At 45.8% G+C, this 121,832-nt stretch overlaps 4 protein-coding genes, 2 long non-coding RNA genes and 1 pseudogene across 21 annotated transcripts; 3 read left to right on the plus strand and 4 right to left on the minus strand.

Moving 5' to 3' along the window:
• Window positions 1-8,997: 8,997 nt before the first annotated feature.
• Window positions 8,998-11,976, plus strand: LOC103121325 (5'-AMP-activated protein kinase catalytic subunit alpha-2-like; annotated as a pseudogene).
• A 14,197-nt stretch (window positions 11,977-26,173) lies between these two features.
• Window positions 26,174-28,367, minus strand: LOC132541903 (uncharacterized). Its single transcript, XR_009553015.1, has 2 exons — window positions 28,277-28,367; window positions 26,174-28,054 (listed from the first exon to the last, which is right to left on the minus strand). It is a non-coding gene; the product is annotated as an uncharacterized LOC132541903 (long non-coding RNA).
• Window positions 28,368-28,457: 90 nt separating this feature from the next.
• ATXN7L3 (ataxin 7 like 3) lies at window positions 28,458-37,016 on the plus strand. 11 transcript variants are annotated; one of them, XM_060203383.1, is made up of 13 exons: window positions 28,458-29,071; window positions 30,375-30,485; window positions 30,784-30,916; window positions 31,110-31,281; window positions 31,490-31,587; window positions 31,794-31,816; window positions 32,137-32,203; window positions 32,348-32,433; window positions 32,724-32,792; window positions 33,663-33,724; window positions 33,962-34,033; window positions 34,116-34,273; window positions 34,403-37,016. In XM_060203383.1, exons 2-13 carry the CDS (start codon window positions 30,435-30,437, stop codon window positions 34,549-34,551), a joined length of 1,140 nt encoding a protein of 379 aa, XP_060059366.1. In that variant the 5' UTR covers window positions 28,458-29,071; window positions 30,375-30,434; the 3' UTR covers window positions 34,552-37,016. The 11 variants fall into 11 exon arrangements, with proteins under 11 accessions (XP_060059366.1, XP_060059371.1, XP_060059370.1 ...); XM_060203388.1 differs by having other exon boundaries at window positions 28,460-29,071; window positions 32,158-32,203; XM_060203387.1 differs by having other exon boundaries at window positions 28,462-29,071; window positions 33,681-33,724.
• Window positions 37,017-37,092: 76 nt separating this feature from the next.
• On the minus strand, window positions 37,093-42,800 carry TMUB2 (transmembrane and ubiquitin like domain containing 2). 3 transcript variants are annotated; one of them, XM_007531828.3, is made up of 4 exons: window positions 42,661-42,766; window positions 42,005-42,072; window positions 38,899-39,465; window positions 37,093-38,345 (listed from the first exon to the last, which is right to left on the minus strand). In XM_007531828.3, the coding sequence occupies exons 2-4, from the start codon at window positions 42,037-42,039 to the stop codon at window positions 37,979-37,981; spliced, it is 969 nt and encodes a 322-aa protein (XP_007531890.1). In that variant the 5' UTR covers window positions 42,040-42,072; window positions 42,661-42,766; the 3' UTR covers window positions 37,093-37,978. The 3 variants fall into 3 exon arrangements, with proteins under 3 accessions (XP_007531890.1, XP_016047484.1, XP_016047483.1); XM_016191998.2 differs by lacking the exon at window positions 42,005-42,072 and having other exon boundaries at window positions 42,715-42,800; XM_016191997.2 differs by lacking the exon at window positions 42,005-42,072 and having other exon boundaries at window positions 42,661-42,796.
• Window positions 42,801-58,981: 16,181 nt separating this feature from the next.
• ASB16 (ankyrin repeat and SOCS box containing 16) lies at window positions 58,982-75,414 on the minus strand. The gene is made up of 5 exons (XM_007531829.2): window positions 75,287-75,414; window positions 70,587-70,854; window positions 66,147-66,642; window positions 65,346-65,459; window positions 58,982-59,348 (listed from the first exon to the last, which is right to left on the minus strand). Exons 1-5 carry the CDS (start codon window positions 75,333-75,335, stop codon window positions 59,163-59,165), a joined length of 1,113 nt encoding a protein of 370 aa, XP_007531891.2. The 5' UTR covers window positions 75,336-75,414; the 3' UTR covers window positions 58,982-59,162.
• On the plus strand, window positions 75,288-89,330 carry LOC132541906 (uncharacterized). Its single transcript, XR_009553017.1, has 4 exons — window positions 75,288-75,423; window positions 75,667-75,918; window positions 86,254-86,393; window positions 88,934-89,330. It is a non-coding gene; the product is annotated as an uncharacterized LOC132541906 (long non-coding RNA).
• Window positions 83,043-105,625, minus strand: HROB (homologous recombination factor with OB-fold). Of its 4 annotated transcripts, none has more exons than XM_060203396.1 (10): window positions 105,273-105,622; window positions 104,050-104,100; window positions 95,174-96,343; window positions 94,011-94,094; window positions 93,436-93,576; window positions 91,783-91,891; window positions 91,525-91,610; window positions 89,907-90,032; window positions 86,182-86,302; window positions 83,043-83,661 (listed from the first exon to the last, which is right to left on the minus strand). In XM_060203396.1, the coding sequence occupies exons 1-10, from the start codon at window positions 105,273-105,275 to the stop codon at window positions 83,570-83,572; spliced, it is 1,983 nt and encodes a 660-aa protein (XP_060059379.1). In that variant the 5' UTR covers window positions 105,276-105,622; the 3' UTR covers window positions 83,043-83,569. The 4 variants fall into 4 exon arrangements, with proteins under 4 accessions (XP_060059379.1, XP_060059382.1, XP_060059380.1 ...); XM_060203399.1 differs by having other exon boundaries at window positions 95,975-96,343; window positions 105,273-105,619; XM_060203397.1 differs by lacking the exon at window positions 91,525-91,610 and having other exon boundaries at window positions 89,907-89,953; window positions 105,273-105,625.
• Between the last annotated feature and the right edge of the window lie 16,207 nt (window positions 105,626-121,832).

Raw genomic sequence — 121,832 nt, forward strand, 5'->3', positions numbered from 1 at the left:
TACACACATACACAACCATCTCCACTTGCAGGAGGAAAGCTTCACAAGAGGTGGAACATTGTTACAGGTGTCTCTTATTCTCTCCCTATCTCATTTCTATCAGAAAAAAATTCCCAGTTCCAATAAAAAAAAAAAAAAAAATCCCTGTTCATGTAAGGGTTTATCACTGGAACCTCCTCTGAAGCCTGAGCCTCATCCAGGATTTAGGAATGGCTTTCTGGGGGCCAAGCAGGGTACAACAGTTAAGCACATATTAACCAACTACAAGGACCCAGGTTTGAGCCCTCCCCACCTTAGGGGAGAAAATTGAGTGGTGAAGCAAGTCTGCAAGTATTTATCTTTCCCCCTTCTCTCTCTTATTTAAATGTTTTATTTCTTTATTAATGAGGAAGATAAGAGGAGAGAGAGAGAAAAAAAAAAACAGACATCACTCTGGTACATGTGTGCCGGGGATCGAACTCAGGACCTCCTGCTTTAGAGTCCAGTGCTTTATCCACTGTGCCACCTCCCGGACCACTCTTGCCCACTTCCCTATCTTCCCCTCCTCTTGGTTTCTCTCTGTCCTATCTAATAAAAATTAGAACAAAAAGAAAAATTTAAAAAAAGGAATGGCTTTCCAAAACCCCACCAAAGTCCTTGTACTGGGAAGGAGACTGGGATAGGTGACGTGCCCTCTGCCCTCTGCCCTCTGCAGTTAAGGAAAGCAAGTCTCCCCATAGGCCTTGACTGAGTTCCTGAAATTACCAAGGGCTTAAGCACCTGTCTAAGAACACTACCTCAGCCACATACTGGTCTTACCCAAACCTCTGAAAATTTCACTGCCTCCCCCCACCATACATCTCCCAATTCCTCACTTTCCACCCCCCTTAGATGACTTTAGTTCCTTCACCAACATCATTACATCCCCAGAACACTTGTTTCTTTTCTTTCTTCTTCTTCTTCTTCTTCTGCTTCTGCTTCTTCTTCTTCTCCTCCTCCTCCTCCTTCTTCTTCCTCTTCTTCTTCTTCTGCTGCTGCTGCTGCTCCTCCTCCTCCTCCTCCTCCTCCTCCTCCTCCTCCTCTTCCTTCTTCTTCTTCTTTACCAGAACACTGCTCAGCTCTGGCTTATAGTGGTGCAGGGGGATTGAAACTGTGACTTTGGAACCTCAAGCATGAGATTCTCTTTGCGTAACCATTATACTATCTAGCCCCACCCCAGGACACTTGTTTCTTACCATCATGGACTACTCTGCTAATAACAGATCCTTGTTTGCTTGCTTGCTTTTTATCAAACCCCTGCTCAGTTCTGGTATTGAACCTAGGAGCTTGAAACCTCAAGCTTTATGAAAGTCTTTTTACATAACCATTATGCTATCTCCTAGGCCCAGTATCCTCCTCTTTGTTTTCAATATTAATATTTTTTTTAGATTTTATTTATTCATGAGAAAGATAGGAGGAGATAAAGAAAGAACCACACACCACTCTGGTACATGTGCTGCTGGGAATTGAACTCAGGACCTCATGCTTGAGAGTCCAGTGCTTTACCCACTGCACCACCTCCCAGACCACATTTTTTTTTTTTACCAGAGCACTGCTCAGCTCTGGTTTATGGCAGTGTGAGGGATTGAACCTAAGACTTGAGAGCCTCAGGCATGAAAGTCTCTTTGCATAACCATTATGCTATACCCCCCTAATATTTTTATTTTTAGTATATTTATTATTGGATAGAGACAGAGAAGTTGAGGGGGGATAGAGAGGAAGAGAAACACCTGCAGACCTGATTCACTACTCATAAAGCTTTCCTCCTGCAAGTAGGAGCCAGGGGCTTGAACCTGGGTCCTTGCACACTGTAATGTGTGCATTGAACTAGGTGTGCCACCGCCTGGCCCCTATTTTATTTCTTTTACCAAACCATTCTTCAGCTCTGGCTTATGGTTCAGGGGAATGAACCTGGACGTCAGAGCCTCATGTATTAAAATATTTGCTGGGAGTCAAGCAGTAGTGCAGCGGGTTAAGTGCAGGTGGCACAAAGCACAAGGACCAGTAAGGATCCCAGTTAAAGCCCCAGCTCCCCACCTGCAGGGTAGTCACTTCACAGGCAGTGAAGCAGGTCTGCAGGTGTCTCTCTCTCCCTCTCTCTGTCTTCCCCTCCTCTCTCCATTTCTCTCTGTCCTATCCAACAATGACATCAGTGACAACAATAACTACGATAATAAAAAAAAGGGCAACAAAAGGGAATAAATATTTTAAAATATATATTTGTGGGGCCAGGTGATGGCACACCTGGTTGAGCGCTCATGTTGCAATGAGCAAGGACCCAGGTTCAAGCCCCCCGTCCGCACCTACAGGGGGAAAGCATTGCGAGCAGTAAAGCAGCATTGCAGGTGTCTTTCTGTCTCTTTCTCTCTGTCTCTCCCTTCAGCTTGATTTCTGACAGTCTCTATCTGATAAAAAAATAAATATAATAAAAAAATTTAATAAAAAATATATATTTGCATAACTATTATGCTGTCTCCCCTGTCTGTGTATTTACTTCTTTTTTTAATTTCTTTATTGGGGAATTAGTGTTTTACATTCTACAGTAAATACAATAGTTTGTACATGCGTAACATTCCCCAGTTTCCCATATAACAATACAACCCCCACTAGGTCCTCTGCCATTCTTCTTGTATCTGTATTCTCCCCACCCACCCCAGAGTCTTTTACTTTGGTGCAATACACCAATTCCAGTTCATGATCTACTTGTGTTTTCTTTTCCGATCTTGGGGTTTAAACTTGGGTGCACTCAACTAGATACACCACTCCCTACAACCAATCATCTTCTTGTATTTTCTTTTAAGTGCTCTCTTTATATATTTTTCCCCTTTTGTTGCCCTTTTTTTTTTTTCTTCTTTTATTTATTATTGAATAGAGACAGAGAGAAATTGAGGAGGGGGAGGTAGAGAGGGGAAGAGACAAGACACCTGCAGCCCTGCTTCCCCACTCTTTCCCTCTGCAGGTGGGGATCAGGGGCTTGAACTCGGGTCTTTCTGAACTGTAATGTGTGCACTTAACCAGGTGCACCACCACCTGCCCCCCATGTTGCCCTTGTTGTTTAACATTGTTATGGTTATTGATGTCATTGTTGTCTTCTTTTATTTTCCTTCTTTCTTTCTTTTTTAATAAAGATTACTTGGGGGCTGGGAGGTGGCACACTGTGTTAACTGCACATAGTACAAAGCACAAAGACCCCTGCAAGGATCCCTGCTCAAGCCCTGATGGGCTCCCCACCTGCAGGGGGGGTCACTTCACAAGAGGTGAAGCAGGTCTGCAGGTGTTTCTCTCTGTCTTGTCCATTAAAAAAAAAATCAAAAAAATGGGCACAGAAGCAGTGGATTTGTAGTGCAGGCACTGAGCCCCAGCAATAACCCTAGAGGCAAAATAAATTAATAATAAAAAGATCACTCTTTTAAAATATTTTTATTTATTATTAGATAGAAACAGAGAGAAGGGAGTTGGGCGGTAGCACAGTGGGTTGAGTGCAGGTGGCGCAAAGCGCAAGGACCAGCGTAAGGATCCTGGTTCGAGCCCCTGGCTCCCCACCTGCAGGGGAGTCACTTCACAGGCGGTGAAGCAGGTCTGCAGGTGTCTGTCTTTCTCTCCCCCTCTCTGTCTTCCCCTCCTCTCTCCATTTCTCTCTGTCCTATCCAACAACGACGACATCAATAATAACTACAACAATATAACAAGGGCAACAAAAGGGAATAAATAAATTAAATTAAAAAAAAAAGAAACAGAGAGAAATTGAGAGAGGAAGGGGAGCTAGAGAGGGAGAGAGAGGGGCCAGGTGGTGGCGCACCTGCTTAAGTGCATACACTGCTGTGTGCAAGGACCTGGGTTCGAGTCCCTGATCCTTATCTGCAGGGGGGGAAGCTTCACAAGTGATAGAGCAGAGCTGCAGGTGTCTCTATGTCTCTCATCCTCTCTATCACCCTCTCCCCTCTCAATTTCTGGCTGTCTTTATCCAATAAATAAATAAAGATAATAAAATAATTTTTAAAAGAGAGAGAGGGAGAGAGACAGAGAGAGACCTGCAGCTCTGCTTCACCATTTGTGAAGCTTCCTCCCTACAGGTGGAACCAGGGACTTGAACATGAGTCCTTGTGCACTGTAATGTGAGTGCTTAACTATGTGTATCACCGCCTGGCCCCCAATCCTCTTCTTTTTTTTTTTTTCTTTCTTTTTTAATTTAATTTAATTTTTTTAAATTTTCCCTTTTTGTTGCCCTTGTTGTTTTTTTATTGCTGTTGTAGTTATTATTGTTGTTGTTATTTATGTCGTCATTGTTGGATAGGACACAGAGAAATGGAGAGAGGAGGGGAGACAGAAAGGAGGAGAGAAAGACAGACACCTGCAGACCTGCTTCACTGCTTATGAAGCGAACCCCCTGCAGGTGGGGAGTCGGGGGCTCAAACTGGGATCCTTACGATTCGCACCACGTGCGCTTAACCCACTGCACTACAGCCCTACTCCTTTCTTTTTCTTTCTTTCTTTCTTTTTTTTTTTTTTTTTAAACCAGAGCACTACTGCTCAACTCTGACTTATGGTGGTGCAGGAGGATTGAACCTGGGATTTTGGAACCTCAGGCATGAGAGTCTTTTTGCATACAGTTATGCTATCTACCCCTGCCTCCAATCCTCTTCTTTTCTGTCCCAGAGTTTATTCATCTATGAACCTCCAATTATCACCCATATGTAATAATCCAAAAAGTGGTCTCTACAGAGACTACTCTCTAAACTGTAGCCCTGTGTAGACAATTGTTGTATCCTCTGGGATATCATGCAGGCACATTATAGCTTACAGCCCAAATGATCACCAATCATATAGCCATTCTTCTGCTTCTAGCGTTTGCCCTTCTTCCGTAGCCAGTCAACAGCTTGTTGCTGGCTTTGAAAGTGACTGGGATCCATGTGGATTCAGTCGGCTAGGAAGGATCGTCAGTTTCCCCAATGAATGGGTACTCACGGGATGCACCACGGGAAGGTCGATCCAATACATCCTATATAGCCATTAAGACTAGATAGCACCCTTGACACTTCCTTTTACTTCCAGATTTACTTGATTTTCCAGACTTACCACTCAGCTTCCTATATCAATGCAACCACATTGCTCAATTTCTGCAAAGACTTCCAAAAACTGGTTTTTCTGTTTCTACCTTGGTCCTTATTGTCCATTCTGCACTAGACAACCAAACTTTTATTTAGTTATGAGAGAATAAAAGGAGAAGAGAGAACCAGAATAGGGCTGGGGAGATAGCATAATGGTTATGCAAATGACTTTCATGCCTGACATACAAGGTTTAATCCCTAGCACCACCATAAACCAGAGCTGAGTGGTGCTCGGTAGGTCCCGTATAAGTGTAAGGATCGCGGAGCCCCCTGCTCCCCACCTGCAGGGGAATTGCTTCACATGTGGTGAAGCAGGTCTACAGGTGTCTATCTCTCCCTCTCTCTGTCTTCCCCTCCTCTCTCGATTTCTCTCTGTCCTATCCAAAAACAACATCAGTAACAACAACAATAAAACAACAAGGGCAACAAAAGGGAATAAATAAATAAATAAATTTTTTTTTTAAAAAAAGCCCAGGTTGAGAGCATACGTTACAGTACACAAAGACCCGGGTTTGAGTCCCCCGTTCCCACCTGCAGGGGGAAGGCTTCAAGAGTGTTGAAGCAGGGTTGCAGGTGTCTCTCTATTTCTACCTCCCCCTACCCTCTCAATTTCTGGCTGTCTCTGTTCAATAAATAAATAAAGATAATTTTTGAAATTTCTTTTATTATCTTTATTTATTGGATAGAAACAGTCAGAAATCAGAGGAAGGGGGAGACAGAAAGGGAAAGAGACAGAGAGACACCTGCAGCCCTGCTTCACCACTGGCAAAGCTTTCTCCCTGCAGACGCCTACCGGGGGCTCGAACCTGGGTCCTTGAGCATTGCAACATGTGCGCTTAACCAGCTGCGCTACCACCTGGCCCCGATAATAAAAATAAATTTTAAAAAAATTCTTAAAAAAATATATAAAAGATAGCATTTCTCTGACACATGACATGCCAGTGAAAGTCCAATGCTTTATCCCCGTGCCACCTTCTGGGCCGCCAAAGTTGTCTTTTTTTTTTTTTCCCTTTTGTTGCCCTTGTTGTTTTATTGTTGTAGTCATTATTGATGTTGTCGCTGTTGGATAGGACAGAGAGAAATGCAGAGGGGAGGGGAAGACAGAGAGGGGAGAGAAAGACACCTGCAGACCTGCTTCACCGCCTGTGAAGCTACTCCGCTGAAGGTGGGGAGCCAGGGGTTCGAACCGGGATCCTTAAAAGAGTCCTTGTGCTTCGCACCACCTGCGCTTAACCACCTGCGCTTAACCGACTGACTCCCCAAAGTTGTCTTTTAAAAACAAATCGAGGGGGGGAGGGGCGGGCAGTAGCGCAGCGGGTTAAGCGCATATGGAGCGAAGTGCAAGTGTAAGGAACCCGGTTTGAGACCCTGGCTCCCCACCTGCAGGGGAGTCGCTTCACAGGCAGTGAAGCAGGTCTGTAGGTGTTTATCTTTCTCTCCCCCTCTATCTGACATTGAATGTGCCAGAATGGTGCTCTCCATCTCTCCCTCTCATAAATGAATAAATAAATTTTGTGAAAATAAAATTGGGGGGTACCATAACGGTTATACAAAAAATACTTTCAGTGGTCTGGGAGGAGGCACAGTGGATAAAGCACTGGACTCTCGAGTAGGAGAGTCCTGAGTTCAATCCCTGGCAGCACAGGTACCAGAGGGATGTCTGGTTCTTTCTCTCTCTCCTTCTTTCTTATGAATTAAAAAAAAAAAATTAGAGGGAGTCAGAATGTAGCACAGCGGGTTAAGCGCAGGTGTCGCAAAGCACAAGGACTGGCTTAAAGATCCCGGTTGGAGCCCCTGGCTCCCTACCTGCAGTCCCCTTTTTTGCTTCCCCTTTTTGTCTTCCCCTTCCCTCTCTATTTCTCTCTGTCCTATCCAACAACAATGACATCAATAATAACTACAACAATAAAACGACAAGGGAATAAATAAATAATTTTTAATTGTCCCAAATTTAATCTCCAGTATCCCCATAACTGAGAGCTGAGTGGTGCTGTGGTGTCTCGTTCTCTGTATTGTATTGTATTTTTCTCCTTTCTCACTGTCTCATTAAAATAAAATATCTTTTGAAAGAAGAAAGAATGAGAGAAAGAGAAAGCCAGTGAAATATCTCACTTGGATAGTGCACTGCTTTGTCATGTGTGCAACCCAGACTCAAGCCTGGTCCCCATCACATTGATGGAAGCTTCGGTGCTGTAGTCTCTCTCAATCTCTCTCTCTGCCTTTCTGTTTCTAGTTAAAAATAAATTTATAAAATAAAACTTTTTTCCAACCATGACATCATCTCCCCAGACAATAACTTGGATCCACCTGCATATCAGATTTCAGGCTCAGGGAAAAAAAAAAAAAAACTAGTATAGCCACAGGCCCTTTGGAATATAACTAAAATATGCCTACTAGCTATCTACAAAACTGAGACCCCCCCCCAACTCTTTATCTGCACTATTCCAGTCTTTACGTTCATAATTAGTCAACAATTTGTTAACTCTCTTTCAGCCACCAGGTTCCAGATGCTAGCATGATGCCAACCAGACTTCCCTGGACAGATGACTCCACCAATGTGTCCTGGAGCTCCGATTCCCTAGAGCCCTGCCCCACTAGGGAAAGAGAGAGACAGGCTGGGAGTATGGATCCACCTGTTGATGCCCATGTTCAGCTGGGAAGCAATTACAGAAGCCAGACCTTCCACCTTCTGCACCTCATAATGACGCTGAGTCCATACTCCCAGAGGGATAAAGAATAGGAAAGCTATCAAGGGAAGGGATGGGAAGCAGAATTCTGGTGGTGGGAATTGTGTGAAGTTGTACCCCTCTTGTCCTATGGTTTTGTTAGTGTTTCTTTTTTATAAATAAAATAAATAAATAAATAAAACTTTTAAAGAGAAATCATAAGCATAGGTCAGGCAGTAGTGCACCTGGTTGAGCGTACACATTACAATGCTTAAGGATTCAGGCTAGGGCTCCTGTCCCCATCTGGCACTGTGGGTAGCAGTGGCCGCTCAGAGGAGTCCATGGTGACAGCAGAAGAGAAGAGGCTGCGTACGTCAAAGACGTCTGAGAAGCAGAAACACGATGGGCACGTCAAGATTGGACACTAAGTGCTGGGGGACACGCTGGGTGTCGACACCTTTGGCAAAGTGAAGATTGGAGAACATCAATTGACAGGCCATAAAGTGGCAGTTAAAATCTTAAATATAAAGTTCGCAGTTTAGATGTTGTTGGAAAACTAAAGTGAGAAATTCAAAATCTAAAACTCTTTCATCACCCTCACATTATCAAACTATACCAGGTGATCAGCACTCCAACTGATTTTTTAAAATATTTATTTATTCCCTTTTGTTGCCCTTGTTGTTCTATTGTTGTAGTTATTATTATTGTTGTCGTTGTTGGATAGGAGAGAGAGAAATGGAGAGAGGAGGGGAAGACAGAGAGGGAGAGAGAAAGATAGACACCTGCAGACCTGCTTCACTGCTTGTGAAGCGACTCCCCTGAAGGTGGGGAGCCGGGGTCTCGAACCGGGATCTTTACGCTGGTCCTTTCGCTTTGTGCCACCTGAGCTTAATCCACTGCACTACCGCCGAACTCCCTCCAACTGATTTTTTAAAACTATTTATTTATTCCCTTTTGTTGCCCTTGTTGTTTTATTGTTGTAGTTATTATTGTTGTTGTTATTGATGTCGTTGTTGGATAGGACAGAGAGAAATGGAGAGAGGAGGGGAAGACAGAGAAGGGGGAGAGAAAGACAGACACCTACAGACCTGCTTCACCACTTGTGAAGTGACCCCCTTGCAGGTGAGGAGCTGGGGTCTCGAACCAGGATCCCCATGCTGGTCCTTGTACTTAACCTGCTGTGCTACTGCCCGACTCCCCTGATATTTTTTATGGTAATGGAATATATATCCGGTGGTGAATTATTTGACTACATCTATAAACATAGATGGGTTGAAGAGATGGAAGCCAAGAGGCTCTTTTTTTTTTTTTAAGATTTTAGTTTTTTGTTTTTAAGAATTTATTTATTTTGAGAAAGATAGGAGAGAAAGAAAGAACAAGACATCAGTCTGCCTTGAAAAATTCATGTTAAGTGAAATAAGTCAGAAACAGAAGGATGAATATGGAATGATCTCACTCTCAGGCAGAAGTTGAAAAACAAGATCAGAAAAAAAAAAAAAAAAAACACAAGTAGAACCTGAAATGGAATTGGCGTATTGCACCAAAGTATAAGACTCTGCGGTGGGTGGGTGGGGAGAATACAGGTCCAGGAAGGATTCAGAGGACCTAGTGGGGGTTGGATTGTTATATGGGAAACCAACCGGGGAATGTTATGCAGGTACAAACTATTGTATTCACTGTTGAATGTAAAACATTAATTCCCCAATAAAGAAAATTTTTAAAAAGCATCAGTCTGGTACATGGGCTGCTGGGGACTGAACTCTGGACCTCATGCTTGAGAGTCCAGTGCTCTGTCCACTGCGTCACCTCCTGGACCACACCAGGAGACTCTTTCAACAGATCCTTTCTGCTGTGGGCTATTGTCATAGGTATATGGTTGTTCATTGAGATCTGAAAACCAGAGAATGTGCTGTTAGATGCATACATGAATGCCAAGATAGCTGACTTTGGATTATCTAATATGATGTCAGAGAATTTCTGCCAACTAGTTGGTATCTCCAAATTATGCAGCACCTGAAGTCATCTCAGGCAGGTTGTATGCAGGCTTTGAAGTTGATATCTGGAGCTGTGGTGTTATTTTGTATGCTCTACTTTGTGGTACTCTCCCACTTGATGATGAGCATGTGCCTACATTGTTTAAGAAGATCAAAGGGAGTGTTCTTCATATCCCAGAGTATCTCAGTCATTCAGTTGCCACTCTCCTGATGCATATGCTGCAGGTTAACCCTCTGAAAAGAGCAATTATCAAAGACATAAGAGAGCACGAATGGTTTAAACAAGATTTGCCTAGTTATCTATTTCCTGAAGATTCCTCCTATGATGCTAATGTCATTGATGATGTGGCTGTGAAAGAAGTGTAGAAATTTTGAGTGTGGGAGTCGGGCGGTAGCGCAGCGGGTTAAGCGCACGTGGCGCAAAGCGCAAGGACCAGCAAAAGGATCCTAGTTCAAGCCCCCGGCTCTCCACCTGCAGGGGAGTTGATTCACAAGTGGTGAAGCAGGTCTGCAGGTGTCTGTCTTTCTCTCCCCCTCTCTATCTTCCCCTCCTCTTTCCATTTCTCTCTGTCCTATCCAACAACAACGACATCATCAACAACAACAATAATAACTGCAACAATAAAAACAATAAAAAAAGGAAAATAAATACAGAAAAAAATTTTAAAAAAAGAAATTTTGAGTGTAAAGAATCAGAAGTGGGGAGTCAGGTTAAGTGGGTTAAGTGCCTGTGGTGCGGGTTAAGTGCCTGTGGTGCGAAGCGCAAGGACCAGCCTAAGGATCCCGGTTCGAGCCCCCGGCTCTCCATCTGCAGGGGAGTTGCTTCACAGGCTGTGAAGCAGGTCTGCAGGTGTCTATCTTTCTCTCCCCCTCTCTGTCTTCCCCTCCTCTCTTCATTTCTCTCTGTCCTATCCAACAATGACGACATCAATAACAACAATAATAACTATAACAATAAAATAACAAGGGCAACAAAAGGGAATAAATAAATAAATATTTTTTAAAAAAACCAGAATCAGAAGTAGGTAGCCGTAGCACAGCGTGTTAAGTGCAGGTGGCGCAAAGCGCAAGAACCAGCCTAAGGATACTGGCAGCACATGTGCCAGAGTGATATCTGGTTCTTTCTCTCTCCTATCTTTCTCATAAATAAATAAAATTTAAAAACAAATATTTTTAAAAAATAATCAGAAGTCATGAATAATCTATATAGTGGTGACCCTCAGGACCAACTTGCAGTGGCTTATCATCTTATTATTGACAGAGAATAATGAATCAAATCAGTGAGTTCTACCTTGACTCTAGTCCCCCAACTGGCCCTTTTATGGAAGATAGTGCCATGCATATTCCCCCAGGTCTGAAACCTCACCCAGAAAGGATGCCACCTTTAATAGCAGACAGCCCAAAAGCAAAATGTCCACTGGATGCACTGAACACAACTAAGCCCAAATCTTTTTTTTTTTTATTTTTATTTATTTATTTATTTATTTTATTTAAGAAAGGATTAATTAACAAAACCATAGGGTAGGAGGGGTACAACTCCACACAATTCCCACCGCCCAATCTCCATATCCCACCCCCTCCCCTGATAGCTTTCCCATTCTCTATCCCTCTGGGAGCATGGACCCAGGGTCATTGAGGGTTGCAGAAGGTAGAAGGTCTGGCTTCTGTAATTGCTTCCTCGCTGAACATTAAGCCCAAATCTTTATGAAAAAAAAAAAAAAAAAAAAAAGCCAAGTGGCACAAGTGGCATCTTAGAATCCGAAGTCAAAGCAAACTGTATGACATTATGGCTGAAGTTTATCGAGCTACGAAACAGCTGGATTATGAATGGAATGTGGTTGAATGCATATCATCTTCGTGTACGAAGAAAAAAAATCCAGTAACTGGCAATTATGTGAAAACGAGTTTATGACTTTACCTGTTTGGTAACAGAAGTTACCTTTTGGATTTTTGAAAGCACTGATGATGAGGTGGAGCAGCGATCTGGTTCCGTAATACCTCAGCATTCCTGCTCTGCTGCTGGCTTACACAGACCAAGATCAAGTTTAGATTCTGCAACTGCTGAGAACCGTTCACTTTCTGGTTCCTTCACTGGATTATTTGACTGGAAACAGTTACACCTCATTTGGGAAGTCACAACATGGATTTTTTTAAATGTGTGCCAGTCTGATAACTACTTTAGCCCATTGATGCTTCTTCTCTAGTTTCTATCTTTTTGTTATCACACTACGAAAATCAGATATAGTCTTTAATTATCTTACTTTGGGGTATCACATAATTTGCGAGTGGTGAAGCAGGGCCACAGGTGTCCATCTCTCTCCCTCTCTATATCCCACTACCCTCTGAATTTCTGGCTGTCTCTATCCAATAAATAAATAAATAGAATAAAAATATTTTGAAAAAAATAGGCCTCCCGGAGATGGATAAGATTTTGGATTTGCAAACATTAGGTTTCAGATTTAATCCCTGACACCACACGTGTCGGTGCGCTCTTTCTTTCTTACTTACTCTGTCATTGATAATAAATCTACTTTTTGTACATTTAAAAAAAATTTTGTGTGGTCCTGGAGGTGTTGCAGTGGATAAAGCATTGGACTCTCAAGTATAAGGTCTCAAGTTCGATTCCCAGAAGCACATGTATGAGAGAGATTTCTGGTTCTTTCTCCTCCTGTCTTTCTTACAAATAAATAATTTAAAAAATAAATGAAATTAAAATATTTATTTATTTATTTTGCCTCCAGGGTTATCACTGGGACTTGGTGTCTGCACTATGAATCCACTACTCCTGGAGGCCATTTTTTTCTTTTTGTTGCCCTTGTTATTTATCCTTGTTGTTATTATTGTTTTTGTTGTTGTTGGATAAGACAGAGAGAAATCGAGAGAGGAGGGGAAGACAGAGAGGAGGAGAGAAAGATAGACACCTGCAGACCTGCTTCACCATCGGTGAAGAAACACCAACCCCCCAGCCCCTGAGGTGGGGAGCTGGGGGCTCAAACCCAGGATCCTTATGCCAGTCCTTGCACTTTGTGCCATGCGCGTTTAACCCATTGCACTACTGCCCAGCCCCCTAAACTACTTATTTATTTATGAGAAAGACAGGAGAAGAGAGAGAAAGAACCAGACATCACTCTGGTACATATGTGCTGCTGGAGATTGAACTCAGGACCTCACACTTGAGAGTCCAATGCTTTATCTATTGCACCACCTCCCGGTTCACTATTTATTGTTTATTTGATAAAGAGAAATTGATAGAGGGAGGCAGGCGGTGGCATACCCGGTAAGTGCACATCATCCTAGGCAGAAGTAACCAGGTTCAAGCCCCTGCTCCACACCTGCAGGTGAAAAGTTTCACATGTGGTAAAGCAGGGCTACAAGTGCCTTTCTATTTCCTTCTCTATCCCACCTCTCCTCTCTTAATTTCTCCCTGTCGGATCAAATAAAATATGGGGGGAAGAAAGATGGTCACCAGGAGCATTGGATTTGATGTGCTGGCACCGAGCCCCTGTAGGTCAAGAAAGAGACAGAGACAAAGAAATTGATAGAGAAGAGGGAGAGAGAGGTAACACCTGCAGCACTGCCTCACTCGTTGCACATGAAACTTCCCCTCTGTAGGTGAGGACTGGGGCTCTAAACCCCGGTCCTTGCACATGCAACATATTTTTTTTTTTACTTGTCCAGCAATTTTTATTAGTGAAAGAGAGAGAATCAGAGCATTATTCTGACACATGCAATGCCAGGGACTGAACTTGGGATCTCATGCTTGAGAGTACATTGCTTTATGTACTTTATTTATTCTATTTTTAAGAGAAATGCAGAGAGAGAAACACCAGAGCACTGCTCAGCTCTGGCTTATGGTGGTGCAGGGGATTGAACCTGGGGTTTAGGAGCCTCAGGCATCAGAGTTTGTTTGCATAACCATTATGCTGTCTCCCCTGCCCATAGTGGTTTCATCATCATCATCATCATCATCATCATCCATGCTCTGAAAATTTTCTGGCAGATAGTTTAACACTAAAGAAACATTTGCTGGGTGGGGGAGATAACATAATGGTTATCCAAAATATTTTTGTGCTTATGGTTCCAAAGTCCCCTGAATCACCTTAAGCCTGAGCTGAGCAGTGCTCTGGTAAAAAACAGAAAAGTCAACTATACCACTCTCTTTTCCCAGGCCTGTACAGACTCAGACTATACACACAGCCATCCCCTCTGCCTAAAAATTTCCTCTTACCTCTCTGCCTCATTAGTTCAAGGCTGCACTTAAAAGGCCACTTCTGGGAGGGATCAAGGAAAAATTCAGGGGCACCTGAAACTTGAAGCTCTACAGGGGTGGTGCACCAAATTGAGTGCACATGCTGCAAAGCACAAGAGCCCAGGTTTCATCTCCTGGTCCCCACCTACAGGGGGAAAACTTCACAAGTGGTGAAGCAGCTCTGTCTCTCTCCTCTTTTTTTTATTGCCCTTGTTGTTTTTATCACTGTTGTGATTATTATTATTATTGTTATTGATGTCATTGTTGCTGGATAGAACAAAGAGAAATCGAAAGAGGAGGGGAAGACAGAGGGGGAGAGAAAGATAGACACCTGCAGGCCTGCTTTATCGCTTGTGAAGCAACACCCTCTGCAGGGAGCCAGTGGCTCAAACTGGGATCCTTGCACTTTGTACCACCTGCGCTTAACCCGCTGCGCGACCACCCAATCCACATCTCTCCTTCTCTATCTCCCCTTCCCTTCCCGATTACTGACTGTCTCTATCCAATAAATAAAGATAATTAAATTTTTAAAAATCGTTTAAATATTTATTTATTTCCTTTTTGTTGCCCTTATTGTAGTTATTATTATTTTTGTTATTATTGCTGTTGTTGTTATTGGATAGGACAGAGAGAAATGGAGAGAGGAGGGGAAAACAGGGGGAGAGAAAGATAGACACCTTGGAAAAAATGGGTTGAAACATGCAGAAGAATGAAACTGAACCACTATATTTCACCAAATACAAAAGTAAATTCCAAGTGGATCAAGGACTTGGATGTTAGACCACAAACTATCAGATACTTAGAGGAAAATATTGGCAGAACTCTTTTCAGCATAAATTTTAAAGATATCTTTAATGAAACGAATCCAATACAAAGAAGACTAAGGCAAGCATAAACCTATGGGACTACATCAAATTAAAAAGCTTCTGCACAGCTAAAGAAACCAATACCCAAACCAAGAGACCTTTCACAGAATGGGAGAAGATCTTTACATGCCATACATCAGACAAGAGTTTAATAACCAACATATATAAAGAGCTTGCCAGACTCAACAACAAGACAACAAATAACCCCAACCAAAAATGGGGGGAGGACATGGACAGAATATTCACCACAGAAGAGATCCAAAAGGCCGAGAAACACATGAAAAAATGCTCCAAGTCTCTGATTGTCAGAGAAATGCAAATCAAGACAACAATGAGATATCACTTCACTCCTGTGAGAATGTCATACATCAGAAAAGGTAACAGCAACAAATTCTGGAGAGGGTGTGGGGTCAAAGGAACCCTCCTACACTGCTGGTGGGAATGTCAATTGGTCCAGCCTCTGTGGAGAACAGTCTGGAGAACTCTCAGAAGGCTAGAAATGGACCTACCCTATGATCCTGCAATTCCTCTCCTGGGGAATATATCCTAAGGAACCCAACAACCCATCCAAAAAGATCTGTGTACACATGTGTTCTTGGCAGTACAATTTGTAGTAGCCAAAACCTGGAAGCAACCCAGGTGTCCAACAACAATGGAATACTACTCAGCTATAAAAAATGGTGACATCACCATTTTCAGCCGATCTTGGATGGACCTTGAAAAATTCATGTTAAATGAAATAAGTCAGAAGCAGAAGCATGAATATGGGGTGATCTCACTCTCAGGCAGAAGTTGAAAAACAAGATCGGAAAACACAAGTAGAATCTGAACTGGAATTAGTGTATTGCAACAAAGTAAAAGACTCTGGGGTGGGTGGGGAGAATACAGATCCAAGGATGGCAGAGGACCTAGTGGGGGTTGTATTGTTATGTGGAAAACTGGGAAATGTTATGCATGTACAAACTATTGTATTTACTGTAAAATGTAAAACATTAATTCCCCAATAAAGAAATTAAAAAAAAAAAAGATAGACACCTGTAGACCTGCTTCACCACTTGTGAAGTGACTTCCCTGCAGTTGAGGAGCCAGGGCTCGAACAGGGACCCTTACACCGGTCCTTGTGCTTCACGCCAAGTGCACTTAACTCACTGTGCTACCCCCGACTCCCTAAAAAAACTTTTTTTAAAGGCAAGTGAGGAGATTCATTTGTCTCTGTGCTTTTATTTATTTATTTATTTATTTTAAATGATCTTTATTGGATAGAGACAGCCAGAAATCAAGAGGGAAGGGTGGGATAGAGAGGAAGAGAGACAGAGAGATACCTGCAGCACTGCTTCACCACTCATGAAGCTTTCCCCCTACAGGTGGAGACTGGGGACTCGAACCTGGGTCCTTGCACATTGTAACATGTGCGCTCAACCAGATGCACCACCACCCAGCCTGATAATTAAACACACACACACTTACCTCTGGGGTTATTACTGGGGCTTGGTGCCTGCACTACGAATCCACTGCTCCTGGAGGCTATTTTTCCCATTTTGTTGCCTTTGTTGTTGTCATTATTATTATTGTCCCTGACTCCCTATTATTGTTGTCATTGCTGTTGTTGTTGGATAAAACAGAGAGAAACAGAGAGCAGTGCACTGAGCTGTGTAGTGACATGGACTCTGAGGCAGACAGAGCTTCAGGTTCAAAGCCTGTCTTCACCAGAAGCCAGTTCACCGCTCTGGGGAAAAAAAAAAAAAAAAAAGACTTAGGGCAGGGGAGACAGCATAATGGTTATGCAAAACAGACTCTCATACCTGAGGCTCAAAGGTCCCAGGTTTAATCCCCCACACCACCACAAGCCAGAGCTGAGCCAGTGCTCTGGTTAAAAAATAATAATAATAAATAAATTGAGGGGGTCGGGCGGTGGCGCAGTGGGTTAAGCGCATGTGGCGCAAAGCTCAGGGACCGGCGTAAGGATCCCGGTTCCAGCCCCCAGCTCCCCCACCTGCAGGGGAGTCGCTTCACAGGCGGTGAAGCAGGTCTGCAGGGTCTATCTTTCTCTCCCCTTCTCTGTCTTCCCCTCCTCTCTCCATTTCTCTCTGTCCTATCCAACAACGAATTGCGTCAACAAGGGCAATAATAATAACCACAACGAAGCTACAACAAGGGCAACAAAAGGGGAAAAAAAAATTGAGAGAGGAGGGGAGACAAAGAGGGGGAGAGAAAGAAGTGTGAAGCAACCCCCTTGCAGGTGGGGAGCTGGGGGCTTAAACCAGGATCCTTATGCTGGTCCCTGCTCTTCGAACCATGTGTGCTTAACCTGCTGCGCTACCACTCAACCCCCCACATTTTTTTTTAAAAGGTCTCTGAGCCGGTGAAGTAGCTTACTAGAGAGAGTCCTGACTCATCATGAGTACCGCCAAACTCAAGCCTGGTCCCCAGTGCAGTAAAGAACTTTTCTTTTTCTTTTCCTTTCTTTTTATTTTTTATTTATTTTTTTTTTTTAATTTTTCCTCCTCCAGGGTTATTGCTGGGCTCAGTGCCTGCACCATGAATCCACCGCTCCTGGAGGCCATTTTTTCCCCCTTTTGTTGCCCTTGTTATTGTAGCCTTGTTGTGGTCATTGTTGTTGATGTTGTTCATTGTTGGATAGGACAGAGAGAAACTGAGAGAGATGAGGAAGACAGAAAGGGGGAGAGAAAGACAGACACCTGCAGTCCTGCTTCACCGCCTGTGAAGCGACTCCCCTGCAGGTGGGGAGCTGGGGGCTTGAACTGGGAACCTTATGCCAGTCCTTGTGCCTTGCTTCAGATGTGCTTAACCTGCTGCGCTACCACCTGACCCCCTAAAGAACATTTCAATGCTGTGGTCTCTTTCACTCTTTTTCTGCCTCTCTCCAAAAATAATTCACTTAAAAAATTTATTTTTCCCTCCTCCAGGGTTATTGCTGGGCTCGGTGCCTGCACCATGAATCCACCGCTCCTGGAGGCTATTCCCCCCCCCCCTTTTTTTTTGTTGCCCTTGTTGTAGCTTCGTTGTGGTTATTATCATTGCCCTTGTTGACGCAATTCGTTGTTGGATAGGACAGAGAGAAATGGAGAGAGGAGGGGAAGACAGAGAAGGGGAGAGAAAGATAGACACCTGCTGACCTGCTTCACCGCCTGTGAAGCGACTCCCCTGCAGGTGGGGAGCTGGGGGCTCGAACCGGGATCCTTACGCCGGTCCCTGCACTTTGCGCCACATGCGCTTAACCCACTGCGCCACCGCCCGACCCCCAAAAAATTTATTTTATAAGAAAAATCATTACTTTATTACTGATGAGACACAGATGAGAGATAACTAAATACACCACTCTGATATATTCACAGGGACCAAGTCAGAAATTTCAGGGATATCAATTTGATGCTCTACTAGTTGAACTATTTTTTCCAGCATCAATGCTATTTCTTTCTTTGCCATCCTGGAATCCTTGACTCAGTCTGTTTGTTCCACATCAGGACATGCTACAACAGAAGCTGCTTTGGGGCTAGGCTGTGTGTGTCTCTGCTTCATTGCTGTAACCCTAGGGCCTCACCGAGAGCTGGACCCAGAACAGTCCTCAGTGCTGACTGTGGACAGTGGCCATGTTCCCAAAGAGCTCACCACATACAGAGCAGCCCCGGCCAAATACTAAACAAACAGTATAATCCTGTTGTAAAGGAGTTTGGTGTGAGGCTGGCCCTGGGTGGGGAAGTGAGAATTACAAGGAAGGAGGAAAAAGGCAGGCTTCCTGAGCATGAGTAAATTCCTTAGGGCAGGATGTACTAGACATATTTTGAGTCTAAGAAACAGCTCAGTATCATATAGCAGCGGATAATTCCTGATTCATATTTTGTAACTTCCTGAAGGCCTGCCCTCACTTTGTGATGGATCCAAGTTCAACCATCTTCTAAGAGTGTCCATCAATTGTGCTTCACACTAACCCCAATATATCCCCAACTGAATTAGTCATTCTCTGTCTCCATAATTCCTCCTCAGATGCTCTCACTTGGCTAAAGGTGTTCTCAGACCTCTCTGTCCTTTCCTTTATCCACCCCAATCAATTACAAAAACCTACACTTTCTAAGATTATTGGGAATTGTGAGGATGTGGTAGAGCCTGGCAGGGCTTGAACTGAGGACTGCGTCTATCCTGTCAGTCTCTTTCTCTACCGAGAGGTTGAACAAAGTGAGACAGGAGTAACCCCAAAGGTTTGCCCTGTCTTATCAGACTCCCTGCCTCACAACCCACCCTGCATTCCTGACACTATGGCTATTAGATAAAAAGAAAAGGGGAGATGTTGGGAAATTGTGAGGATGTGGTTGAGCTTGGCAGTGCTTTACTTGAGGGGACATCCATCCAATCGTCTTATCAGATTTATTATCTACGTAATCATGGTTTTGCATAAAAGATCCCCACCCATTCCATTCCTTTGATCTATCTTCTTTCTACCCTCAAGACCCTCCCTGCTTGCAGGGTATTAGCAGTGCTACCACTTAAAACCCTTGCAACAGTTGCTAAAAAGTTCCTACTTTTCCCAGTCCCTTTTGCCTTTCTCTGCCCCTTTCCAAACCATGTCAAGCCATTTCTGTTTCCGACTTGCCACTTCCGGGTCTGCCCTTTAAAAGCCTTGGCTATCTGATCAATAAAGAATTCAATTCTCTCGCGACCATGAGTCTGTTCCTGAGTCATCTCTCTCATGTCGCTGAGTGAGTAGCAGCCCAGGCTGGCACCGGTCATGTTCTCTCCAACCCAGAGAGTATACACACGGGGAAGAGGCACCTCCATGGGAGCCCGGCATAAGATGTTATCAAGACTCCACGTTTCAGGTGATGTACTTAAAAACATGGCTGCTCACACAATTACCCAAGACTGTTCATGAACTATATGGTAAAAGTCCTATACTCCTCAACACATGGATAGGTCTGTGTGGTGTGACCTACTCACCTCAGCCCCTTCCCTATCCATTTCTATGTTCCAGCCAATGGAATTGGTGCGATACGCCAATTCCATTTCAGGTTCGACTTGTGTTTTCTTTTCTAATCTTGTTTTTCAACTTCGGCCTGAGAGTGAGATCATCCCATATTCATCCTTCAGTTTCTGACTTATTTCACTCAACATGATTTTTTCAAGGTCCATCCAAGATCGGCTGAAAACGGTGAAGTCACCATTTTTGACAGCTGAGTAGTATTCCATTGTGTATATATACCACAACGTGCTCAGCCACTCATCTGTTGTTGGACACCTGGGTTGCTTCCAGGTTTTGGCTATTACAAATTGTGCTGCCAAGAACATATGTGTACACAGATCTTTTTGGATGGGTGTGTTGGGTTCCTTAGGATATATCCTCAGGAGGAGAATTGCAGGGTCATAGGGTAGGTCCATTTCTAGCCTTCTGAGAGTTCTCCAGACTGTTCTCCACAGAGGTAGGACCAATTGACATTCCCACCAGCAGTGCAGGAGGGTTCCTTTGACCCCACAGCCTCTCCAGCATTTGCTGCTGTTACCTTTTCTGATATATGTATGACATTCTCACAGGAGTGAAGTGGTATCTCACTGTTGTCTTGATTTGCATTTCTCTGACAATCAGAGACTTGGAGCATTTTTTCATGTGTTTCTCAGCCTTTTGGATCTCTTCTGTGGTAAATATTCTGTCCAAGTCCTCCCCCCATTTTTGGATGGGGTTATTTGTTGTCTTGTTGAGTCTGGCAAGCTCTTTATATATGTTGGTTATTAAACTCTTATCTGATGTATGGCATGTAAAGATCTTCTCCCATTCAGTGAGGGGTCTTTGGTGTGGGTAGTGGTTTCTTTTGCTGTGAAGAAGCTTTTTAATTTGATGTAGTCCCATAGGTTTATACTTGCCTTAGTCTTCCTTGTAATTGGATTCGTTTCATTGAAAATGTCTTTAAAATTTATGCGAAAAAAAGTTCTGCCAATATTTTCCTCTAAGCATCTGATAGTTTGTGGTCTAACATCCAAGTCCTTGATCCACCTGGAATTTACTTTTGTATTCGGTGAAATTCTGCATGTTTCAACCCATTGTTTCCAACACCATTTGTTGAAGAGACTCTGCTTTCCCCATGTAATAGTCTGGGCCCCTTTGTCAAAGATTAGATGTCCATAGGTGTGGGGCCCTGGGATTGAACTTGATGGAGCCTCAGGCTTGAGAGTCTGTTTGCATAACCATTATGCTATCTACCCCCGCCCTATTTGTAGATCTTATTCTTCTCCTTGGTGCTGTCCATGGTGTTCCCACATGGCTCAAACCCTGGTCCCCACCTATGGTAAGGTATGTGTTTTACTGGATGATATATCACCTGATCCCATTTTAAAAAATATTTTATTTATTTATTCCCTTTTGTTGCCCTTGTTGTTTTATTGTTGTAGTTATTATTGTTGTTATTGATATCATTGTTGTTGGATAGGACAGAGAGAAATGGAGAGAGGAGGGAAAGACAAAAAAGGGGGAGAGAAAGATAGACACCTGCAGACCTGCTTCACAGCCTGTGAAGCGACTCCCCTGCAGGTGGGGAGCTGGGGGCTTGAACTGGGATCCTTATGCTGGTCCTAGCACTTTGCACCATGTGTGCTTAACCCGCTGTGCTACCGCCCGTCTCCCCCATTTTTTTTTTTTAAGATTTATTCAGTATGGTCCAGGAGGTGGCACAGTGGATAAAGCATTGGACTCTCTAGCATGAGGTCCTGAGTTCAATCCCCAGCAGCACATGTACCAGGGTGATGCCTGTTTCTTTCTCTTTCCTCCTATGTTTCTCATTAATAAATAAAATCTTAAAAAAAAAAGATTTATTCATTTGGTGACATAGGAGGTGATACAGTAGATAAAGCACTGGACTCTAAAGCATAAGGTTCTGAGTTCAATCCCCTACATCACATATACCAGAGTAACACTCTGGCTCTGTTTCTTCTTCTTTTCTCTTTCACTCATTAACAAATTCATTTATGGCCCAAAGAGTTGCACAGGAGATGAAACAGTGAAACTTGAGCGTGAGGTCTTGAGGTCAGTCCTGGATAGCCAGAGCGATGCTTGGTTCTCTCTTTCTTCCTCTCACTCTTTCATTAAGAAATATTTTATTGCAGGTTGGGAGATAGCATAATTATTATGCAAAAGACTTTCATGCCTTAGACTCTGAGGTCCCAGGTTAAATCTCTGATCTTTTTCTCTTTGTATCTCTCTCATTAAAATAATAAAATACAACAAGGGCAACAAAAAATAAAAATAAATAAATAAAATATTGAAATAATAATAATAATTTTTTGTGTGGTCATGTGTAGAAATGTAATTTTTAAAAAAAAAATTTATTGGCTTTGTATGTTAACTCTCTTTTCAATCACCAGGTTCCAGATGCCACCAGGATGCTGGCTAGGCTTCCCTGGATTGAAGACCCCACCAATGTGTCCTGGAGCTCAGATTCCCCAGAGACACACCTTACTAGGGAAAGAGAGAGGCAGACTGGGAGTATGGACCGACCAGTCAACGCCCATGTTCAGCGGGGAAGCAATTACAGAAGCCAGACCCTCTACCTTCTGCAACCCTCAATGACCCTGGGTCCATGCTCCCAGAGGGCTAGAGAATGGGAAGGCTATCATGGGAGAGGGTGGGTTATGGGGATTGGGTGGTGGGAATTGTGTGGAGTTGTACCCCTCCTACCTTATGCCTTTGTTCACTAATCCTTTCTTAAATAAAAAATTTAAAAAAAAAAAAATTTATTCCCTTTTGTTGTAATTATTGTCGTCGTTGTTGGATAGGACAGAGAGAAATGCAGAGAGGAGGGAAAGATAGAGAGGGGGAGAGAAAGAGAGACACCTGCAGACCTGCTTCACTGCCTGTGAAGTGAGTCCCCTGCAGGTGGGGAGCCCGGGCTCGAACCAGGATCCTTTTTTTTTTTTTTTTTTTTTTAGTATTTTATTTGTTTTATTTTTGAGAGAGATGCAGACAGAGAGAAACACCAGAGCACTGCTCAGCTCTGGCTTATGGTGGTGTGGGGGATTGAACCTGGGACTTCGGAGCCTCAGGCATCAGAGTCTATTTGCATAACCATTATGCTATTTCCCCTACCCTCCAACCAGGATCCTTAAGCAGGTCCTTGTGCTTTGAGCCAAGTGTGCTTAACTCTTTGCGCTACCACCCGACTCCCGTATTTTTTTTTCTTGCCTCCAGTGTTATCGCGGGGGCTCCAGTGCCTGCACTATGATTCTACTGCTTCTGGAGGCTTCCCCCCCTTTTTTGTTGCCTTTATTGTTTATCTTTGTTATTATTGTTGTTGGATAAAACAGAGACATATTGAGAGAGGAAGGGAAGACAAGAGAGGGGAAGAGAAATAGACACCTGCAGACCTGCTTCACTGTTTGTGAGGCCACCCCCCTGCAGGTGGGTAGCTGGGGGTTCTAACCGGGATCCTTAGACCAGTTCTTGCATTTGGCACTATGTGCACTTAACCTACTGTGCTATTGCCCAGCCCCCAGTAAAAGTTATTTTATTTTATTTTTATTGTATATTTATTTATTGGATAGAGACAGCCAGAAATCGAGACGGAAGGGGGTGATAGGGAGAAAGACAGAGAGACATCTTCAGCACTGCTTCACTACTTGCAAAGCTTTCTCCCTGCAGGTGGGGACAGGGGGCTCGAAACTGAGTCCTTGCGCACTGCAACATGTACGCTCAACCAGGTGCACCACCACCCGACCCCCAAAAGTTTTTTTTCAATTTTTTTATATTTATTTTCCCTTTTGTTGCCCTTGTTTTTTTTTTTATTGTTGTTGTAGTTATTATTGTTATTGATACCATCATTGTTAGATTGGACAGAGAGAAATGGAGCGAGGAGGGGAGACAAAGAGGGGGAGAGAAAGACAGACACCTGCAGACCTGCTTCACTGCCCGTGAAGCAACCCCCCTGCATGTGGGAAGCTTGGGGCTCGAACCAGGATCCTTGAACCAGTCCTTGTGCTTCCAACATGTGTACTTAACCTGCTACACTACCACCTTACCTCCCACAAATAAATCTTTTAAGTAAAGGATTCTTTTATTTATTATGACATAGGAAAAGGAGGGAGAGCAGCCTGAGAGCTGGGAGGTTGCTCAGTGCATAAGATATTGGACTTTCGGGTGAGTCGGGCAGTGCGGGCGGTAGTGCAGCAGGTTAAGTGTAGGTGGCTCAAAGCGCAGGGACCGGATAAGGATCCCAGTTCGAGCCCCCGGCTCCACACCTGCAGGGGAGTCGCTTCCCAGGTGGTGAAGCAGGTCTGCAGGTGTCTTTCTCTCCCCCTCTCTGTCTTCCCCTCCTCTCTCCATTTCTCTCTGTCCTATCCAACAACGACGACAACAATAAAACAAGGGCAACAAAAGGGAATAAGTAAATAAATATTTTTTTAAAAGATACTGGATTTTCTTCTTCATTTGACTTTTTTTTAATTCTTTATTTTTATTTTTAATTTTTTTAAAAGATTTTGTTTGTTTATTAACTAGAAAGATAGGAGGAGAGGAAGAACCAGACATCACTCTTGTATGTGTGCTTCCAGGGATTGAACTCAGGACCTCATGCATGAAAGTCCAATACTTTATCCATTGCGCCACCTCCTGGACCACCATTTGACTTTTTTAAAATTACTTTTCTTTTTTAAATTTTCTGTATTGATTGGATAGACAACCAGAAGTTGAGAGGGAAGGGGGCGATAGAGGAGAGAGAGAGGGGCCAGGCAGTGGTACATTTAGTTAACTGCACATATTACGGTGCACGATGACCCAGGTACAAGCCCCTGTCCCCCACCTGCAGGGGAAAAGCCTCACAAGTGGTGAAGTAGGGCTGCAGGTGTCTGTTTCTCTTTTTAAAATATTATTTTATTATTGGATAGAGACAGAGAGAAATTGAGAGGGGAGGGGAAGTAAAGAGACGCCACCCACAAAGCTTCCCCTGCAGGTGGAGAGCGGGGGCTCAACCAGGTGTCCAGATGTTGCATTTTCAAGCATGAGGTTCTGAGCTCTATCCATGACATACAGTGTGGCAGTGATGCTCTGCTTCTCTTTCTCCTTCATTAATAAAGTCTTAAAAAAGAAAAAGAAAAACAGGGGCTGCGTAGCAGCACAACTGATTGAGCACACGTCACAATGTGAAAGGACCTGTGTTCAAGTCCCACAAAAGGAAATCTTTACCAGCAGTGCAGTTCTGTAGGTGTCTCTCTTTCTCTTCTTATTTTTATTTACTTATTTACTAGCTAGAGACAGAAAGAAGTTGAGAGGGGAGGGGGAAGATAGGGAGAGAGACAGAAAGTCACCTGCAGCATTGCTTCACCACTTCTGAAGCTTTCCCTCTGCAGGCAGGGACCAGGGTCTTTGTGCATTGTAACATGAGCGCTTAACCAGGTGTGCCACCGCCTGCCCCCCTCTCTTAATCTTTTTTTAAAAAAATATTTATTTTAATGAGAGATACAGAGAGAGGGAGAGAGAGACCAGAGCACTGCTCAGCTCTGGTTTATGGTGTTGCTAGGGATGGAATCTGGGACCTTGGAGCCTCAGGCATGAAAGTTTCTTTGCATAACCACTATGCTGCCTCCCCAAACCTCTTTCTCTTCCCGTTGGGTTTCTCTTCCTTTATATCCTACATTAATTAGGGAAAATGGTAGTCTGGGAGGTGGCACAGTGGATAAAGTATTGGACTCTTTAAGCATGAGGTCCTAGGTTCAGTCCTCAGCAACACATGTACCAGAGTGCTGTGTGATTCTTTTTCTCTCTCCTATCTTTCTCATTAATAAATTAAATCTTTAAAAGAAAAAAGGTGCTGCATTGCCTTATGCTCAACCCAGGTTGAATCCTTGCCCCGACCACAGAGAAGGAAGCTTTGGTGCTGTGGTTTCTTTTATGCTGTCAGTCTGTCTCATATTATTTTAAAAAACAGGAAAAAGGTTATGTGCATATGTGAAATGCACTTGTGAATATGTGGGGGAAAAAATAAGGGCACTGTTGTGGCATAAGTGCGCCAGACAAGAATTAAATATGTGGCTTCCGAGACCTCAGGCTGCAAGCTAGTGGCTCTACCATGCCGAACAATTTTCTTGCCCCACATTTGTATCACACTGGTACAATTATTTTTATTTCGTTAATGAGAGGGAGACCAGAGAGCACTGCTCCACCATTCGTGACACTCTATCTTCTTTTTAAAAAAAGTTTAATAATTTTATTTATTTTTCCTTTTGTTGCCCTTGTTTTTATTGTTATTTTAGGTAGTTATTGTTATTGATGTCCTCGTCGTTAGATAGGACAGAGAAAAAAGGGGAGAGAGGAGGGGAAGACAGAGAGGGGGGAGAGAAAGACAGACACCTGCAGACCTGCTTCACCGCCAGTGAAGCGACTCCCCTGCAGGTGGGGAGCCGGGGCCTCAAACCGGGTCTTTACGCCGGTCCCTGCGCTCTGCGCCCCTTGCGCTTAACCCGCAGCGCTGCCGTCCAACTCCCCTGACATTCTATTTTCTCTTTTTTTTTCTTTGCCACCAGGTTTTTGTTTTGTTTTGTTTTGTTTTCCTGTGGCTGGGTGTCTGCACCATGAATCCACCACTCCTGGCGGCCATTTTTCCTTTTTAAATATTTTTTAAATTTGATAGGATAGAAATTGAGAGGGGGAGGGGAAGATAGATGGACACCTGCAGACCTGCCTCATCACTCCTGAAGCTCTCCCCCACAGGGGAGGAGCAGGAGCTCCAGCAGGGGACCTTGAGCATGGTAATGCGTGCTTACCCCGACACATCACCGGCCCCCAAGGTAACTACTTTTGGTTGGTCTACCCTACAAATTATGAATTTCTTGAGGAAGCCCAACTGTCTTCATTTTCACCTTTGCGTCCCAGCATGGATTCACTATAAGAATCCTTACAGAACATAGTAGGGTCACTGCTAAGATTGACTTTGCATTTCCTCCCGGACTCCTCAGACCTTACAACCACTTGATGATATATGTACCATCATTGCAACTCCTGACAGCAAAGGGAACTAAAGCAAACGAACTTTAACTCCAGAAAGCTGGTTTGCCCAAACTCATATCTTATTCCAGATTGAAATCCACATGGGGGGTGTGTGGCACACCTGGCTGAGCACAGGTTAGCTACCATGTGCAAGGATCGGGGCTCAAGTTCCCCACTGACAGGGGGAAACTTCATGAACAGCGTGGCAGTGCAGCAGGTGCCTTTCACTCTCTCCCCTTCCTCTCTCAAGCCCTATCAAATAAATTAATTTAAAAAATACAAATCTGGGCAGGGGTAGATAGCATAATGGTTATGCAAACAGACTGTCATGCCTGAGGCTTCGAAGTCCCAGGTTCTATCCCCTGCACCACCATAAACCAGAGCTGATCAGTGCTCTGGTAAAAAAACAAAACAAAACAAAAAAACACATCTGTGGTCCAGGAGGTGGTGCAGTGGATAAAGCACTTGACTTTCAAGCATGAGGTCCTGAGTTCAAGCCCTGGCAGCACATGTACCAGAGTGATGTCTGGTTCTTTCTCTCCTATCTTCCTCATCAATCAATAAATAAAATCTTATAAAAATTACAAGTCTGACTGTTGGTCTTAACTACTTCGGGCTATCACCGCAACACGTCTTCTGGAATTCACTCAGGAAGTCAATACTGAAGCACACGGTTTCAGTCTTTCCTTCTTCAGCCTTTTCTTCAGAGACCTGCTACATAGTGGGGCCAGGGCCCCAGAAACGGCGGCCCCGACATGGAGCGCGTCTGGCTTCTGCGTGCGCCCTTTCCTCCGGGAGGCAAACCGAGGCCGTGAGCCGCAGGGATGCGGACACGCCCAGGCAGGGCGGCGGCGGCCGCGGGTCGGGCTGGGGTCTGACAAGTTCATGCGGGGTGAGAAGCGGGGGGTCCTGCGTGGGTTTCTGGAGCGGGAAAGACGAGCAGGTGTGGGGTCTAAATTAGGATGAGGGCGCTCGGTTCAGAGGGTGCAGCTCGGCCTTCACCCTTAGCAGAGGACCCTCATCTCGGGCGCCAGCCGGCTCGCCGGGCCGGAGCAGGCTGAGACCCGCCCAGGAACCGGGAATGAAGGCTCGGAGGAGCCCTCGGCTCCACGGCTTTTCTGTCCTGAAGTGAAGCCTCACTTCAACTCCCGGTCTCTCCACAGAAGTGACTGAACGCTGCGGGACAAACGCCGGGATGAAGGGACTCAGCGTGCCAGTGTGTATATGGGGGGGGGGGGAAGCCCGGAGCCCCCGGGGAAGGGCGGGGGAACCTGGGCCGGAAGGCGTCCGAGGTTCGCCTGGGAGCTGGCGCTCTCTTTCGACGCCACCCGCTGCCCCCGCCCCGGAGCCGGCCGGGACGGCTCAACGTCTCCGCCCCCAACGCACCGCGCACCTCACCTTGAACGCCGCTCCACCCACTGCTATCCTATTGGGCAGTCCCAGCAGAGGCGCGGCGGCGATTGGCCGAGGTGACTCCAGAAGACCCCGCCCACATCCCCGCCCCCGTCCCCGTCCGCCGGTACTTTGGACGGCGGCGTGGCGCCCCTCCTCCCAGCCGGGTCCCCGCCCCCTGGAGCAAATGCTGCCGAGCTGCGGCCGCGGGGCAGATGCACGCGCTCGGGCCCATCTAGCAGGCACGAGCAGTCGCTGGGCGCGCGAAAGCGAAAGAAGGAAGAGGAAGGGAGGGCGGGGGCGGGGTGTTGAGGAGGGGCGGGAGGAGGAAGAGGAGGAGGTTGGAGCGCGCTCGCGCTTGGCCTCACGCCCGCGCGGAGGGAGGGGGAGAGGGGCGCGCGCGCGCACGCTCGCGTTCTCGCTCGCTCCATCCATCCATCCTCCGGTCGCGGCACGCGCGCGCGCTCCGGGCTCGCGCCGCACCCCCCGCCCGGGAGAGGCGGGCTGGAGTGGGGGGCGGGGGGAGGGGCGCGCGGACGGCGCGCGGACTGCGCGCGGGCGGGGTGAGGTGAGGAGGAGGAGGCGGCGACGGGACGAGAAGGGAGGGGAAGGGGCCATGGCCGCCCGGTGAGGCGGCGAGGCGGGGGGGCAGTCAGACCCCCCGGCCCCGGGCCTCGGGCCCCGGGGAGAGACGAGGACGGACCGACGGACATGGGGCTCCGGAGCAGCCGCCGCCGCCGCCGCCGCCGGAGGACGCGGCCCTGAGAGGCCGCCGGGCCCCGGCGCGGCCCCCCGGGCGGGGTGAGTACGGGACGGAGACGGGGAGGGGGAGGGGCCTGCGGGGGGCGGGGGGCGGGGCCCGAGGCGGGGCTTGGGCCCCCTCCCCCCAGGTCTGGGTCAGCGCCCCTTCCCCTCCCCCCGGCCGACGCGGAAACGCCCGGCTCCCCGGCCCGGCCCGGGCCCCCGCTCTCCCCCGTCTGGGTCCCCCCTGGGCGGGGCAGGGTCGGCCGGGGAGGGGGCGCGGGGCCTTTGTTAGGGAGCCAGGCCCCAGCCCCCGGGACAATAGAGACACCCTCCCGGACTCCTCTCCCGGCCGGCCCGGGCTGTCGGCCGGCGAGGAAGGAGAGGGACCGGGCTGTGTCCCGCGCTGCCCACTCGCGGGGTCGGCCTGTCCCGGACCGGCGCCGGCCCCGGGCGGCTCGGCTCTCCCCCCGGTCGGTATGATGCAGCAGCGGTGCCGCAGGGACGGGGACGAGCCGAGGCCCGGCCTCCTGCCCTCCCCGGCGCCCCTGCCCGATTGTCAGTTCCCACCCCGCTCTAGGCCGGCAGCTCCCTGAACTCATACCCACCGCTCGGAGGGGCCCTGGACTGTGGGCGCCGTTTCTGAATCCTTAGGTGGGGAGTCCTTGACTTTGGGGCTCTCGGAGAGACTTCCGGGCTGGTCCTGAGGGAGGGCGGCTGTCTAAAGGAGTAGGTAGGGGGAGTGCCCACTGCTAGCATGCAGCCCACCAGTCTCACCCTCAACTTGCTCAGGGTGGCTGGAAATGCCCCTTCAGCTCTAGGCTCCTGTGGGCGCTCCCCTCCGTGGTGGCAGGTTTATTTCAAGGCAAGACAGGGGTAAGGCAGTAGGGTCCTAGGGCCATTCTTACTTCTGGTAGCAGTACCCCCCCAAGTGGACATCCCGGCTGAAAGCAGAGGTGACTCTGAGGAGAACCTAGGGAAAGAGGGGTGGCTATTTAGGAGTCTGTGCAGTTCTCTGCCACACCCTGTGGGTTTGCTTTGAGGCCTCAGAGTTCCTTCTCCTTCCCTGCTGCATTGCACCATGGGTATGGAAGAGGGGTTTGAGTTTTGGGGACCTGGGGTGAACTGCTGCCTCCTATAGACTCAGACTCTGATTGGCAGGTGAGTGCAGGACCTGGATTCAGCCTGAGGAGGACTAGGCCCCCATCAGATTTCAGGCCTTTGAAAGACCAGCCAGACTTAGCAAGGCTAGGCCCTGGGGAGGGATATGTCCTAATGCCAGGACTGTGAGGTACAGAGGGGAGGTGGCAGTCGTCAGAGGTGCCTTGGACTCACACCAACACCCCCACCCCCATGTGTGCAGCCGTGTTGCCGCCCGCTGTGCTATGAGCAGTCAGAGCGCCGTCTCCACAAGAGTTTACAAATGAAAATGGAGGAAATGTCTTTGTCTGGCCTGGATAACAGCAAACTAGAGGTGAGGGCTCCCCCACGTGTGCCTCTAGTTTTTTCTCTTGATGTCTCTACGTCGCTGTATCTGGCACCCACACCAAAGAGGAATTTGGGTAGTCAGCCTTGTTCTCTAAAGGGAATAGCCAGCTGAAAAGACCCAAGGATCTGGAAGAAAAAAGAATGCAAAGTCAAGATGGGGGAAATGGCAAAGAAAGCATTATTTTTGGCCAGGGCGAGTTGGCAGATTTTGGTTGGTGAGAGTTGCTCTCAGTGCAAGGGGCTCTGACTCTCGTGACCAAGGATATTCTCCCCCTGGGACCCAGGCCATTGCTCAGGAGATATACGCGGACCTAGTCGAGGATTCTTGTTTGGGATTCTGCTTTGAGGTACACCGGGCTGTCAAGTGTGGCTACTTCTTCCTGGACGACACAGATCCTGACAGCATGAAGGATTTTGGTGAGCTTCGAAGGAGAGCAGTTTGGCCCTGCCCTGGGAGTGGTTGGAGGTTCTTTCTCTGGAAACCACACCAAATGTAAAGCCAGGAGCTCCTGTGAGCTTAGGGGCTGGTGTAAAAAGGCCTCGTGGGGCCATAGGTGGAAATGTGAGGGTCCCCTGCTCACCGTGATCGCCATGCCTCTCCTGTCCCCAGAGATCGTGGACCAGCCAGGATTGGACATCTTTGGACAGGTTTTCAACCAGTGGAAGAGCAAGGAGTGTGTCTGCCCCAATTGTAGCCGCAGCATTGCTGCCTCCCGATTTGCACCTCATCTGGAGAAGTGCCTGGGAATGGGTCGGAACAGCAGCCGAATCGCCAACCGCCGGTGAGGGCTTCTCCCCCTGCTAGAGCTTGAGCCAGAGCTCCTCATCTTTTGCAGCTTCTACCATCATATTGTCTGCTAGGCACATTGACAGGGAATTGAGGGTGATCATGTCTGGTTCCAAATACTTTTTTCTATGCATCTGATGTGGGGACAGAGTGAGGTGGCAACCATAACCCTTTCTTTCCAACCTCTTCTTTATTCTTGGCAGGATTGCCAATAGCAACAATATGAACAAGTCTGAGAGTGACCAGGAAGATAACGATGACATCAATGACAACGACTGGTCCTATGGCTCAGAGAAGAAAGGTCTTTGGGGAGGGGGGTCTAAGTAAATTTGGGAGGTGTTGGGATAGAGTGGGATGAGGTGGGCAGTCAAGAATTGAGTGTGTAATTGTCCCAAACTGTGGCCATATATAAGGGGGGAAAAAAATCAAAGCTTTGTGCTTCTCTGTAGGTGCCCTTAGATTAGGAACTTAAAGTGACTCTGCCCTTTATCCTTTTGTCCTACACAGCCAAGAAGAGAAAATCAGACAAGGTGAGAGCCGGGGCAAGCATGAGGGAAATTTGGGCAAAGGACAGATACTCCCCCCCTTTGGACAGCGAGTCCTCAGGTGTCTTGACTCAAGTCTGAGGTCATTGGTACCTCTCTGGGTTTTGCTGAGGGTGTCTGTGATTGGCAGAAGGGTAGCAGAGGTCTTGGGAGTGTGGAAGAAGGGTGAATGGGGGGGGGGGGTGTCGACGGACAGGCCTCTTTAGTGGGCAGAAAGATGAAGGATTTGAGGATTTTTTTTTTTTTAAATCTTTTTTCCTTCCCTGGGTTCTCGGCTCCCCCTTATCATTACCCTTTCCCCAAAGCTATGGTATCTCCCATTCCAGAACCCCAATTCCCCTCGAAGATCCAAGTCTTTAAAACACAAAAATGGTAAGTGGAATTGGAATAATGGGAGTGATCGTAATTGTGTGTTGTGGGAGGGTGAAATGGGGGGAACTTGGGGAAGAAAAGAGTTATCAAGGGAGGGCCTGTGATCCTTCTGTCACCCCCCACTTCCTCTCTGGTTATTTTCAGGGTTCTCTGTCTGTACCTCTGCATCAAACACCCTTCCCCTTCTTTTTTCTTCTTCAGGGGAACTTAGCAATTCGGATCCTTTTAAGGTGAGTAGGGGCTATACTCTTGCATTCCTCTCATTTTGTAAATTGGGTGGAATTTAGATAAATGGGCATCAGAATACTTGAGACAGAGGCATGACATGGGATGTTTAGATTTCTCATGTTTATATTTGGGGCTCCAACCCCTCACCCCTGTACAAATGGGATGGAAGGGATAATTAGAAAGCTATTGGGCCTAAAGCCACTGACGAAGGGATGGGAGGGAGGGATTTTCAGCTCTCTCCCCCAGACTTCTGCCCCTTTACTAACCTGTCCTTCTGATGATTCTTCCCCAGTATAACAACTCAACTGGGATCAGCTATGAGACCCTGGGGCCAGAGGAGTTACGGAGCCTGCTCACCACGGTGAGGGACCAGGGAACTGGGAAAGTCCTTGGGAGTGGTGCAGAACCACAGACAGTGGTCAGGGTCCTGGAGGAGATTGATGACAGGTACAGTCAGGGTCATACAGTTCTCTCTCTAGAATTAAAGTTTCCTGGCCACTAGTGGTCTGAGACCATCTGCTCTGAACACTTTGGGTGCCGTTTCTGCTCGAGCAAGCCAGCAGAAAATAATTTTTAATTAAATAAAAACAAAATTATCATTATTTAAAGATTTTATTTACCCATGAAGAATGATAGGCAGAGAGAGAAATCTGAACCAGGTATCATTCTAGTACATGTCCTATCAAGGATTGAACTCAGGGCCTTATGCTGAGAGCCCAGTGCTTCATCTACTGTGCTGCCTCCTGGACCACAAAATAAAACTATTTTAAATTTATTTATGTATTGGATAGAGACAGCTAGAAATGGAGAGGGAAGGGGGAGATAGAAAGGAAGAGGGGGTAGGCAGTGGCTCACCAGGTTAAGTGCACACAGTACAGTGCATAAGGACCCGGATTCAAGTCCCTGGTCCCCATCTGCAGGGAGGAAGCTTCATAAGTGGTGGACAGGGCTGCAGCTGTCTCTCTCTCTCTCCCCCCTTCATTCTCAATAAAAAATAAAATATTAGGAAGAGAGAGAGACCTTTAGCACTACTTCACCACTTGCAAAGCTTTCCACCTGCAGGTGGGGGCTGGGGGACTTAAGTCCTAGTGCTTCTGCATTATATCATGTACACTCAACCAGGTGCACCACTGTCAGATGCACCACCACTCAACCAGTTGCACCACAAGCCAGCATTTTTACAGAAGGAATTATCTAGTCTCTAGAGCAGATTCCCCTCCATCCCTCTCAGCTTATATTCCTCTTCCAGCAATGTGGGGTGATTTCTGAACACACCAAGAAGATGTGCACAAGGTGAGCTTTGAACCTCGAAAGGTCAGGGGCCCTCTTGCTCACTCAACCCCGGGTGTGGGTCAGGGAGTATCTCTGGACTTGAGGAATGGGTCTCTCACTTTTCCCTTCCCCTGCTCTCATTGTCAGCCTCAGGCAACAATCTTCATTCATCCCATCCCTGTCTGTCCATCCTTCCCTTCTCTGCTGAAGGAAGGGGCTTAACCTGCACTGTTAAGATCTGATAATTCTCCCCCTCAGGTCCTTGCGTTGCCCCCAGCATACAGACGAGCAGAGGCGAGCTGTACGGATTTATTTCCTTGGGCCCTCAGCGTAAGTTACCTTCCAGGAAAACCGATGGGTTGTAGAAGATGAGGATGATTCTGTAAAGTCCTTTGATTCCTCTCCTTTCTAGTGTCCTTCCAGAGGTGGAGAATTCCTTGGATAATGACAGCTTTGACATGACTGACAGCCAGGCCCTGATCAGCCGACTTCAGTGGGATGGCTCCTCTGACCTCTCACCTTCTGATTCAGGCTCCTCCAAGACGAGTGAGAATCAGGGATGGGGTCTAGGTGAGTGAGACACAGCTGGACCCCAGGGGTGGAAGTCCAGAGGGAGTGGTTTTTTTTACCCAGAATACAAAGGGCACCCTGTACTCTCCTACCACAGCCCTGCCTTCATCTTTTGTGCCTCCTTTTCAGGTACCAACAGCTCTGAGTCACGGAAAACCAAGAAAAAGAAATCCCATCTGAGCCTGGTAGGAACTGCCTCTAGTTTGGGCTCTAACAAGAAGAAGAAGCCAAAGCCACCGGCACCCCCGACGCCCAGCATCTATGATGATATCAACTGACTTGGGTGCAAGGAATAGCCTTTGGCTGAGCAGAGCACTCTCTCCCGACCCCCAACCAGGTGGCAGAGCCTGGCGAATGGACGGCTGCTGGGGGTTTGGGCTTGGGAAGCTTGGTGAGCCAGGCAGGCAGAGGATCCAGTTATGCGCCCCTGGGGGGTGTCAGGGTTCTCTGCGGTGGAGCACGACCTCTTGGCATGCAGGACTCAGACCTGGACATATTATGACTTGGACATAAGTTTGGTGGGGAGATAATTTTCCTATTTATTCTGAGTTACTGGATGTCCATCTAGGCCAGGGGCCTGACCTGGACACAGTGCCAGGGCACTGTCTGCCTCCCCACCCCAGGAACTGGACTAAGCCCTGCCGAGGAGCTTTGTGGCTACCCAGGAAGCTGTGGGTTGGAAGCTGAGCCTGGAGGGGGTCTCCCCCAGCTGCCCTCAGCAATGTGAATGGGTCCGGTGCTTGGAGCTGAGGGGCAGGGCTGGGTATGTCCTGTGTGCAGAATCCTATCGAATGCCCCCATTCCCAGGGGTAGGCAGGCACAGTAAGCTGTCTGCTGAGGTAGGCATCCAGAACTGCCGCCACGTTCCCCGCCCCTCAGAGGGGCAGCCCTTTCCCCTCAGTCCCCATGGGCCTCCTTGGCAGCAGGAGCTGTCCTTTTGTTGTTGGGTGCCAGGAAAGGGCCTCCAGCCTCTACAGCTTCAAGGAATGGGCATGGGGAGGGTGGGAAGAGGGAGCTGTGTATCAAAATGACTCCCCCCAACCTTTCCTCCCTGACCCAGGGCTGGTGAGGAGTGGGGCCCCAAGGTGAGAGGGAACGGTGCTGCTTTATTTGAAATGTTTTCTTACCTCATTCCCTGCCCCAGGAAGGGGCCCAGCCTCACCCTCCTGGGGTGGCCCCATGTCCCTCCTGCCTACCCTGCCCCACTGCCCTTCTGGGGCAGCCCAAGTTCCCAGCTGCTGCTTGCCACTACCCCACCCCCCACACACCCCCTTCCACCTTGACCAGCTTCAGTTCCTCTATCAATGCTCCTGCCTCCAAAGCCTACCCTTTCCCCTCCCTTAGCTGCTTTTAAGTTATTTATTCTGTACTTGTGGTTTGGGGCTCTGAGGAAAATCTTGATCTTTTACCTCTTCCCCCTTTGCTAGAAGTGGGGTGGGAAAAAAAGGGTCTTCTCTGTGCTCTGGGCTGTCAGTGAAGGGGAAGGGGAATCTTGCCTAGGCATTGCCCCTCTGTGGGACCATCATGTCCACGTGCCCACCTGTCTACATCCTGAAGAGATGTACTGATCCACCTCATTTGGGCATCACTCCCAGGAACTGAGCTGACTGATGGGCATGGAGCTGACCCTGAGCCATGTTCTCTGCGATTTGCTAGATGTGTCCCCCTACTCTCCTCCCAGGAGCCATCCCACATTTGGGTAGGTAGTACCCAGGACTGGTTGGACTAATTTGGGTTAGGGACCCTAGAGGATTAAGGGGACAAGAGAGAGAGGGTAGAAATACCCTGCTGGATCCCTGATCTTCCCCTGGGGGTTGTTCTGATTGTGGCTGATGCCTGGATACAAATTGGTTTTAACCTGAGAATTGTGACTATTTTTTAAAAAGGCCAAGCAAAATTTGGCAGGAGTTAGAATAAATCCTGGGGCTTGAGCTCCTCTGTTCTTCACCCTCCATAGCCTTCTCCCTCCAAGGGGAAGCCAGAGGGAAAGGAGGATCACAGCAAGCCTCCAGCCTGCTCTCAATTTTAAGTCGGAGAACAGGTTGAAGGTGAAGGGAGGAAGGCCAAGGGCCACTCTCCCTTCTAAGAGGCAGCTGCAGCTCAGGCCCTAATAAACCCTTTCCCCTCTGGCCTCTCCCTTTCTCCCTTCTGGTAGAAGGGAGTAGTGGGAAGTAGTTTGGGAACTGGTTTGTCCACATCAACTTCCCCATTGTCCTTTGGCCCACCCTCAGGGCAGAGCCCCCTTGCCCAGGTTGGGTAAGAGGTGGGCTTGGTCCACCAGGAACCCTGAGGGAGCAGGTCCCCTTTCCTTCTTTGGAGAGTATCCCCCCCCCCCACCCCCATGTAGTTGAACAGGGGCTAGGAGCTCCCCCACTCCCCTCCCTCTAACAGCAGGCTGTGTGGGTTTCAATTCCCATCCTTCCCACCCTGGCTAGGTGTCATCCACCCTGTATCCTATCATGTGTCTGAGTGTGTGTGGGGGGGTTCTGTACTAATTTCCATGGCCGGTGGCTTTTTCTTCCATGCATCACTCCCCCCCGCATGCCCAGGGGCCACCCGCCTGGCATTACCGCATGCTGGGGTCATTGGGGGAGGGGGGTGGGGCTCACGCTGTCCTGTGGTCTTGAGATTTTTATTTTTGCATATGTAATCCATCCTGTACAGGTAGCTAACTTTGTAAACGCTGTGTATTTTCCCTGCCCCCATGGCTGCTGGTGTAAATAAACTGCATCTCCCGTTGGTAGCCCAGTCTACCCATCATCATTGCCATGTTGCTGGAGGCAGAGCAAGGCCATTCTCTAAATGTCACAGAAACAGGCTCCAAAGCCACAAAATGGAACTTTATTCAGTCACAGACACTGACCATCAAGATCCCAGAGGCAAAGTCCTGGGGACCAGTGCTCCATACTTGCTCTTGGAGCTGAACTGGCTGGGTAGGACACTGGCTTAAGGCCAAAGTAGTCTCTTGCTTACAGCCCTAGTTAGGCCTAGGGTAGCAACAGCTGTGGCCTGACTTTCCAATGTTGGGGGCTTGGCTTTGTGCCCCAACCCCCTTCCAGATTGAGCTCTATGAAGAACTATTTAAAAAAATATACAAGCAAAGTGCTTTGAAAAAAGGAAGAATACTGGGAACTTTCCAGAACGTGGAGAACACCCTATTCCTGCTATAGGGGGTGGAAGGACATGTTAGAGATGGCTAGGTACCTACACGGAAACCAGATACAATCTTCATTCTTGCCTGTGTGAATTTTGGTTTCAAAAGATGGGACATTCCACTAGAAATGAAAGATACTCCAGGATCCCTACAGAAGTATGCTGGGGTCATGCTGAGCTGCCCTGGGCTGCCCTGGAAGGCAGCTCTGGGTGCTAAGGAGCAGACATGCAGGACAATGAAGAGTGGGCCACAGTTGGGAGGGAATCCTCAGAGCCCAGGTTTCCCACTTGGCTGGCCTACCAGCCCACATCTGAACGTCAGGACCCTAAAAGTAATGGGAGAGGACATCCTCATTTCTACCTGAGTTGTGCTTGCACAAAAGGGGATGTTTATACCCTCATGGATGTAACCCCATTCCTGGTTCCTATGTCCTGTGAAGGAGGATCCACATCTTCCACCCCTCCCTCCCAGGCCCTTGGGCCCAGCTCTGGCCAGGTAAGGGGGAGGCCACAGAGAAGGAAGACCATGCCTTTCATTTTCTCTCTCTGTCCTTATCGTCCGTACATTCCAAATACTAGGAAGCTGAAGAAGACGGTGACCCCCACAAGGGAGACAGTAGCAGGTGCTGTGAAGAACTGGCGGTAATTAATACGGAAATACCAGACCACACCCAACAGCACCACAAACACAGGCACCATGAGGCTGCCCACACTGACACCAAGGCTGGGTGGTTCAGTGGCTGAGGAAGGGGCCAGGGAGGCAGAGGGGCCTGGAACAGCTGACCCTGGGGGGGTGTGGTGGCAGTGAATCACACAGTTGTCGGTAATGTTCAGGGATCGCAGTGTACGGGCAGGGTCTTGCAGCAGTCGGCCCTGGTAGATCAGTTTCATCTGACTCTCTTGTCCAGGGAAGTATTTACTATAATAAAGGATACAGAAGACAAGGGATACGAATGTGAGTAGACTCTGACCAATGAAGCAGAGTAATGGAGGAAAACTACAGGCGGGTTTCTAAGGAAGTACCTCCCCCCACCCCCACCCTGGGAGCACCCCCCTCCCCACTATAGGGTCTGGACCTGGTACTTCCCTGCTGCTCCCATACTTATTTCTTTCTTTTCTTTTTTTATATTTATTTTCCCTTTTGTTGCCCTTGTTTTTCATTGTTGTTGTAGTTATTGATGTCATCATTGTTGGACAGGACAGAGAGAAATGGAGAGGGGAAAACAGAGAGGAGGAGAGATAAGACACTTGCAGACCTGCTTCACCGCCTGTGAAGCGACTCCCCTGCAGGTGGGGAGCCGGGGGCTTGAATCGGGATCCTTCTGCCGGTCCTTGCGCTTTGCGCCACCTGCGCTTAACCCACTGCGCTACCGCTGAACCCCCCACCCCCATACTGATTTCCATCAGCCTTCTCAGAAGCAAGGCTTGGAAGCATGTAGAAAGAGCCACCACCCACTTTCCAGCCCACTCACCTCTTTAGGGCACCCACAGTATCCTCTGGCCTGGCCACAGCCAACTCCTCAGTGTCATTAAGGAACTTGAGCCGCACATTGATGAGGACAGGGCTGGCAGTGAGGCAGGTGCTATCCTCAGATCGTGGGGGGGTCTCTCGATTGCTGTTCTCTTGGTCTGTTTGTCTTTTGGGCAGGCCTTGGATGTCCAGCAAGTGTTCAAGGCTGGGCTCAACACCACCCCTGGCTCCAGGTTCCCCTGTGGAGTCTCCCCCACCTTCACCAGCCTCTTCTGCCTTCTCATCATTACCCTCTGATGGATGGGGGAGTTCAGTTGCCTCTGGGGTGCTCTGGCCTGCCACCAGATGGTCCACATGCCCCAGATGGAGGACAGATGTGTCACCTGCTGACACAATAGTGCCCAGGAGCTGGTTGCTACTGCTGTCTGCTACGTAGGTAGAGAGCCAAGCTAAGACCAAGGCTAGAATCAGCACCACCACACCTGCCACCACAGTCACCTCATTACCCACACCCTCAATGAGGGTAACATCAGAGAGCTCCATGGCCTGGCTGCTGACTGGGTCCACACTGCAGGAACAAAGGGAGATAGCATCAGCAGGGTCTGTAGGGTTGCAACCAGTTTCTAATTTGTTTAACTGATCCAGTCCTGACCTAAAATGGAGTTCTGTGTTTTGCAGAAGGGAAAAGAAATCCTCCTAAAGTAAGATGGAATGCCAACCTAAAGCTAAAGGCATCACCCTCTTCCTTTATTACAAAAGCCTAGCATTCAATTTCCACATTCTTTCTCTTACATTCCACCCCTCCAATAGATCAGTAAGAGGACTGTATAGTCTTTTTTTCCCTCCTAATTATCTTTATTGGATAGAGACAGTCTGAAATCGAGATGGGAGAGGGTTATAGAGAGGGAGAGAGACACCTGCAACACTGCTTCACCACTTGCAAAGCTTTCCCCCTGCAGATAGGGACTGGGGGTTCAAACCTGGGTCCTTGTGCACTGTAATCAGGTTAGCCACTATCCTACCCCCTGAATAGTCTTTTAGTGGCTACTATTTGATACTTGTTTGGTGGTTGTGAGGAAAAAAATTTTTATGCTTGAGTCCTGTGTTTCTCTCTAGGATTTCTATCACAACAACTATGTCCCCCTGAGCAGCCTCCAAGAGACAAAAAAAAGACAAGCCTATGCAGCAGCCCTTGCCAGACTGAATCTATCTCATTCGTGGTCACAGATCTAGGCCCAGTAGTCAAGATAAAAAAATTTAAAAAAATAGGAAAATAACAAAAATAGGAATCAGCAGCCCAAGTGCTGGTACAGTACTTGGATTTAAATGTTGGATTTGGGGAGTCAGGCAGTAGTGCAGCGGGTTAAGCACACGTGGTACAAAGCGCAAGGACCAGTGTAAGGATCCCAGTTTGAGCCCCCGGCTCCCCACCTGCAGGGGAGTCGCTTCAAAGGTGGTGAAGCAGGTCTGCAGGTGTCTGTCTTTCTCTCCCCCTCTCTGTCTTCCCCTCCTCTCTCCATTTCTCTCTGTCCTATCCAACAACGACAACATCAATAACAACAATATCCACAACAATAAAAACAAGGGCAACAAAAGGGAAAATAAGTAAATATTAAAAAAAAATTATTTAAATGTTGGATTTGGGGGCTGGGTGGTGGCACACACATTACAGTGCACAAGGACCCTGGTTCAAGCCCACTGCCCCCACCTGCAGTGGGGAAGCTTCACAAGCAGTGAAGTGGTGCTGCAGATCTCTCCTTCCTCAATTTCTGTTTCTATCCAAAATAAATGAAGTATATTTTTTTTAAATGTTGGATTTATAAGCATGAAATCCCAAGTTTGACCTCTGACACCACATGTGCCAGGGTGATGCTCTAGTGCCCTCAACATCCCCCTCCCCCATAAATACATCTTAAAGCTAGAGACAGGAGACACCCCAAAGGGGCAACTCTCTATGAGCCCTCCACACACACTATGTTTGTCTCCTCTGACACAAGCCATGGAGAGACAAGTAAGACAAATACCAAAAACAACAATCCTCCTGGGTGACCATTAAACTTTAAAGAAAACACTATCTAGAAGCCAGATGGTAGCATATTTGGTTGAGGGCACACATTACAAGGATCCAGGTTCAAGTCCCCAGTCCCCACCTGCAAGGGGTAGTTTTCAGGAGTGGTGAAGCAGTACTGCAGGTGTCTCCCCTCCCCCTCTCAATTTCTTCTCTTTTTTTTCTTTATTATTAGATAGAGACAGAGAGAAATTGAGAGGGATAGGGGAGGTGGAGAGGGAGAGACAGATACCTGCAGCCCTGCTTCACCACTTGTGAAGTTTTACCCCTGCAGGTGGGAACCAGGGGTCCCCTCTCAATCTGTCTTATCAAATAAATAAAAGATTAAAGGCTTTTTTTTTTTTTTTTTTTACTGAAAATGAGGTCAGATGGTGGCATACATGTTACAGTGCACAAGGACCCAGGTTCAAGCTCCCGGTCCCCACCTGCATGAGTAGTGAAGCAGTGCTGCAGGTGTGTCTCCCTCCCTTTCTATAGCCCCCTTCTTCTTGATTCCTGGCTATCTCTATCAAATAAAGATAATACAAAGAAAAAGAATTTAATGAAAGAAAATACTACCTAAGTTAAATCAGTTTGGAAAAGATTCCAAATGAGCCCCCCATAGTCCACATCTCAGTTTCTCTTCTTGTTCCATGTAGATTCTCCTGTAGCAGTTTCTTAGGATCTTGGTTGCTCCTTGGAGTACTTACCCTTCCCCTTGGAGAATCTACTGTTTTCACAGCTGTCCCTGGGCAATTTCAGTCTGATGACTATCATTACCAGACTACTCTCACAGCACCTATAAACCTTTATTACACTTATCTACCTCTCTACTAGACACATGGAAGACAATCACATATACCTTCTTTCTGTACCATCATAATGCCCAACCTAATTCCTTAACAGTTGCTCAAAAAGTATTTGTGGAATATATCTGAATAGTCTGTACGTTTTTATTTAGCACATAGGTCCACTCCTGCCTTTTACTAGTTCTGTAACCTAGGGCAATTTTCTCAGACAGCTTTCTCATCAGTAAAATGGGGTTTTAAATAGTACCTACCTCATAAGATTGTTTTGAAGATGACGGGAAATCATCGAGGCAAAATATTTAACACAATGCCTGGCACACTGCAATTGTTCAACAAATAAACGATAGCAATGTATCACTCCCACAACTAGCCCCCATAGCAGAAAAAAAAAAAGGTAAATATCAGTAAGCCATATTTACATATTTATAGAAAAGGAAATGCAGTCAAGAGAGGCAAAAACGACTGGCACAGACACAGGAAACTTTCGTGGCCAGTGGCCAGTGGCCAGGCAGGACCCTGCGTCGGCCTCAGAAGCCTTTGCTGTTTCCTCAGCCCCAAAGCGACCCTGAGCGCGCGGAGAGGAGGGTCCCCGACCGACTCCGCCTGTTCTGAGGCAAAGCTCCTCGACAGGCGCTCGGTCCTCTCCCCGCGGCGCCGGCGAGGGGTCCGTGGGCCCACCTGAGCCGACAGGAGGCTGGCTCGTGCCGCCGAGCCTAATCCCGGCCCTCCCAGTCGTACGGGGTAGAGTCAAGCTAAATCGGGCCAGGGGCTCACAATCCATCCACACCCCTCCAACTTCGGGGCGGGGCTGGGAGACTGGGGGCGGAGCTTGAGTACACGAGGCGTCATGGGAAGTTAAAGGGTGCTTGGACAGGTACAGAGCCTAGATAAGGAAGGAGTTCCTCACCTGAAACAGCCAGACTAAGGGTTCTGACTTCGCCAGAATGGCCCATGGACTCACCTTTCTGTAGGAACCGGGGGAGGGGCTAACTATCCCCTATTCTATTCGAGGTCCGGTATCTTCCGGCTACTCCCGGAAGCTGTTACATCAAGACAGGAAGTCCCGCCTCCGCGCCTTGCACTGATGACGCAAGGATACGTAAGGCGGGCTGACGTAAACGTATTCTTTAAATAAAAGGGTCTCAGCGGAAGGAGGGGCGGAGTCGTTATTGGCGGGATATAGGCTTTCTCGCGGTAGGGTCACGCCCACAGAGCGTGACCTAAGAAGCGGAAATGAAGGGCGGGGTCTGGAGAGCCATGGGAGTTGCTATGAAAGGGGCGTGGCTTCCACTTGGAAGTCTGAATGGGCTTGAACTTCTCTGAGAACCTCTGTGATGTTGGGAAAACTCTGCCTCGTTCTTCCGGTCTTGCTCCTAAATCTCCTGATTATTAATTCTCTGCTGTGCACACATATCTTCGAGCTCTGGGGATCTGGAAGGTCTGGTATCTCTGACCTAGAGTTAAGCTCAGGACCAGGCGAGGAAACAGACAAGTTAGTCACCATTCGGTGCTCCGAGAATGGGCCCCAGCTAATCTGCAAGCTTGGCAAAAAAAGGCACAGATTCAGCGCAGCCTAGGCTACAAGGAAAAGCCCTTCAAAAAACAAAACAAAATACAAACAGAAAGAAAAGGTCCCGCGTCTAAGAACTTACTCAGACTTTTGCAGTTTATTTATTTATTTATTTTTCCAAAGACGTGCTGGATTTTCTGTGCCCGGGAGGTGGCGCAGTTGGATTCTTTAGCACGAGATCTTGAGTTCAATCTCAGACATCTCAAGTGATGCTCTGGTGTTCTCTCCTTCTCTTCATTAATAAATAAATATTTTAAAAAACAAAGAACATGCTGACGTGTGTGTGTGTGTTGTTACTAGAGAATAATACTTCATTCTGACAATGGCATACTCCTAAGTGAAGAACTCGGTTCTTTTCCTGTTTTTTTAATTTTTTTATAATCTTTATTGGATGGAGACAGCCAGAAATTAAGAGAGGAAGGGGTGATAGAGAGGGGGAGAGACAGAGAGATACCTGTTAACACTGCTTCATCACTCATGAAGCGTTCCCTCTGCAGGTGGGGACCAAGGGCTCGAACTTAGGTCCTTGTGCATTGTAACACATGGGCTCAACCAGATGTGCCACCACCCAGCCCCCGGTTACTTTCACTAACTGAACAAGACCAAGAAATAAGGTTCAATCCCCTGCACCACTATAAGCCAGATATGAGCAATGTTCTGGTAAAACAAGACAAGACAAAACCCTACTAAAATATTCCATTTAAATATATAGAGAATGGGGGGCGGGGGAGTTGGGCAGTAGCGCAGCAGGTTAAGCGCGCACGGCTTAAAGCGCAAGGATCCCGGTTCGAGCCCCCCGGCTCCCCACCTGCAGGGGCATCGCTTCACAGGCAGTGAAGCAGGTCTGCAGGTTTCTGTCTTTCTCTCCCTCTCTCTGTCTTCCCTTCTTCTCTCCATTTCTCTCTGCCCTATCCAACAACAATGACATCAGTAACATCAACAATAATAATCACAACAATAATAAAACAAGGGCAACAAAACGGTTAAAAAAAAAAAAAAAAACCCTCCAGGAGCAGTGGATTCGTAGTGCAGGCACCAGCCCCAGAAATAAACCTGGAGAAAAAAAAAAAATAGAATGAAGACCAAGAAATTTTAAAAAATGACTGAAGGAAAACAACAAGGGCAACAAAAGGGAATAAATAAATAAAATAAATATAAAAAAATTTTTTTAAAAATGACTGAAGGCTCCAGAATGTTCTTCACTTACTAACTTCCAAAGAGTAGTCACAGGTGAGGGTAGATAACATAATTGTTGTGCAAAAAGACTCTCATGCCTGAGGCTCCAAAGTTCCAGGTTCAGTTCCCTGTACCACCGTAAGCCAGAGCTGAGCAGTGCTCTGGTTAAACCCCTCCCCCCAGAGTAGTCACTATTTCCAGTTCTGTCACCATGTATTTTCTTTTTGTACTTTGTATAAATGAAAACAACCTTATACCTTTTTAAAAATATATTTATTTATTTATGAGAAAGACAGGAGGAGAAAGAACCAGCAGTCACTCTAGTACATGTGCTGCCAGTGATCAAACTCAGGACCTCATGCTTCAGAGTCCAATGCTTTATCCACTGCGCCACCTCCTGGATAAAGGTCTAGTGTCTTTTTAAGGTTTTATTGTGGTTCTTTGAATACTTTAAAGTCAAGATTTTATTTCATTTTCCTGCATGTAGTTATCCCATTTTAGTAATGCTATTTTTTATTAGTGATTTGATATTTGTTTACAAAATTACAATTCCACACCATTCCCATCCCCAGAGTTCTGTGTCCCTACTCCCTCCACTGGAAACTGCAGTGGTTCTCCCAAAGTCATAGATATGGTTTTACTATTATTTCTTTTTTTTTAAAAAAAAATTATTTATTATTTATTTACTTTTGTTGCCCTTGTTGTTTATTTATAGTTGTATTTATTATTGATGTTGTTGTTGTTGAATAAGACAGAGAGAAATGGAGAGAGGAGGGGAAGACAGAGGGGGGTGAGAAAAAGACACCTGCAGACCTGCTTCACCACTTGTGAAGCGACTCCCCTGCAGGTGGGGAGTCGAGGGCTTGAACCAGGATCCTTACACTGGTCCTTTTTTTTGCTTTGTGCCACCTGCGCTTAACTTGCTGAGCTACCACGCAACTCCCGGGTTTACTACTATTTTTTTAAATTTTTATTTATTTATTTCCTTTTTGTTGCCCTTGTTGTTTTTATTGTTGTTGTAGTTATTATTTGATGATGTCGTTGTTGGATAGAACAGAGAGAAATGGAGAGAGGAGGGGGAAGACAGAGAGGGGGAGAGAAAGATAGACACCTGCAGACCTGCTTTACTGCCTGTGAAGTGACTCCCCTGCAGGTGGGGAGCCAGGGGCTCAAACCGGGATCCTTAAGCCGGCCCTTGCGCTTTGCGCCACATGCACTTAACCCACTGCGCTACCGCCCGACTCCCTACTATTATTTCTATAAAGATTTGTTTGTCAGCCTGCCTATCTACCTACCTTTCTTTTTTAAATTTTTATTTATAAAATGGAAACACTGACAAGACTATAAGATAGGAGGGGCACAATTCCACACAATTACCACCCCCAGAACATCATATCCAATCCCATCCCTTGATAGCTTTCCTGTTCTTCCTATTCTTTATCCCTCTGAGAGTATGGACCCAGGATCTTATGGGGTGCAGAAGGTAGAAGGTCTGGCTTCTGTAATTGCTTCCCTGCTGAACATGGATGTTGGCAGATCGAGCCATATGCCCAGCCTGTTTCTATCTTTCCCTAGTGGTTAAGGTTTTTTTGTTGTTGTTCTTTTTTATGCCTCCAGTGTTATTTCTGGGGCTTGGTGCCCACCCTATGAGTCCGCTGTTCCTGGAGCCTATTTTCCCCCATATTTGTTGCCCTTGTTGTTGCTGCTGCTGTTGTTGGACAGGACAGAGAGAAATGGAGAGAGGAGGGGAAGACAGAGAGGGGGAGAAAAGGTAGACACCTGCAGACCTGCTTCACCTGCAGGTGGGGAGCCGGGGGCTCGAACCAGGATCCTTATGCCAGTCACTGCGCTACTGCCCGTCCCTCACACTTTTTTTTTTTAAAAAAATTATATTTATTTATTTATTTTCCCTTTTGTTGCCCTTATTTTTCATTGTTGTTATAGTTATTATTGTTTTTGTTATTGATGTCGTTGTTGTTGTACAGGACAGAGAGAAATGTAGAGAGGAGGGGAAGACAGAGAGGGAGAGAAAGATAGACCCTGCAGACCTGCTTCATCGCCTGTGAAGTGACTCCCTTACAGGTGGGGAGCCAGGGGTTCAAACCGGAATACTTTATGCTGGCCCTTGCACTTTGAGCCAGGTGCTCTTAACCTACTGTGCTACTGCCAGACTCCCAATTTAAAAAAAAAATTTTATATGTATTTACTTTCCATTTTGTTGCCCTTGTTGTTTAACATTGTTGTGGTTATTGATGTCGTTGTTGTTGGATAGGACAGAGAGAAATGGAGAGAGGAGGGGAAGACAGAGAGAGAGAGAGAGAGAGAAAGATACACACCTGCAGACCTGCTTCACCACTTGTGAAGCAACTCCCCTGCAGGTGGGGAGCCGGGGCTCGAACCGGGATCCTTATGCCGGTCCTTGCGTTTTGCACCACGTCCACTTAACCCCCTGCACCACCGCCCGACTCCCCACTTTTTTTTTTTATTTAAGAAAGGATTAATTAACAAAACCATAGGGTAGGAGGGGTACAACTCCACACAATTCCCACCGCCCAATCTCCCCACTTTTTTTTTAAGCAACTATATACTATGTTACTTTTTAAAAAGTTGCCACCAGGGTTATCACTGGGACTCAGTGCCTGCATGACAAATTCACCAACCCTGATGGCTCTTCCTTTTTTCTTCCTCCTCCCCCTCTTCCTCCTCTTCCCCCTCCTCCCTCCCTCTCCTCCTCCTCCTCTTTTTTGTGGGAGGAGGGTTAGAGACATCTTTGAACCAAATAAGCATATTTCTTTTTTTTAATTTTGTTATTATCTTTATTTATTTATTGGATAGATAGCCAGAAGTGGAGAAGGGGCGGCAGAGAGATAGATAGATACCTGCAATACTCTTCACCACTTGAAAAGCTTTCCCTCATATCATCTTTTTTTTCCTCCTCCCTTTCTCTTTCTCCTTCTCCTTTTTGATAGAGAAATTGACAGTGAAGGTGGGGATGGAGAGTGACAGAGAATGAAAGACACCTGCAGCATGCTTCACTGCTCATGAAGTTTCCCTCTGCAAGTGAGGACTGGGGGCTTGAAGCTGGGTCCTTGTGCATCCTACTGGGTGTGCCACTGCTCAGAACCCATGTTAATCATTTCATGTTTTCCAATGTGATAAAAGAGTATTTGATCTTTTCCCCCCCACCCATATTTTATCTTTTAAGTTGCATTCATATGAGTAAGAGTGGTTTTGCTCTTTTTCTTTTCTTTTTTTAAAATAATTTATTTCTTTATTGGGTAATTAATGCTTTACATTCAACAGTAAATACAATAGTTTGTACATGCATAACATTCCCCAGATTCCCATTTAACAATACAACCCCCACTATGTCATTCATCATCTTTCATGGACCTGTATTCTCCCCACCCACCCAGCCTCTCCAGAGTCTTTTACTTTGGTATAATACTCCAATTCCATTTCAGGTTCGACTTGTGATTTCTTTTCTAATCTTGTTTTTCAACTTCGGCCTGAGAGTGAGATCATCCCATATTCATCCTTCAGTTTCTGACTTATTTCACTCAACATGATTTTTTCAAGGTCCATCCAAGATCGGCTGAAAACGGTGAAGTCACCATTTTTTACAGCTGAGTAGTATTCCATTGTGTATATATACCACAACTTGCTCAGCCACTCATCTGTTGTTGGACACCTGGGTTGCTTCCAGGTTTTGGCTATTACAAATTGTGCTGCCAAGAACATAGGTGTACACAGATATTTTTGGATGGATGTGTTGGGTTCCTTAGGATATATCCCCAGGAGGGGAATTGCAGGGTCATAGGGTAGGTCCATTTCTAGCCTTCTGAGAGTTCTCCAGACTGTTCTCCACAGAGGTTGGACCAATTGACATTCCCACCAGCAGTGCAGGAGGGTTCCTTTGACCCCACACCCTCTCCAGCATTTGCTGCTGTTACCTTTTCTGATGTGTGACATTCTCACAGGAGTGAAGTGATATCTCATTGTTGTCTTGATTTGCATTTCTCTGACAATCAGAGACTTGGAGCATTTTTTCATGTGTTTCTCGGCCTTTTGGATCTCTTCTCTGGTGAATATTCTGTCCATGTCCTCCCCCTATTGTTGGATGGGGTTATTTGTTGTCTTGTTGTTGAGTCTGGCAAGCTCTTTATATATGTTGGTTATTAAACTCTTTTTTTTTATTTATTTTTTTTTTATTTAAGAAAGGATTAATTAACAAAACCATAGGGTAGGAGGGGTACAACTCCACACAATTCCCACCGCCCAATCTCCATATCCCACCGCCTCCCCCGATAGCTTTCCCATTCTCTATCCCTCTGGGAGCATGGACCCAGGGTCATTGAGGGTTGCAGAAGGTAGAAGGTCTGGCTTCTGTAATTGCTTCCTCGCTGAACATGGGCGTTGACTGGTCGGTCCATACTCCCAGTCTGCCTCTCTCTTTCCCTAGTAGGGTGGGTCTCTGGGGAAGCTGAGCTCCAGGACACATTGGTGGTGTCTTCAATCCAGGGAAGTCTGGCCGGCATCCTGATGACACCTGGAACCTGGTGACTGAAAAGAGAGTTAACATACAAAGCCAAACAAATTGTTGAGCAATCATGGATCCAAAGCTTGGAAAAGTGGAGAGGAAGTATTAGGGAGGTACTCACTGCAAACTCTAGTATACTTCTGCTTTCTTACTTTGGTGCCATACTCCAAACTCAGTCAATTTCTGCTTTGCGTTTCTACTTCTTTTTTTTTTTTTTTTTTTACATGCATAACATTCCCCAGATTCCCATTTAGCAATACAACCCCCACTATTTCATTCATCATTTTTCATGGACCTGTATTCTCCCCACCCACCCACCCACCCCAGAGTCTTTTACTTTGGTGTAATACTCCAATTCCATTTCAGGTTCGACTTGTGTTTTCTTTTCTAATCTTGTTTTTCAACTTCGGCCTGAGAGTGAGATCATCTCATATTCATCCTTCTGTTTCTGACTTATTTCACTCAACATGATTTTTTTTTTAATATTTTATTTATTTTATTTTTGAGAGAGATACAGACAGAGAGAGACACAGAGAGAAATACCAGAGCACTGCTCAGCTCTGGTTTATGGTGGTATGGGGGATTGAACCTGGGACTTTGGAGCCTCAGTCATGAGAGTCTGTTTGCATAACCATTATGCTATTTCCCCCACCCTCAACATGATTTTTTCAAGGTCCATCCAAGATCGGCTGAAAACGGTGAAGTCACCATTTTTTACAGCTGAGTAGTATTCCATTGTGTATATATACCACAACTTGCTCAGCCACTCATCTGTTGTTGGACACCTGGGTTGCTTCCAGGTTTTGGCTATTACAAATTGTGCTGCCAAGAACATAGGTGTACACAGATATTTTTGGATGGATGTGTTGGGTTCCTTAGGATATATCCCCAGGAGGGGAATTGCAGGTTCATAGGGTAGGTCCATTTCTAGCCTTCTGAGAGTTCTCCAGACTGTTCTCCACAGAGGTTGGACCAATTGACACTCCCACCAGCAGTGCAGGAGGGTTCCTTTGACCCCACACCCTCTCCAGCATTTGCTGCTGTTACCTTTTCTGATGTGTGACATTCTCACAGGAGTGAAGTGATATCTCATTGTTGTCTTGATTTGCATTTCTCTGACAATCAGAGACTTGGAGCATTTTTTCATGTGTTTCTCGGCCTTTTGGATCTCTTCTGTGGTGAATATTCTGTCCAATTCCTCCCCCCATTTTTGGATGGGGTTATTTGTTGTCTTCTTGTTGAGTCTGGTAAGCTCTTTATATATGTTGGTTATTAAACTCTTATCTGATGTATGGCATGTAAAGATCTTCTCCCATTCTGTGAGGGGTCTCTTGATTTGGGTAGTGGTTTCTTTTGCTGTGAAGAAGCTTTTTAATTTGATGTAGTCCCATAGGTTTATACTTGCCTTAGTCTTCCTTGTAATTGGATTCGTTTCATTGAAAATGTCTTTAAAATTTATGCGAAAAAAAGTTCTGCCAATATTTTCCTCTAAGTATCTGATAGTTTCTGGTCTAACATCCAAGTCCTTGATCCACTTGGAATTTACTTTTGTATTTGGTGAAATACAGTGATTCAGTTTCATTCTTCTGCATGTTTCAACCCATTGTTTCCAACACCATTTGTTGAAGAGACTCTGCTTTCCCCATGTAATAGTCTGGGCCCCTTTGTCAAAGATTAGATGTCCATACGTGTGGGGCCTCATTTCTGGGCTCTCAATTCTATTCCACTGGTCAGTGTGTCTGTTCATGTTCCAGTACCAAGCAGTTTTGATGACAATGGCTCTATAATACAGTTTGAGATCTGGCAGTGTGATGCCTCCGGTTCTGTTCTTTTTTCTCAAGATTGTTTTGGCAATTCTAGGTCTTTTCTGGTTCCAGATAAACATTTGTAGCATTTTTTCTATTCTCCTAAAAAATGTGCTTGGGATCTTGATGGGGATAGCATTAAATTTGTAGATGGCTCTGGGTAATATATTCATTTTGATGATGTTAATTCTTCCAACCCATGAACATGGAATATCTTTCCACTTCTTTGTGTCTTTTTCAATTTCTTTGAGTAGTGACTCATAATTTTCAGTATACAAGTCTTTCACTTCTTTGGTTAGGTTTACTCCTAGATATTTTATTGTTTTTGTTGCTATAGAAAAAGGAACTGATTTCTGGATTTCAATTTCTTCTAACTTAGTGTTTGCATAGAGGAATGCCACTGACTTTTGAATGTTAATTTTATAGCCTGACACCTTACTGTATTGCCTGATGATTTCCAAAAGCTTCTTTCTGGATTCCTTAGGTTTTTCCATGTATACTATCATGTCATCTGCAAATAAGGAGAGTTTGACTTCTTCTTTTCCAATCTGTATGCCTTTAATTCCTTGCTCCTGCCTGATTGCTATGGCAAGAACTTCCAACACTATGTTGAATAGTAATGGTGATAGTGGGCAGCCCTGTCTAGTACCTGATCTGAGGGGAAATGCTTCCAGTTTTTCACCATTGAGTATGATGTTGGCTGTAGGTTTGCTATATATAGACTCCACTATCTTCAGGAATTTCCCATCTATTCCCATTTTTTGTAGTGTTTTGATCATAAAGGGATGTTGTATTTTGTCAAAGGCTTTCTCTGCATCTATTGATATGACCATGTGGTTTTTGGTCTTGCTTTTGTTGATGTGGTGGATCACATTGATTGATTTACGTATATTAAACCAACCTTGCATGCCTGGGATAAACCCCACTTGGTCATGATGAACAATCTTTTTGATATACTGCTGTATCTGGTTGGCTAGAATTTTGTTCAATATTTTCGCATCTATGTTCATCAGAGATATTGGTCTGTAGTTTTCTTTTTTGGTTGTGTCCCTGTCTGCTTTTGGTATCAGGGTGATGTTGGCTTCATAGAAGCTGGCAGGGAGTATTCCAGTGTCTTCAATCTTCTGGAAGACTTTTAAAAGTAGAGGTATTAGTTCTTCTTTGAAAGTTTTGTAGAATTCATTTGTAAAACCATCTGGTCCAGTACTTTTATTTTTGGGAAGATTTTTTTTTTTTTTCCTCCTCCGGGGTTATTGCTGGGCTCGGTGCCGGCACCATGAATCCACCACTCCTGGAGGCCATTTTTCCCCCCTTTTGTTGCCCTTGTTGTAGCTTCGTTGTGGTTATTATTATTGCCCTTGTTGACGCAATTCGTTGTTGGATAGGACAGAGAGAAATGGAGAGAGGAGGGGAAGACAGAGAGGGAGAGAAAAAGATAGACACCTGCAGACCTGCTTCACCGCCTGTGAAGCGACTCCCCTGCAGGTGGGGAGCCGGGTGCTCGAACCGGGATCCTTACGCCGGTCCCTGCGCTTTGCGCCAAGTGCGCTTAACCCACTGCACCACCGCCCGACCCCTGGGAAGATTTTTGATAGCTGTTTCAATTTCATTAGCTGTGATGGGCCTGTTCATGTTATCCACTTCCTCTTGACTTAGTTTTGGAAGTTGGTAGGTATCTAGGAAATCATTCATTTCTTCCAGGTTCTCTAGCTTGGTGGCATATAGTTGTTCATAGAAGCCTCGCATGATATGTTGAATTTCTGCAGTGTCTGTTGTGATATCTCTTCTTTCATTTACTGTCCGATTTATTTGGGTCTTCTCCCTTTTTTTTTTTTTTTTTTTGTGAGTCTGGCTAAAGGTCTGTCGATTTTGTTTACTCTTTCGAAGAACCAACATTTACTTTCATTGATCTTTTGTATGGTTTTCCTATTCTCAATGTTATTTATTTCTGCCCTAACTTTAGTGATTTCTGTCCTTCTGGTTGCTTTAGGATTCCTTTGTTGTTCTTCTTCTAGGTCTTTAAGATGTGCAATCAGGCTGTTTATTTGTGCCTTTTCTTGTTTCCTAATGTGTGCTTGTATAGCTATGAACTTCCCTCTTAGGACTGCTTTAGCTGTGTCCCAAATATTTTGATAGCTTGTGTCTTCATTTTCATTGAAGTCTCGAAACATTTTGATTTCTTCCTTGATTTCCTCTTTGACCCAGAAGTTGTTAAGAAGTGTACTGTTGAGCTTCCACATTTTGGGACTGTTACTACTCTTTTGTTGATTGTTAAGTGTTAGTTTAATTCCACTGTGGTCTGAGAAGATGCTTGGGATGATTTCAGTGCTCTTGAATTGGCTGATGCTGTCTTTGTGGCCTAAGATATGGTCTATCCTTGAGAATGATCCATGTGGATTTGAGTAAAATGTGTATTCCAGTTTCTTGGGATGAATGACTCTGAAAATATCCAATAGTTCTAGTTTATCTATCTCTTCATTTAGCTCCCTTATGTCTTCACTGATTTTCTTCCTGGATGATCTGTCAAGTTGAGATAGTGGGTGTTGAAGTCCCCTACTATGGTTGTGTTACTGTTAATATATTGCTGTAGCTCTTTCAGTAGAAGTTTGATGTATTTAGATGGCTTCTCATTGGGTGCATAGATACTAATAATTGTTAAGTCCTCTTGATTGACTGATCCTCTGAGCATTAAGTAGTGTCCATTCCTATCTTTTTTAATCTTATCTATTTTAAAGTCTATCATGTCAGATATGAGAATAGCTGTTCCTGCCCTTTTTTGTGGGCCATTGGCTTGTATGATAGTTTTCCATCCTTTCACTTTAAGTCTGTGTTTGTCTTGTTGAGTTAGGTGGGTTTCCTGTAGACAGCATATTGTTGGGTTGTGTTTTCTGATCCATCTTCCTACTCTGTGTCTTTTAATAGGTGAATTCAGGCCATTCACATTTATTGATATCAAAGATTGAAGATATTTTAACGCCATTCTTGTAGAGTTTTAGAGTGTTTTGCTATATGTCCTATTTGTGGTGGTCTGGTTGTTTATAGGAGACCTTTCAGAACTTCTTTCAGGGCAGGCTTGGTGATGGTTGCTTCCTTCAACTGTTGCTTGTCTGAGAAGGTTTTGATGCTTCCATCTAGTCTGAATGACAGTCTAGCAGGATATAGTATTCTTGGCTGAAAGCCTTTCTCATTGAGCACTCGATAGATATCTTGCCATTCTCTTCTGGCCTGTAGTGTTTGTATGGAGAAGTCTGCTGCTAATCTTATGGGTTTTCCTTTGTAGGTGACTCTTTGTTTTTCTCTTGCAGCCTTGAGGATCCTTTCTTTATCCTTATTCCTTTCCATTCTAAGTATGACATGTCTTGGTGTCTTTAGGTCTGGGTTAATTCTGTTTGGGACCCTCTGGGCTTCTTGAATCTTTATGTCTTTGGTGTTGTCTAGACTAGAGAAATTTTCAGCTATTATGGCCTGGAGAATGCTTTCTTCCTCTGGTAAGCCAATAATGCATATATTGTTTCTTTTGAAGTCATCCCATAGGACTCTGTTGTTGTTTTCAGCATCTCTTAATCTCTTTTTGAGATCTCTTACTTCTTTTTTAGTTGTCTCTAATTCATCCTCTATCTTGCTAATTCTGTCTTCAGCCTCATAGATTCTATTCTCTCTGCCCTCTACTGCTTTCTGGAGTTCATCTATTTTGTTGCCCTGCTCTGATACTGTTTTAGCTTGTTCAGCTAGTTGCCTTCTTAGCTCAGCGATTTCAGCTTTCAGCTCTCTAATAACCATGAGATTATTAGAATTTTCTTCCATATTCTCATTTGTTGTTCCTGCATTTCTGATTACAATTTTTTCAAATTCTTTACTCACTCCTGTTATTATTTCCTTAGCTAATGTTTGGATGTTGAACTCGTTGTTTTGTGCTTCACCCTCTGGAGGACTTTTAGCTGGACTCTTGTCCTGGTTCGAGTCTCCAATATTTTTTCTTGTTGTTTTAACCATTTTATATATTATGTTATGAGTTCCCTTTATCAGTACTTTTCAAATTATTGATCACTATTGCCTGGATTGACTTGTGTCTAAGTAATTTAATTAAAGGGTTCACAGTGGTGGAAGTTAACAGTTTTTTCAGTCCCTGAGTTGGAGCTCAGTGGTGTAAAAGCCTCTTTTTTTTTCTTCCCTGTAGGCTATGGGAGCCTGAGGGCTTTTAAACTATCAATAGGCTTCTTAGCTTAATCACTGACTCCTGACCAAGAGATAAAGCAGGGTGTGGCAGAGATAATCCAGTGGTTATGCAAAGAGACTTTCACAGCCCCTCAGCTATGCCACGGAGGTATAGGTCTTCTCCTGAGTTTCCCGGTCCCTCCCTGTTGCTGCTCCAGATTCTGAGGGTAGTAGCAATGGAGACTCAGAGTTGCACTTGGTGAGTCTCTGGGGAGTCCTTTCCTCCCTTCAGCTGTCCCCTTGTTGTGGAGCAGACTGGAGGTGGTGTCTCCAATGATAAGCTGTTGAACTGTTAGCAGTCACTTAATCTCTCCTTAGGCCCCTCTCTCCTCTCTGTCACCAGCCACGCGTGTTTGTACTCACGGGTGATTTACTGGGTTCCTGTGGTCATTCTAGTCCTGTCTTGTTTCGGTCCGGGTGGTCTCCTTTGGTATTCCTAGTTGATCCGGGAGAGGAGAGCGGTTTTGCTCTTTTTCTACTAGAGGACTACTGAGCTCTGGCTTATGGTGGTACTGGGGATGTAATGGGATAGAATTCTCCACAAGGGGAGTCAGGTGGTAGCACAGTGGGTTAAATGCACCTGATGCAAAGTGCAAGGATCGGTGTAAAGATCCTGGTTTGAGCCCCTGGCTCTCCACCTGCAGAAGAGTTGATACACAGGCGGTGAAGCAGGTCAGCACGTGTCTATCTTTCCCTCTCTCTGTCTTTCCCCTCCTCTCTCCATTTCTTTCTGCCCTATCCAACAATGACAACATCAGTAACAACAATACCTACAACAAGGGGAAAAAAAGGGAATAAATAAATAAATATTAAAAAAACATTTTTTAAAAAAGAATTCTCCACACAGAAATCACAATACTCCACACCATGTTAAGTGGTTGAATATGACTTTTATTTAAGCCTACTCAGCTGAGGGTCCAGCCCAGGGAAAACTCACACAGGAGCTACCCAAGGACTGAACACCTAAGCATAGTCACAAGCATCATTTTATACTTTTTGCAGCATATGCCAGCAGTTACATACAATAGGTTTGCACAGGTTCCGGCTGGGACTTGGCTCGTTTGCCTGAAATCTAATGACTGGAGGGGGCTTTTAGGCTTGCACCACATCTTGGTACAAAAACATCTTGTTTTCCCAGAAACAAACATCTTACCTTACTGAAAGCAGTAGGGTTTACAGAAGTGGAAAGTTAGCATTACTCCTACTCTAGGTCTTATTTTTTTAAAAAAAGAAATACTGACAAAAATCATAGCATAAGAGGGGTACAAATCCACACAATTCCCACCACCAGAACTCTGTATCCCATCCTGTCCCCTGATAGCTTTCCTATTCTTTAACCCTCTGGGAGTATGGACCCAAGGTCATTATGGGGTGCAGAAGATGGAAGGTCTGGCTTCTTTTTTTTTTTTCCTCCAGAGTTATTGCTGGGGCTCGGTGCCTGCACTATGAATCCACTGCTCCTGGAGGCTATTTTGCCCTTGTTGTTTATCATCAATAATATCGCTGTTATTATTATTGCTGTTGTTGGATAGGACAGAGAGAAATAGAGGAAAGACAGAGAAGAGGAGAGAAAGACACCTGCAGACCTGCTTCACTGTTTGTGAAGCGACCCCCCTGCAGGTGCTCGAACCAGGATCCCTAAGTCCCTCCTTGTACTTCGCACCATCTGTGCTTATCCCACTGCACTACTGCCTGACCCCCGGAAGGTCTGGCTTCTGTAATTGCTTCCCTGCTGAACAAAGGCATTGACAGGTCGATCCATACTCCCAGCCTGTCTCTCTCCTTCCCTAGTGGGGTGGGGATCTGGGGAAGCGGGGCTCCAGGACACACTGGCGGGGTTGTCTGCCCAGAGAAGTCTAGTTGGCATCTAGTTAGCATCTGGAACCTGGTAGCTGAAAAGTCTGGTTAATTTTTCACTGTTCTGGTGCCTGAATACCACCTGGGTTGAACTATGCTAGCAATTTCTTAATTATACCTGTACCCATTTTTCCCTTGAATTATACCTGTACCCAATTTTTAACCCTCATAGGGATTGAACTGGCGACCTGTTACGTCAGTCATGAAAATATTTTAATTTTATTTATTAATATTTTATTTTATTTATTAGTTAAATTTATCAATTATTAATTTTTAATTTATTTTATTAATCTGTTTTATTTTTTAAATCATGCTATCTCCCCATTCCCACCAACCAATTTTTAAATCAACAGAGCATTCCACTTTTTCTGCCTTAAAAAAAAATTGGGGTAAGGGACCAGGTGGTGGTGCACACAGTTGAGAGCACATGTTTCAGTGCATGGGCCCAGGGTTCAAGCCCTGGTGCCCACCTGCAGGGGGAAAGCTTCACGAGTGGTGAAGCAGGGTTGCAGGTGTCTCTTTGCCTCTATCCCTCTCTATCATCCTCTTCCCACTCAATTTCTGGCTGTCTCTGTCGAATAAATAAAGATAATTAACAAATAAAATAAAATTGGGGCAAGACCTTGATCCCAAATTCTCTTATGTGGTAGAGTATATGTTCTATGGAGTGAGCTATCTTCCAGCCCAATTCTTTTTTTTTAACTTCACAATAAAAGAGTGCCATACCCACCCCACTTCCCATTGGTATAATCCTCTGTTCCTCAGGTAGGGAATTCTTGGGCACCTATCTTTTAGGTGTTTTTTTTTTTTCTTTTCTATTCATCTAAAATCCTGGGTCTGATTTTATTTCCAACTTCCTTTATCTCTTAATAACAGTCTTGGAAATGTTTCATTTGCTGGCATTTTAGAATTCCTCCCCAGTTCTTTCCTACTGTGGCACTGTTCTTTGTAAGGGCCAAATTGTATTCCATAGTATGGATTGCTTAATGGCCTCCCCATGTTGAGTTATTGCCATGCTAGGATGAATATTTCTGTATGTACCAGATGTAGCTGAAGAACCATATTTAAGGGTATTGCCAGAATCCCCACTAAAGAGGCAATTTCATTTCCTACCAATAGGACAAACAAGATTTTATTTCTCCATATCTTCGCAGGCATCAAATATTATTGTTCTTTAAAATTTCCCCCATCAGGATCAACAAGACAGTTTACCTGGGTAGTATGCGTGCTTTGTCATGTACATAACCCAAATTTGAGGCCAGCCCTCAGCCAAGTGGAAGAAGTTCCAGTGCTGTGCGTCTTTCCCTTTCTTTCTATTTGAAAAAGTTGTCCATGACTAGTGAAACAACAACAAAAAAATTTTTAAAAAAATGTTTTTAAAGCCAGATAGCTCGTGGTCCAGGAGCTGGTGCAGTGAATAAAGCACTGGACTCTCAAGCATGAGGTCCTGAGTTCAATCCCCGGAAGCACATGTACCAGAGTGATGTCTGGTTCCTTCTCTCTCTCCTCCTATCTTTCTCATAAGTGAATAAAAAATTAATTAATTTTTTTTTTAAATCCAGATAGCTCACAGAGGAGGGTGCATATTTTGTCCTGCATGTGACCCAGGTTCAAGTCCCCTGCACACCATATGGTAGGACTATGGCAATGGCAATGAAGGAAATTATAATGTTATATTCTCTCTCTCTTTCTTTTATTTTTTTTCTTTATTGGGGAATCTCTCTTTCTTTTAAATTTGTATTTATTTAGGTTTTTAGATAGAGACAGAAAAAGATGGAGAGGGAGAGAGAGGGAGAGAAAGAGAAAAAGAAGATGGAGGAGGAGTGAAGTGCTCTGAAGTTATAGTCAGGGACACAGCTAGATTCTCCCTTTAAATAACAAAGGCAGGCAGGGCACAGGTGAGGTGATACAACTAGCTGCTGCGCTGGTCACATTTAGGAGACAGTGGGGGGGGGGGGCGGTGAGCAAAAAGGATCCCCTCCTCCTGGCTTAGGTCCTGAGTGCAAGGAGAAACCCACCTTCATTCAGGTACAGGAGGTGGGGGAGATGGGCAATGACTGAATCTGAAGAACAGTGGAGACAGGAGCGGAGGTTCAGGTCAGGGTGGTGGAGCTAAGGAGGTGGCTCTGGAAGCCAGTGGAGGGATGATCTGGCTCTGGAAGGATATGCAGAATGTGCATAAGGGACCAATGTTCAGGAACCATTCTAGATTGTGGGGGAGCACATGGACTGTGGGAGCATGGAGCTCACTGGATCTGACTCTCCACACACAGGAGCAGGTAGTCCCGGAGGAGCGGGGGCAGTGGGAGGTGATGGGTGGCCTCTCGGCATCTTCTGCCCAGCTGGGCTCGCACAGCCAGCCGGGCCAGGTGTTGCAGCCGCCTGGGTTGGTTCACCATGCTCAGGGCTGAGCTGTAGAAGGCTTTGTGTTCCTAGACCAAGGAATGGGATGGGGTCAGATGGCCCAGCACCCTGAATTCTGCCCTTCCATCTGGGGGAGAGGGATAGTGGTGACCTAGTTGTGTGGGTGCTGGGACTAGGCAACATGCACTTTCTGGGGTGTCTGGTACGTTTCAAAGGGCAGATTTGGAGCTAGAGAGATCCCTACTCCTAAGATGCTAGTTCAGTGTCCACTGGGACAGAGAGAGAGGTCTGATGAGTGATGCAGGTGAGAGAGAAGTTGTGGGGGGAGAGAAGTTGTTGGGGGATGGGCAGTGACACACCTGGTTGAGCACACACATTAAAATGCACAAGGACGATTCGACTTCCGGAGGCGGAGCTATGAGCAGCAGATCGCTTTCTCTCCTCTCTTCTTCTCTCCTCTCCTCTCCTCTCCTCTCCCGGATCAACTAGGAATACCAAAGGAGACCACCCGGACCGAAACAAGACAGGACTAGAATGACCACAGGAACCCAGTAAATCACCCGTGAGTACAAACACGCGTGGCTGGTGACAGAGAGGAGAGAGGGGCCTAAGGAGAGATTAAGTGACTGCTAACAGTTCAACAGCTTATCATTGGAGACACCACCTCCAGTCTGCTCCACAACAAGGGGACAGCTGAAGGGAGGAAAGGACTCCCCAGAGACTCACCAAGTGCAACTCTGAGTCTCCATTGCTACTACCCTCAGAATCTGGAGCAGCAACAGGGAGGGACCGGGAAACTCAGGAGAAGACCTATACCTCCGTGGCATAGCTGAGGGGCTGTGAAAGTCTCTTTGCATAACCACTGGATTATCTCTGCCACACCCTGCTTTATCTCTTGGTCAGGAGTCAGTGATTAAGCTAAGAAGCCTATTGATAGTTTAAAAGCCCTCAGGCTCCCATAGCCTACAGGGAAGAAAAAAAAAGAGGCTTTTACACCACTGAGCTCCAACTCAGGGACTGAAAAAACTGTTAACTTCCACCACTGTGAACCCTTTAATTAAATTACTTAGACACAAGTCAATCCAGGCAATAGTGATCAATAATTTGAAAAGTACTGATAAAGGGAACTCATAACATAATATATAAAATGGTTAAAACAACAAGAAAAAATATTGGAGACTCGAACCAGGACAAGAGTCCAGCTAAAAGTCCTCCAGAGGGTGAAGCACAAAACAACGAGTTCAACATCCAAACATTAGCTAAGGAAATAATAACAGGAGTGAGTAAAGAATTTGAAAAAATTGTAATCAGAAATGCAGGAACAACAAATGAGAATATGGAAGAAAATTCTAATAATCTCATGGTTATTAGAGAGCTGAAAGCTGAAATCGCTGAGCTAAGAAGGCAACTAGCTGAACAAGCTAAAACAGTATCAGAGCAGGGCAACAAAATAGATGAACTCCAGAAAGCAGTAGAGGGCAGAGAGAATAGAATCTATGAGGCTGAAGACAGAATTAGCAAGATAGAGGATGAATTAGAGACAACTAAAAAAGAAGTAAGAGATCTCAAAAAGAGATTAAGAGATGCTGAAAACAACAACAGAGTCCTATGGGATGACTTCAAAAGAAACAATATATGCATTATTGGCTTACCAGAGGAAGAAAGCATTCTCCAGGCCATAATAGCTGAAAATTTCTCTAGTCTAGACAACACCAAAGACATAAAGATTCAAGAAGCCCAGAGGGTCCCAAACAGAATTAACCCAGACCTAAAGACACCAAGACATGTCATACTTAGAATGGAAAGGAATAAGGATAAAGAAAGGATCCTCAAGGCTGCAAGAGAAAAACAAAGAGTCACCTACAAAGGAAAACCCATAAGATTAGCAGCAGACTTCTCCATACAAACACTACAGGCCAGAAGAGAATGGCAAGATATCTATCGAGTGCTCAATGAGAAAGGCTTTCAGCCAAGAATACTATATCCTGCTAGACTGTCATTCAGACTAGATGGAAGCATCAAAACCTTCTCAGACAAGCAACAGTTGAAGGAAGCAACCATCACCAAGCCTGCCCTGAAAGAAGTTCTGAAAGGTCTCCTATAAACAACCAGACCACCACAAATAGGACATATAGCAAAACACTCTAAAACTCTACAAGAATGGCGTTAAAATATCTTCAATCTTTGATATCAATAAATGTGAATGGCCTGAATTCACCTATTAAAAGACACAGAGTAGGAAGATGGATCAGAAAACACAACCCAACAATATGCTGTCTACAGGAAACCCACCTAACTCAACAAGACAAACACAGACTTAAAGTGAAAGGATGGAAAACTATCATACAAGCCAATGGCCCACAAAAAAGGGCAGGAACAGCTAGCTATTCTCATATCTGACATGATAGACTTTAAAATAGATAAGATTAAAATGCACAAGGACCTGGGTTCAAGCCCCCAGTCTCCTTCTGCAGGAGGGAAGGTTCACTAGCAGTGAAGCTGTGCTGTGTGTGTCTCTTCCTTTTTTTTTTTTTTTTAATTTTTAATTTTTAATTTTTTTTCTTTTTTATTTAAGAAAGGATTAATTAACAAAACCATAGGGTAGGAGGGGTACAACCCCACACAATTCCCACCGCCCAATCTCCATATCCCATCCCCTCCCCCGATAGCTTTCCCATTCTCTATCCCTCTGGGAGCATGGACCCAGGGTCATTGTGGGTTGCAGAAGGTAGAAGGTCTGGCTTCTGTAATTGCTTCCCCGCTGAACATGGGCATTGACTGGTCGGTCCATACTCCCAGTCTGCCTCTCTCTTTCCCTAGTAGGGTGGGTCTCTGGGAAAGCTGAGCTCCAGGACACATTGGTGGGGTCTTCAATCCAGGGAAATCTGGCCGGCATCCTGATGACACCTGGAACCTGGTGACTGAAAAGAGAGTTAACATACAAAGCCAAACAAATTGTTGAGCAATCATGGACCCAAAGCTTGGAAAAGTGGAGAGGAAGTATTAGGGAGGTACTCACTGCAAACTCTAGTGTACTTCTGCTTTCTTACTTTGGTGCCATACTCCAAACTCAGTCAATTTCTGCTTTGCGTTTCTACTTCTTTTTTTTTTTTTTTTACATGCATAACATTCCCCAGATTCCCATTTAACAATACAACCTCCACTATTTCATTCATCATCTTTCATGGACCTGTATTCTCCCCACCCACCCACCCACCCCAGAGTCTTTTACTTTGGTGTAATACTCCAATTCCATTTCAGGTTCGACTTGTGTTTTCTTTTCTAATCTTGTTTTTCAACTTCGGCCTGAGAGTGAGATCATCCCGTATTCATCCTTCTGTTTCTGACTTATTTCACTCAACATGATTTTTTCAAGGTCCATCCAAGATCGGCTGAAAACGGTGAAGTCACCATTTTTTACAGCTGAGTAGTATTCCATTGTGTATATATACCACAACTTGCTCAGCCACTCATCTGTTGTTGGACACCTGGGTTGCTTCCAGGTTTTGGCTATTACAAATTGTGCTGCCAAGAACATATGTGTACACAGATCTTTTTGGATGGCTGTTTTGGGTTCCTTAGGATATATCCCCAGGAGAGGAATTGCAGGGTCATAGGGTAGGTCCATTTCTAGCCTTCTGAGAGTTCTCCAGACTGTTCTCCACAGAGGTTGGACCAATTGACATTCCCACCAGCAGTGCAGGAGGGTTCCTTTGACCCCACACCCTCTCCAGCATTTGCTGCTGTTACCTTTTCTGATGTGTGACATTCTCACAGGAGTGAAGTGATATCTCATTGTTGTCTTGATTTGCATTTCTCTGACAATCAGAGACTTGGAGCATTTTTTCATGTGTTTCTCGGCCTTTTGGATCTCTTCTGTGGTGAATATTCTGTCCAAGTCCTCCCCCATTTTTGGATGGGGTTATTTGTTGTCTTGTTGTTGAGTCTGGCAAGCTCTTTATATATGTTGGTTATTAAACTCTTATCTGATGTATGGCATGTAAAGATCTTCTCCCATTCTGTGAGGGGTCTCTTGATTTGGGTAGTGGTTTCTTTTGCTGTGAAGAAGCTTTTTAATTTGATGTAGTCCCATAGGTTTATACTTGCCTTAGTCTTCCTTGTAATTGGATTCGTTTCATTGAAAATGTCTTTAAAATTTATGCGGAAAAAAGTTCTGCCAATATTTTCCTCTAAGTATCTGATAGTTTGTGGTCTAACATCCAAGTCCTTGATCCACTTGGAATTTACTTTTGTATTTGGTGAAATACAGTGATTCAGTTTCATTCTTCTGCATGTTTCAACCCATTGTTTCCAACACCATTTGTTGAAGAGACTCTGCTTCCCCCATATAATAGTCTGGGCCCCTTTGTCAAAGATTAGATGTCCATACGTGTGGGGCCTCATTTCTGGGCTCTCAATTCTATTCCACTGGTCAGTGTGTCTGTTCATGTTCCAGTACCAAGCAGTTTTGATGACAATGGCCCTATAATACAGTTTGAGATCTGGCAGTGTGATGCCTCCGGTTCTGTTCTTTTTTCTCAAGATTGTTTTGGCAATTCTAGGTCTTTTCTGGTTCCAGATAAACATTTGTAGCATTTTTTCTATTCTCCTAAAAAATGTGCTTGGGATCTTGATGGGGATAGCATTAAATTTGTAGATGGCTCTGGGTAATATATTCATTTTGATGATGTTAATTCTTCCAACCCATGAACATGGAATATCTTTCCACTTCTTTGTGTCTTTTTCAATTTCTTTGAGTAGTGACTCATAATTTTCAGTATACAAGTCTTTCACTTCTTTGGTTAGGTTTATTCCTAGATATTTTATAGTTTTTGTTGCTATAGAAAAAGGAACTGATTTCTGGATTTCAATTTCTTCTTAGTGTTTGCATAGAGGAATGCCACTGACTTTTGAATGTTAATTTTATAGCCTGACACCTTACTGTATTGCCTGATGATTTCCAAAAGCTTCTTTCTGGATTCCTTAGGTTTTTCCATGTATACTATCATGTCATCTGCAAATAAGGAGAGTTTGACTTCTTCTTTTCCAATCTGTATGCCTTTAATTCCTTGCTCCTGCCTGATTGCTATGGCAAGAACTTCCAACACTATGTTGAATAGTAATGGTGATAGTGGGCAGCCCTGTCTAGTACCTGATCTGAGGGGAAATGCTTCCAGTTTTTCACCATTGAGTATGATGTTGGCTGTAGGTTTGCTATATATAGACTCCACTATCTTCAGGAATTTTCCATCTATTCCTATTTTTTGTAGTGTTTTGATCATAAAGGGATGTTGTATTTTGTCAAAGGCTTTCTCTGCATCTATTGATATGACCATGTGGTTTTTGGTCTTGCTTTTGTTGATGTGGTGGATCACATTGATTGATTTACGTATATTAAACCAACCTTGCATGCCTGGGATAAACCCCACTTGGTCATGATGAACAATTTTTTTGATATACTGCTGTATCCGGTTGGCTAGAATTTTGTTCAATATTTTCGCATCTATGTTCATCAGAGATATTGGTCTGTAGTTTTCTTTTTTGGTTGTGTCCCTGTCTGCTTTTGGTATCAGGGTGATGTTGGCTTCATAGAAGCTGGCAGGGAGTATTCCAGTGTCTTCAATCTTCTGGAAGACTTTTAAAAGTAGAGGTATTAGTTCTTCTTTGAAAGTTTTGTAGAATTCATTTGTAAAACCATCTGGTCCAGGACTTTTATTTTTGGGAAGATTTTTGATAACTGTTTCAATTTCATTAGCTGTGTGTCTCTTCCTTTCTTTCTCTCCTTCCCCTTTCAATTTCTCTCTATCCTATCAAGGAAATTAATAAAAAAATAAATAAAAAGGGGGGGTGCTGAGAGAGGCTGTAGATGACAAGGTGTGTTATGTTCCTAGAAGTGATGGTGCCTGGCTCCCAGGGCTTTCATCTGTCCATCCCCTTCCTCCTTAGGGCTCTCCTGCCCCATCTCCTGCAGGGATGCACCCGGGATCAGCTTCCTCTCCACCCACCCCCCAACTCCAGCAGAGGATCTAGCCCAGAAAGGAGTGGCACCCCTGTAGTAGGCATACCTGCCACAGCTCTGGGAGCACAGACCCCACCCAAGTGGTACAGGATGGGATGAAGGGATAAGCATTAAGCAGGACTTCGAGGGCCCGAGGGAAGTTGGCACAAAGTTTCAGCATCTAGGAATGGGAAGAAGGTCTCAGGGTGCCAGGTCTCTCCCAACCTCAATCCAGTCTGGGCAAAATTCCCTCACACACACCTTAAATCTAAATTTGGGAAGCAAAGGTTTAAGATTCTCCACATGCTTCTGCATGCCTCAGTTTACCCCAACTTCAATTGTTTAAAAAAAAAATTAAGATTTTAAAAAATATTTATTTATTCCCTTTTGTTGTCCTTGTTGTTTTATTGTTATAGTTATTATTGATGTCGTTGTTGTTGGATAGGACAGAGAGAAAGGAAGAGAGGAGGGGAAGACAGGGGATAGAGAAAGATAGACACCGGCAGACCCGCTTCACCGCCTGTGAAGGGAACCCCTGAAGGGAACCCCGTGCAGGTGGGAGCCTGGGGAGCCAGGATCTTTACACTGGTCCTTGCGCTCTGTTCCACCTGCGCTTAACACACTGCGCTACCGCCTGACTCCCCCCAACCTCAATTATATTTCAACCTCTTGGCACCAGGCTGTTTCTGTGGGAGCCCCAGCCCTCAGTGGCTTTTTCCCCAATGGGACAGACCATTGGCCACAAAGGTTGGGCTCCCAGTCTCTTGCTCCATCTGTCTCCTGACCACAAGGCCATTTCTGCCACTGCCTCCCCCACCCCACTGGAACCTCCTTTCAGGTTTCAACACCCTTGACTCTCCCCACCCACCTCAGGGTGCACCGGCCGGGCACCGTAGTCCAGCAGTACGGTGAAGAGGATCTCGGGCTCCAAGTTGGGGGTTTCCCGGACAGCCTGCAGTGCGCAATCCATGGGTGTGTGGCCCGCCCCGTTGGGGACTCCAGCGCAGGCCCCGTGGCGCAATAGCAGCTCGGCCAGGTCACTGCTGCCATTGGCACAGGCGTTGTGCAGTGGCGTGTGGCATTTGCGCCCGGCTGCCCTGGCATCAGCTCCCGCCTCCAGAAGCCGACGCACCACAGCCTGGTGCCGCCTGGAGCCGCCAGGGCCATGGGCCGCCGCGCACGCGGCGGCGTTGAGCGCCGTCTCCCCCTTGCTGTTGCACAGGCTCACGTTGGCGCCGCGGCCCAGGTAGAGGGCCACGTGCTGCTCCAGACCACTGGCCGCCGCTACGTGCAAGGGCGTCACCTCACTGTCCCGCGCTGCCAGGTTCACTATGGCTCCTTCCTCCACCAACAGCTTGGCGCACCTAGAAGCAGGTGCAACCCCCCCCCCCCCCAGGAAACCTTGAAGCAGGCTTGGCCCGAAACCCCTTCAGCTTGCTGCAGGTTCCTTTCCTCTTTCTTCCCACTTGCCTCCGCCTCTAGGCCAGTCTGGAGTCCACCATCAGAGAAACCCCATACAGAGTGCAGAGTGTGAAGGCCTGTGGAAGGTACTTGGAGCATCTTTGGTTTTAAGCTGAAAAACTTAAACATGCCAAGGGCACAGACATGAAGTTAATAGCTGTGCCAGTATTAGTCTCAGACAGGCCATGCCAGAGTCTGACCTGTGGGACCAGAGTCTTCACTCTGAGACCACAAGACATGATTCTAAATCACTTTCCAGTAGTCTCTTAACATTTTGACAGAAAAAAGAAAATTTGGAAATGCACGCATGGAGTTGAGGCAATTTGGAGATTAGCCAAACAAAATAGACGTTCTAGTAATTTCTTCCTGTCTCTAAACTTGAAGCCCACCTTTCCAGGCCAGCACATCTACACCACAAAGGAAGGCACTTAAGCCCTGCTTACCCCATACCTAGAGAAAATAAACCAAACCAAGCACAAGACCCAGATTTTAGAAATAACATGTTTCCCCACCCTCTAGTTCCTGGAAAAATTATGGGTCAGAATAATGTTGAGGCAAATGTATATCATTTACCATGGCAAGGTAGACCAAACCTTAATTCATAAGACACACAGTAAATGAGAATAATGATGAAATTAGAATATCAGTAATTTATAATTATAAAAACCAGAACGGTGGCCCCTGGAAATTCAGGCATGTCCATTATTCCCAAGGGGATGCTGATGACCAAATGTCATTCCCCAAAAGGCCATTGTTAGAGCTTACCTTCAGTGCCCATGTCTTCTAAGTGCTTTGCTCAGTGACAGTCACAGCCATTAATCCACAAACTACTAAAATTATTTCCTCATTAAGTTTCAATCACAGGTTAATTTAAATAACGTCTGAAAGTTCATTAGTAGGGTCCCAGTAAATAGAACCATTCTCACTTCACTTAAAAAGGATAGTTTGTTGAAAAGGTATGTGCCTATAAAATAAAAAAGTTGTATATGGGATGATCTCACTCTCAGGCAGAAGTTGAAAAACAAGACCAGAAAAGAAAACTCAAGTAGAACCTGAAATGGAATTGGCGTATTGCACCAAAGTAAAAGACTCTGGAGTGGGTGGGTGGGTGGGTGGGTAGAATACAGGTCCATGAAGGATGATAAATGACATAGTGGGGGTTGTACTGTTAAATGGGAAACTGGGGAATGTTATGCATGTACAAACTATTGTATTTACTGTTGAATGTAAAACATTAATTCCAGGGAGTCGGGCGTAGCTCAGCCGGTTAAGCGCAGGTGGCACAAAGCAAAGATCGGCATAAGGATCCCGGTTCGAGCTCCCGGCTCCCCACCTGCAGGGGAGTCGCTTCACAGGTGGTGAAGCAGGTCTGCAGGTGTCTATCTTTCTCTCCCCCTCTCTGTCTTCCCCTCCTCTCTCCATTTCTCTCTGTCCTATCCAACAACAATGACAGCAATAACAACAACGATAAACAATAAGGGCAACAAAAGGGATAAATAAAATAAATAAATAAATGTAAAACATTAATTCCCCAATAAAGAAATAAATTTTAAAAAAATGTTGTGGGGGTCGTGCAGTGTCACAATGGGTTAAGCGCATGTGGCACAAAGCACAGGGACCCGGTAAGGATCCCGGTTCGAACCCCCGGCTCCCCACCTGCAAGGGAGTCGCTTCACAGGCGGTGAAGCAGGTCTGCAGGTGTCTATCTTTCTCTCCTCCTCTCTGTCTTCCCCTCCTCTCTCCATTTCTCTCTGTCTTATCCAACAATGAACAACATCAACAATGGCAATAATAATAACTACAGTGAGGCTACAACAACAAGGGCAACAAAAGGGGGAAAAAATGGCCTCCAGGAGCGGTGGATTCATGGTGCAGGCACCGAGCCCAGCAATAACCCTGGAGGAATAAATAAATAAATAAAGTTGTGTCTAGGGGCTGAGTAGTGATGCACCCCACCTGCAGGGGTATGTGTTGAGAGTAGTGGATCAGTGCTGCAGATGACTTGCCTCCTCTTTTACTATCTCTCTTTTTTTATTTTTATTTTTTAATGATCTTTATTTTATTTACTGGATAGAGACAGCCAGAAATCAAGAGGGAAGGGGGTGATAGAGAGGGAGAGACAGAGAGACACCTGCAACACTGCTTCACCACTTGCAAAGCTTTCCCCCTGCAGCTGGGGACTGGGGACTCAAACCTGGCTCCTTGTGCACTGTAACATGTGTGCTCGGCCAGGTGTGCCACCACCCGCCCCCCTTTTTTCTTTTTTTTTTTTCTGGCCCCCTTTTTCTATCTCGATTATAAAAGTAAAAGAAAAAAAAAAAGGAAAATAAATGGTCACTAGGTATGGTAAAACCATCATGCAGACACAGAGCCCCTGCAATAATCTTGGTGCCCAAAAAAGAAACATTTTGTGCCCTGTGCCTCACCCAAGGAGGGTGCCTGCACTGTCATGTATACAGCGCAGGTTTAAGTCCCAACACCACATACTTGAATTATTTATTTCGTTGTTTATTTGAAAGGTTTTTTTCCCCTAAAGCAACAGGGTTTATGCCTTCTGGACTTAGCTGATATGATTTTTGGACAAGTCATTAATGCTTTATGGGCCTTATTTTTTTAATTCATAAAACAAGATCTGTGGGGGCTGGGCAGTGGCACACCTGGTTAAGCACACATATCACCATGTGCAAGGACTGGGGTTCAAGCACCCACTCCCCATCTGTAGCAGGATGCTTCACAAGTAGGGAAACAGGTTGGTAGATGTCTTTTGTTTGTTTGTTTTTCCTCCAGCTGGGGCTTGGTTTCTACACTACAAATCCACTGCTCCTGGAGGTTATTTTTCCCCCTTTTGTTGTTCTTGTTGTTTATTGTTGTTGTTATTGTTGTTGTTGGATAGGACAGAGAGAAATCGAGAGAGGAGGGGAAGACAGGAAAGGGGGAGAGAAAGACACCTGCAGACCTGCTTCACCACTTGTTAATCAAACCCCCCCCCCCCCCGCAGATGGGGAGCAGAGGCTCCAACTGGGATTCTTATGCTGGCCCTTGCGCTTCTTGCCAAGTGCGTTTAACCTGCTGCACTGCCACCTGACCCCCAGGTGTCTATCTCCCTCTCTATTTATCCACCTCTCTCAATTCCTCTCTGTCCTGTCAAATAAAAATAGAAAGGAAGGGTGGGGGTAGATAGCATAATGGTTATGCAAACAGACTTTCATGTCTGAGGCTCCATCAAGTCCCAGGTTCAATCCCCCACACCACCATAAACCAGAGCTGAGCAGTACTCTGGTTAAAAAATAAATAAATAAATAAAATAGAAAGGGGGAAAAAAAAAGGAAAAAATGAAGCAATGGATTCAAAGTGCTGGCATTGAGCAAGAACCCTAGTGGCAATTTAAAAAAAAATCTGTTGGGTTAGGAAGACAGCATAGAGGTTATACAACAGATTTTATGCCTGAGTTTCAGATTCAATCCCTGGTTTTTCATCATGCAATTTAAAAACAAAGAGAGCTAGAGGGATATCATAATGGTTATACAAAATGACTTTCATGCCTAAGACTCCAAGGTTCCAGGTTCAATCCCCAGTACCATCATAAATCAGAACTGAGCAGTGCTCTGGTATTTCTGCCTTTTTCTTAATCCCTCTCTCTCTCATTAGAATAAAAATAAATTTAAAAATATGTATACATTAAATAGACATCCCAGGTTGTTGTGAGAACATATATATGAGTTGCTTCTCTTTCTTTTCCTGGCCATATGAATTTTACACACACACACACACACACACACACACACACACACACACACACACACACACACACACACACACACACACCATCTCAGCCCTGGGTACCTACTGCAGAGACTCAGGGGCAGTGCAGAGGTGCAAGGGGCTCATGCCCTCCTCGGACAGCACATTGGCCTTGGTACCAAAGGTGAGCAGTAGCCGCACACAGTCAGACTGAGCCTGGGTGCAGGCCTCGTGCAAGGCAGCCCGGCCTCCAACTCGGGCGTCCAGCTCAGCTCCCTGCTGAATCAAGTGGCGGGCACAGTCAGTGTAGCCTCGGGATGCAGCAATGGTGAGGGGCACCGTCTGCTTGGTCTTGGGGGTCAGCACCCAGAATCCTGAGGAAAGCAGACAGTATTGGGGGTGGTGTGTGAGACTAGGCGATGCAGTAGTGCTGGCACTGGCCTCCCCTCTACCCTTGGTTGAGGACAAATGGTACTCCAAGCTTCCTGCAGATGACTCACTCAAGCCCTGAGCTGGGGATGTACACTGAAACAAGTTTTTTAAAAAATATTTATTTATTCCCTTTTGTTGCCCTTGTTTTTTTATTGTTGTAGTTATTGTTGTTGTTATTGATGTCGTTGTTGTTGGATAGGACAGAGAGAAATGGAGAGAGGAGGGGAAGACAAAGAGGGAGAGAGGAAGATAGACACCTGCAGACCTGCTTCACCGCTTGTGAAGTGACTCCCCTGCAGGTGGGGAGCCAGGGGCTCGAACCGGGATCCTTAATGCCAGTCCTTACGTTTTGCGCCACCTGCGCTTAACCCGCTGTGCTACTACTGCCCGATTCCCTGAAACAAGTTTTTATAACAGTTTATCAGTCTGTACAAAAACATAATATTGTGTCATCACAGAAAAAAAAATTAATTGGGGAACAGGGTGGTGGCACACCTGGTTAAGCAGACACATCACCATGCACAATGACCCAGATTCCAGCCACACCTCCCACTCCCCACCTGCAGGGGGAAGCTTCACAATTTCTCTGTACTATCAAATGAAAGATAAAATAAAATAAAGGGGGTCAGGTGGTAGTGCAGCAAGTTAAGCACACATGGCACAAAGAGCAGGGACTGGCACAAGGAACCTGGTTTGAGCCCCTGGATCCCCACCTGCAGGGGGGTCACTTCAGAAGCAGTGAAGCAGATATGCAAATATCGACCTTTCTCTGCCCTTTTCTCGATTTCTCTCTGTCCTGTCCAACAGCAACAACAGCAATAACAACAATAATAACAAGGGCAACAAAAATGGGGAAAAAAAGCCTCCAGGAGCAGTGGATTTGTAGTGTAGGCACCAAGCCCCAGCGATAACCCTGGAGGCAAAATAAATAAATAAATTAATTAATAATAAATAATAAAATACCAACTCTGACACCATCTCCCCAGACAATACCTTGCAGGTCCACCTGCATGTTAGCTGTCAGACTCAGGTAGAAATTAGTAAAGTCATGGACCCCTTGGAATATACCTAAAATAGACCCACTAGATTTTTCCAAAATGAAGACCCCCAAATCTTCATCTGCGATATTCTTGACATTAGGTTCATGATTAGTCAACAATTTGGTCTGCTTAATACCTTAACTCTTTTTCCTTTCTTTCTTTCTTCTTCTTATTTATTTATTTTTTGCCTTCAGGGTTATTGCTGGGGCACTACAAATCCACTGCTCCTGGAAGTTATTTTTTTTCCCCTTTTGTTGCCCTTATTGTTTTATCATTGTTGAGGTTATTATTATTGTTGTCATTGTTGTTGGATAGGACAGAGAGAAATGGAGAGAGGAGAGGAAGACAGAGAGGGGAAGAGAAAGATAAAGACCTGCAGACCTGCTTCACCACCTGTGAAACGACTCCCCTGGCAGGTAGGGAGCTGGGGGCTCGAACCGGGATCCTTACACTGGTCCTTGTGATTCGCGCCATGTGCGCTTAACCTGCTGCACTACCACCTGACCCCCATCTTAGCTCTTTTTCAGCCACTAGGTTCCAGATGCTACCATGATGTCAACCTGACTTCCCTGGACAGATGACCCCACCAGTGTGTCATGGAATCCTGCCTCCCCAGAACCTTGCTCCACTAAGGAAAGAGAGACAGGCTGGGAGTATGGATCGACCTGTCAATGCCCATGTTCAGCGGGGAAGCAATTACAGAAGCCAGACCTTCCACTTTCCACACCCCATAATGACCCTGGGTCCATACTCCTAGAGGGATAAAGAATAGAAGAGTTGTGGTCCGGGAGGTGGCGCAGTGGATAAAGTGTTGGATTCTCAAGCATGAGGTCCTGTGTTCAATCCCCAGCAGCACATGTATCAGAGTGATGTCTGGTTCTTTCTCCCTCTTTCCTTCTATCTTCTTGAAAACTAAGTAAAATCTTTAAAAAAAAAAAAAAAAAAAAAGGAGAGCTTTCCGGGGGGATTCGGATGGGATAGGGAGTTCTGGTGGTGGGAACTGTGTGGAATTATACCCTTCTTATCCTATGGTCTTGTCAATATTTCCATTTTATAAATTAAAAAAAATTAAATAAATAAATAATAAAATAAAAAAAGGTGGATTTGTAGTGTTGGTAGCAGGAAAAAGAAAAGAGAGTGAAAAAGGGAAAGGAAATAAATAAACTGGGACTAGCAAGACAGCTTACATGGATAGCAGGCTAGCTTTCAAGTCTAGCCTCTAGCACTCAGGTTCAAACCCAGCCCCACTGCAATGGAGAAAGTTTCAGTTATGTGGTGTTTTTCCCTCTCTCCTTATGTCTCTATCTGGGAAAAAAAGTTCATTTAGGATGGTAAAGCCCCAACAATGACAAAAAGGAAAAGAAAAACACTGTCGTCTTTTAAAAACCACAAGAAAATCCCCCCAATAAAGGAAAAAGAAAAATCTAGGGTTGGGAGATTGCTTACCCAGTAGGGCATTTGTCTTTCTATGCACAATGTCCCAGGCTCCAGTCCTGGCACCACATGGGAGTATCATGTCACTCAGTGGGGTTAGCTCTATAGATCTATAGATGTCCTCATCTCATCTCCCTTTCTTTTCCCTATCTGTCTATCTATCTATCTACCTATCTGTGTGTGTGTGTGTGTGTGTTTATATATATCTGAAATGAAAAGAATGAAAACAATTCATCCAAAGAGTAGTGGAATCATGAGTAAGGTCCTAGCATCACAAAATAAACCAAACCAAAGAGCTAACTAACGAGGGTTAATGTTTCATACTTGAGGTTACAAAGTCCTAGGTTCAGCCCTCAACACCACCATAAACTATAGCTGAGCGGTGCTCTATCATCTCTTCTTTTATATATTTATTATTTTTTAAATTTTTAAAAAATATTTATTTATTCCCTTTTGTTGCCCTTTTTTCTTTTTTAATTGTTGTAGTTATTATTTGTTGTTGTTGTCATTGTTGTTGGATAGGACAGAGAGAGAAATGGAGAGAGGAGGGGAAGACAGAGAGGGGGAAAGAGAGACACTTGCAGACCTGCTTCACCACTTGTGAAGCGACCCCCCTACCCCCCGCAGGTGGGGAACCTGGGGCTCGAACTGGGATCCTTAGGCCGGTCCTTGTGCTTTGTGCCATCTGCGCTTAACCTGCTGTGCTATCGCCCGACTCCCTATTTATTTTTTTATATTTATTTATTTTCCGTTTTGTTGCTCTTGTCGTTGTTGTTGTAGTTATTATTGTTGTTACTGATGTCGTCATTGTTGGATAGGACAGAGAGAAATGGAGAGAGGAGGGGAGAACAGAGGGGGAGAGAAAGATAGACCCCTGTAGATCTGCTTCACCGCTTGTGAAGTGACCCCCCTGCAGGTGGGGAATTGAACTGGGATCCTTCCGCAGGTCCTTGCGCTTTGCACCCAACTCGCCCTATCTATCTGTTCTTAAAATAATAATTCTGGGGTGGGGGTAGATAGCATAGTGGTTATGCAAATAGACTGTCATGCCTGAGGTTCCGAAGTCACAAGTTCAATCCCCCCTGCACCACCAGAAGCCAGAGCTGATCAGTGCTCTAGTGAAAAAAGAGAAAATAATAATAATAATAATAATAATAATTCTGATAAAAATGTACCAAGAGGGCTGGGAAGACAGCATCATGGTTATACAAAATGACTTTCAGGGGCCAGGAGGAGGCACGCAAGGTTAAGTTCAACCTAACAGTGCTAAAGGACCCAGGTTCAAGTCCTTGGTCCCCACCTGCAGGGGGAAAGCTTCACAAGTGGTTAAGTAGGGCTGCAGGTGCCTCTCTGTCTCTCTCCCTCTATTCCCCCCCAACTCAATTTCTATCTCTATCCAATAATATATAATTTAAAAATATTTATTGGGAGTTGGGCAGCAGGTTAAGCGCACGTGGTGCGAAGTACAAGGACTGGCATAAGGATCCTGGTTTGAGCCCCCAGCTCCCCAACTGCAGGGAAGTCACTTCACAAGCGGTGAAGCAGGTCTGTAGGTGTCTTCTCTCCCACTCTGTCTTCCCCTCCTCTCCACATTTCTCTCTGTCCCATCCAACAACGACAACAATAATAGCTACAACAACAACAAAAAGACAAGGGCAACAAAAGGGAATAAATAAATTTATTTATTTATTTATTCAAAATGACTTTCATGCCTGAGGCTCTATGGCCCCAGCTTCAATCCCAGCTGAGCAGTGCTCTGGTTAAAAAAAAAAAAAAAAAAAAAAAAAGTATGAAGGAATGATGTAGTCTGCAGGAAAGGCTGGGGCTGAGACTCTCCCCTCCCTACCCCCAATCTTTTCTCTCACCCACCTTTTCTCAGTCCCCATTGGGTGCTGCCTACCCTGCTCTGAAGACCAGACCAGCTGGTTGCTCACAGTCTCCACAATCATGTTGGTAGCATCTTCATCTTGGAACAGGGCTTGGACCTGTTGAAGGTTGCCGGAGAACAGGGCATTGTGCACAGCTGGGTCTCGGCAGGTAAGTCGTGGCCTAGAGAGTTGAAAGTGGGGGGGATCTGGGGGGCACCTGTGGCTCCAGCGCCATTGGGCAGCAGCCTGTCACCGGTCCTCCCATTCCTGCCACTCCTGCTGCAGACGCAGGGCACGCAGAGTGGAGAAGGTGGAGGGAAAAGTCTCCTTGGCCATAGGGAGGGGCCCAGGGGTCCAGCCTGTGGCAACTGGGAGAACAGGCTTCCCTCACCCACTGCACACTTGTTCTTAGGAGCCACAGTGCCCCTCACCTGTGACCCAGAGAGAGAAGCAGCTGAGGTTATAAATAGGCCCTTAGCTGTGCTGGTAAACAGCTTGCTCTGAGTAATGTGCCTTGTGAAGAGAAGTATTGGACCAACCCTGGGCACAGTGCTTCATGCCCCTGCACATGACCTGGGAGGCTTAGCTGAGGCCATTCATGAACCCGAGAGTCCACCTCCTCCTACTTCTCTGGATTGAGTCTTTTGGATTGGCAAGAGTTGAGGTGAGTGAAAAAGTCAATCAGGGAGATGGTCAAGAGCAAAAGGAACTGGATAGACAATCCCACCAATGTGTCCTGGAGCTCTGCTTCCCCACTAAGGAGAGAGACAGGCTAGGAGTATGGATTGACCTGTCAATGCCTATGTTCAGCGGGGAAGCAATTACAGAAGCCAGACCTTCCACCTTCTGCATCCCACAATGACCTTGGGTCCATATTCCCAGAGGATCAAAGAATAAGAAAGCTGTCAGGGGAGGGGATGGGATACAGAGTTCTAGTGGTGGGAATTGTGTGGAGTTGTACTCCTCTTATCCTATGGTTTAGTCAGTTTCCCTTTTATAAATAAAAAATTAAAAAAAAAAAAAAAAAAAGGAAGAGTCAGACACCCTGTTTTTCTGTTGCTGCCCCAGAGGACAGACCCCAAGCCAGGAAAGAAGGGCTGGCAGAGACTAGAGTCCAAAGAGCTTCTTACATCTTGTATCTGTGCCCATGTGCATAGAACTTTACAATATTAAAATCATTTGTTTCAACTCCCCTCCCCATACCACCATAAGCCAGAGCTGAGCAGTGCTCTGGTAAAAATAAATAAATAAATAAATAAATTAATTAATTAATTAATGAAAAAAAAAAACTTGTCTGTTGGGGCTGGATGGTGGTGCACCTGGTTGAGCGCACATAGTTACAATGTTACCAGGGTTCAAGGCCCCAGTCCTCACCTGCAGGGGGAAAGCTTCACAAGTGGTGAAGCGGAGCTACAGGTGTCTCTCTGTCTCTATCCCTCTCTATCTTCCCCTACCTTCTTGACTTCTGTGTCTATCAAATAAATAAAGACAATAAACAAAAATTTACACATAAAAAACACTTGTCTGCATCTGACCACTCAGTGTAGTAAAAAAAAACTTGCTTTTTTAATAACATATTTTAAAATCTTTTTATTTATTTATTATTGGATAGAGACAGAGATAAATTGAGAGGGGAGGGGGAGATAGAGGAGAGAGACAGACACATACACAGCCTTGCTTCACCACTCGTGAAGCTTTCCCCCTGCAGATGGGGATCAGGAGCTTGAATCCGGGTCCTTGTGCACTGTAATGTGTGTGCTTAGCCAGGTGCACCACCACCTGGTCCCTTTAAACAGACAATTTTCTTCTTTTTTTCTCTGGCTTATGGTGGTGTGGGAGATTGAACCTGAGTCTTTGGAGCCTTAGGCATGAGTCTCTGCATAACCATTATGTTATCTACCCTCACCTGCTATTTTTTTTGTCACTAGGGCTATTGCTGGGACTCTGTGCCTGCACAACTCCACCACTCTTGGAAGGCATTTCTTTATCCTTTAGATGGAAGAGGCAAAGAGACAGAGATAAGAGAGACAACACAGCAGCACTACTTGAGAAGCCTCTGAGAGAACCAGAGCATCGCTCTGGCACATGGGATGTCGAGTATCAAGCTCAGAACCTCGTGCTTGAGAATTCAACACTTTATGTACTGTGCTCATCTAGGACCCCGAGGAACTTAAGACTTAACAAAGTTAGGTTCAGGTGAACACACTTGGTAGAATGCACACATTACCATGTGAGAAGACCTGGTTTCAAGACCTCAGTCCCAAGACCCTGGTCTCCATCTTCAGGGGGAATGTTTCACAGGTGGTGGAGCAGTGCTACAGATGTGTCCCTTTCTCTCTCTCTTCCCTTTATTTATCTGTCCCTGAAAGAAAGAAAGAAAGAAAGAAAGAAAGAAAGAAAGAGAGAAAGAAAGAGAGAGAGAAAGGAAAGAAAAAAAGATGTGGAAATAGCATAATGGTTCTGCAAAAGATTTTCATGTCTGAGGTTCTAAAAAGTCTCAGGTTCAATCCCCTGGACCATCATAAGAGCTGAGCTGAGCAGTGCTCTGGTAGAAAAAAAAAAAAAAGGACATGGCGGGAGGAGGAGAAAGGGGGGAATGATTTAGTAAGTAAACTACTAGTCTACTAGTTCAAGGAAATTGTGAGGGGTAGAGTTGGGGCTAAGACTCCAGCTAGGTTGACTCTATAGGTGTACTCTAGGAGAATGAAGACAATACTTTCTACCCTTCAAGCAGGCATATTCTCTAGAAACTGCCTTTAAGCAGCCAGATGGTGGCACACCTGGTTGAGTGCTCATACAGTGCGCAAGGACCAAGGTTCAAGCCCCCTGCTTCCACCTGCAAGGAAGGGAAAAGCTTTGTGAGTGGTGAAGCAAGGCTGCATGTGTCTCTCTCACAAACTATCTCCCTTCCTGTCAATTTCTGGCTGTCTCTATCCAATAAATAAATTAGATAATAAAAAAAAAATAAAAAGAAACTGCCTTTAATAAATCTTTTTTTTTTTTTGAGAATGTAATTTTGTATTAGACCACCACCAAATACTTTTTTTTCTTTCTTTTTCTTTTTTTACTTTATCATTTTTAAAAATTTCTTTATTGGGGAATTAATGTTTTATATTTAACAGTAAATATAATAGTTTGTACATGCATAACATTCCCCAGTTTCCCATATAACAATACAACCCCCACTAGGTCCTCTGTCATCCTTCCTGGACCTGTATTCTCCCCACCCACCCACCCCCACCCCAGAGTCTTTTACTTTGATGCAATATGGCCTTTAATAAATCTTGACTCTTCACCCCAAACACTTCGCCTCCCCCATTCTCCAGCTCCTAAAAGTGTTCACATTCCTGCCTAAAGAGGCCCAAGGGGTTAACCTTCAAAACACAAACCACTTACTCTGGAGGAAATCTCCAGAAAGTTCTGCCTCCAGAAGCCTCTAGGGGGAGAAATAAGGCTATGAAACTAGCTTCTAGCTAGTGGGACGGTCTAGGGACACCAGTCCCTACCACAGAGACTCTTGAAGCTCAAAACTGTCCTAAGTGGGCCCACTGCCCTGCCACCCAGGGCCAAACTTCCTCCTCACAAGCTGCAGGCTATGACTGGTCTGTCTTTTCACATACTGGGGGCTCCCTGCAACAGCCCCCTCCTCAGTGATCTTTGACATCCTTCTTTGGTCCACTCACTTGCACTCACAGCTCCCAGTGTCATGTTGTCAGACACCATTTCCATGCTTTTCCCCCACCCCCTCAATCCTTCCTGTTGATAGACAGAGAAGCAAGAAGGGGAAGAGAGGGAGGGAGACATCCCTCACAAAGCTTCCCTCCGAAGGTGGGAACTGGGGACTTGAACCTGGATCTTTTACATGGTATTTTGTGCCTTCTACCATGTATTCCACCATCTGCTGCCTCACCACCCATTCCCCTAACCTACACACTTCAATGGAATGTTTTATCTAAAACAGTAAATTCCTCGCCTTGAAAACTTCCACTTATTTCCTATACCTGCCTTCACCTAAGCCCCAGTTCCTCAGTTTGGCCTCACCCTTTCCTGTCATTTCCTTTCATGCCGTTCCCTCTGCCTGGAACTCCCTTCTGACTCATTCCTCAAAGGTCACCTGTTCTGGGAGACACTGCTACAGGAAACTGGGGTCACTCACCCCTCATAATCCCAGCCACTCCCCATATGTGCACTAGGAGGACTTCAGGGGCTTTTTAAAAAAATATTTTATTTACTTACTAATGAGAAAGATAGGAGAGAAAGAACCAGATAACACTCTGGTACATGTGCTGCTGGGGATTGAACTCGGGACCTCATACTTGAGAATCGAATGCTTTATCCATTGAGCCACCTCCCAGACCACATAGGGGCTTTTTTTTTGTCTCCAGGGTTATCACTGGGTCACAGTGGCGGCACTATAAATTCACAGCTCCTGGTGGCCATTTTTTTCCATTTTATTGGACAGGACAGAGGAACTGAGAGGGGAAAGAGAAATAGGGAGAGAGAGATACCTGTAGACCTGCTTCACCACTCATGAAGCTTTCCCCCCTGCAGGTGAGGAGCAAAGGCTCGAACCTGGATCCTCGTGCTTAGTACTATGTAGGCTTAACCAGATGTGCCACTGCCCAGCCCCCAAGGGCACTTTGTAAAACATCTATCCCCATGTCTTGTAGACAATGACATCTGCTGTGCTGGATGTGGGCCCTGGAATAGCACTTGAATTTATTCAACTGGGCCTTGGTACCCAGCAGGGCCAAGTATACAATAACAATAGGACTTGTTTAAATTTTTTTATATTTATTTTCCCTTTTGTTGCCCTTGTTGTTTTTTATTGTTGTTGTTGTTTATGTCATCATTGTTGGATAGGACAGAGAGAAATGGAGAGGGGAGGGGAAGACAGAGAAGGGGAGAGAAAGATAGACACCTGCAAACCTACTGCACCGCTTGTGAAGCTAGGGTAGGTAGGGAGCCAGGGGCTCGAACCAGGATCCTTACGCCGGTCCTTGCACTTTGCATCACCTGCACTTAACCCACTGTGCTACCGCCTGACTCCCTACAATAGGACTTGTAATGTGTGCTGCTAGGGACTGAAAGAAGCAGGGCCTCAAGCATGCAAAGCATGCACTATACCACTGAACAACACGCAGCTCCTCCACAGGAGGCCCTGGCGTGGCCTGGAGCAGACTGGACCCATGTGTCATCCTCTTTTCTGCCAGAGCAAACACTTTGCCTGCCCCAGTGGGTGGCAGCAGCCCGGGCTATTTCCAGCACTGCCCTCACCTTGCTGCTCACCCACTCTAGGCCCAGCTTCTTGGGGACGTTCCAGGGAAGGGGGCCCCAGAGGAGTAATGAGGTCATATACAGCGAGGATTTGGAGAGCCTCAGAGAAAGACACCTCTATGAACACAGCTGTGATGAACCCTGTTAAAGCCCATTCAGCCGCCAACGGGCTGGCTGAGAACCTACAGATAGGTTCCCAGGGTTGGGAGCTGGCAAGGTTGGGTGGAGCCAAAATGGGTCAGAGCTTCCTCCTATACATGCAGTGCGCATGGGGTGAAGGCCAGACTGTGTGTGTCTGTGTGCGCGCTGTGACACCCCCTTGGCTAAGACACAATTTGCAGCTTTCTTGTCACATTGGCCTGGAGGTGCTCTCACTACACTTACTCCCTAGAAACATCATGTGTCCTGTGTCTTTGTCCTTAGAATTGGCTTCCTTTTCTTTTTCTTTTTAAATTTATTTATTTATTTATTTTCCCTTTTGTTGCCCTTTTTGTTGTTTTTGTTATTGATGTCATCGTTGTTGGATAGGACAGAGAGAAATGGAGAGAGGAGGGGAAGACAGAGAGGGGGAGAGAAAGACAGACACCTGCAGACCTGCTTCACCAACAACCCCCCTCCACAGGTGGGGAGCCAGGGGCTTGAACCGGGATTCTTACAACAGTCCTCGTGTTTTGCACCACGTGCGCTTAACCCGCTGCACCACTGCCTGACCCCCAGTATTGGCTTCCTAAGGGGAAAAAAAAAAAGAATCCTATAAGAGCCCACAGGGAGCAGCCCAGTTCTGGCAGGAGTAGACCAGGATTAGGACACCTGGGAGGTCAGAAACCTTGGGGAAATGAAGTACAACATAAGAAAACAGGACTAGTGAGGCATGTGTGCAGTAGAGTGCAGGACTCAAGAACTGGGGAAGAATGAACAGGCCAGGGACAGAGGCTGGTTCGGTGCAGGAGGACCATGTAGTATAAACAGACTCTGGCCCAGATCTAAGTCATATATGTAGAGTTGGGGAGTTGGCAGGAAGAAAGAAGGTGGAGAAAGAAATGTGTGGCATACTCAGTAAGATCAAATGGGACAGTAAAGGGGCAAGGGTGCAGGTTAATTAGTCCCTTCTTGCTTCTGGTCTTAGAACACAAAAGCCTTCTATTGAACAGAACAGAGTCCCTCTACAACCAGCAGTCAGCTGAACATGGAGTTGATGGATTTTTGTTTGTTTTTGTTTTGTTTTTTGCCATCTCCAGGACTTCATCACTGGGGGGCTGAGTCTTTCAAACAGAGAAAGAAGAGTTGATGGTGGTAGTGGGGAAACAAAACCGTACCACTGACTCCAATGTGGTGTGGGGCAGGCTTGGACTTGTGCTGTATACATGGCAAAGCAGCACACTATTCAAATGAGTTACTTTGCTAGTCCTTTTTGAAATGTGGTACTTGGGCATTACACATGATTCCACCATCAATAAAATGTGAGAAACAAAGAAAAAAACAATGTAGTAGTGATTTAGATTATAAACCAAAATATAAAACACCTATGATTCTATACTGATATAACTGAGCAACTACATAAAAGAAAATGAGGGAAGGGCCAGCAAAATAGCTTAGCTGGATAATACACCTATTTTGAGCTGGCCCCCACCAAGCTGAAGGATGCTTCAGTGCTGTGGTGTCCTTCTTTATCCCTCCACCCCTCACCTTCCACATCTGAAAAAGTCATCCCAGAGTGGCAAAGCCCCAGTAATCGCAATGAAGGAGAACAGGCCCCGTTTCCCATTTGGAATTCCAAGCAATCTATCTATCCTACCTCCTATTTAAGGCGGTGAAACCTAATTCTTCATTTCTCATTTATGGGCTGTACACAGTGGCTTCCTTTCAGAGAACAGTATAGAAGGGGATGAAGGGAAGGGGGTGGGAGGAATAACTTTCCTAATAAACCCTACCTCAGCCAAGTGGTAATACTCAACATGAACCTTTGATACAATGTGATGAGAACAGCACCTCACCTTTGTGGGCTTCCTCCCCAAAACATACAACCTCGTTCATCAGCCAAGTCCCAATAGAGGGGCATCCTGCAACACACCTGACCCATGCTACCCAAAGCTGTCAAGGTCATAAACACAAGGGCAGTATGAGAAGCTGTCATAGCCAAAGGAAACTCGATGACTAAATGTAACACAGATTCCTGGAAATTAAGTAAATCTGAATAAAGTATGGGTATCGTTAACTGCTCAGCTTTGGCCAATGGTGATACCTGAAAGCCTCAGGCATGAAACTCATTTGCATAACCATCATGCTACCTCCCAATAATAAAAGCACTGATACAGTTTCTTTGTGGCAAATCTACCACATGCATATAAAAAGGGAAACTGGATATGGGGTATAGGGAAACACACTGTAATATTTCTATAAATCTAAAACTCTCTAAGGAATAAAGAGTAGCCTAATTCTTCCCTGGCCAAAGATCACTGGCATGGCAGAGGACAAGGAGTAGTAAGGGGTAGAGAGGGAGGAGGAGGCAGGTGAAGCACTCAGCTGCTTTATTCTGGGGACAAAGTATAGCCACCCCTGCCCCTGCACAGGGGAACCGTGGCATATGTGAGCTGGGCAATTAGAGGTCTCAACAGACAAAGCAGAGGGAAGCCTGAATATGTCCTTTCCTGTCCAGAGGGACAGGCCAGCACTGCTGTGGGGGGCTCCTCTTGACTTCTCAGCTGTCTGGGGACTAGGCTTTAAAAGACCAGGCCCAACATCTAAGGCAAGAGAGTGACACTGTAGGTGATAGCTTCTATGTTGACAGGAGGAGGAATGATCCCCTTGAGGACAGAGGGCAGGAGGATTAGAAAGCCAGCCTTGGGTTTAATTCTGCTATGCCCAAGGAAGGTCCAAAGTGACAGCAGTGCAAAACCTGAGGGAGGAGGGCGTTCCCAGGGAAAGCATCCAGGGTGGGAGCAACCCCAGGAGTCCAAACTCTGTCCGTTCTCCAGTAGTGCTGCTCTTCTCTCAGACATTAACAGACATGATCAGCCTGGGTGCTGAGAGGCTGCTGCTCATGGTGGATGCCCTGCCTCAGCACAGTCCCAAGTGCTGGTCCCGCAAAAGAAGTCCTCAGGGAGCTCACTCAGGAGTCCATCCAGGTCATCTATTGGGGAGACAGACAGAATGGGTGGACTCAGTGATAACATCAGGGTTTCAAGGCTCCATGTGACTCAAGTCTGAAGGGCCTAGAGCTGGCTGTAGAGGTGGCTTCCCCTGGACAGTGGTGTCCCTGCTGGTGGCACTCAGGTTGGCCATTTGCTCTCTGCTCCCTACACAACCACAGACAATGAAAGTCATGAGCAACATCTCTGGGCCATTCTGCTGAGACAGATTTCCCCTGGTTCTCAGTGGTTCCTCTCTTCCATCTAGAGCCACAGAGCCTGAGCAGAAAGGCTGCAGATGTCCCCTGGTGCCATTCTCTCACTGAACACACAGAGAGAAACAAGACCAGGAAAACCCACTCCATATGTTTAGATCATTAATCTAGGGGCTGAGTGGTGGCACACTGGATCGAGTGTACATATTACCATGAGCAAGGACCCAGGTTCAAGCCCCAGATCCCCGCATGGGGGTGGAGAGTGGGTGGGGGGAGGGAGAGTAGTAGTATATGGGAACATACTGTAATATTTCTGCAATAATACTCTAAGTAAACAAGAGCAGTGTAGTTTTTCACTGGCAGGGCAGATGGCTCCTACATGGATATCTACTTCATTAACACTTCCTGGTAGGCCCCTCAGCTTAGTCAGGATAGGGAGTTCTGCTTCTATGGTCTGGCCATCAGTCCACATGAGATTCAAGGTGGAGTAAAGGGATTCCTTTACTCCAGGGCAATTCCTCATTGTGGCTAATAGCACATGGCCTGGAAATGGGGGAGACCTCAGATCACTCTATTTGCTTCACATGGACACATTAGACCATAAACTATGCCCCTGTTACACTGTTAACTAGTTTGTTACTTGCTCCCTTCCAGAGAAGGCACTATGTCTGACTGCTGGTAAGACTCGTAAGATCTAAAGATTAACAGAAAGAGGGGCTGGGCAGTGGCATACCCATTCATAGTACTGTGCACAAGGACCTTTGAGCTTGAGCCCCCACTTTCCACCTGCAGCAGGGACTTTCCATGAGTGATGAAGCAGGTATGCTGGTGTCTATCTTTCTCTATTTCCCTTTCCTCTCTCAATTTCTCTGTCCTATTGAATAAAACAGGAAAGAAAAAAAAAAAAGAGGGAAAAATAGTTGCCAGGAGTGGTGGAGTCACAGAGCCAGCACCAAGCCCCAGTGACAACCCTAGAGACAAAAAACAAACAACAGGGGTTGGGCGGTAGCACAGCGGATTAAGCGCACATGACACGAAACACAAGGGCCAGTGTAAGGATCCCGGTTCGAGCCCCCGGCTCCCCACCTGCAGGGAAGTCACTTCACAAGTGGTGAAGTGGGTCTGCAGATATCTTCTCTCCCCGTCTCTGTCTTCCCCTCCTCTCTCAATTTTTCTCTGTCCTATCCAACAACAATGACATTAATAACAATGATAATAATAACCACAATAAGGGCAACAAAATGGGGAAAAATAGCCTCCAGGAGATTCATGGTGCAGGTACCAAGCCCCAGCAATAAACCTGGAGGCAAAAAAAAAAAAAAAAAGGAGCCAGGCAGTAGCGCAGCAGGTTAAGCACACATGGCACAAAGCACAAGGGCCGGCATAAGGATCCCGGTTCGAGCCCCAGCTTCCCACCTGCAGGGGTGTCACTTCATAGGCAGTGAAGCAGGTCTGCAGGTGTCTTTCCTTCCTCTCTGTCTTCCCCTCCTCTCTCCATTTCTCTCTGTTCTAGCCAACAATGATGACAGCAATAATAACTACAATAAAAAAACAAGGGCAACAAAAGAGAATAAATAAATAAATAAAAAAAAAGAAAAAATCCTAAAATGGGCCAGGTGGTAGCACAGTGGGTTAAGTGCTCATAGCACAAAGCACAAGGACCGGCATAAGGAACCCAGTTTGAGCCCTCAGCTCCTCACCTGCAGGGGGGGTCACTTCACAAGTGGTGAAGCAGGTCTGTAGGTGTTTATCTTTCTCTCCCCCTTTCTGTCTTCCCCACCTCTCGTGATTTCTCTCTGTCTATCCAACAATAACAGCAATAGCAACAATAACAACAACAATAACAAGGGCAACAAAATGGAGAAAATGGCCTCCAGGAGCAGTGGATTCATAGTGCAGGCACCAAGCCCCAGCAATAATCCTGAAGGCAAAATAAAAATAAAATAATTTAATTTAATTAAAAAAAATGAAACCAAAAAATAAACAAAATACAGTCTAGTCAGTATCATCTGGTTGAGTTATTCAAGACTTTTCAATCCCCAGCACTGCATGTGCCAGAGTGATGTTCTGGCTCTCTCTATATTGTGTTAATAACTAAATAAGTAGTTTGAATTTTTTTTACTTATGAAAGAAGAAGAGAAAATAACCAGAGCCTCACTCAAGCACATGCCAATGTCAGAACTTGAGCCTCATGCTTGATAGTCTGATACTTGGGTTCCCCCTCTTGGGCAGCAATAAATCAATCTAAAAAAATCAAACAAAACAAAACCTACTAGAAACCTCTCCTGGGTCAGATGACTGCCTTACCTGTTTCTGTAAGTTCCTCCTTAGGAAATGCCCCTGTCTCTGTATTCTGTGCTGTTCTGATGTCTTTCCCAGGCTTCACAGTGTCATCAAATTGGAGGCTACCGTGTAAGTTTCCTGGATCCTGAGACAAATCATCATCATCAGGTTACCAATGTCTGTATTCCTGAAATTTTTCTGGATGGAATCAATCTCACCTAGACAACCTCAGAGGAGTAAGTGGGGGCTCATAAAGACGTAGATTGAAGGCACGTGCTGGGGTCAGTACCCCAAATATGCTCAACAATAGATAATTTTTTTGTTATCACTGGGGCTTGGGTGCTCTAGGCTAACTTAAAAATTATGTGTTTTAATTAATTATGTTTCATATATATTAATATTTATTCTTAATGACAGAGAGGAAAAGAGAATGAGATCATCACTCTGGCTCATGCTAAGTCAGGGATCAAATTCCAGACCTTATGCTTGAGAGTCCAACAGTTTATCCACTATATCACCTTCCAGGAAACATCAGGCCAACTTTTTTCAGACAGAAACAGAAAGAGAAAGGGAAAGATAACACAGTACAGAGCTTTCTCTAGCTAGACTTGGGGTGGGATGGAACCTGGGTCATATGCACAATAAAGCAGGTATACTATCCAAGTGAGCTATACCGTGGGCCCAAAGTTATTTATTTACTAAGATTTATTTATTTATTTAATTTATGAGAGAAAGAGAGAGAAAGAGAAAAAGACATAAACCCAGAGCATCACTTAGGCATATGGAATAGTGAGAGTCAAATGGGCTTCATAGTTGAGAGTCCAATGGTTTATCCAATGCACCACCTGCCAGGTTGCAACTTATTTACTTTTTTTTTTTCCCTCCAGGGTTATTGCTGGGAATTGGTGCTTGTACTATGAATCCATTGCTCATTGAAGCTACTTTTTTCCCCTTTTGTTCTCCTTGTTGTTTTATTTCTGTTGTGGTTATTATTATTGTTTTTATTGATGTTGTTTTTTCCATTTTTGTTGCCCTTATTGTTTTCTTGTTGTAGTTATTATTGTTGTCGTCGTTGTTGGATAGGACAGAGAGAAACGGAGAGAAGACGGGAAGACAGAGGGGGGAAAGAAAGACAGACACCTGCCCATAACCCGCTGCACTACCACCCGACTCCCAAGGTGTCAAGTTTGATCCCCACCTTCACACATGCCAAACTGATGCTCTGGGTCTTTCTCTTTCTCTTTCCTCACTCACCCCACCCCATAAATGATTTTTTTCTTCACATGATAAACTGAGAGGGGAGAGGTAGGTAGAGTGGGAGAGATAAAAATAAACACCCTCAGACCTGCTTCATTGCTCATGAAGTGTCCCCTGAAGGTGGGGAGTGGGAGCTCTAACTCGTCAGTTCCTTATGCATGGTAATGTGTATGTTTAACCAAGTATGTCACCACCCAACCTGCTATAATAAATCTTCTTTAAAAGTCTTTTTTTAATTGGATAAAGACAGAGAGGAATTGAGAAGGAAGGGGGAGCTAGAGAGAGAGAAACACCTGCAGCTCTGCTTATGAAGCTTTCCCCCTGCAGGTAGAGACCAGGGGGCTTGTACCTGGGTCCTTGTGCATTATAATGTCAGTGCTTAACCAGGTGTGCCACTGCTTGGCCCCTGATTTAGTCGTCGTCTCCCCCTTCCCCCATCTTCCCCACCTCTCTTGATTTCTCTCTGTCCTATCCAACAACAATAGCCAACAGCAACAATAATAATAACAACAAGGGCAACAAAAATGGAAAAAACGGCCTCCGGGAGCAGTGGATTTATAGTGGAGATAGCCTTGGAGGGAAAAAAAAAAAAAAAAAAAAAAACGAATTCACCTCCTTCACTTCATCTTGGATGGAGCTTAAAGAAACCATGTTAAGTGAAATAAGCCAGAAACAAAAGAATGAATATGGGATGATCTCACTCATGACAGAATTTGAAAAACAAGACCAGAAAAAGGAAAACACTAAGCAGAACTTGGACTGGAGTTGGTGTGTTGCACCAAAGTAAAGTCTCTGAGGTGAGGGGAAGGTTCAGGTCCTAGGACTTGATGGCAGAGGACCTAGTGGGGTTGTATTATTATGTGGAAAACTGGGAAGTGTTATGCAGGTACAAACTATTGTATTTTACTGCCAACTGTAAACCATTAATCCCCTATTAAAGAAATTTTTAAAATCCCTAAACTGTCTGACATACAGGTAAATAATCAAAATTAGTAACTAAATTGGAGGTGCACCTGGTTGAGCGCATATGGTACTATGTGCAACAACCTGTACAAGGATCTGGGTTTGAGCCCTCCACTCCCCACCTATAGCAGGGTCGCTTCACAAGTGATGAAGCAGGTCTGCAGGTGTCTATCTTTCTCTCCTTCTCTACCTCCCTGTCCTCTCTCCACTTCTCTCTGCTCTATCAGATAAAATGGGGGGAGAAAAGCCATGGATTCAAAGTGCTGGCACTGAGCCTTAGTGATAATGCTGAAGGCAAAAGCAAGCAAGCAAGCAAGCAAGCAAACGTTAACCAAATCATTCGTCACAGCTACCCTTACGTAATGAAGAATGAGGGAGGCCAAATTTCATGTTTTTCTTTATCACATGCCATTTCAGGTTTTTCTCTTTGTTGAGCTGGGGTCCACCTCACCCTAAAGTAGAGCCTGGGACCACAGTCTCCTTTAGTTCAGAAAGAGCGACCCCCCCCCCCCATGGCCCTGCTAGTTCTGTGTGGGTGTCCCTTTACTTAGCAGAGGTGGAGCAGAAGCCAGAATGGAAGACAAAGCAAGTGTTGGCACCTGGAAGGTCATTTCTAGCTCCCCTTCCTCTGCGCCACCACCTCCACCTGATCTGACCTTCAGCATTTACTGAGGACTACACTACATGCACCTGTGTATCAGCTTGGTTAGCTCTCAAGAGACACTCACCCTCCGGTATACAAGTTTGCCATCAGACACTCTGGGACCACCAAGAGCCAGCTGTTGCTCTAGGTTCTGTTATTTCATTGCTTGGCACACAGCTGGGCCAAGAATAGGAGAGGTGCCCTGTCCCTAAAAGGCATCTCTTTGGGAGTCAGGCAGTAGCGCATCAGGTTAAGCGCACATGGTGCAAAACGCGAGGACTGACGTAAGGAACCTGGTTCGAGCCCTTGGATCCCCACGTGCAGGGGAGTCGCTTCACAAGCAGTGAAGCAGGTCTGCAAGTGTCTTATCTTTCCTCCTTTCTGTCTTCCACTCCTCTCTCCATTTCTCTCTGTCCTATCCAACAATGACGACATCAATAACAACAATAACTACAACAATAAAAAAAACAAGGTCAACAAAATGGGAAGAAAAAAAAGGCATTTCTTCACCTCAGGACAACTGCCCCCTTCACACCTTTGTTCCCGTATGTGAGGGTGATCTGGCTGCGACATCTGTCACCCCATTGATTGCCAGGGTTGATTCGGCTGATCTGGCTGGCTAGGTGGGTGTCCCCTTCCTCCCTCAACACTCCATGTGCGTCCCTCCCGAAGCTGTGTGCTCAGTCGAAGAGGACGGCCTTCCCCGAATAGAGACGGACCGGTCTTCGGTCGAGGGTATACGAGTAGCTGCACTCCCCTGCTAGAACCTCCAAACAAGCTCTCAAGGTCTCATACCTTTGTTCCCTGGGGTACAGGAGGGGAAGAAATCAGAAGGTCCCAGAAGAAAGTGGCCCTGTGAGTCCCCAGGCCATCCCATGTCTCTTACCTTAGGGAAGAGCTGCGGTGGCTGAGGCATGTTCCCATCCCCACAATCTGGAATGTAAATGTGGACCAGGTTGTTGGGTGTCACATTGAGGTAGTGATTTCGCAGTGAAGGAGAAAACACTCCAATCTGGAGCCGAGAAAGAGGAAGGTTAATACCCATGTTAGGTGCTATCAGATGGCCACCAGGCCCACACAGATTGCTCCTTGCCCAGCCCCAGTGCTATGGAAGAACCACTCCTCCCTACCACTTCATGCCATTCCACCACAGCACCCAGGCTTTTCCTCAGTTCCAGCAAACCAGGGCCTAGATCAAATCCACTCCATGGCTGGGTTCCAGGAGGGAAGACAGTCAGACAAGTAAGGAGACAGAGAACAGGGGCTTCCCAAGGCAGGAGGGGTGAGACCCAGATTTGAGCCTGGCCCCCATAGCATTGAAGTTTCAGCACTGTAGTTTCTTTCCCCTCTACCTCTGCTTCTCTTCCTAAAGTCAGGCTGGAGCAGTGAAGGCTCAGGTGACAAGAAAAAAAAATAATCTCCCCTTCAAGTTCCATGCCTGCTTAAAAAATAAGTAAGTAGGGGGTTGGGCAGTAGCGCAGTGGGTTAAGCGCACACGGCACCAAGACAGGCATAAGGATCCCGGTTCGAACCCCGGCTCCCCACCTGCAGGGGAGTCGCTTCACAGGTGGTGAAGCAGGTCTGCAGGTGTCTATCTTTCTCTCCCCCTGTCTTCCCCTCCTCTCTCCATTTCTTTTGGTCCTATCCAACAATGACATCAATAACAACAACAACAATAACTACAACAATGATTAAAAAAAAACAAGGGCAACAAAAAAGGAAAAAAAATAGCTTTCAGTAGCAGTGGATTTGTGGTGCAGGCACCGAGCCCCAACAATTACCGTGGATGCAAAAAATAAGTAAATATATATATATTTTTTTTTTTTCCCCAAAAAAAATACTGCTCAGCTCTGGGTTATAGTGGTGCAGGGGACTTCAAAGCCTCAGACATAAAAGTATTTTGCATAACCATTATGTTGTCTCCCCACCCTTATTATTTTTTTCAAAGGTTTATTTATGAGGGGTAGGGAGAAAACCAGACTGTCACTCTACACATGTGACAGGGATTGAACTTGGAACTTCATATTCAAAGCCCAATGCCTGGGATTGTGCCATGTCCTAGACAGCTACTTTTTATTTTTTTAAGATTTATTTAGGGAGTCAGACGGTAGCGCAGCGGGTTAAGCACAGGTGGTGCAAATGCAAGGACCGACATAAGGTTCCCGGTCCGAGCTCCCGGCTTCCCATCTGCAGGGGCTTTACTTCACAGGCAGTGAAGCAGGTCTGCAGGTGTCTATCTTTCTCTCCCCCTCTGTTTTCCCCTCCTCTCTCCATTTCTCTCTGTCCTATCCAACAACTATGACATCAATAACAACAATAATAACTACAACAATAAAACAAGGGCAACAAAAGGGAATAAATACTTTTAAAAAAGATTTATTAATATGAGAGATGTAAGCATGGCATCATTCTGGCAAATGCAGCACCGGGGGTTGAACTAAGGCTCTTATGTTTACAAGTCCTGCACTCTACCTCTGAGCTGTCTCCCCAGTCACATCCCATACCTGTTTCAGCAGCAGCACAGAGCCAGGCTTCAGCTCATTCAGGCGAGTCTCAAGCAGCAACCTGTGCACCGTGCCCTGCATCTCTCCTGCAAACACCACATGCCCATTAAGTCTCAGTTAAGGGCAGCACAGCAGTCAGTCTCAGTTAAGGGCTGCACACTACAATATGCCCGTCTGCCAGTGGACAGGATGACTCTTCCTCACCTCCTGACCTCAATGGAGGCCACTCATCAGACCCACCTAGACCTGACCACTCACCTGTGGGGTCCTTGAACACTGCACTAGCGTCCATGGTGCTCCGAGTCAGGGACTTGATCATCACTGCCATGTTGGGGACTTTGTTCCTGGGAAGCTGTTTCAGGGCTGCCTGGTTATAAGAAAGGCATTTGCAAAGCCAATCCTGCCCCTCCTACCTGCAAGGGTCACAAGCTTGCCTAGGCACATGGAAGTGTATGGTGCTGATCCTTTGTGGAGAGCAGAGGAGCTATTTAGAGGGTTTGCTTCATTTCACTTGGTGGCCTGAGGCCAACAGGTTCACTATTTCTCTCTCTCTTTTTTTTAACCAGAGCACTGCTCAGCTCTGGTTTATGGTGGTGGTAGTGGTGGTTGATTGAATCTGAGTCTCTTTGCATAACCATTATGCTGTCTACCCCCACCTGCCCTTTTCCAGGGCTAGCTGGTGCTTGGTGCCAGCATGATGAATCCACCATTCCCAGCAACCGTTTTTTCCTTTTCTATTTTATAGGACAGAGAGAAACTGAGAAGAGAGGGGGAGGGAGAGAGAAAAACAGACACCTGCAGACCTTCTTCACCACTTATGAAGCACCTCTCATGCAGGTGGGGGTCAGGGGCTTGAACACAATCCTCAGGCATGGTAACATGTGTACTTAACCAGGTGTATGACCACCCAGCCCCTTTTTCTCTTTCCTCCTTCTTCTCTTTCTCCTTCTCTCATTTTTCTATGGGAGAGTTAATGGTTTATACTACAACTACTGGCACATGGGCACAATTTCTCATCTCACCAAGACAAGTGTCTGCAAAGCACTCTCACCCCTAAATCAGGCCCATTACCATATACCAGGGCCTGAAAGCTCCCTCCCCCTGTCCCTCTCCCTGTCCTCCTTCCCCAGAATCCTTTCCTTTGGTGCTTTCTGGAAAACGAACCCTAGGCCTCATGCATATGTCCAGTCCGTCCAGCTCTTTCTGTAGTCTCTTGAGAGAAAGAAGGGGAGAGGCACCAAAGCACTGCCCCATCATTCATGGCACTCCCATGTGGTGCCAAGTACAGGCGAGATAAAGGTATGCGCTTTACCTGCTGAGACAGGGACCAGGTTCTGTGTGTTGGTATCAAACAGAGCTCCATCAAGGGAGGCCACAGCAGGGCTACGCTTGCATATGTACTAACCTGTCTCTGTACATGACCCCTGACCAATGGGGATTCCTGAGGGGAGCAGTGTGTTTACCTCACTGCTTCCCAGACTAGGACATGCAAAGACAGATCTGTGACCCACTCTCCTCCTGCCTATTCCCAATGCTGTGGGTGGCAGTGAAAACATAAGTGGAAAATATGACCAAAGGGACTTGATGCTACCACTTCTGAGCCTAAGGTAAAAGGGAGCAATGCAGCTTCTTCCATAAGGTGGAGCAAGGCAGAAGAGGTCAGTGGAAAGGGTAGAAATATCTTTCCAGGCAGGCAAAATAGCTCACTCAGTGAGCTTTTTTGCTATGTATGAGACCCAGATTTGAGACTGGCTCCCACAACACTGAAGTAAGTTTCTGCACTGTAGTTTCTTTCCCTCTTCTTCTGCTCTCTGTCTGAAAAAGTCAGGCTGAAGCAGTGAAGGTCCAGAGATGACAAAACAAACAAACAAACAAACTTCCCCTTCAAGTCTCAGCACCCAAGACCCTTACCTTCCGCAGCACCATGACAATGCTGTAAGTAGAGAGGAAGCAGGTAGGGTCTCTCTCATCCAGGCCCAGAGCAGATTTCATGGTCATCCACGGACCTCGCCCAAAATCCTCTTCCGCTGACGCCTGGGAACTAGTAACAATCTGGCACAAAGCAGAGGGGGAGCCTGCATTAATGGGTCCACCACGCTACAGACCACAACTGAGACAGGATGGAGGGATGGGAGAGGAAGGGAACATTTCCTCTAGCATGGTGGTCAGTCGCTCATTTATTTAGTTAGCTATTTTGCCAGCCCACTAGAATTTCTTAATACTCATTGTATTCTCTTCCACGAAGGAAGATGGAATGGACTAGGCCTTTCATGCTTAGATGGTTACCGAAAGCTGATCCCCCAGCTTTGGTTAATGTGTGGCTGGCACCAGTCTAAAGCTCATTTTATGCCAGTGCAATTGCCTCTCCCCAAAAGCTCCTTGGTAGAGAGCAGCATAAACTTTGAATCACGACTCCTGAAGTAGGTCGGGATGTCCCTACTCTCAAACGAAGCTCAGAAAATGAACAATGGCACAGAAGCAGTTACCTCTGTCTGGAATTTAGCCAGAGCACCGTGAGTTGGAGTCTGGGGTGTGGAAACCATGATCTCCTCCAGATTCTTCCCGCTGTGCTATGAGGGGAGAGAAAAGGAAAAGGCGAGAGCAAGCTCAGCAGCTGTTATTTACAAGTACAGCTTCTTGTCTGGGTTACATAATGAGTTCAGGAAACTATCAGGGACAATTAACACATATTACATCTCTCCTAACGAAGTCTCAGGAGCCTCGCTGGCAGCTCATAGAAAACACTTTGGGGATCATTTTGGGATATGTGAGGAAGCTGAGGCTGGTGCAGAAGCAGAACCTAGGGCTGCCTGAAAGGGGCAATGACCTTTAAATGGGAAGGGGTGTGCCTCTCACAACCAGCCCAGATCCACAGAGTCCAATTATTTGGCATCTGACCCATGACTAGCTGGATGGAGCCTGTATTCCACTGATGCTGACATTCAAATGCTATGCACATATGCACAGCCCCACCTTCCCCATGCTAGTCCCACATGCCAGCCACAACATCAGGCTTTCATGCCTCTGTGTCTTTGCACATGTTCTTCTCGGCCTTTCCAGTGCTGAAATGTTCTCTGGAACACAGTCCCTGGACACACAACCATCAGTGTCCAAGTTGCCCATCCCAAAGTCCCCTCAGCAAATCTAGGGAGCTGGATTCTCTCCAGCATCTCTATCACACATGCTACTTAGAACAGTCTCTTCTAGGGAGTCAGGCAGTAGTGCAGCAGGTTAAGCGCAGGTGGTGCAAAGCACAAGGACTGGCATAAGGATCCTGGTTCGAGCCCCCAGCTCCCCACCTGCAGGGGAGTTGCTTCACAGGCGGTGAAGCAGGTCTGCAGGTGTCTTTGCCTTCCCCTCCTCTCTCCATTTCTTTCTATCCTATCCAACAACGACAACAGCAATAACAACAACAATGATAAACAAGGACAACAAAAGGGAAAAAATAAAATAAAATAATTTTAAAAAATAAGTAAAAAGATCAAAGAAAAAAAAGAAGAAAGGAAGAAAACCTTCCCTTCTCTGTACTTCCTTCCTTCTTGTCAACCCAGGTAGAAACATATTCTGAGAGTGGACCGTAGTAGAACCTGTTTCTCTCTCTCACTCCCTGGACAGCTATGGCATCAGACAGAGAGAAGCTGTCACTCACCTGATGAGGCAGGACCCCTGCTGGGCCAGGGAATCGGCGTGTTTTGGCAGGGGTGGAGGTGCGCATGGGCTGCTGGGGTGTCCTGCTGGCAGCCGTGACTAGCTGCACCAGGTGGTTAGTAACTACGGGTGTCTGAAGAGCGGCTTGGGGAGCCAGGGAAGAATGGGGACCTTTCGGGGTGCCAACAGGAGACTGAACAGAGGACAGTGGAGCTCGGGGTTGCAAGGGTCTCCGAGGAAATGATCCATGGACAGTCCTTGAAGGTGTGGAAGAGCCTGAGTTGGGAGTCTGAGGTCCTAGAAAGTGAGGCTTCCGACTTAAGCAGTTAACTGGAGACTGGAAAGACTGGTCAGAAAAATGATTTTGAGGGCTGCTCTGAACAGGCCTGTCAGCAGCTTGGGGAAGCTGAGGTGCTGAAAGAGAAGGACCTGCAGGACAGGCTTCCCAGTGCTGCTGCTGAGTGGGAGCTGCTGAGGCATTTGGGACAGGAACATCACTCACAGTACCAGGCTTCCCGCAAGCCGGTGGAGTCCTAAAGTGGCCAAGAGGAAGTTCACCCTGTGCTGAGGAGATGCTCACGAGATGGGTGGCAGGCATGGGCCACTTTTGGCAAGACCTGCTGAGATCAGCAACCCGGGCCTTTTTAGCCAATACTGAGTCCTCCCGCTGCCAAACAGGCAGGACTCCTGGGGTCTCACCGCTCACTCCTAGATCTGACTCCATGCCTGGCCCCTCCAGCTCCATGCTTGCCAGGATCTTATCAAATTCATCTTGTTCAGGTCCTTCAAAGCCACTGCTCACCTGCTGTTGGCTCTCAAAGGTTAACAGGGGGTGGCAAACTATAGATGGAGGTTTTATTGGCTCTTGGGGCAACTCTGTCAGTATCGCTCTTGCTGGATTGTTGGAAGTTGAGATGGGCCTTAAGGGGGCTGTTTTTGTGGAAGGTGGACCCCTGGCAGTCCTTGGCATGCTGGAGGCTGGAAGATGGAGTCCATGAGCTGGCTGGCCCAAAGTCTCTGAAGGAGCAGTGGGGCATGACAACAGCTGCCCTGCAGACTGAGCCTGCACACTGTCTCTTGGCCAGGAAGAGACAGGTCTCAGGCATCCGGAATTCACAGGGTGTGAGCCAGCAAACTGGTTCTCTGTATCCTCCACGGCAGACAAGAAATCCTATAGAGAAAGCAGAATGACTTTTGACATCAACAACAACAACAAAATTTTTTTGGGCCACCAGTGTTATTATTGCTGGGGCTTGGTGCCTACACCACACTCCATTGCTCCTGGGGGGGGGGGGTCTTTCTATTCTTTTTTGTTGCTGTTGATTTGTTTTGTTGTAAAGATTTTACTTATTAGGGGGCTGTAAGGGATTGGGTGGTGGTACACATGGTTAAGTGCATGTATCACCATGCATAAGGACCTGGGTTCAAGCCTCCACCTGCAGGGGAAAGCTTCACAAGTGGTATAATAATGCTGCAAGTGCCTCTTTCTCTCTACCTCCTCCTCCCTCTCAATTTCTATCTGTCCTATAAAATAAAATAAATACAATTTGTGGTCCGGGAGGTGGCACAGTGGATAAAGCATTGGATTCTCAACCATGAAGTCCTGAGATGGATCCCCAGCAGCACATGTACCAGAGCAATGTCTCGTTCTTTCTCTCCTGCCATCTTTCTCATGAGTAAATAAATACTTTATAAAAAGTACAATTTAGGGAGTCGGGCAGTAGCGCAGTGGGTTAAGCACAGGTGGCACAAAGCGCAAGGACCGGAATAAGGATTCTGTTCGAGGTCCCGGCTCCCCACCTACTGGGGGAGTTGCCTCTCAAGTGGTGAAGCACATCTGCGGGTATCTATCTTTCTCCCCCCCCCATTTCTCTCTGTCCTATCCAACAACGATGACATCAATAACTACAACAATAAAACAACAAGGACAACATAAAGAAAATAAATAAATAAATAATTTATTTTATTTTATTTTTAAAAGGTACAATTTAGGAGCCAAGCAGTAGCACTGTGGGTTAAGCGCACATGGTGCAAAGTGCAAGGCCCTGCGAAAGGATCCCAGTTCAAGCCCCCGGCTCCCCACATGCAAGGGGGTCACTTCACAAGCGGTGAAGCAGATCTGCCATGTGTCTATCTTTCTCTCCCCCTCTCTCTCTTCCCCTCCTCTCTCCATTTCTCTCTGTCCTATCCAACAACATCAATAACAACAACAATAATGACAACAAGGGTAACAAAGACAACAAAATGGGAAAAATGACCTCCAAGAGCAGTAGATTCATAGTTCAGGCACCAAGCCCCAGTGATAACCGTGGAGGCAAAAAAAAAAAAAAAAAAAAAGTACAATTAAAAAAAATATTTTATTTATTTATTAGAAAGGTAGGAGGAGGCGTATCGCACCAAAGTAAAAGACTCTGGGGTGGGTGGGTGGGGAAAATACAGGTCCAAGAAGGATTCAGAGGACCTAGTGGGGGTTGTATTGTTATATGCAAAACTGGGGAATGTTATGCATGTACAAACTCTTGTACTTACTGTTGAATGTAAAACATTAATTCCCCCCCCCAAAAAAAGGGTAGGAGGAGAGAGAGAAAGAACCCAGACATCACTCTGGTACACATGATGCCGGGAATCAAACTCAGGACTTTATGCTTGAGAGTCTAATGCTTTACTCACTGTGCTACCCCCAGACCATCTTCTTTCTTTTTTTTTTTTTTTTTTGTAAGATTTTATTTTATTTATTAGAGAGATAGGAGGAGAGAAAGAAAAACCAAACATCACTCTGGTACATGCATTGCTAAGGATCAAACTTAGGACCTAATGCTTGAAAGGCCAATACTGGGCAGGGGTAGATAACAAACATGCAAAGAGACTCTCATGCCTGAGGATCCGAAGTCCCAGGTTCAATTCCCCCATACCACCATAAACCAGAGCTGAGCAGTGCTCTGGCAAAACAAACAAACAAACAAAACAATCCTTTATCCACTGCACCACCTAGAGAGGATCTTTACAGATCTCCACTTTCTCTTTCTTTTCTGATAGAGACAGAAAAAAACCGAGAGGGGAGAGAGAGGAAGAGTGAAAGACACCAGTAACACCATTCCAGTGCTCATAAAGTTTCCCAGCTGAAGGTGGGGGCTGGGGAACTGAACCCAGGGCTGTGCAAATGTAACTGTGTAGTCTACTGAGTGAGCCACTGCCTGAGTAGAAGAGACACTGCTTTTATGTTTAAATACATGATATTAAACAGATAAATACAAACAAGAAACTAAGGCATGGAGCTGGGGAGCTAAGACTTACATTTGATGGTGAGGGAGACAGCATAATGGCTATACAAAAAGACTCATGCTTAAGGTTCTGAGGCAGGAGGTTCAATTACCCTTATCATCATAAGCCAGAACTGAGCATTGCTCTGGTAAAATAAATAAATAAAATAATAAAAACTTGCACTTGAGAGGTCACAGGTATGGTATCCAGTAGCACCAATAAATAGCCAGAGCTAAGAGGTACTCTGGTAAAAGTGTGTGTGTGTGTTCAGCATAAGCCAGAGCTGTGCTGTATTCTGGTGAAAAAACAAACAAATAAAAAGCAATAATGGCATCTTCATAACCCTTGACCTTGCCCATGAGCCCAAAACTAGGCTTCCTCCAGAAAGAATTCTAAGGCTAAATCTTCAGTAGCTTCTCTCTTTGGTCTTGGATTAGAGAAGAACAGCAACTGGGAGACCAGCAGGAGAAGTAAGCATACAAGAGCACCAAGGAATCAAATAAATCACCCAAGGTCACACACCCCATCTCAAGGAAAACTTGCTTCCTGGTGTCCAGCCTGTGTAACAAAGGATCTATCCAGCTGGTTATGCTGCTTGTCCTCAGCCCACATCTTTCCTCCACCACCTCCCCACATATACGCACAGCCTTCAGTAAGCCAGAGAGGCCTGGGATCCAGCAAAATAGGCAGAAGATAAATATAGCTTTCCAGGCAAGTTAAATTAAGTATGGATTCCAGTTGGGAAGCAAGGTGAGATTGACACCTCCAAGAGCAACAGACCTGTTCTGAGGGTGTTTTTGAGTCAGAACTGCTGATTTAACTGACAGGAAGGTCCCCTCCACCCCCAACCCCTGCTGTTGCATTGAACTGTCTGGGCTAGAAAAAGTCTCTCTCCCTTTCTATTTTGTGCATTAACAGAAGAGCAGAATACTCCAGCAGGGCTACCCTATGAATTAGCAATAATATTAATAATATCACTGTTACAGCAGCTTTAAAATCCTGATGACCCTGGAGGTTGATGGAGCCCTTTTTCCAGAAGAGCTGACTCCTAGACATGATGTCATCTGCCTTGGGCAGGGGGAAGAGAATTGCTCGATCATTTTCATAGAACAAGACACTTGAGCTGTCAGATTCCTTCACTCCCAATCCATTATTGGTCTAGCAGTCTCTCTATCACCTAGAAAAACCCAAGAGGGTCACTTTATTTATTCGTTTTCTTCAAGAGGGTCACTTTAAGATTTGCTTTTTCAGGCTGTGATTTTACATCTCTAAAACTGAAAGACTAAAACAAGGATGCATTTCCTGACTAAGCTGAATTATTTGTAAAACCAACAATCAAATCCTGAGAACAAAAATAACTAACATTTGAAACCTCACTGGGCCTGGCCAGGCACCATGTAAATATTTTACCAGAATTCTCTCAATGACTTCTCACAATGGCCCTATGAATGGGTACTATTATTACTTTTATTATTCCTATTTTATGGATGAAGAAACTAGGACTCAGAGAGGTCAAGTAACTTTACAGAATCAATGCTAGAATCCATACATGGCATGTTATTAGGGCCTCAATAAATGGGAAAAGCTAGAGGTAAAAAAAAAGTTGGGGGGGCAGGCGGTGGTGCACCTGGTTAGGCTCTCACACTATAGTGCACATGGACCGAGATTCAAGCCTCTGGTCCCCACCTGAAGAGGGAAAGCTTCACAAGTGGTGAAGCAGTGTTGCAGGTCTCTCTCCCTCCCCCTTCCTCTCAACTTCTGGCTAACTCTATCCAATAAGTAAATAAAGATAATAAAGATTGTGGTCCGGGAGGTGGCTCAGTGGCTAAGGCACTAGACTATCAAGCATGAGGTCCTGAGTTCAATCCCCAGCAGCACATGTACCAGAGTGACCTCTGGTTCTTTCTCTCTCTCTCCTATCTTTCTCATTAATAAATAAATAAAGTCTTAAAAAAAAAGATAGTAAAAATTAAAAAAAAAGATTAGGGAGTCGGGTAGTAGCATAGCGGGTTAAAGTGCAGGTGGCACAAAGTGCAAGGACTGGCGTAAGGATCCCGGTTCGAGCCTCCAGCTCCCCACCTGCAGGGGAATCGCTTCACAGGCGGTGAAGCAGGTCTGCAGGTGTCTATCTTTCTCTCCCCGTTTCTGTCTCCCCTTCCTCTGTCCATTTCTCTCTGTCCTATCTAACGACGACAACATCAGTAACAATAACTACAACAATAGAAAACAACAAGGGCAATAAAAGGGAAAATAAATATTAAAAAAACAGATAGCTACAGGGGAGCTGGGTGGTGGTGCACCTGCTTGAACATACATGTTACAATACACAAGGACCTGGGTTTGAGCCCCCACGCTCCACCTGCAGGGGGAAAGCTTTGCAAGTGGTAAATCAGGGCTGCAGGTGTCTCTCCCTCTCTACCACCCACTTCCCTCTTGATTTCTGGCTATCTCTATCCAGTAAAACAAGATTATTAAAGAGAGATAGCTCTGCACTGTTTCCTCACTCGTGAAGCTTCCCCCCTACAGGTAGGAACCAAGGACTTGACCTGGAGTGCTTGTGCGCCATAGCATGTATACTTAACTGAGTGTGCTGCTGCCCAACCCCATAAATAAAATTTTTTAAACTTTTCTATTTTATTTTTATTTTATTTTACTTTACCAGAGCACTGCTCAGCTCTGGCTTATGGTGGTGTGGGGATTGAATGTAGGACTTCAGTGCCTCAGGCATGAGAGTCTCTTTGCAGAACCATTATGCTATCTACCCCCACCCAAATAGTTTTTTTTAATTAATTATTATTTTTTTTACCAGAGCACTGCTCAGCTCTGGCTTATGGTGGTGCAGGAGATTGAACCTGGGACTTTGGAGCCTCAGGCATGAGAATCTCTTTGCATAACCATTATGCTATCTACCCTCCACCCCAATAAATATTTTTTAAAGTAGGTTTGAACAGCTAGTCATTGATTAAAATAGTGTGACTCTACACCATTCAATTCTATAAATGTAGTTTAGTAATTTCCATGTATGTTTGTCTATAGTCAGGAGGGCAAAGTCTCACATGGTTGCTGGCACTCTAAGTAGTTAAATTTCTTTTTCTTTCTTTCTTTTTTTTAATATTTATTTATTCCCTTTTGTTGTCCTTGTTGTTTTATTGTTACAGTTATTAATGTTGTCATTGTTGGATAGGACAGAGAGAAATGGAGAGAGGAGGGGAGGAGACAGAGGGGGGGAGAGAAAGATAGACACCTGCAGACCTGCTTCACTGCTTGTGAAGCGACTCCCCTGCAGGTGGGGAGCCAGGGGCTCAAACCGGGATCCTTATGCTGGTCCTTGTGCTTTGCACCACTTGCGCTTAACCCGCTGTGCTACCTCCCGGCTCCATATATATATATATATATATATATATATATATATATATATATATATATGTATATATATGTATGTATTTTTCCCTTTTTGTTGCCCTTGTTGTTTTTCATTGTTGTTGTAATTGTTGTTGTAGTTATTATTGTTGTTGTTAGGTAGGACAGAGAGAAATGGAGAGAGGAGGGGAGACGGGGGTAAGAGAAAGATAGATACCTGCAGACCTGCTTCACCGCCTGTGAAGCGACTCCCCTACAGGTGGGGAGCTGGGGGCTCGATCCGGATCCTTGTGCCTGTCCTTGCGCTTTGTGCCACGTGCACTTAACCCACTGCGCTACTGCCGGACTCCCCCCCGCCTTTTTTTAACCAAAGCACTGCTCAGCTCTGGCTTGTGGTACAGGGGATTGAACTTGGGACTTTGAAGCTTCAGGTATGAGAGTCTCTTTGCATAACCATTATACTATCTAACCCTGCCCAGTAGTTAAATTTCTATCTCTGGACTTTACTTAAATTTCATCTCTTGGACCAACAAGATAGCTCACTTGGATGGTGCACTGCTTTGTCATACATGTGATTTAGGTTCAATCCCAGCCCCCATAGCACTAGAGGAAACTTCAATGCTATGTTATCTTTTCATTTCTGTTTCTGTCTCTATCTGAAAAAGTCAGTCCAGAGCAGCAAAGCCCAGGTAATAGCAAATAAATCTTAAAAAATAAAAAGATGGGGGCCAAATGGTGGCATACCCATTACTATGCACACGGACCCAGACTCAAGACCCTGGTTCCCACCTGTAGGGAGGGAAGTTACATGAATGGTGGATCAGTGTGGCAGGTGTCTCTTTCTCTCCCGCCCATCCCCCTTGTTTTCCTATCACAAAGAGAGAAAGAAATTTCAAAAGGACACTAAAGGCAGTCAACCAGTCATGCTGGCATAACCCAGCAATAACGCTGGTGGCAAAATAAATTATTAATAAATAAACAGGAGGTTAAATTTAAAAGTAAACAAACCTGTCTCTTCCTGAGGAATTTTTTTTTGTCTTTTTTTTTTCCTGAAGAGTGTTGGAGGCAGCAATTTCATAACTTCAGATAGACTATCATTATTGGATCTGAGCAAGACAAAAGCCATGAAGGATGCTAGTTCTGTGGTTTCTGTACCCTGAGGTTAGAAAGAGCCTTGCCCAGCAACTCAGGAGGCAGTAGAGTGGAAAAAACACTGGACTCTCTAGCATAAGGTCCTGAGTTTAAGCCCCAGCATCACATGTGCCAGAGTAATGCTGTTTTTCTTTCTCCTCTTACCACTATCATAAATGAATAAATCTAAAGAGAGAGAGAGAAGAGGAGAAAATACCCGCCTGGGCCCCTCCCCAGAAATTAATTTAATTATCATATGTGAGGGCCTTAATGGTATAATTCTAGTGTGTCCATTTCAGCTCCTACAATCAGAAGACAGAAATAGAAAAACATGAAACAGAAAAAACAAAAACAAACAACAGCAACAACAAAACCTAAACCTCATATGGTAGAGGAGAAATTTAAAGCTTAGGAGGCTGAGGAAATAGCATAATGGTTATGCAAAAAAAATTTTCAGACTGGGCAGGAGTAGATAGCATAATGGTTATGTGAAGACTCATGCCTGAGACTTCAAAGTCCCAGGTTCAATCCTCTGTACCATCATAAACCAGAGCTGAACAGTATTCTGGTAAAATAAATATTTTTAGTTAATTTTTAAATATTTATTATTATGTATTTATATTATTTATTTATATTTATTTTACCAGAGCCAAATAAAATAAAATACTTTAAAAAAAAAAAAAGACTCTCAGGCCTGAGGCTCCCTGGGCCACTATAAACGAGAGCAGAACAGTGTAGTGCTTTAGTAAAAATAGTAATAGTGACAATCAATCAATCAATAATGAAAGTCTAGGGAATAATGTCCTGTGGTGCACCTGGTTGAACACACACTTTTACAATGTGCAAGAACCTGGGTCCGAGCTCCCAGGTCCAACCTGCAAGGAAGGAAGCTTTGTGAGTGGTGAAACAGGACTGCAGGTATCTTTCTATCTCTCCCTCTCAATCACCCCCTTCCCTCTCGATTTCTGGCTGTCTCTGTCCAATACATATAAAAGGAGGACAGTATGCTCCAAAATGTACTGGGTTGGGTGTTTACATCTTTTTATTTTTTTCTTTTTCTTGTGGGAGGGGCAGTATCTACATCTTAAGACCTCCCCCTGCCATCTCTATTAGACATTTCCTTACCTCATCTTCAAATTCCTCTTCCACAGCAAACAGCTTCTGCAAGCTGCATGCCTGAAAGAAAAACAAAGCAATTTGGCTGAAGGAGAAATACATTTACAAGTACATTCTGTCCTCACTATGCTTCTTCCTAATTTTAACAAGACATCAGGTGTTTTTCTTGCTAGTATTGAGGAAAAAGAGAAGAGATTAGTTTTTTTTTGGGGGGGGATTAATGTTTTACAGCCGACAGTAAATGCAGTAGTTTGTACATGCATAACATTTCTCAGTTTTCCACATAACAATACAACCCCCACTAGGTCCTCTCTCATCCTTTCCCAGAGATTAGAGTCAGGTGATTTAGTGGTCCCGAAGGTGGTGCAGTGGATAAGGCTTTGGACTCTCAGGCATGAGGTCCCCAGTTCAGTTCCCGGCAGCACATGTGCCAGGGTGATGTCTGGTTCTCTCTCTCTTTCCTGTCATGTCTCATGAGTAAATAAAATAAAATAAAATAAAATAAAATAAAATAAAATAAAATAAAATTCAGGTGACTTAGAAGCCTACTTTGTGAAATAATATACTTAGGTCCATCCGCATTCATCCTGGAAGAGGAAGGTGGGGGCAAAAGGGAGGCTGCCAGAGGGAACGTGGGTCACTCTTCAGACTCAGCACTGTGCCCATAAGCCTTAAGGATTTTGCAACATCCCAAAGATTAGATCTGTGGACATTCTGTCAAACATGAGACACTACCATAAATCCAGCACAGTGCCTTTATTTCTAAGATCTACGTCGGCGATTTCCCTCTTGGATCCATTGCCCCCAACCTATGCTCCTAGGAGGGTGGAATGGCCCAGCCGCAGCCACTTCTTCCTGGGCAGAAGGCTGCTGCGGGCAGCTCCTCGGTGTGCGCCCGGCCCCTGGTGCCAGGGCAGCATAGCCGGGCAGCCCCCCTCGCGCCCACAGACCAGAGCGGTGGGCGGGCTGGGCAGCAGGTCGGCTCAGGCTGTGCCCAGCGCTGCAGGAAAGGTAAACAGTTCAGCGCGATGCGACCGCAGGGAAACTGAGGCCCCGAGGGAGGTGGGTGGAAGGCGGGTAGAGAGGGCCGGTGCAAGGCCCCGGGGGCTTCCAGCCCGCCCTAACAAGACGGCGGGCCCCAGACCCCACCGCGCACCCGCCCCGCCCCGCCCCCGACCCCGCAGCAGCACCCGGAGGGGTCGGCCGCCCAGCGGCCCGCGGCGCCGCATTACCATGGAGACAGCTTGCGGGCCTGGGCCCCGGCTGGGCTCCTCAGGCCCCGACTGCAGTAGCTCGCCGGGGGTGGGCGGGCGGCAGTCCGAAAGATGGCGGCGTCTCAGGGACAAGGTCTAAGAAAAGCGACGGTGAGGCCCGGCGGGGCCGGAGGAGGGTCGCCGGGGTCCGCGCTCCGGACGCGTTCGAAGCCGCCGCCACTCCGGAGTCTCCGCCCTCTTAAAGGGTGAGTCCCACTTCTATCCCTCCGACACAAAGGCCCTCCATCCGCTAGTCTTCCGCCCGGGCCTTAAAGGGAAGTAGAAAGGCTCTCGGTCGCCCCCCAGCGTCCCCCTCTCGGTGGCTGATTCAAAGTGCACTCAGGTAAGAGCAAAATTGTGCAATGTCGTTCCTACCTAATTCCACTTTCCTGTGCTAAACACGGTAGGGACTGGGTACTAGAGCATAATTCTCATGCACGTCAGAATATAACCCCGTTGTTATTTCTCTCTGTTCCCCCGTCCATTGATTTATCAGTCTATTCATCCAGTCTTGAAACACACTTATTAAACAAAGATGTCTGGGTCTGCCTCTTTATCCTTCCTATTTCAAATTGGATTGCAGATCTTCCCTGTCACCTATTCTCTCACCTAAACCCCTCTCCCCACTCCTATGACAGCACTCTTTCCTTCTCAGCACTTTTTTTCTCTTTTTTTCTTTCTCTCTCTCTTTCTTTAAAGATTTGTTAATGATAGGAGGAGAGAGAAAGAACCAGACACCAATCTGGTACATGTGCTGCCGGGTATTGAACTCCCGGTCTCTTGCATTCATGAGAGACTAATGCTTTATCCACTGCACCATGTCCCGAACCACTTTCTCAGCACTATTTATATGTATAGTTATCATTCTTTACATCTTCTATAAATCTTTTTTAACCTTTTATTTATTATTGGATAGAGGCAGAGAGAAATTGAGAAGGGATTAGGAGATAGAGAGGGAAAGAGACACCTGTAGCTCTGTTTCACCACTTGTGAAGCTTTCTGCCTGCAGATGGGGACCAGGGGCTAGACCCTGAGTCCTTGCACACTGTAATGTGAGCACTTAACCGAGTGACCACAGCCTAGCACCTCATTGTTTACATCTTTTTTTTAAATTATAAAGCTTTATTTGTTTGTTTGTTTGTTTATTATTTTACCAGAGCACTGCTCAGCTGTGGCTTATGGTGGTGCAGGAGACTGAACCTGGGACTTCAATGCCTCAGGCACAAGAGTCTCTTTGCATAACCATTATGCTATCTATCCCCACCCCCTGTTTACATCTTTTTTCTTCTTTTTTATTTTATTTTATTTTACCTCAGACAGACTATGACCCACATAGTCAACGACTGCCACCTCTCCAGATTCAAAGGAGGTCTCGAAACTTTATACATCAGGCTCAACCTGACGCTGTTGACTGGCTACGGAAGAAGGGCAAATGCTAGAAGAAGAACCTCCAGGGTTATTACTGGGGCTCAGTGCCTGCACCATGAACCCACTGCTCCTGGAGGCTATTTTTCCCCCTTTTGTTGCCCTTGTTGTAGTCATTATTGTTATTGTTGATGTCGTTCGTTGTTGGATAGGACAAAGAGAAATGGAGAGAGGAGGGGAAGACAGAGATGGGGAGAGAAAGACAGACACCTACACACCTGCTTCACAGCTTGTGAAGGGACTCCTCTGCAGGTGGGGAGCCAGGGGCTCGAACCGGCATCCGGTCCCTGCGCTTTTCGCCACGTGCTCTCAACCCGCTGAGCTACCACTGATCCCCTCCCTGTTTACATCTTTATAGTGTCTCTTCCTCATTAGAATATGAGCTCTGCCCCACACCTATGGACATCTAATCTTTGACAAAGGGGCCCAGACTATTACATGGGGAAAGCAGAGTCTCTTCAACAAATGGTGTTGGAAACAATGGGTTGAAACATGCAGAAGAATGAAACTGAATCACTGTATTTCACCAAATACAAAAGTAAATTCCAAGTGGATCAAGGACTTGGATGTTAGACCACAAACTATCAGATACTTAGAGGAAAATATTGGCAGAACTCTTTTCCGCATACATTTTAAAGACATTTTCAATGAAACGAATCCAATTACAAAGAAGACTAAGGCAAGTATAAACCTATGGGACTACATCAAATTAAAAAGCTTCTTCACAGCAAAAGAAACCACTACCCAAACCAAGAGACCCCTCACAGAATGGGAGAAGATCTTTACATGCCATACATCAGATAAGAGTTTAATAACCAACATATATAAAGAGCTTGCCAGACTTAACAACAAGACAACAAATAACCCCATCCAACAATGGGGGGAGGCCTTGGACAGAATATTCACCAGAGAAGAGATCCAAAAGGCTGAGAAACACATGAAAAAATGCTCCAAGTCTCTGATTGTCAGAAAAATGCAAATAAAGACAACAGTGAGATATCACTTCACTCCTGTGAGAATGTCATACATCAGAAAAGGTAACAGCAGCAAATGCTGGAGAGGGTGTGGGGTCAAAGGAACCCTCCTACACTGCTGGTGGGAATGTCAATTGGTCCAACCTCTGTGGAGAACAGTCTGGAGAACTCTCAGAAGGCTAGAAATGGACCTACCCTATGACCCTGCAATTCCTCTCCTGGGGATATATCCTAAGGAACCCAACACATCCATCCAAAAATATCTGTGTACACCTATGTTCTTGGCAGCACAATTTGTAATAGCCAAAACCTGAAAGCAACCCAGGTGTCCAACAACAGATGAGTGGCTGAGCAAGTTGTGGTATATATACACAATGGAATACTACTCAGCTGTAAAAAATGGTGACTTCACCATTTTCAGCCAATCTTGGATGGACCTTGAAAAAATCATGTTGAGTGAAATAAGTCAGAAGCAGAAGGACGAATATGGGATGATCTCACTCTCAGGCAGAAGTTGAAAAACAAGACCAGAAAAGAAAACACAAGTAGAACCTGAAATGGAATTGGTGTATTGCACCAAAGTAAAAGACTCTGGGGTGGGTGGGTGGGGAGAATACAGGTCCATGAAGGATGATAGAGGAACTAGTGGGGGTTGTATTGTTATGTGGGAAACTGGGGAATGTTATGCATGTACAAACTATTGTATTTACTATTGAATGTAAAACATTAATTCCCCAATAAAGAAATAATTTTTAAAAATTAATTAATTAGTTAATTAATTATTGGATAGAGAGAAATTGAGAGGGAAGTGGGAGATTAAAAAAAAAAAAAGACTTTCAAGCCTGAGGCTCCAAAGTCCCAGGTTCACCCCCCAGCACCACCATAAGCCAGAGCTGAGCAGTGCTCTGGTAGCTCTCTCTCTGTATCTTTCTTTCTGTATCCCTCTTTCACTAAAAATAAATAATTTTATTTATTTTTTTGCCTCCAGGGTTATTGCTGGGCTCGGTGACTGCACCATAAATCCACTGCTCCTGGAGGCCATTTTTTTTCCCCTTTTGTTGCCCTTGTTGTTGTAGCCTTGTTGTGGTTATTATTGTTGTTGTTGATGTCACTTGTTGTTGGATAGGACAGAGAGAAATGGTGAGAGGAGGGGAAGACAGAGAGGAGGAGAGAAAGACAGACACCTGCAGACCTGCTTCACCACCTGTGAAGCGACTCCCTTGCAGGTGGGGAGCCGGGGGCTCGAACCGGGATCCTTATGCCGGTCCTTGCACTTTGCGCCAGGTGCGCTTAACCCGCTGCGCTACCGCCCAACCCCCAAAATATTTTTTTAAAAATTAAAAAAAAAAAACAAAAAAATAAAGTTAAAAAATTAAAATTTAAAAATTAGGACTGGGGAGACCGCATACTGGTTACAGAAAAGACTCTCATGGCTGAGTCTTTATGGCCCCAGTTTTAATCCCCAGCCTCATGAGTGTCTTTGCATAATCATCTATCCCCACCCACTTCCCAGCATGATCATAAACCAAAGCAGTGCTCTGGTCTTTCTCTCTCATCTTTTGCTATATACGGCTCATAAAAAGCGCGCACGCGCGCACACACACACACACACACACACACACACACACAACAATCAAAAAAATAAACCTATTACAATACAAGCTAATGGTTAAAAGTCGAAATTGTGAACTTCCATGTAGGTGGAAGTAATTATTTCTCTTACCTTTGGGCTGTGAGGCCTTGAGTAAGGTCTCTCTGAGCCTCTGACCTATGAAAATGGAATAATGCATCTTATTCATAGAGTCTCTGTGAGATAAATAAAATCAGTGTACTGCAATGGCTAACTCCATGTCTGGCATGTTGGCGGGAGCTCCACACTGTGGATTCTCTTCCTCGCCCCGACTTGAATTTTCAAACACGTGCTGAGGTTTGCTTTTGGGAACCACATGGCTTGAGTTTGTATCTGTTTCAGCATATTTACAAAGGCATTTGTATTTTTATTGTATGAAGGATGCATGTAAATCAGTGTGTTCCTGTGTCTATATTTACATTTGCCTGGGTGTGGACAAGTGGCATATGCTGGAAACATGCACACACAAAGAGAGGCTTGTTTATTTGGCTGTGTTGGTGGGTGGCTGCTGCATGTTGAGTAGTGTGTGTGTGTAATTGTATTGTGTTGTGTGCTGCACATGTGAGGGAGAATGTGATTTTGGGGGTGGGGTGGGGCGACTGCTTTGTTCAGTGTGTGAGAGCTTGGAGACCAACACTATGGGATACGATACAGTTTGTGATGGTGAATATGATTTTTATCTGTACCACCCAATAGAGTAGCCACTATGCTAATTGAAAAGTGACTGAGAAAAGGTAACAGCAGCAAATGCTGGAGAGGGTGTGGGGTCAAAGGAACCCTCCTACACTGCTGGTGGGAATGTCAATTGGTCCAACCTCTGTGGAGAACAGTCTGGAGAACTCTCCAAAGGCTAGAAATTGACCTACCCTATGACCCTGCAATTCCTCTCCTGGGGATATATCCTAAGGAACCCAACACATCCATCCAAAAATATCTGTGTACACCTATGTTCTTGGCAGCACAATTTGTAATAGCCAAAACCTGAAAGCAACCCAGGTGTCCAACAACAGATGAGTGGCTGAGCAAGTTGTGGTATATATACACAATGGAATACTACCCAGCTATAAAAAATGGTGACTTCACCATTTTCAGCCAATCTTGGATGGACCCTGAAAAATTCATGTTAAGTGAAATAAGTCAGAAGCAGAAGGACGAATCTGGGATGATCTCACTCTCAGGCAGAAGTTGAAAAACAAGACCAGAAAAGAAAACACAAGTAGAACCTGAAATGGAATTGGCGTATTGCACCAAAGTAAAAGACTCTGGGGTGGGTGGGTGGGGAGAATACAGGTCCATGAAGGATGATAGAGGAACTAGTGGGGGTTGTATTGTTATGTGGGAAACTGGGGAATGTTATGCATGTACAAACTATTGTATTTACTGTTGAATGTAAAACATTAATTCCCCAATAAAGAAATTACAAAAATTTTAAAAAATTAAAAAAAAGAAAAGTGACTGACAAAACTGTGGAGCTGGAAAGTGGAAGTAGCATAATGGTTATGCAAAAAGACCTTCATGTTTGAAGCACCAGTGGCCCCAGGTTCAATCATATGCCAGTACCACCATATGCCAGAGCTGAGCAATGCTCTGGCAAACTAACAACAAGCACAGAGTAGCTGACATTTTAAGATTTCATCTAAATGTAACAAACCTAGCAGATGGGTGAGCAGGTAAAGTGCAGTTATGAAGTCTTGAATTCAGTCCTTGCATTCAGTCCACTGCATATGGCATGTGCCAGAGGGATACTTCAGTTCTCTCACATTAAATTTAAAAAAAAAAAAAACAGTCTAGGAGGTGGAGCAGTGGATAAAGCATTAGACTCTCAAGCATGAGGTTTAGAGTTGGATTCCTGGCAGTGCATGTGCTAAAGTGATGCTCTGGGGAGGGCAGGGAAGGAGAGGAGTGGTGGCCCACCAGGTTAAGCACATAGCACCATGTGCAAAGACTTGGGCTGGAGCCCCGGTTCCCCACTGGCAGAAGAGATGCATCATAAGCCGTGAAGCAGGTTTGCAGGTGTCTTTTTCTCCCTATCTCCCCTCCTCTCTCAATTTCTCTCTGTCCTGTCAAATAAAATAGAAAGGTGGTCCCAGAGGTGGTATAGTAGATAAAGCATTGAACTCTTATATATGAGGTCTCCGGTTCAATTCGTGGTAGCACATATACTATAGTGATGTCTGGTTCTCTTTCTCTCCTATCATTCTCATTAAAAAATAAATAAGTAAAAAAGGAAAAATGGCCACCAGGAGTGGTGGATTCCTAGCGTTGGCACCAAGCCCCAGTAATAACCCTGATGGCAATAATAATAAAGACAATAAAAATTAAAATGGTGTTCTGGTTCTCCCTCTCTCCTCCTACCTCTCTCACTAATAAATAAATAACATCTCAGGTGTCAAGCGGTGATGCACCTGGTTAAGTGCACACATTACAGTGCACAAGGACCCAGGTTCAAGCCCCTGGTCCCCATCTGCAGGCAGAAAGCTTCACAAGTGGTGAAGCAGGGCTACAGGTGTCTCTCTGTCTCTTTCTGCCTCTATCTCCCCCTGGATCTCAATTTCTGGTTGTCTCTATCCAATAGATAAATATTATTAAACCATTTTAAATAAATAAATAAATAACACCTCTAAAATAACTAAGTGGAGCTAACTACAGGTAGACTATAGACCAAAATCTCAAACTTGATCTCAAACAGAACAACTGGTATACACCTCCCTTTTAAAAATCAATTCATTTATTTTACCAAAGCATTGCTCAGCACTGGTTTATGGCATGGGGGACTGAACCCAGAACTTTGAAGCCTCCCTTATGACAGTGTTTTTGCATGATCATTATTCTATCTCCCTCACGCCCCAACCCAGCTGTCCCTTGCAGACCCCAATAGGTATACAGGGCGCTGGAGCTCCTCCTGGAAGTGTGTGTGTGTGTGTGTGTGTGTGTGAGAGAGAGAGAGAGAGAGAGAGAGAGAGGACGGGAACTACACACACACACACACACACACACACACCACCCCACCCCCACCCCCACCCCCACCCCCACCCCCACTACTACCACCACCACCAAGTCCCCAGGAGAGCTGTGAATCAGCCTGACAATGAGGTGAGTCATTCATGAACTGCTCCAGGCCGACTCAGCAGGCGGGAAGCAAACGTCAGCCAGCCTCCAGCAACCCCCAAGCCCCCATGGGATCGCTCAACCCCACGCACTGCAGATGTTTAAGAAACTGACGCCAGCGAATCAAGGCCCCAAAGCTCATCTCCTCGGCCCCTCCCTCTGGTGTGCAATCCATTCATCCGCCAGTCCCTTCCTCCCCTTGGGTGGCATGTGAGTCATCTCAAGACCTACGCCCCCAATCTCAACACCCGCCTCCTCCAAACCTCTCCCAATTGGTCTTCCTCCAAGGCTAGAAGTGGGGGGTAGGGAGGCTGGACCTCTAGTGGCATGCCTGGGTCAGCCTTTGGAGGCTCAGGGCAGGTTACACAGGCTTGATTTGGGGAGCAAGGGATCCAGTTTGGAGGAGCGTTTAGACAAACATGGAGACTGACAGGAAGGAGTCTTTGCGGCAGCCGCTGTGGGTGGCTGTTGCTGAGGAGGGGCTGCAGAGGGAACAAGTACATTTCTCTGGTTTTCAGGGAATCCTCACAGACTATCTCCCCACAAACTTCAGAGTCTGGGCGCTTCTCATTTGCAACCTTGCAACTGTCTCCTGACCCCCCAATTCTCATCAATCAAGCTTTTCCCCCCTCCTCTTAGACTTATCATAGCTTGAGGTTTCTCTCTTAGAAAATTGAATCTGCCTATGGTATCCCTCTATGGGTTATAAAATGCCATCTAGGGCAGGGGTAGATAACATAATGGTTATGCAAACAGACTGTCAGGCCTGAGGCTCCCAAGTCCGAGGTTCAATCCCCTGCACCACCATAAACCAGAGCTGATCAGTGCTCTGGTTAAAAAAAAAAAAAAAAAAGGAAGGAAGGAAGGAAGGAAAAGAAAGAAAGAAAGAAAGAAAGAGAGAGAAAAATGTCATCTAAAGCCTTTAAAATGTGTAGATCAGGAGTCCGGCGATAGCGCAGCAGGTTCAGTGCACGTGGCACAAAGTGCAAGGACCGGTGTAAGGTTCCCGGTTTGAGCCCCCGACTCCCCACCTGCAGGGGAATCGCACCACAAGCGGTGAAGCAGGTCTGCGGGTGTCTTTCTCTCCCCCTCTGTCTTCCCCTCCTCTCTCCATTTCTCTGTCCTATCCAACAGCAACATCAAAAACAACAATAATAACTATAACAATAAAAAACAAGGACAACAAAAGGGAATAAATAAAAATATTTTTAAAAATGTGTAGATCCCAGTGGCCTGGTAGTGATGTACCTAGTAGAGTGCACATGTTTAAATATGCAGCGACATGAATAAGTTCAGGTCCCTAGTGCCCACCATCAGTGGAGAAGCAGTGCTGCCGGTGCTGCTTTTTCTCTCTCTCCATCTCTTCCCCCCCCATGGATTTTTCTCTATCACTATCAAATAAATAAAATCCTTAAAAATAAAAATTAAAGGGGGCTGGACGGTAGCGCACCGGAGTAAACATACAAAGTGCAAGGGCTGGCATAAGGATCCCGATTAGAGCCCCCAACTGCCCACCTGCAGAGGGAGTCACTTCAGAAACAGTCAAGCAGGTGTCTGTCTTTCTCTCCCCCTCTCTGTCTTCCTCTTTCTCGATTTCTCTCTGTCCTGTCCAACAATAACAATAATAACAACAAGGGCAACAAAATGGAAAACTTGGCCTCCAGGAGCAGCATATTTGTAATGCAGGTACCTAGGTCCAGTGATAAACTTGGAGGTAAATAAATAAAAAATAAATTTTTAAAAGAAACAGTTTCCTTGGGTGGGGGTATAGCATAATGGTTACGCAAAGAAACTTTCATGCCTGAGACTCTGAAGTCCCAGGTTCAATCCCCCACATCGCCATAAGCCAGAGCTGAGCAGTGCTCTGGTAAAAAAAGAAAGAAAGAAAGAAAGAAAGAAAGAAAGAAAGAAAGAAAGAAAGAAAGAAAGAAACAGCTCCCTTTATTTAAAAAAGAAAAATGTCCAACACAACGATTGCCACCTCAACACGCTTCACTTCAGACTGTGTCCAGAGACTACACGTGTGGAATGACAACCCTTCAGCTTCATTACTCGGGTGAGACCTTTCCTTTCATAGTATACTCTAATTCCATCTCAGATGGTTCACTTTCAAACAAAGTCCCAAAACCTAGATATACACCAGTTTCTGTGAGAGAGAGCATATGTTCACACGTATCCATAAACTACTGCAAAATATATACCTGAAAGCAAAAGTACACTAGAGTTTGCAGTGAGTATCCCCCTAACACTTCCTCTCCACTATTCCAAGCTTTGGGTCCATGATTGCTCAACAACTTGATTGGCTTCGTATGTTAACTCTCTTTTCAGTCACCAGGTTCCAGATGTCTTCAGGATGCCGGCCAGGCTTCCCTGGACTGAAGACCCCACCAATGTGTCCTGGACCTCCGCTTCCCCAGAGACCCACCCTACTGGGGAGAGAGAGAGGTAGACTGGGAGTATGGACCGACCAGTCAACGCCCATGTTCAGCGGGGAAGTAATTACAGAAGCCAGACCTTCCACCTTCTGCAACCCTCAATGACCCTGGGTCCATGCTCCCAGAGGGATGGAGAATGGGAAAGCTATCATGGGGAGGGGGTGGGATATGGAGAATGGATGGTGGGAATTGTGTGGAATTGTACCCCTCCTACCCTATGGTTTTGTTAATTAATACTTTCTTAAATAAATAAAATAAAATAAAATAAAGAAGAAAAATGTCTAGGGGGATAGGTGGTAGTGCACCAGGTTAAGCGCACATAATATGAAGCACAAAGACTCATGCAAGGATTCAGATTCAAGCCCCTAGCTCCCCACCTGAAGGAGGTTACTTTACAAGCAGTGAAGCAGGCATGCAAGTGTCTTCTTTCTCTCTCCATCTCTATCTTCCCCTCCCTTCTCAATTTCTCTCTGTCTTATCCAATAAAATGTTAAAAAAAAAAAGAAAAAATCCCCCAGGAGCAGTGGATTCGTAATGCTGGCACTGAGCTCCAACAATAACCCTGGAGGTAAAAGAAGAAAAAAAGTGTAGACCCTGACAAAACTGTTCCATTCCAAAGGGCTGACAAAATAACTCACTTGGTTAATGTGCTGCTTTGCCTTGTGTGTGACCCAGGTTCAATCCCAGTCCCCCCTACCAAACACATTGAAGGTGTTAGTGAGCAAAACCAAACCACCATCTACTGCAAGGAAGCAAAAGATGTTTATTCACGAATTCGAATCCGGGTCGAGAGGTGACTGACAGCAGTCCACCAGGCTCGACACTGAGCAAGGCTCAAACCACACAATTTATAGGATTTCAGAATACACTCAGGGAGGGGGAATGTATAACCTTATCACTCTACAACCAATAACATGCCATAAAAAGCGCGGAATCCAATCATTTTAAACATAGTGAAGCGCGGGGTCCACTCAAAGCAAAGCACGGGCTTATTTCAAACATTGCACCACCACACAGCCAATAGGACTTAGCCAGAGTAGCTGTCCCCACATCCTTCTGCCATCAGTTGTAACCATCTGGTAAACAGCTTTCTTTAAACCCTGTGTAAAGGTCCTGATAAGCCTTGCCCTTATGTGGGATCTTGTTAAACATCTAGTGGCTTACTGGTTGGGTCCTGTTTTTCTTTAAGGGGGAAAGCACAAGGAATTTTCCACTCCACATTCCCCACTAGTCTTAGCCAGGAATCAAATCCTTGATTCATCTTCCTCTTCTTCTCCCTCTGTTGAAGCCTCAGCATACCCAGTCCTAAGAATCATTATCTTAAGAGTCTTGGACTGCCTCTGGGTCATGGAGGTCAGTGATCTTAGTATACAGGGTCCGAGGGTGAAGATTAGGAGCAGAATGATTAGAGGGCCCGCTAGGGCGCTGATCAATGTTGTCAACCAAGGAGACCAGGAAAATAAGTTTGCATACCAGTTATTCTGACCAATTATGTTTGAAGGGAGAGGAGTTGAACTCATACCTGGCCATGGTAATGCACGTGCCCCTTCCTTGAATGTTCCCCAGGATCACGTGGGGCTCCACTCCCCATTTGCATTCTGGAATTTTGGTACAGCCCGAGGATAGAGTTAGGTTCTAATGTCTCCATTCCTGGTGCCAATACCAGCAGAGGCAGCTATGCCAACATAATAAGGAGGCTCAGGGTTTAAGCACAACCAGCAGTCTTTGGTCATACTGGAGTCAGTGTCATTCAAAAGCTGGTACATTAATTTCACTGTTTGTATTAACGGTTCCACTCTGGGGGGTGAGGAAGCTTTTGGACTGGATAGAGTTTTACTTATTACATTTCTTTTACCTGACTCTGGTAATGGCTTAATCTGGCTCAGCTTAGGTGTGGAAACTGTGGACCTGAGATAGGTAGGAGGTTTAGTGGTCACTGTCTTAGGCCGGGGATCCTTACTTAGGATAACAGGTCGTAATGGCCCGATAGGGTTTTGGGCCCTCAGCACTATTCGTCGTTGGATAGTGAATAGCACCCTGGGGTCAACTCCCACAACTGATAACCGAAGGCTCCATGTCTTTCCCCTCACCCACAAGTCATCTCGATACCAGGCCTTGACTATCACTAATGTAGAGTTGCAATCCCCCACGTTGCAGGTGCCTGCTTGGGTAGGGGCACCTTTTCTGATTACTTTCATAAACTGTACCAGTTTGTCTGCATCTTTTACCTGGGTCAAGGTTACACAGCTCCGGTCAGCACAATAATAATCATCTTCTCCACCACACTTTTTGGCGCAGTCTTCTTTGGGGCAAATATAGTAAGACCTACGCCAGAGATTTTTTTTTTAGGGCTCTAGTGTCACACCCTTCGTCCGTGAAGGGGTGTTCTCTACCCCAGTTTGCACCAAATAAATCACACAGATCGAAAGAGAACACAGGCTGCCCTACGGTCATCTGGTTAGCAACTACCTTCCCTTTCTCGAGAGGTAGCGAGATGGTCCTCAACTCCCATCGATACAATGTGGGCACATGGGGGTGTGCAGTGCAAAAACTCAAGCTGGAGAAAAACAAGAGCACCAGAGTCAAGTGGAAACCAGGCGAACCTTCATCGGGTCTCCGGTGGGTACGGCACGTCATCCTCCTGAGTCTTCTGCTCCTGGGGTATCCACACCGGTCCTCTTCAAGCGAGTGTGGTGAATCTAATGGCGCTTCTCGGTGACCTTTGCGGCGGTCAGCGTACTCAGGATCACAGTGTAGGGACCTTCCCACCGAGCCTTGAGTTGGTCGGGATGTAGTTTCTTTACCAGCACAGAGTCACCAGGCTCAAACAAGGAGGCGCGGTCTTGGCTCTCCTCCCTCCGAGTTCCAGGTTTCGCGTCCCGGACAGCGGCCCTTGCTCTCTCTCGCACCACCTGCAAGGCCTGTAAAGACTTAAGGAGACTGCCATGCAATATCTCAGCCAATTTTTTAGCCCCAACCCTGGGTACTATGGTTGGGTATTTGCCATATATGATTTTGAAGGGGGTGAATCTAGACACATATGGAGTGTTTCTACATTTGAGCAAAGCAAAAGGTAAAAGAGAAACCCAGTCTCCTCCAGTCTCTATTTTCAACTTGGTTAAACTCTCTTTAATAGTTCTATTCATCTTTTTTACCTGCTCCGAGCTCTGGAGGCGGTAAATGTAATGTAACTTCCACTTAATTTTTAGAATTTCAGCCAATTGTTGGGTGACCTTGGCAATGAATGCCGGACCATTATCAGACCCCAGTGAATAAGGGAGCCCAAACCTGGGGATAATTTCAAAGACCAGTTGTTTTACCACTGCCTGGGAAGTCTCTCTTCTGGTTGGGTATGCCTCAGCCCAGCCTGAAAAAGTATCTATCATAATCAAGAGGTACTTATATCCTCCTCGAGCTACGGGCATCTCGGTGAAGTCTATTTCCCAGTGTTCTCCGGGTTCCTCTCTTCGCCACCGGGTTCCGGGCTCCTTCACTTGCACTGGATTAGTGTTGACTCTGGCACATGTGGCACAACGGCCTGCCACACCCTGGGAAATCCTGTGCAGACCAACTATCAAATAGAATTTACGGATTAACTCGGCCAATTTGTTCCCCTCCAAGTGGGTACCTTGATGCGTCCTGTCTTCTTAGTGACTGGGGCAGTAGAATTCTCTCATCCGGGAGGATGATCTATCTTTTTTTGTTGGGTTTTTCCCCAAGCTTCTGGCTCAGCTTTTCTTTTTGTTTAGAGTACTCAGGCTTTTTCTCTTTGATAATTTTTTCTGGTGTAGCCACTACCAACTGGGCCTGGGTCCCCACTAGTCTTTGGGCTGTTTCTTGAGCTTTCTGATCTGCCAGCCGGTTGCCCCATGAGACCTCCGAGTCGTCTTTCTGGTGTCCTTTGCAGTGGATGACAGCAATCTTCTCTGGTCTCCAAACAGCCGCAAGCAGGGCCAATATTTCCGGGGCATGCTTGATAGCTTTCCCTCCAGCCGTCAACAATCTTCTCTCTTGATACAAAGCCCCATGGATGTGGACGGTGGCGAAAACAAACCTGCTGTCGGTGTATATGTTCACTTTCTTCCCTGCTCCCCACTTGAGTGCTTGAGTGAGGGCAATTAGCTCCGCCTTCTGTGCCGATGTGCCCTGTGGCAAGGACTCAGCCCACAGAACTGTCTGACTCGTGACTACCGTGATTACCGCGGCGCCAGCATACCGTACACTGTCTTCCACAAAGCTGCTTCTATCCATGTAGAGGGTCTCCTGTGCGTCTGGCAGCGGGATGTCCATCAGGTCAGCTCTCAGCGAGGTCAGGGTTTCCAGGATTTCCCCACAATCATGGGTGACATCTTCTTCTGGGTTGGGGAGCAGGGTGGCTGGATTTAAAGCTGCAGTCTGCTTAAAAGTAATGCGAGGCGGGTCCAACAACAGTACCTGATAATGGGTGACTCGGGAGTTGGTTATCCACCAGTCCGGAGGGGAGTGAAGCAGGCTGGCCAGATTGTGAGTCATGGCGATTTCTAGGGTCTGCCCAAAAGTCTGCTTGGTGGCCTCTTTAACCAGCAGGGCGGTTGCCGCCACTGTCCTAAGGCATCCGGGCCAACCCGCTGCTACTGGGTCTAATCGTTTAGACAGGTAGGCAACAGGCCTCTTCCATGGTCCCAGAGTTTGAGTAAGTACCCCCTTAGCCACATCGGCATTTTCTGCTACAAATAGCTGGAACGGCTTGTTCAGGTCTGGGAGACTCAGGGCAGGGGCACTCACCAGAGATTTCTTCAGTGCCTGGAAAGCCCTTTCCTCCTTCTCGGTCCATCTCAAAGGCGTAACGCCTCCACCGGTGGCAGTATAAAGGGGTTTTGCTAGTTCGGCGAGTTCTGGGATCTATAGCCTGCAGTAGCCCACCGCTCCCAGGAATTCTCAGACCTGTCTTTTCGAGGTAGGAGTTGGGATCTTCAGGACAGCCTGCATCCTTCCCTCGGACAGGGCTCATTGTCCCTTCTTGATCACATAACCCAGGTAGGTTACTTCCTGGGTGCACAACTGAGCCTTTTGGGCAGACACCCAGTACCCCAAGTTCTCCAGTACCTCTAGTAGGCCCCTAGTCGTTGTTACGCAATCTTTCCAAGAGGAGGCGGCAACTAGTAGATCATCCACATACTGCAGAAGACAGCACTCGGGATGCTCATTCTGAAATGTCAGCAGGTCTTTGCTAAGGGCTTCATCAAACAAGGTAGGAGAGTTCTTAAAACCTTGAGGAAGTCGAGTCCAAGTCAGCTGTCCTGACTCACCTTCCTCAGGGTCTGTCCATTCAAAAGCAAAGATGGGCTGGCTCTGCAGGGCTAGGGGAAGGCTGAAGAAAGCATCCTTCAAATCCAAGACACTGTACCAGGTTCGATCAGGAGGCAGGAGACTAAGGAGAGTGTAGGGGTTGGGGACTGTAGGATGAATAGTCTCTACCCTCTTATTTACCTCTCGCAGATCTTGCACTGGTCTGAAGTCATTCATTCCAGGCTTCTGAACAGGAAGGAGGGGCGTGTTCCATGCCGACTTACAGGGTATCAAGATACCAGCTTTCCTCAGGCGCCGAATGGGGCTCTTGATACTGTACTGGGCTTCCCGGCTCATGGGGTACTGCTGAACTCGAACCGGGGTGGCTGAGCTGGTCAGTTGAACAACTATGGGAGTCACATGCTCGGCCAATCCTGGGGGGTTAGTCTCGGCCCATACTCTCGGGATCTCCTGCTTCCACAGTGCTAACAAATCTCGATTACCTGCATCCGTTGGGGGTTCGTAGAGATGGTATTCTTCTCTTGCCAGCATGGTGAGCAGAATCTGCCCGCCTGCTCGTACTGTTGGCCTGTCGTTGGCATGAAAAGAAATGGTGGCCTGTAGTTTCTGGAGGAGATCCCTCCCAAGTAGTGGCTCAGGGCACTCGGGGATTACTAGGAAGGAGTGGGTGATAGTCTCTAGGCCGGGACCAGCGACCCTTCTTATTGACCTTGGATAGCTTCTTGCTTCCCCTGTGGCCCTTACAATTCTAACCTTGTCTTTTCTGGTGGGTCCAATAGGTTGCTGAAGTACTGAATGGGTGGCCCCGGTATCCACTAGAAAGTCAATCAGTTTTCCCCCTACCGAGAGTTTTACCCTAGGCTCTCAGGGGTTGGAGGAGCCCTGACTTTCTCAATCTAATTCAACCAGTAGAGGTGCTTCTTCTCTTTTTCTCTCTTCTTCCTTTAATTTTGGACAATTTTTCTTCTAGTGCCCTTCTTCTTTGTATAGCGCACACTGATTTTTTCTTAGAGGTTTGCCTCGGCCTCTTATCTGCCCTTTCTCTTTCCTTGACCCTCTTCTGTTTTCCCTGGCCAAAAGGACCTTCGCCATCTTTTTGTTCAATTCTAACGTAGCCTTTACTGGGTCTTCTCTATTTTCAAACACTTTCTGGGCTATTGCCAACAGTTCAGAGAGAGACTTTCCCTCAAAACCTTCTAACTTCTGCAATTTTTTCTTAATATCTGGGGCTGATTGGGCCACGATCTGGAGGGCGACTGCCGGCCCATTTTTGGGGGCCCTGGGGTCTATGGGAGTCCAGGTTCTATACGCCTTACATAGTCTCTCCAGGAAGGCAGTCGGGCTCTCATCCGCACCCTGCTTATACTCGGTTACCTTAGACAAATTAGTGGGTCTCCGGGCCGCAGCTCGGATTTCCCATAATAGAGTCTGGTGGTACCGGGTGAGGGCATCATATCCAGCGCTTGAATTGGGATCTCACTTTGGTCGGGACTGGGGAAAAATTTCCTCTATTAAGCCGTGATCAGTGACCGGCTCCCCCCTGTGGTCCTGGACCTGCTTTTTCCCTTCCACTTTGATCCTTTCCCTTTCCTCTAGGGTGAATAGGGTATTCAGCAGTTGCTGACAATCATCCCAAGTGGGTTGATGGGTATAAAAAACTGACTCGAGTAGACCCTCT

This window comes from Erinaceus europaeus, chromosome 12 (genome assembly GCF_950295315.1).
Source record: "Erinaceus europaeus chromosome 12, mEriEur2.1, whole genome shotgun sequence".
NCBI classification, from domain to species: domain Eukaryota; kingdom Metazoa; phylum Chordata; class Mammalia; order Eulipotyphla; family Erinaceidae; genus Erinaceus; species Erinaceus europaeus.

What these genes read in the sequence shown, in the direction of transcription:
- ATXN7L3 (XM_060203383.1), top strand. Translation starts at nt 30,435, where the DNA reads ATGAAAATGGAGGAAATGTCTTTGTCTGGCCTGGATAACAGCAAACTA. An exon ending in AGCCGAATCGCCAACCGCCG is followed by an intron (nt 31,282 to 31,489) that starts GTGAGGGCTTCT and finishes TATTCTTGGCAG; the next exon opens with GATTGCCAATAGCAACAATA. An exon ending in GTCTTTAAAACACAAAAATG is followed by an intron (nt 32,204 to 32,347) that starts GTAAGTGGAATT and finishes GGTTATTTTCAG; the next exon opens with GGTTCTCTGTCTGTACCTCT.
- TMUB2 (XM_007531828.3), bottom strand. Translation starts at nt 42,039, where the DNA reads ATGATTTCCCGTCATCTTCAAAACAATCTTATGAG. An exon ending in CTTCAAAACAATCTTATGAG is followed by an intron (nt 39,466 to 42,004) that starts GTAGGTACTATT and finishes TTGTTCCTGCAG; the next exon opens with TGTGGACCCAGTCAGCAGCC. An exon ending in ACTGTGGGTGCCCTAAAGAG is followed by an intron (nt 38,346 to 38,898) that starts GTGAGTGGGCTG and finishes CCTTTATTATAG; the next exon opens with TAAATACTTCCCTGGACAAG.
- ASB16 (XM_007531829.2), bottom strand. Translation starts at nt 75,335, where the DNA reads ATGATTGTGGAGACTGTGAGCAACCAGCTGGTCTGGTCTTCAGAGCAG. An exon ending in GGTCTGGTCTTCAGAGCAGG is followed by an intron (nt 70,855 to 75,286) that starts GTAGGCAGCACC and finishes TGCTTTCCTCAG; the next exon opens with GATTCTGGGTGCTGACCCCC. An exon ending in TGCTCCCAGAGCTGTGGCAG is followed by an intron (nt 59,349 to 65,345) that starts GTATGCCTACTA and finishes TCCTTGGTCTAG; the next exon opens with GAACACAAAGCCTTCTACAG.
- HROB (XM_060203396.1), bottom strand. An exon ending in AGTGTTCAAGGACCCCACAG is followed by an intron (nt 91,611 to 91,782) that starts GTGAGTGGTCAG and finishes TGGTGTTTGCAG; the next exon opens with GAGAGATGCAGGGCACGGTG. An exon ending in GGAGGAACTTACAGAAACAG is followed by an intron (nt 83,662 to 86,181) that starts GTAAGGCAGTCA and finishes TCTCCCCAATAG; the next exon opens with ATGACCTGGATGGACTCCTG.